The 136499-nt window shown below is 43.6% G+C and overlaps 20 protein-coding genes across 28 annotated transcripts; 8 read left to right on the plus strand and 12 right to left on the minus strand.

Moving 5' to 3' along the window:
• Positions 1-17206: 17206 nt before the first annotated feature.
• On the minus strand, positions 17207-17569 carry LOC117144933. Its single transcript, XM_033310386.1, has 2 exons — positions 17485-17569; positions 17207-17425 (listed from the first exon to the last, which is right to left on the minus strand). The coding sequence occupies exons 1-2, from the start codon at positions 17560-17562 to the stop codon at positions 17342-17344; spliced, it is 162 nt and encodes a 53-aa protein (XP_033166277.1). The 5' UTR covers positions 17563-17569; the 3' UTR covers positions 17207-17341.
• Positions 17570-17705: 136 nt separating this feature from the next.
• LOC117144097 lies at positions 17706-18129 on the minus strand. The gene is made up of 2 exons (XM_033309112.1): positions 17974-18129; positions 17706-17919 (listed from the first exon to the last, which is right to left on the minus strand). Exons 1-2 carry the CDS (start codon positions 18109-18111, stop codon positions 17857-17859), a joined length of 201 nt encoding a protein of 66 aa, XP_033165003.1. The 5' UTR covers positions 18112-18129; the 3' UTR covers positions 17706-17856.
• Positions 18130-18199: 70 nt separating this feature from the next.
• Positions 18200-18665, minus strand: LOC117144096. Its single transcript, XM_033309111.1, has 2 exons — positions 18475-18665; positions 18200-18410 (listed from the first exon to the last, which is right to left on the minus strand). The coding sequence occupies exons 1-2, from the start codon at positions 18643-18645 to the stop codon at positions 18297-18299; spliced, it is 285 nt and encodes a 94-aa protein (XP_033165002.1). The 5' UTR covers positions 18646-18665; the 3' UTR covers positions 18200-18296.
• Positions 18666-19817: 1152 nt separating this feature from the next.
• Positions 19818-20614, minus strand: LOC117143713. Its single transcript, XM_033308512.1, has 3 exons — positions 20496-20614; positions 20191-20433; positions 19818-20119 (listed from the first exon to the last, which is right to left on the minus strand). The coding sequence occupies exons 1-3, from the start codon at positions 20592-20594 to the stop codon at positions 20054-20056; spliced, it is 408 nt and encodes a 135-aa protein (XP_033164403.1). The 5' UTR covers positions 20595-20614; the 3' UTR covers positions 19818-20053.
• A 995-nt stretch (positions 20615-21609) lies between these two features.
• Positions 21610-25923, plus strand: LOC117144744 (endoplasmic reticulum aminopeptidase 1). The gene is made up of 6 exons (XM_033310097.1): positions 21610-22159; positions 23173-23331; positions 23391-23865; positions 23934-24172; positions 24248-25493; positions 25552-25923. Exons 1-6 carry the CDS (start codon positions 21681-21683, stop codon positions 25861-25863), a joined length of 2910 nt encoding a protein of 969 aa, XP_033165988.1. The 5' UTR covers positions 21610-21680; the 3' UTR covers positions 25864-25923.
• Positions 25924-26792: 869 nt separating this feature from the next.
• LOC117144745 (aminopeptidase N) lies at positions 26793-30419 on the plus strand. Its single transcript, XM_033310098.1, has 5 exons — positions 26793-27356; positions 27653-27808; positions 27935-28648; positions 28807-30034; positions 30101-30419. Exons 1-5 carry the CDS (start codon positions 26806-26808, stop codon positions 30335-30337), a joined length of 2886 nt encoding a protein of 961 aa, XP_033165989.1. The 5' UTR covers positions 26793-26805; the 3' UTR covers positions 30338-30419.
• Positions 30420-31408: 989 nt separating this feature from the next.
• Positions 31409-34692, plus strand: LOC117145350 (aminopeptidase N). The gene is made up of 4 exons (XM_033310966.1): positions 31409-32106; positions 32346-32823; positions 32882-33120; positions 33181-34692. The coding sequence occupies exons 1-4, from the start codon at positions 31412-31414 to the stop codon at positions 34625-34627; spliced, it is 2859 nt and encodes a 952-aa protein (XP_033166857.1). The 5' UTR covers positions 31409-31411; the 3' UTR covers positions 34628-34692.
• A 1136-nt stretch (positions 34693-35828) lies between these two features.
• LOC117145257 (membrane alanyl aminopeptidase) lies at positions 35829-39268 on the plus strand. The gene is made up of 5 exons (XM_033310840.1): positions 35829-35900; positions 36054-36750; positions 36906-37622; positions 37682-38797; positions 38856-39268. The coding sequence occupies exons 2-5, from the start codon at positions 36062-36064 to the stop codon at positions 39154-39156; spliced, it is 2823 nt and encodes a 940-aa protein (XP_033166731.1). The 5' UTR covers positions 35829-35900; positions 36054-36061; the 3' UTR covers positions 39157-39268.
• A 990-nt stretch (positions 39269-40258) lies between these two features.
• On the plus strand, positions 40259-43455 carry LOC117145276 (aminopeptidase Ey). Its single transcript, XM_033310864.1, has 6 exons — positions 40259-40881; positions 40949-41245; positions 41339-41525; positions 41582-41829; positions 41953-43071; positions 43130-43455. Exons 1-6 carry the CDS (start codon positions 40259-40261, stop codon positions 43428-43430), a joined length of 2775 nt encoding a protein of 924 aa, XP_033166755.1. The 3' UTR covers positions 43431-43455.
• A 209-nt stretch (positions 43456-43664) lies between these two features.
• On the plus strand, positions 43665-44378 carry LOC117145277 (bursicon). Its single transcript, XM_033310865.1, has 3 exons — positions 43665-43809; positions 43868-43992; positions 44053-44378. Exons 1-3 carry the CDS (start codon positions 43680-43682, stop codon positions 44317-44319), a joined length of 522 nt encoding a protein of 173 aa, XP_033166756.1. The 5' UTR covers positions 43665-43679; the 3' UTR covers positions 44320-44378.
• A 77-nt stretch (positions 44379-44455) lies between these two features.
• Positions 44456-50945, minus strand: LOC117143908 (gamma-aminobutyric acid type B receptor subunit 2). 5 transcript variants are annotated; one of them, XM_033308818.1, is made up of 13 exons: positions 50874-50945; positions 49155-49417; positions 48556-49037; positions 48314-48494; positions 48040-48258; positions 47688-47983; positions 47265-47628; positions 47092-47202; positions 46792-47028; positions 46033-46378; positions 45865-45970; positions 45345-45808; positions 44456-45272 (listed from the first exon to the last, which is right to left on the minus strand). In XM_033308818.1, the coding sequence occupies exons 2-13, from the start codon at positions 49401-49403 to the stop codon at positions 44653-44655; spliced, it is 3675 nt and encodes a 1224-aa protein (XP_033164709.1). In that variant the 5' UTR covers positions 49404-49417; positions 50874-50945; the 3' UTR covers positions 44456-44652. The 5 variants fall into 5 exon arrangements, with proteins under 5 accessions (XP_033164709.1, XP_033164713.1, XP_033164712.1 ...); XM_033308822.1 differs by lacking the exon at positions 50874-50945 and adding an exon at positions 49810-50170 and having other exon boundaries at positions 45865-45967; positions 46804-47028; XM_033308821.1 differs by lacking the exon at positions 50874-50945 and adding an exon at positions 49810-50170 and having other exon boundaries at positions 46804-47028.
• Positions 50163-51283, plus strand: LOC117143909 (cyclin-dependent kinase 20). The gene is made up of 4 exons (XM_033308823.1): positions 50163-50407; positions 50461-50845; positions 50908-51058; positions 51112-51283. Exons 1-4 carry the CDS (start codon positions 50207-50209, stop codon positions 51281-51283), a joined length of 909 nt encoding a protein of 302 aa, XP_033164714.1. The 5' UTR covers positions 50163-50206.
• LOC117143910 (DNA-directed RNA polymerase I subunit RPA12) lies at positions 51271-51907 on the minus strand. The gene is made up of 3 exons (XM_033308824.1): positions 51720-51907; positions 51449-51668; positions 51271-51384 (listed from the first exon to the last, which is right to left on the minus strand). The coding sequence occupies exons 1-3, from the start codon at positions 51835-51837 to the stop codon at positions 51360-51362; spliced, it is 363 nt and encodes a 120-aa protein (XP_033164715.1). The 5' UTR covers positions 51838-51907; the 3' UTR covers positions 51271-51359.
• A 239-nt stretch (positions 51908-52146) lies between these two features.
• LOC117144660 (torso-like protein) lies at positions 52147-56615 on the minus strand. The gene is made up of 3 exons (XM_033309961.1): positions 56514-56615; positions 53549-53780; positions 52147-53261 (listed from the first exon to the last, which is right to left on the minus strand). Exons 2-3 carry the CDS (start codon positions 53756-53758, stop codon positions 52410-52412), a joined length of 1062 nt encoding a protein of 353 aa, XP_033165852.1. The 5' UTR covers positions 53759-53780; positions 56514-56615; the 3' UTR covers positions 52147-52409.
• Positions 56616-58020: 1405 nt separating this feature from the next.
• On the minus strand, positions 58021-96752 carry LOC117146012 (peripheral plasma membrane protein CASK). Of its 5 annotated transcripts, XM_033311931.1 has the most exons (19): positions 96567-96752; positions 94708-95082; positions 93554-93666; positions 92946-93051; positions 92800-92877; positions 92081-92438; positions 91737-92004; positions 91017-91366; positions 65995-66180; positions 65763-65927; positions 65565-65633; positions 64774-64803; positions 63730-63828; positions 63517-63655; positions 62057-62176; positions 61860-61982; positions 61214-61321; positions 60971-61146; positions 58021-60903 (listed from the first exon to the last, which is right to left on the minus strand). In XM_033311931.1, the coding sequence occupies exons 2-19, from the start codon at positions 94764-94766 to the stop codon at positions 60724-60726; spliced, it is 2727 nt and encodes a 908-aa protein (XP_033167822.1). In that variant the 5' UTR covers positions 94767-95082; positions 96567-96752; the 3' UTR covers positions 58021-60723. The 5 variants fall into 5 exon arrangements, with proteins under 5 accessions (XP_033167822.1, XP_033167823.1, XP_033167827.1 ...); XM_033311932.1 differs by lacking the exon at positions 64774-64803; XM_033311936.1 differs by lacking the exons at positions 91017-91366; positions 91737-92004; positions 92081-92438; ... (3 more) ...; positions 94708-95082; positions 96567-96752 and adding exons at positions 62946-62999; positions 77682-78077.
• Positions 96753-106983: 10231 nt separating this feature from the next.
• On the plus strand, positions 106984-108688 carry LOC117143748 (gustatory receptor for bitter taste 93a). The gene is made up of 2 exons (XM_033308561.1): positions 106984-108054; positions 108116-108688. The coding sequence occupies exons 1-2, from the start codon at positions 106984-106986 to the stop codon at positions 108302-108304; spliced, it is 1260 nt and encodes a 419-aa protein (XP_033164452.1). The 3' UTR covers positions 108305-108688.
• Positions 108689-116715: 8027 nt separating this feature from the next.
• Positions 116716-117966, minus strand: LOC117145605 (putative gustatory receptor 93b). The gene is made up of 2 exons (XM_033311319.1): positions 116932-117966; positions 116716-116874 (listed from the first exon to the last, which is right to left on the minus strand). Exons 1-2 carry the CDS (start codon positions 117964-117966, stop codon positions 116716-116718), a joined length of 1194 nt encoding a protein of 397 aa, XP_033167210.1.
• A 145-nt stretch (positions 117967-118111) lies between these two features.
• LOC117143786 (putative gustatory receptor 93c) lies at positions 118112-119504 on the minus strand. Its single transcript, XM_033308627.1, has 2 exons — positions 118411-119504; positions 118112-118352 (listed from the first exon to the last, which is right to left on the minus strand). Exons 1-2 carry the CDS (start codon positions 119443-119445, stop codon positions 118194-118196), a joined length of 1194 nt encoding a protein of 397 aa, XP_033164518.1. The 5' UTR covers positions 119446-119504; the 3' UTR covers positions 118112-118193.
• Positions 119505-119615: 111 nt separating this feature from the next.
• On the minus strand, positions 119616-121449 carry LOC117145609 (putative gustatory receptor 92a). The gene is made up of 4 exons (XM_033311324.1): positions 120463-121449; positions 120302-120401; positions 119843-120021; positions 119616-119783 (listed from the first exon to the last, which is right to left on the minus strand). The coding sequence occupies exons 1-4, from the start codon at positions 121447-121449 to the stop codon at positions 119616-119618; spliced, it is 1434 nt and encodes a 477-aa protein (XP_033167215.1).
• Positions 121450-124969: 3520 nt separating this feature from the next.
• LOC117144062 (gliolectin) lies at positions 124970-130898 on the minus strand. The gene is made up of 2 exons (XM_033309071.1): positions 130029-130898; positions 124970-126165 (listed from the first exon to the last, which is right to left on the minus strand). The coding sequence occupies exons 1-2, from the start codon at positions 130546-130548 to the stop codon at positions 126014-126016; spliced, it is 672 nt and encodes a 223-aa protein (XP_033164962.1). The 5' UTR covers positions 130549-130898; the 3' UTR covers positions 124970-126013.
• Between the last annotated feature and the right edge of the window lie 5601 nt (positions 130899-136499).

The raw sequence follows: 136499 nt of genomic DNA on the forward strand, positions 1-136499 counted from the left end.
TAACAAAAGCCCTTAACCGGGCTTCCACAGTTTCGAGTGGCTGGCTGGCCAGTTGCAGTTGAAAACACCTGAGCAAATGCTGTGTAATTACACAGGCCGTCACTCACTGACTGCTTGAGTGGGGCCTGCAATTAGCTGGCCATATAACTCATCCGCCACGTGGCACCGCTCTGGAAATAAAATGCAATTTGCGAAGTGAAATTGCCTGTACTTGTTAAATTAATCTCGCCCTCATCTTAACTCAGCCAGCCGCAGGCAATTTCAAGCTCGACTTGCCAACTCATCAGGCGGCGCCACCAGCATCGCTCAGTTGTCAGCCGCAATCGCTGGCATTCTAATTAAGTCGCGGCTAATCATTAATTAAACACATCGAATGCGGCCTAAGGTTGCTTTTTTATAGGTGCGTGAATACACAATGCGACCCATTTATGTTTGGTAATCGCAACAGCTTTCTAATGCCGCAAAAGCCAAAAACAAATGTTGCTTTTAATTATGGGCTTTCTTAGGATTTGACGGAAGTGCACTGAGAGAAAGAGTTCTGAATTTGCCATTTTAAAGTCTGTTTGGACAGGAATGCATATTTGGTGGCCTATCTGTTTTACACACTTTAAGTATTGAGTTCAGTATATCAGTTTCCAATCTTCTTCTTAAAAACTCTATTCTGTGAGATTTCGATATATTTTTTTTACAATTTTATGCTCAGTGTGTTGGGCTTACATTTAGCACCTCAAGGCACGCCACTGGGCACACCCAAGGATATCCGTGGTTGGAGCTGGGCTGTGGGTTGGAAAAGCGGAGCGCGGTTGGGGCAGTGCAGGTCCAACTGCTGGGTGTGCTCAAGGTTATGGCCAAATGGCTAGCCAACTGCTGACCAAGCCGAGTAGATCCGAACCGCGTTGAGCTAGATGACATGCTCTGATCGACAGGATGTCTGCCGGTGTGTCGTGGTGGTGCGATGGGTTATGGTTATGGGAAATGTGGGTGGGAGGTAGGGTTCGAGGTCTGCGGTCGGGAGCTTATTTATAAAACGACCTTGGCGCAAATCAAATGCAAAACTTTTATGCGGCCAGCGACACGCGTCCGCATTCGCCTGCCTGCTCATTAAAGGTCAAAGCCGATTTGCTTTTGTTGTTGTCCTGTCTCCCCAAGGTGTGTTCGTCCTTTGTAAGGGGAATTGCGAGGAAGCCAACACAAACAAAAATATATTCAAAACAAACACACAAATATCTACGCAGGCAAAAAAGTAGCACCGAAATCGGGCATTTATTGCCAGAGTTAAAAGAATTTTTACAATTGTAGTACAGCCTATATATTCTAATTAATTACCATCGTTTTCAATATAATTAATAATTTTCGGTATTGATGTACTATTTTTCCCTGTGTAAATATTTATATAATTTTTCGGTGTTTTTTGAGGCCTCTTTAGAATTATTTGCCTTCGCGCGTTGCTCAATAAACATAATTAGCATTTTGCCACTTTACGTGGCACAGTCACTAATGAATGACTAGGCCAAAAGGGAAATGGCCGACAAGAAAATAACAAGGCAAAGTGAGAGGAAAACAAGGCAGTTGGGGAAGCAGCCCAGATTGGACCTATTTCATATGCAAAAAGTGGCAAAGAAGTTGATTAAAAATTCGGGTAGAGCTCAACTATTTGACAGGCATGGCGCCATCTGTGGGGCAAATAAATAACAGAGTAAACTGAGCAAAGGCCACAAACAACCACACACACACTTACAGTCCACTATATACACATGTAAAAGGTATGGCATAGACACATCAACACTTGCAGAGATGTATACAAGTGTCACTCGTGTGTAGCGCACTCAACGTCAGCACTTGGCAATTGCCATGTTTCCACACACGCACACCCACAGCAGGCGGCCAAAAGGGCTACACACTCACACACACGCACACTCGCTCACTCATTTAGTGTCACACATGGCGTATACGTGCTGGCTGTGTGTGGCCGTGCCGCAGAGTGTAATTAAATATTTTACAGGCAATCTACATTCTTGAGATAAAGTCGGCTTCAAATATATATATACGTGTATTTGTGTGTGTGTGTGTGTGTGTGTCAGCCATCCAAGGCAGGAGCAACAACAGGAGCAGCAGCCACAAAGGGAAAATGTTTTTAAAAACGGGAAACACGCAAAATGCTAAACAAGGCGCAGGTCCTGGAGAGATCAAAACGATTTGGAAATGCTCTTAGCATTTTATCTGAGGTGAAAAGTGACTCCCTATTTATATACCTTACAATACAAAATTTAAATATTCATTATATCGCTTATACTTTTAGATCAAACAAACAATTCTTTTAAAAATTACTCATACGTCATGTGTTCAAGAGACTTCAACAAGTGATATAAAGTGGCAACAAATTTTCGAAATATCTGTTAAAGCATGTTTGTTGTTATTTTTCTACGTTTCAAGCCCTAAGTATCCGTGAATATTTGTAGAATTTTTAAAACGCAATCATCTCTTTGTATCCGCAAAAGCGATCAATTCTTTTCGCAACAAATGCAAATTGATTTGAATCGTTTTATGCAAATTTCATCCAATTGACTACCAAAGTCGACGAACTCTGTTGAATGCCGGGCCCAAAAGGACAACATCATAAGATACCAGATTAATGTTTGCAGCTCCCAAATACACACGCACACACACACGGATATTTGCGCTTAGGCTGCAATATTTTAGAGGGCTCGTCGTGGACCCATATACATATACATACATGACTCGTCGAAACATTTTTCGGGGCATAAGTCGTTGGTTTCGTTGTTGTGGAATTTAGATTAGTGTCATTTAACTTTTTAGATTTACAAATGTTGCATGAAAAGATAATCGGCTTGCCCTTGTCCGCCGGCCAGCCACAGGATGCGGCACAGGCCAAGGGATATGGGATCCAGGACCTTGGACATAGTCATGGGCAGTTTTGTGGTTGCTGCCCCCTTTGCAACCTCAGTACCAGAAACATCCTCGTCTTCATCCACGTCGGCATCCTGCGCCTCGGATCCTCCGCCTGCGCCTGAGTTGCGGCATCGTAGCAGGTTTTGAGGCGTGCTTTGGGTTTCTGCGGCTGGGAGCTGGGGATATGAGGACCTGGAGCTGGGGCCAGACCTCAAATTGGATTTCGTTGTTGTCTCCCAGTTGGGTTTCCTCCGCATTTGTAGATATATATATATATGTGCGTGCATATATACATATACATTTATGGATGTTTGGACGCGTGTTGGTAATTGCTCTTTGAGGTTGTAATTTGTGAATTGAAACTGTCAGCAGTAAAATGTGGTGCGTGTGTCGGTGGATTTAATAAGCAAATTAAAAGGCTGCATTGCCCAGACTCCCAACTCTTGGACTCCAGCTTTTATTGGATTTTCATTAACAATTAGCTGGGAATTTAATATGTCCGTCTAATCATTTTGCGTTCAAAAATTTAATTATGCCTGCATTTGCATTGGAATTCCTTCAATGTTCTTAATTAATAAGTTATGCTTATTCCCCCACTCACTGCTAAGCAACAGCGAATATGAAGGGGCAAAAATAAGGGAAAACTGTTTTTTAATTGCCTGCGAAAGGGGTTTTCAAGAGGTGGGGGCATATACTCGTAGTAGGCCGCAGCTGTTGCTCCGGCTTATGAGGATTGCGGAGAAAAGGACGAGCACGGGCCCAGAGTCCACATAAACTGACCATTGGCCTAATTGGCTGGCCAAGTGTTGGTTATTTTGGAGCTCGAACTCCAAGCTTTCTGAATGCGGTTTCCACTTACTGGGCAACAAGTTCTAGAGTTCATTTTATTTAGTAGTTTCTTTATGCCTAGGGAATGGGTATCGGAGTATGTAGAGGGTAAAACAAATTAAATAAAATATAAAAAAGTGTATTCAAGGAAATTAGAATTGCTTAGGTAATTCATTTCAGGTTTTTGTGTCGTCTTTAAGCATTTGAGATTCATGCTTCTTAAGAAGCGTGCCTTGTGATTAGCTTCGCCTTCAATCAGACTCCATTAGTGTGAAGGGGGCGTGGCACAACAGCCTTATCTGCAACACCAAACCAACTAAAATCCGAAAGCAACACTATGCGTGCTCGAAAAACCCATCCATCCATCCATCCATCAGTCTGAGCTGAAATGTGGGCGTTTCAAAAGGGTTACGCCCAGTTTTAGTCAAGGACCAACGCCAAAACATTCATGTGAATCAGCAACAGCTCCACCGGAAACGGAAACGCAGGAGCGTGTTTGAGCTGAAGCCCATAATTTTGCATTAGCTGCTACCGAAAAAGCAAAGGGACAACGAGAGGTTACAGAAACATCAACTGAAACAGCCGCCGGAGCTACAAACATTGACAGATAACAGAATGGAGTTCAGTCACATGTGAGTGCACGTGATAAGAATTCACAGGTGAAAACACGCGCATAGAGGTATTAAATATGTTCAACAACGTTCGCAACTCACTCATCCAATAAGACTTGGAAATTGAGAGAAATGGTAAATTAGGGAATTAGTTGCAACATTTTTGGTAATGTCGAATTCCATCATCAAATATTCATTTGCAATTGTAAGGTTACACTTCATAATTTATTGATGAAAATGGTTAGTAGTCAGTGCGTGTTTTATACTTTAACGGAATGACACAATTACAGTCGCCAAAGGATACATTTAACCCATAATTATATTTAAACACAGTCCGTAAATAAGATGCTTCCGCGTGTCTTCTAAAAATATGAAAACATCTTCAAGATTGTATTCAAGTGAGCTAAAAATGACTGACCTTGGCAAGTAAGCCATCTTTCACCGTCGTCCTGCGTCCTAAGTATAATTAGTTTTGCACTAACTGGGGCGTAAAACGAAACTCAGACACATAACAGAACGGAACGCCCCCAGATCGAATCGAACTGAACCGGAGCGAAGTGAAGCCTTTGCCAGCCCAAGAGAAAATCATTAAAAATATTTGCCTGCACGCGCTGAGCCGCCTCGTCATCCAATCAACCATCGACATGGCAGCAGCACCACCACCACCGCCGACAGCACCAGGACCAAAATCGGCACCACGACCGCCAGCCATCCAGCTCCTGGGCATCGGGAAAGCAAAAGCGGGCCAAAGGAACCCAATTTGGGGCATAAAAATTGTTGCTTACTTGGCAAAGATGTTTATCACACCGTCGGGTGGCTGGATACAAAAATGTGGGTAAGTCCAGTAAGGACTTTAGCCCAAACTCTGCACATTGGGCTAATGGGTTAAATGGCAGTTTCGGAAATAAAACGGGATACTCTGCACTTTAAATATTGTGTAATAGCGTAGAGTATTGGTAGTTCTTTCATAATAATAAAATAATCATCATAAATTATGATTATGTTTTTCATGTTAACATCTCACAAGAAGTTCTGCATTGCTTATACATTTTTGAGCATGTCCTGACGCACTGTGCTGTGGCAAGTGCGGTTGGCAATGTAAATATTTTGCCATTTGGGCTTTCTCTTGGATTAGTTTCATTTATTTCATCATTTGCGCGTCTCACCAAACGCATGCAGCGTCTTATCCTGCCGCTCTTCGTCCTGCGTTCGGTGTCCTGTCTGGGCAGGAGTATTTCCCAAGCTCGGTGGTCGGTCGGCGGTCCGGTGGGGGGATGGGAATTTAATCAGGCCGCTGGGGACTGTGAAGCGCCGCCGCCCGCTGCTTGCACAGAAATGTAGGCGCTGCCCAGAAACAGCTCACAAAAAATAACGAAAAAAATTAACAGGAACGGAAAACACAGACAACAGGAATTTCCTTCAGCGGAATACTGAGGAAGAAGACCAAGAGCTTATATAACATTTTCAAAAACTATAAAAAAATATTAACTTGTGAAACTAACACTCTAGATTTCGCAAGTGATACACGAGCTATATGAAGTGAGATCTATTCTAGCTACACTTATTATATTTCGTTTGCCAATGTGTATGAAATTTTTTGCTGTGTGCAAATGTTGCTCCTGAAATGATGACGATGGCGATGACGAGGTCCGCCCGCCAAAAGGAAAATGTTAGGGGGACTTGGCCTCGTCGCTATTTGATTTTTCCTTTTGCACTCTCCCTTTTTTTCTGCGCTTTTATTATTCGTTACAAGTGTGTGAAGTTGTAATTTAAGTGTGTGTGGGGGGTGGGGCCACTGACACGCCCACCGCCCATTAAAGGCCGCCTTCAAATGCCGCCGGAGGGTACATTGATTTTCCTCTCTCTCCATTTGGCCGCTCGACATGCCTTTAAAGCAAATTCCAGCTATGCACAGCAATCAGTTTCAGTTGCGTCTTGATTTTCGCTTTTGATTTCATCGGGATTAGTTGGCAAAAAGGGGGCGTTCGTTATATGGCCGCCTCCGCCTCCTACTTCTCCTCCTCCTCCTCCGTTGAATGCCATCCCATATCCCAGCTGACATTGACGAGTGTCAGGCACATGTCCGCCACACAGCCGGTCCGTCCTGATTTGGCTTAAGCGTGGACGCAGCTGGACATCGAGTGGCCAAATCGGAAGTGGAAGTCCGGGGGGAGCGGAGATCATTGGCTGCTGCAGGATGGTTCACAGGTGGGAGAGGGTCCTCCGGCTTCCTGCTCCTCCGATGGTTGGTGAAAAGTTTTTAGTTTAGCTTCGGACCAACATTTTCCGCACCACACACTGCATACATTTATTGGTTTTTTTTTCGTCAGCTGCATGTGTGTCTTAGGTTTGGTTTCCTTCAAATGGTTTAATAATTTATGAAACCATTTTGCCAAAAGTATTTTGTTGTAGAGGTGGGAAAAATAAAACGAAAGCCATTCTTGTCCACTTACATAAAACGACTATAAATATTTTATATTTTTAATACGGAATTGAAAAAAAAGAAACTCTGGCTTAGCAAATTTCTTAAGTCTACCCGAAAGATAAGCAAAGTCCGTTCGGAGTTTTAAAATAATAAAAAATTCAGAACATCAGTATTACCTTAAATTCTTTGCCACAATATGTAGTTTTAGATGGATACATAAGATCGTTAGAAAATCGAACATTTTGAGGATGAAGGTATTAGCACAAAAGAAAATGCTGCCCGTTCATCACGTTGCAATCAAATTTAGAAATTTTCAAATAATTTCTTGATTGCATAATGGAGACTTAGAAACTTTCCTCTATTCTGTTCTTTTTCCACGCAGGCATAGTGATTGCCGTTTGAATAATTTAACCGGAAGCCTTTTCCTTCCTTGAAAAAGGTGAAGGAACTCCCGCAAATAGGCCAGTAATTCCTGGAATTGCACAGCATATATGATTGGCTAGTCAGGTAACCAAAATTCATTGGAAGTTTCTTTCTCGAATGTCCTTGATCTGTAAGTGGATTTAGTTTCCGCCAGGTTAGGATGATTTTCCAGCTCGTTTACAGGCCCTAATCCCCGGGACCTTAAGCTCGATTGGGAGGGGTTCATCGCTGTTCATTGTGGTTCTCTGCCAGTCAGTCAGCTGGTCGGTGGTTGGCAATTATTTTTAGCCCATTGTGTGTATTTGCCTCCACGCGGACCAACTGTCTGGGTAGGCAGGTGAGTGTTTATTTTCGCCAATCAATATTCCACATACTCCCAATCGATACACGGCACTTCACATGGCTGCAGGGCGCACGAGGCGTATGATTGATCTAATTGATAGCCAAGATTGATGGCGCAATCTCGGCAGGTGTGCGCCGGAGTGTCTGCTGTCACCTGAGTTTTTCTGAGTGCGTGTGTGTGTGGTGTGCTTGCTCAATGGACAATAAATCTCAATTGCAATCGACTTACATGCACTGAGTTTCCCCAACTTTCAGCTAGCTGCAACAGCAACAGTTGACCCTGAGCACCTGCATTAAGCTTGAACTTTAACTTGGTAATTTCCCGAAAATACTTTCAGCAATTATTTCGATTTTTATTTATTGTTTTTTTGTGGTACTGCACTCGAAACCGCGTTTTGTCACCGATTTGATAGCGGCCAGCGAGCGACTGAGAACGCGACTTGGCAGCCCAAAGGACGAGCATGGACTGTGACACTGCGGCGGCTGACGGTGTCTATTATGGAGGCGAAAAGCAGGAGCAACATGGCCAGGAACCCCACAGACACGCGGCCAAGGCGGAGCAACTGTTGGTCGTGCGAATCCCGCATACGATATTCGCACTTCGGCTTGCCAGCTTCGGGTTTTTAGCCATCGCACTTCGTACTTCGTCCTTCGTCCTTATTTTTCTTCCTGTGTCGTCGGCAGCTGTTTAACTATTTTTCGGTAAGTTTTTCGCTGCGCTTGCATTTCAATGACAAATTGTTGCATCTCAGAAATACCACTACCCAACCCCCCCTTTCATTCTCACCTGTGCTTCTGGCATTTGAATCAATATTCCATTTCTCAGGCCCTTTGTCAAGCGAAAAAAATATTGTTTCGAGTGCTTAGACCTTATGTTTCTCGCTTTTTTTTTTAGCGAATTGCTTACTTTTCACCGGCTTGGTGAGCGGAAATATGCAGCAGGAACTTTCGCAATTTCTTGGGGCAGACATTTATATTTTTGTTTAAATTTATTGCACAACATTCAGCATTACCAGCGTGGCAACAGAAATAGCATCAGCGCAACTGATAGCGGAAAGTTTAATGGGAAATGTAAATGTTACGCCATTGTATGACATACGACAATAAAATGGAATGAAACAGAAACAATAAACCGATGGATGCCAGGCCCAGGATTCCTACACAGGTTGTTGGTCCCATTTCCCCTCGCGTTCGACCGCCTTCTTCATCTCTATTATACACTGAGAAAATAATAAGATGGGATTAGAAACATGCTGAAGCTACCACTATAATAAAGGTCTAGAATGCTAAACGTGTTTAAAAGTCAATATAAAAGTTTGCAAAGATAGTTTTAAATTTTAATGTTGAAGCCAACCAAAATCAAGTTATTGTTGTCACTTATTTTGTTTAATTTCAAATAACAATTTTCTAAAAGGTTTTCAATCTCATGTTAAGACTTACATATTTTTTCAAGCGAATAAATAATTAATTATTAATTATAACCGTAAAGTAGTTTATAGAGAAGCTTGATATCTTGATATTTTTCTCTGTTAAGGCACATCCCTTCGTATTTCCCTAGTCTCCGCTTCTTTTTTATTTGCTGTTATTTTTCTGCGGCTGCGGCCATAATTTACAATAACAACAAGCCCAGATAGGGGCGAAGGTGGCTCGAGGGGGCGTGGCAGCACCGGTGGGCGGTGTGGTAGGTTGGGTAGGTTGGGTAGGCAGATAGAGAAATGTGAAGCTGAAAATGAAAGAGTCGAACAATGTGGCTGGTCCCGGCTTGTGAGGCTGCCGTTTTGCATTCGATGGATGAATATAGAAGGGGATGATGAGGGGTGGTGAGCTTGATTCCACGCGGGAAGGGAGGAGCTGGTAGCTCGAGAGAACCGATAGCAATGCCACCGTTAGCAGTCTAAAACGACGAAGCCATCGAAATCGCGCCATGCAGTTCTTCTGACTTCAGAGTCAGATATTGTATTTCATGGCGTCTCGCTCGATATGTCGCCTCTATACATACATGCTGTGCTGTGTGTGTTCCATAATTCAATTTCAGAGTAAGCCCATCCACCATAACCACCTATGACCACCCACAACCACCCATACCCACCCCTAACACCATCAACCTTCCTAGCTATGCACATAAGGCATTGATCTGCCCTAGCAAAGCGCTTTATGTTTTATGCGTGTGGCTGAAAAGTTTAACGAGGCATAAACAAACATAGGGCTATTGCCGTTGGCCCACTGCTGAACACTGAATGAATGAAAGTTGGCCAGATGATATATGGTCTGTCCAGGAATAGACATTTTTCCTTGAATCTCCCGGAAGCTGGATTAAAATCTTACAATATATGTCAAGGAATTAGATTATATTTTTCTTTCACAGATTTATGAATTCGATTTAAATTAAATGTCCAATCAATTATTTTTGGCTGCATACCCAAAGGCAAGCATTTGGGAGCTCAAACGACCATTGTTTATAAAATGCCAAAGGTTCTCTGCTCAGAATCAATATTGGATAAATAATATTTGTTTGAATGTAGCCGGCTGCTTCTGAGAATTTCATGAAATTGAGATGCATTTATAATTATACGTTAGGATCGTAATTAATTCAATAAATGTTTCTCTGATTCGCATGCCCAGACATTCGATATTAGCTACTAATTGGGTTATTGCAAATGTGCGTTTATTTGATTTAAAAATTTAATTATAATAGCAGATAACGAAATAATTAAATATCAAATATTTTGCACCAAGCTTGTTTCAATATATTCGTTACTAAGTATTTGTTTTAAAACTACTTTAGTTATGCAATTTTCGAAAATGTCTGTTGAAAATTCTAAATGCGTATGATGTACTTTTGGATTTGATGCTGTGGCAGGGTCGAGCCCCTGCTCAAATTGGCTTATCCATAATCCAATTAGCCAGGCAGATAGCGTCGTGTCACGGCCACATTCTTCTTACATAAACCATATGTTTCGTTACATGCAATTTCCAAAGCAATTAACCGGCACACTCGCACCTGCCTGATGCAACATCCTATGCCCCCGTGAAAGCCGAATAGAAGGACCTCCCAAATGCCTGCAGCCTGTTGCTAGATCCTGCCAATGGCAGTGTGTGTGTGTGTGTTAGTGCCAACGAATTGAATTTGTCGCGCATCGAACAAACTTGGCAATTCAATCAACGTGCCAGCTGCTTCTGCCCAACACACCTCATCTCATCTCACCTGATTTCTTTGACCATGAACCTGACCATTGAGCATCGAGAATCGGACATTGGAGCATCGACCATAGGGACCTGTCTTGCCTGTCTGCCTCCTCGAATTTTGGCCATCGTTTGTAGTTCACTCTGCTAATTGAATTGCCCTGTTTGCCGCCTCTTCCAGCGGCAGTGTCAAAAATTACGCATACGCCCGGTTGGTGCGCATTAAGCCGTTACGGCTAATGAAGCTCACGAGATTGACGGGCCAATTATGGCGATGATGGCATCGCCATTGTTTCCCTCTGCAATTGAATTACATTGAAAACTTCGTTAGGCTCGTTAGCCGAACGCGATTTCCGCGATAAACACGACCGGCAACTTAAAATGCAATCAATGCCAGCTTGGCTCCCTCGTGCAGACTTAATATCGATTAAATTGATTTTTATTGATATGTTCCCAGAAGTGGTACTCACTTAGCACTCTAGCATATACCTACATATATGTTATAATTCACCGCGGAGTAAAAGATCAATAACAAAATGGTGAAATGATTAAGGAGAATCTTTGTATAGGTATTTTGGGACAGTATCACTAGCCACTTTAATCACACTTATCTTTTTTTTCAGGATACGAACGGGGTATGTACTCTTCTGAGTAAGGAGTAGTTCTCTTCACAATACTTCACAGTGCAAACATAAATTCCTGCAAATTGGATCACTTTAAGGCAGTTAGGAGTTACAGGAACGTTTTCCCTTCGAGAAGAAAGCGATTGCCTGAAGTAAATCCCGGTAGATTGTAAGCTCTCGGTACGCTTTTTATTTGCACAACCAATTCCTTTTCTTACTTTTTTTAATTGATGTTCAGTGGTGATTGGTTTTCCAGCTGCCTTTCGAGGTGTCGGGATTAAGCGGAGTGCTTTCAATTTGCTGAAATAAAAATAACAATGGGCACTCGCCCATGAGCATAGGTGGTCGCCACTGACAGTCCAAATTGAATGGCAATTTGATTTTATTGAAGTGCAGCAACTGGTTGGGCCTGTCAATGCAGGATCCGAGTATAATATTTCAGCTGACCAGGCAGCCGAAGAAAAGCCAAGCCAAATCAGAGCAAATATGTCCATGTATTGGATTTCCAGTTTTCGCCTCTGGGCTGCCCAGTTTTTTATTCCTTCTCATTGGCGCCTGCGGCACGTACTCGTAATTTGCTGTTGGCCAACTTGTCTGCCTAAGGCAGGCACATCCTACTCGTCGTCGTCCTTGTCCTTGTCATGCTGAAAATATAATTAAAGTTTTTGACAGTTATCTCTGGCCAACAATGAATGAACGTCTGTTCCCAGCGTGATTAATGATGTCGCTTTGGAAAGCGGAAAAATGAAATAGAATTAAATTTGCAATGGGGCTGGCACTGACCCAATACCAATACACACATGAATTGAATTACTTGATCATTTATGGTTGATTATGATAATCACTTCGAAAATGGCCAACCGCAGAGCAGCAACGGGCCTAAAATCATTTCCCCTCAAATGTTTCGCATCATTTCGAATTCCGCACGTGGGTGCAAGCAATTTGCATTTTCATAGCGTTCAGTGCGTTTGTGGTTGCATTCAAATGAATGTGGGATGTTTAGTGAACTCTAGTTGGGGCTCAAAAAATATCCGTCAGAAATATGGTCAAAATGGTATATTAGAAATTGTTGGCTATATTTTGATTGGTTGCTATCTTAATAGTAGCATACATATACAAGTATTCGTATGATTGTTTAAAAAGAGCTCCGTGATTCAGAGTAATGGAAAGTGTGACCCCTTAAGGGACTTGCAACATCCAATTCTTAACCGTGTAGAAATCCCTGCCTGACTGGGATTAGGTTTAGGCAAATGTCACTCTCAATTTGCGGGTGAAATCGAGCTGTGTCCTCGCTCCGTGTGTTTGCGCACCTTTGGCAGCGGTTGCAGCTTAGTTAATTAAAAAATCACTTGGAAATCAGACAACTCGGAAGGGTAATTAGAACTGGCAGCCAGCCAAAAGCACACACGCGGTCAGAACCTCGGCTGAGTTGCTTTTCTGTCCGGGATTTGTAGTTAATTGGCTGCCGTTGCGTGGCAACCCGGAGTTGCAACTGCATCTGCGATAAGTGCTGGCAGCGGATTGCGAACAAATCGCCGACATAGCCGCACGGCTAAATCGCATAGATAGGATGTAAGAGCTTTTCGGGAAACGGATAACGTTTTTAGCTAACTTTGTCTACGGAAACTGAAGCCGCAAAAGTGGTACCCAAAATTGAGTTGCTGCTGGGAAAAATTGAATTAATAAGTAAAAACAGAATGGGTTTTCTGGGCCAATGTGTAACAGATAATTTCATTAAAACAGTCAGCAGCCCGCACTCCGAATGCCCACATTGCGTATGCGCAATGGTTCTCTGACTTAACTTGGCTTTTGTGGCACTTTGTGAATGCGAATGTGTGTGCATGTTTAATATGCAATGGCTAGGCTTATGTTTTGTACAAGGAAATCCTTTTACACCATATTGAGTTCTGCTGTTGCCGCCGTTTGTGGCATCTCCTCGAACAACATAGAAAAATGATTTAGGCGCTCTGCGTATGTAATTAGGTTTAAATATTTATATTTCCAGTGTCAATACAGTCGGTGTCAAGAGTTAGAATCTTTTTGGAGCTAAGTTTTCGAGCTAATTGTTGAAACTGTGCTTAACTGCACCTTAAAGAAACTTTTGGTTGAGTACTTGTAGTTCTTATTAGTTTGGGATATCAATTCTTCCATAAAACTTTTTTTGCCACTTTCAGTTGTCATTCTCCGGACAATTAGCAACCGAAAGTGGGCCAAACAAACTGTCAAGCCGGCAAACATCGAATCAGACCATCGAAGTGAAATGGAAATGAGAGAATGAAACTACTACTACTACTAAAAAGGAAACTTGTGTTTGGCATTTTTTGTTTTGCTTGTGGGGTCACGCCTTACCGACTCCCAGAAGGCAAAAACACAAAACTAAAATAAAAACAAAAAAAAAAAAAAGAAGGAACGTTGACAACGAAGAGCAAACTTCTCGATGATAATGAAACTGCTGACGATAACAATTTGAATGGACAGAAAGTGGGCATGTCAAACAGCATCAAGTGTGAAAGTGCACCGAAAACTAATAGTACTTTCAAAATGTGTTTAATTAGTTTGTGTTGTAGTCCAATAAATTAGTCTATGTAAAAGCAACCGATTTACCAAAAGGACTTGATGTCCTATTAACACTATTTTCAACATCTTTGCAGGACTTGTATTTGTTTCCGAAATAAATATGACGTCCATTTCCGGAGATATTTTTCTCCATGTGCCCGTTGAGTGGCTGCTTTGTTTCGATGTGCGGTCATTGCCACGGGGCATGTTTTGTGTGGCACACGGAGCGTATGCGTAACGAGTGCCCAAGTGGACAACGCCAGCTGCCCGTGGGCATACAAAAGGAATCGTTTTGCTTGTCATTTCGCCGATTCAATTAACGGGGCAACAACTCGCAACAATGATGGGCCGGATACTGAAACAAAAATCCGATACTCGAAAAAGTGGACAAATCATGGAGTCAAGCAGCCTGGTCGCTCTTTTAATGGGCAATTACGTTTTAATGAGACTTTACCGCCGCTCACCTCCTGTCGATAAATGCAAATTTTGCCGGTGGGGGGGGGTGCGGGTGCTCGCACTCCGCCTCCAAAGTCGTCCAAAGGTCGCCTTAAAGCCGGGGGGGTCAGGTCGACGATACTCCGATTACATTGTCAGTGGACCGCCTTTGAATGCAAATTTCGCATCCTGTGTTATTAAAATCGTGCCGAGTTTACGGGTTTCGCTCTCCGCCTTCATATCGAACGCTTGACACATCAAAGCGTTCGCCTGACAGTGGCACACTCTGCTCATACAGTTCTTTTTGCATTATATAAGTATGCGTGTTTGCGATTAAAAGAGTAGCAGCAACTGAAACTGAAACAAACATTAAAGGGCCGGCGCTTTCAATTGGAAAAAATAAAAAATATGAAATACAAAATGAAGGAGCAAAGGAGAACGGCATGCAGAAATATAATGAGTTTTGCCCGCTGCTCACAAACAGGCTCCGTTTGGTCATGGCCGTCCTGACAAGCGTTGACACTTCTCCGCTTTTCTGCTTTTCCATTTTCCCGCCCAGTCTGCGGATTCTGGCGAGAGTCTCATAATGTTGATGGACACTCGCTTTGATTTGCTGCTGCTGCTGCTGTTACTGCGGCTTCTGCTGCTCATGTGGCTTTTCCTTTTGCCAGTTAAGTCGGCACTAACGACTTTGTCATACGTGCGGTTTCGTCCGAGGACAACGACATCGGTGGCTGAACGGCGCGGGTATCATCATCATCATCGCTACCGACTGTTTGCCCTGTCCTTTGACACACTGTATACCGTGCCCATCCTGTCTCTCGCTCTACAGTCAGCTCCGCATTTAAAATCAATTTCATGGCCCCGGCCAGACTCGCAAAACACACACCATCGCGTTGGAAATCCCTGTTTTTTGTGCCTCAGCCACAAATGCAAATATAAACATATGTGATGCCTACAAAAAAGAAATCCTTTTCAAGCTGTAAATACTTCCCTAATGGGGAGAAGTCAAGCCACTGGATGCTGTCGTTTGGAAATGAGACGTTGACACCATAAGTTCATTTTTTATTAATTAATATTTTGTGTACTTTCTAATAATAAGAAAATGTTCATTGTACTAATTTTATAAAGCATATATTTATTTTCACAGGACGTGGCCTATTATATTTATGTTAAGGGTATTTAGTCACGTACTTGAAATCCAAACTTTTTGAATATTTTATATTTCGTTTTGATAAACCCTCCACTCCCAGTGAGTAGGTATTTATGTTTGAAAGGCCGCAGAAAGGTCGTTACTGATAAGTCGGTCTGCCTGCTTAGTCAGTCAGTTGGCCACTGTCCGCATCACGTATACGCCACGTATCCGTCTTCATGGCGAATCAGTGCAATGCACTCCACGCAAGAAACTTCCGGTAGGACGGATTTGGGCATCATTTAGTTTGCTGTGAACTCCAATTAAGCAGCTGGCAGAATGCGAATTGCTTGAAGTTATTTGGCAATCCTGCGGCACCTGCTCTGTGTTTTTCTTAGCACTCAGTGCCTGCCAGTCGCTCGTGTGCCAAGAGCAATAAAACTTTGCCAACTGGTGGTGGCAGGCGGAATTATTCATTCGACATTTAAGTGTCTGCCGACACGTGCAATGTAAAAGTTTAACACAGCTGCATACATTACACAATCCAATGGAATAAGCAGTTAAAGGAAAGTTGGCCTTAAAGACGCTCGACGCTGGAAATGAAAAGTGTGTGATGAATTGGCTGCTTTTCTTGGGAGCTGCATACTTTTAGGCCAATGAATCTGCATATGGAATTCGCTGATGGCCAAAAGCAATCGATTTTCATCTTACATTGGTTCTTTTTGCGGGACCGAAAGTGATTTCCTGCCAGGAATTGCCGCCAAAAACTTCATCAAGCTGGCATCTCTTATCGCTGGAGAAGGGGTGCTGGGGCAATCGACCCCACTTTGGGGGGCTGCATGCCCCGAATATCTTCCGGTTCCGCAGTTCTTGATGTCTTCCTTTTTGGGTGGGTAAGAAAAACAGCAAACGGCAGCGCCAGTAAGTGCCAAATAATAACCTCATGTTGGGAAACAACGAATTTCAAATGCAAAATTGGAAAAAGCCGAAGAAATTCCTTGTATAAATATTCGATGCAGCCAGAAACACTCAACTATGAATGCGATTTCCATGTAGATCCCGGCGGCTTTGGCACGTGAGCCAAACAAACTATACAATAAATTTGCGAAAAAATAATCAATTTTTGACGGGGACAAAACAACACATAAAATCGGCAGATTGCGGTTAATGGTCGTTTAAGATCGCGTGAAAAGGGTCACCTATACTGCAGTTTTATGTGGCATACTTTTGGGGGGACGGCCATAAAAAATATATGCCTGTTTCAGTTGTCCATATTTTAATGGGTCTTTTCGGCCATTGTTGATCCAACTGCAGTACTCGTACATATGTATATATTTATGTGTATGGAAAGTCGGGGCGTGACAACAACAAAGGAAGCGGCTAACACGCGCCAAGAAAGCCAAACAATCGCTGTCTAAACTCATTGTGTGCGCTTTGTGTGCACTGAAAGGGGAAAAAGGATCACTCGGAGACACTCGCTTCCACCATTCACCATCAATCCCATACCAAACGAACCCATACTATAACAACCCATCGCCATCGTGTGTCAATGCAAATGTCTATGAGCAGAAAAATCGCATTGATGCCGCTTTGTCGCATTGTCTGCTCAATGCTCAATGCTCAGATGTCTCGCTGTGTTTGTGGGCGGAAATATTGTTTGCTGGCAAACGTAAACGCTGGCAAACACAAGCAGCCGTACATAAGTTGATTGTGAGCAGCCAAACACTTCACTTCACTCTGTCGGTTGATGCGGCACTGCTTTATTATTATTGCCAGTCGAATGAATGTGCAAACAGTTGAAAGGGTATGGCTGGCAATATGAGGTGATGCAACAAAAGTTTCTGATTAGTGGCCCAAGACAAACGGCAAGTAATTACCACTGATCTCCCCTTTTGGGTGAACACTGACCCAGTTGGGTCAAGCACATCGTCGAGCAGCAATCCGCATGCGACTTACACTGGTAGTTAAAACATCATTAAAGAAATGGCATAGGAATCTAGTATTTTGGGAGCTTACACTTTCCCCATTCGGATGACATATGGCAGTTGCAAGGCCCAATGAGCACAACAAGACTCCAAGTCGGGCAATCAGCATCTCTACGTTTCCAAAATTAAAACTAAACTGATGCTTTTGCCATTTGTATTTAGCATATGTATGAACGGTGTCAGCAAAGGGCAGGCAATAGAAAAATGGGTACTATTGCTAGGCGACGTTATGAATAAGCGACGAAGTGCTCATTAAATCTTCGCAGAGCTCAAACACTTTTTATTTAGGAATACACACTTTAAAAAGCCACAAGCACAAACATTTTTATGAACACTCAAAAATTAATATTACCACTGTATTAAATTGTTTTAATATATCAAACCATAAGGTAGCCAATTTATTCTAACGACACTCTGCTGACACTTGAATGCACATTCGCGAGCAGCAATCCCCATGCATCCGACACTATGGATAAAATATACGTAATTTAAGTGACTTATTAAATATGGGGGGACTTACATATCCTCCACTTCGCTGACAATAACGGCCAGACCTCATAGTCCTGATAGTCGTGGAACTGGAAGTGGTCTCCGGTTTCTGGAGCCCAACCACCAAGCCCAGAATAGAGATTAAAAAAGCCAGTCGGGCAATCAACATCTTCACGCTGGCAAAGTTTAAAGTTAAGTGTCGTTTTTAAATGGCAGCTTAGCTATTAATATGGAACGTGCTACGGTTTAATTTTATTAGCCAAGTCAACAGTGCTCATCACGTAAAAGATTTTTAATTTAAACAAAATATTTTTATTATAAAATACTTTTAGGGGACAATCATTGGAATACAACTTAGGTAATGCATCGATAAATACGTTTCAGGCATCTTAGGCTGCAACAATGCTCTGCTAACGTGCACTTATTTCTAAACTGCACACATTTATCGGCCCAGCCAAGTCGTTGAATCTAGTGGCATATATTCTTAATTATACAAGGATGATTTAAATTTAATTAAAGTTCTGTTAATTACTTGCGTTAGATTTGTAGACAACGGCAGCACATCGGTGGAATTTCTGGAGAGAAACGGGTAAAAGTCATCCATGCCATAGGGTATGTGTGGCACGATCTGATGAGTGGGAAAAGCGATGGCCATGCCCAAAAGCATCCGAATAACAATATTGAATGCAGCACTAAGCTTCATTTTCTATTTCTAATTCTCTTGGTGTTGCAGAACTCTTTTATACCATTCCACCGCCAATAATTAAAAAACAGAACGTCGTTATCGGCAATGTAATTACAGTTTGTTTGGCCAAAACAGTTTCGGATTGAATAACAAAGTTTCTAGCTGGCAAAGAGTCGGTGGCTAAAGTCAACAACAGGCGGACTCTGCCACACACTCTGCACTGAATCGGCAGCCACCATGTTTCGATAGTCGGCTACTCCGCGGAACAGGCTGAGAAACATGTTGGTGAACATGGTAACCTCATCCTGGTTGAGAGGATTCAGCTGCTGCTGCAGCGGTGGCTTGGATATCAGTGGCAACTTAGCATCCTTTCCAGATGAGTCCTTTCCAGCGGGCAGAGCCTCTATTTGGGACTAAATAAATAAAAGAATGGAAAAGGTATTTCTTAACTTGAAATGCGCTTACAGCAAACACTAAGAGGACCAACAATATGGCTAACATCATCACTTCAAATCGACTTCTAACTGAAAGTGAACTAAGTATCAAAGTTGGCAGGAGCATGGCTTTTAAACTCCACAATTATTGCCCCTCCGACCCAGGCGCAATTATCAATTGGAATTGTTGGACATGCTCCTCTGTTTGCCCAAGTCAAGAAGTCGGGTTACATTTGGGTCAAGACGTCCGAGATAATTGGGAATTGCCGATGTCAATATTTAATGTCAACGCATCAGAAACGATACACATAGCAGATATAGAACGAGATATGGGTAGAATAACATGACCTATGTTGAACAATCAGCGTTTAAGTACCGTTGAGGTGTGCCCTCTGAATTATTTGTTCTGAACTTAAGTAGGTTAAGGTTATTTTAAGTGTTTGCCATATATGTTCTTCTTCTGTTCTTATTGTTAAAGAAATATTTATTCCTTTGAATAGATAAACATATAAAAAACTTAATAGTTTTCAAGCCTCTATAAAGCATAAGCATAATTATTCTTCCTTATCTGTATATATATTCCATAGTGCATCTTTTTATTATAAAAACCCAGATTCCCCAAGATATGAACATTGCCTTAACTAACCTTAGGGATTATGGAAATAAACCCATTTATCAGTTCAGTACTGGGAATTTTTGCAATGTAAACTGCTTACTGACAGTTCAAGATTAAGCAAAACAATGAGTATTTATTTATTTATTTATTTATTTTGATATTGTGACCAAACTATATACAAGTTTTCAGCATGGTTAAATCCTTTTTTCTATTAATTACTGAACGGAATGTACAACTATTGTGACCAATTTATTTGAGAGTGAATAGCAAAAATAACATTATTTCCAATGAATATATAAAGGGCCGCGCCTCAAGTGAATCTGAATTATTTTGGTAATTAGCTGTCTGTCACGTTGCCTCATTGCTATGAATTACTTCAGGTGACACATCTGTGCATATATGAGTGACATCGCAAATTGCAGCATTCTTCACCTCGGGAGCACTGAAAAACAAGTACATACGAATGAATATTAGCGGTGAAAGTTTCTCAAATTGATAAGGAGGTAAACTTACGGGTTCACCAATTTTGCGGCATTTTGCGTCCGAATCAATCTTAAAAACAACATTCGATGGTTCTGACTCACTAGGTAGCCCAATAACTTTCACCTCATCATTGAATGAACTAGCGGATTGTCTTTTGATACTTTGAAATTCATCGGCACTCAAATAAGTTTTTTTAAGACGCTGCGCCGGGTAGCCACAACGGGAGCCGTAGGTTATGCATTTTCTGCTGCAGCAATCTAAATGCGTGTAGCACTGGAATTTAGAAAATATTAGTAATTGGTATCCAGGATCTAGGATCCATAGACAAAACTTACAACTCCACCGACTGGACTACATTTTTGGCCATTAACATCCACATTGCTCAGGATAAAGAACAAAAGACACAATCCAATGATCGTAGAAATCGACGACATCTTCTCGCTGGCAAAGTGAAGCCTCAACTGACTCAATCTGCTTTTAGACCGCCACATATAAGGGATCTCGATTTTGCGAGAACGAAGCGAAGAGATAATGAAAACAGTGAGTAAATAGTACAGAGGTATTGTGACTACCAGATACCGTCTAATATGCATTCCAGTTTATTTTTTATGAGTCCAATACTAATGACAGTTCGAAATATGCGTAAGCACGGAGGTGAAAATATAAATCAATATTTACTATAAAAGGTGCTTAGTGTTCCGTTTATATTAGGGGTACTCATGATAGTAGGTTAATCATTTGGGATATGAGAAATAGGTCGGTCTAAATCAGTAACACTTAGAACCATTCTTAGGAGCAATTAAACTCTCCATGTCTACATTTTCCTAACAATTATTAATATTGGCTGTATTGAAAATGAAAGTAATATAATGAAATACTGTTGCACTGCAAGAAACTGGTGATCGTTATCTAAACACCCTAGGTGGTTGCAGAAATATGTCGGTTTTAATCATCAGTATACTTAAAATCATTCTCTAAAAATAAAAAACTAATAAAGATTTCTAAACCATTTTTATTTCCATATAATAATGGCTTTATTGAAGACGAAAGTAGTTTATTAAAATACTGCTGATCTGCCAAAAACTGGTGATCGTGCACTAAACACACTTAGGGGTTGATTTGGGGGTGTCCTCCCAGGATGGTACGAGTATACCCCTGTGGTATATATACCTCTACCACCTGCTGTAGAGAAAGAGTGCGTTTTGGTGGAAAGCCCACATTCGGGGTGTGTGTTGTTTGTGTGCCAAGGACCGCACCGTGACCTGCTCAATGCCGCTCCCTCGAGTGTTCGCGACTCACTCCAAGCGAATCGAGTTGCTTGCCCACTTACGAGTATGAGTATATGTGAGTATTCTCTTATACAAGGTTCCCATCGATCAGTCTTCCCGCTTATCTAATCGGGTATGGTGAGGCTTTAGCTATAACCGCCGGTATGCTCGTCGCCGTCGCTCAGTTGAGTTGCGGTTGCCAGGGCGCGAACAGATACAGTTTTCGATCCGATCCACGATTTTCGTATCACCATGATTGCGCCGCCGTCGGGAGTGGCGGGAGTGTTGGTGACCCTGGCCCTGCTGGCCAGCGGATCCATGGGTGAAAGAGAGCGATCCTTGCGACTGCCCAACGCCACCTATCCGCTATTCTACCAACTGCACATATCCAGTGATATTCACAAGGGCCAACTGCTCTTCAGCGGAAATGCCACCATTGACGTAGCCATCCGGCAGTCGACGAACGAGATAGTGCTGCACGCCAAAAACCTAACCGATATTCAGATTACTGTTCACCGGTTGGCGGCCGAAGGATCCGTGATCGTGGACGATCTAACACATACACTGCATCCCACTGCTGCCTTGCTCATCATTCACCCGACTGTAAATTACCAGGCCTTCGAGGAGGGGCAACAATATCGTCTGGAGATTCTCTACACGGCTATTATGACATCGCGTCCCGCCGGACTTTACTACATGGATTATCGGGATGAGGAGAACAATCACACCGTGTAAGTCTTTTATCTTTCGTAGCAACAAAAGAAAGCAAAATCCTCAAGTTGACTTTGTTAAATTTAGAAAATATCTTTTATTTTGTGTCGCTACCGCCTTTTTTTAGAACTACTAGCTACTGCTTATCATAAAGTGCGATAACCTTTAGGATATCTTATCCGCTTTTAAACTTTTTAAATACTGTATATATTCTATTGAAAGAAAGGCCCAGTAGTAAGCACGCGCTTATTCCGATTATAAGTGAGCCAATCTTACATAACCAGAAGATAGATCCGGCGTGCATTTTGTGCCGGGGACTTCGATTTGCTTACGCTCTCACTTTTATTTTGTTATTATTTTCATTTGTTTGGTATTGCTTTTTAATTACTTTGCTGGCGTAGACAACGCTCTGGGACTTTATCGCTATCAGACATACATATATGTATTTATATGGTAAATGCTCATCGCACATATGGCAAAGTCGGTTGATCCGGACGCGTCACCTGGGTGACGATGTACGCAATGGGTTTTCTCAATGGGGGGATTCTTTATAAAGGGGAATGACTGTGCCAGCAACAAGGAGTCGCATCTTATCAGTGCGCGGTTGATAATGAAACGACAACATAAACGGACAGTGTTTGATACGCCAGTATTTGTTTTAGAGCGCCTAAGTCCCCGATTTGTTTTGATTCAGATTGGGCAACATATTCGCATGACCCACGACTTTCGGTTGAAAATAACGAGACTCGATTGTTCCGTGGAAGTGAGAGCAGGTTCTTCATGTGATTGATCATTCCGGCAGCCGCAGGCTGTGACTGGTTTTTGTATTAAGCGTTCAATGATCCGAAAATGGGATTGGGAATTTTGGACTGAAGCGATTTGGTTTTAATTATCATTTCTATGCAGACAGCAGACGTTAATTGCTCTTGGCAACAAGTACAATAGTACTTGGACGTATGCTATAATTTCTATTCATGTTTTGATTTCATTTTACTCGCAGACCTATTGACCCAATTCAATATTAATCTTACAGATACGTAGCCGCCACGCAATGCGAGCCAACATATGGTCGTCTAATCTTTCCCTGCTACGATGAGCCGGGCTTTAAGTCAAACTTTAGCATTAAGATAACACACGGGAGCAGTCATTCCGCCATATCCAATATGCCAGTCAAGGAAGTACTAGCTCACGGGTATGTTTATAAGTTATTATATTTTTCAATCACTATTAACCTCTTGTATTTATATGCAGTGACTTGAAAACCACCTCATTTCACACAACCCCACCGATTTCAACCTACCTTGTGGCTTTTGTCATCTCCGATTTCGGGAGCATATCTGAGACATATCGTGGCATCACTCAAAGCATCTATACCTCGCCAACTTCCAAGGAAAAAGGTCAAGTTGCACTGAAAAATGCTGTGCGAACAGTGGCTGCACTCGAGGATTATTTTGGGGTTTCCTATCCCTTGCCAAAACTGGATCACGTGGCGCTTAAGAAAAACTACGGAGCAGCCATGGAGAACTGGGGTCTAATTACCTATAAGGAAGTTAATTTGCTTAAAAACATTTCGTCGGATGGATACAAACGAAAGTTGGACATGATCACCCAGAACCACGAGATCGCACACCAGTGGTTCGGCAACTTGGTGTCCCCGGAATGGTGGACATACACTTGGATGAATGAGGGATTCGCCACTTATTTTAGCTATGTGATAACTGATTTGGTGAGTAACGAATAATGATTTTTATAGGTTACGTTCCTTTTTCATACAACTATCCCGTTTCCTTTCAGATCTACCCCAATGAAAAAATGATGGACATGTTTATGACCCACGAGGCAGATAGTGCCTACAGCTACAACAGCTTCTTTGATGTCCATCCAATGTCCCATTACGTGGAGGGTGAAAAGGACATCATGGGTGTTTTCGACATCATATCCTATAAACGAGCTGCATGCGTGATCAAGATGTTTCATCACGCCTTTCGTCAGAAGCTCTTCGTGCGTGGTATAAGTCACTTTCTGGAGAAATAGTAAGTTTTTTAAAATGACATCTCGAACTGGTCAATTGGAATTCATGGGTCAAGGTGCTCTGCTCTTTCGCCCAGTCGTTATAGCGTGGCCAATGAGCTGAACCTCTTCGATGCCCTGCAATCGGAGCTCCAGGATGATGAGTACTTTTCGCAGCAGCCGTGGGCGTCGCGAATAAGGGAGATTATGCTCTCGTGGACGCATAGCGAATGGTTGCCCATTTTGGTGGTCACTCGGAACTATGAGAACAACACCATCACGTTTAGCCAGCGATCAGTTCACATGAAGGATGAGCTATGGTGGATACCAATCAATTTTGCCACCACACAGTCGCACAACTTCGAGGACACCCAAGTGGATATGTTTATGCCACCGGAACCACAGTACACAGTATCACTGGAGGATCTTAAGATTCAGGTCAGCGGCAGGGATTGGATAATGGTGAATAAGCAGCACACCGGTTTCTATCTCGTCCGCTACGATACAGATAATCTAATGGCCATTGCCAGACAGCTGCAGACGAATCACTCGGTCATCCATCCAATAAATCGACTTGGTCTCTTTCGAGATCTGGGTCCCCTGATCGAGCATAATGAAATTGAGCAGGTGGAAGTGGTTTTCGAGTTGCTAAAGTACCTTGAGTTTGAGGAGGATGTGCTGACTTGGAACCAGTTGCAAGATACGATAGATTGCCTAACACGAAACTTGCATGGCACCTCCTCCCAGAGCCTCTTCAATGAGTTTGTGCGCCGCCTGGTTGGCCCGACATTTCGGCGAGTTTACGTGGAACACGGTGTAAATTTAGCTGAAGATGGGATGTCCCATGGGATTCTGGAAATCGCCTGCTCTGCGGATCTCCCGGAGTGCCTGGAATACACACGTCGCCTGGCTAAGGAGCATATAATCGATAAAATTTATTTTAAAGATGGATCGGACTACCATGCCATAATCGATTCCGTGTTATGCATGGGAGTGCGGTATCTAAGCGATCAGGACTTCCAAAGGATAATTGATATGATGCAGGAAATAGATCGCGGTTCGGTGTACTATGATGACATTATATATGCCCTCCGGTGCACGCAGAGTCATCGGCATCTGTTATACTATCTGGAAGGTCTGATGGGTGAAAACTCCACCCATATGGTACTTTCCGAATTTGAAGATTTGATGTATCTCCTCTACATATACAAGTCGAATCTGGCCTCTCGTCCGGTCATCTGGCAGTATATCGAGCGCAACTACAAGGTGCTCTGTCGAGCACCAAACTTTATGGAGCACTTTAAACAGCTCGCTGGATTTGTGCCCAGACATCAGAGATCACATGTAAATAGGATGTCTATTTTATATCATAATCGTTTTGTCAAAATATATTTATTTTCAGTTTGAGAGACTACGCCAGACGATTGCGAGCCACATGATGCAGGAGGGTCTTAATTCGAACCAAACGCTGATCGAGGCCAATTCTCCGCTAGTGGGCAAAAAGATGAAGATCACCGAAAATTTCCAAGACAAGTTCGAGCAGCAGATCCACAAATGGCTGCTCAATGAGCTCCCTCAGGCGTCCAGCAGGAGTGATGTCCTTTTGTCCGCCTCCCTCAGCGCGGCCAATGGGTCAAGTCGTCCTCAAGGAGTCCTAAAGGAGGCGACTAGGGTGTTGCGCAGTGCGTTACGAATAGTAGATATGTATAGGTGACCAGACTTTTGGTCTAACTAGGTTCCACTTAAGTACAAGCTTAATTACGAATAAATTAATTCTTCCAAAACAAAGCAATCGAGTCAATTCATTCAACAGCCAAGAGCTTTTCAACATGAACTAAATGAACCTAGAGTCGTAATCGATTTGTCTAAAACGACTCCGTGGGGAATTGATAAGCAAGTATAAAACACAAAAGTCATCGATAATAAAAAACCGATCAAATAACTATAACTTTTTTACGCAAAGACTAGTAATGGGTATTTCTGGCACTTTAAAAGCAATTTGAAAAATGATTAACAATTTTGGACTTTCAAGAATAGTAGAAGAGTATAAAAATATAAAAAACTGAACACAGCAATTACTTAAGTTTGCTACTTTACGTACAATAATTACTGAATATTTAAGCATACAAATTGAAATATTTAACATTTAGCACCTCGTAAAATTAATTGATACTTATTACCGTTTTTCACGGGTATTTATGACTGTTTTGATTATAGAGCTATAACAACTTGCACTTTTTCGTACTTTCAAATTCTTACTCGTCCCAGACGAAGCCATAATTCAAAAATTTACTGCTCCTAATGATGAAATTAAAAATACGAATTTGATTAACAAAAAAGTATTGTTATCCTGCTTTATTATGACAAACGTAACGCTACTGAATCACTTAAATGTTAGCGAGGGGATTTTTTGCACTATTGAGTACCATCTTCAAAACTCTCGCAGACTAATGGTTTTATAGCCCAATCATACTTCACATTTGACTTGTCCCAGTGCACTCTGGGCCAATAACCGTGGCTTTGCCGGTTTTATCGAGAATTGCGCAACAATCTTTATGGCGATCGATGTTGAGGATTAGATATGACCAAGTCCATAAAAAGCCGTGGCCAAGCGGCGGCCGCTCAATAACAAAGTGTCTTTCACCGAGCAGCCAACATGGCACGGTGGCTGCTAAACTCGTTTTCGCTGATCCTGCTCCTGGCAGTGGGCAGCCTGCAGGCGCGCCTGATCCTTCCCTTATCCCCGGACGATGGACAGCTGGAGACCAAGGGAGCAGCCCTCTTTGCCGCTCCCCGCGTGGATGATAATAGTGCCGGCAATTACCGACTGCCGAATACAACGGAACCGGAGTCCTACAACGTGGAACTCTGGACCAATGTCCATAATGGCGATACCCAATTCACTGGCACCGTCAATATCGATATCCGGGTTTTGAGCGAGACATCGAATATTACGCTTCATTACCGCCAGACGTCGAATTTTGAAGCCACGATTATCAGCCGGGATGTGGCCACGCCCACGGCAATTCCACTCACTGTTACCCCCGAGTTGCAGCGCGAATTCCTCGTCCTTACGCGAACCACCGCTGGTGAGGCATTTGGAGCCAACACCAACTGGACCATCACCATCTACTACACTGGCATCCACCGATCTGATATGGGCGGTTTCTACATCTCCAGCTATACAGACGATGATGGCAAACAGCAGTAAGTGGATCTTTTAAGAAAATTATAATTATTTACAAGCAAAGCTTTATCCCAAATAGAAAATTCAACTTAGACTTTTAATGGATAAGGGAATAAATTTCAAAAGTACAAAAGCTTATCGTGCTATTAATAACACTTGTACCTGATTGAGTACTTGCGGCTAGTTTCATTTCTTATCAAGAGACACAATTTAGCTTATCTTTATAATCTGTTATTAGTACGATAATATGAGCTTGCCAAATAAAGATTAATTATCGGTTTAACTGAGACATAATGCATATCACAATTTCTTTCAGCTTCCTGGCCACCACGCAATTCGAGAGCACAAACGCCCGTCACGCGTTTCCCTGTTACGATGAGCCTGCCCGTAGAGCCAACTTTACGATTACCATCCACCACGATCCTTCCTACACTGCCATCAGCAATATGCCAGTGAACAGCACTGCCAGCAGGTAATGAAAATATCTACAAGTATTGAGGAAACATTACTCATTCGCAGTGTTGACAATACATTTGCAATCGATACTTTTCATATAAGACGATACACATGTTAACTTACTGACGGTTTCGCCTTCCAGCTCGGGTGTCACTGCTTTCCAGACGACGCCTAAGATGTCCACCTACCTGGTGGCCTTCATCGTCTCCGATTTTGAGTCCACCACCGGAGAACTGAATGGCATCCGCCAGCGGGTTTTCTCGCGCAAGGGAAAGCAGGATCAGCAGGAATGGGCCCTTTGGTCCGGTTTGGTTGTGGAGTCCAGTCTGGCGAGCTACTTTGGAGTTCCCTTCGCACTGCCCAAGCTGGATCAAGCTGGCATACCGGACTTCTCTGCCGGTGCCATGGAGAACTGGGGTCTGGCCACCTACCGTGAGCAGTACATGTGGTGGAACAAGCAGAACTCGACGATCAACCTGAAGACGAACATTGCCAATATCATTGGACACGAGTACGCGCACATGTGGTTCGGCGATCTGGTATCCGTCAAATGGTGGACCTATCTGTGGCTCAAGGAGGGCTTTGCTACCCTCTTCTCGTACGAATCGAACGATATCGCTTTCCCACTGTGGGACACCTATCAAATCTTCCACGTGAGCGACTACAACAGCGCTCTGATTAACGACGCCCTGGCCTCGGCCGTTCCCATGACGCACTACGTCCAGACCCCAACGGAGATCTCCAACCGATACAACACCTTCTCGTACGCCAAGCCCGCCAGTGTTCTGTACATGTTCAAGAACGCCTGGACGGACAAAGTATTCCGCACTGGATTGAACAAATACCTGACTAAGAAGTGAGTACCTAGCATTACTTAAATGACCTTTTGTATAAATGTATGAATATAGAATTTTAAGTAATCAAAAGTTCTGAAATATTTTAAGAAGAGGGCTTAGAAGCCCTCATTTTAATTTGAACAGCAATCTCACATTGTTATTATCTCCTTTCACTCAGCAAATATACTTCCTGCGACGAATGGGATCTATTTGCATCCTTCCAGGAGTCGGCCGACGAATTGGGCTTTAAGCTGCCCGCCAGTGTGGACGACATCTTCAGCAGCTGGTCCCACCAGGCTGGTTATCCCCTTCTCACAGTGACCCGTAATTACAATGCCGGCACTATAACGATCACCCAGAAGCGTTATGTGGCGAACAACACTGATACAAATACCGCAACCTGGTATGTGCCACTGAACTTTGCCACTGCCAACAAGAACGATTACCGTGACACGAGTGCCACACATTACTTGCTTAATGTGACGGAGACCGTGATCTCGGATGTCGAGGCTTCCAGCGATGACTGGATACTTGTGAATATCCAGAACTCCGGCTACTATCGCACCCTGTACGATACGCAGAACTATGGTCTAATTACGGCAGCTCTGAAGTCCCAGCCCTGGAGGTTCCATCCTCGTAACAGGGCACAACTGCTGTACGATACGTACATTTTTGTCAGCACCGATCGCCTGAGCCACAGCATCCTGCTGGAGCTGCTGGGTTACCTGACGAATGAGCAGCAGTATGCTCCTTGGTCCACTGCCAACACTATTCTGACCGTCTACGATCGTTACTTGCGTGGCGATGATTTGTACTACCACTTCCAAAATTTCGTGAGGCTCCTGATCGATCCCATCTTCGATCAAATCGGTGTAAACGAGATTCCCGGCGAGCATTATCTGAACAACTATCTGCGCATCGTGCTGGTCAGCCTGGCCTGCCAGGTGGGATCCAACGATTGCTATAACCAGTCGGCCAAGAAATTATCCGAGTACCTATACAATGGCACTGCCATTGAGGCCACTCTAAAGACTCAAGCCTACTGTGCGGGTCTACGATCGACTACCAATGACATCTATAGCAGAGTGCAGTCAGATTTGCTCAGTTCCTCAGATTCCACAGATCGCAGCCTGTTCATCTCCTCGTTGGGCTGCTCTGGAAGTACGAGCCAGCTGCTAGATTTCTTGAGACTTTCCCTGGACACCGCCAATAGCTTGAGCTACTCGGAGCGCACTTCCCTGCTGAACTCGGCCTATTCCCGCAGTGAAATCGGTCTTACCGCTAGCTTGGAGTTCCTGGAGACCAACTGGGAGGCATATGCCAAGCTTTCGGACTCTGCAAAGCCCCTGGATGCTGCCCTGCGTGGCATTGCCACCTATGTGGTCAGTGAGAAGCAAAAAACGAGGGTATGTTTTTTTAAATTTATAATTCAAAGCAAACTTTTAACTTACAATTTAATAATTATTTGACAGCTTAACGCTTTGGTGGATATTGTGAAGGCTGAAGGACCGAGTTATATCAATGATGATCTGAGCACCACCATTGACTCCAGAATCACATCCAACTTTGCTTGGTTGGAAGTTAATCGTGATCCAGTGCTCAACTGGATCGAGGATTCCTTTAGGGAGAACGGCAGTCCCTCTCTGACCTCATCCATCACTACAATCCTGGTCAGTGCGATGGCACTGCTACTGTTCAGGCTATATTAAGATAACTCACGTGGTCAAGTATTAAACATAAATTCAGTAATGTGACGTAAATAAAAATAAGAGATTGTGTGTTCATCATAGATCGAAAATAGAATTGATTATACTGGGAATTTTCGGGCTGCATGGAGTCCCCTGGTGAGAGAAGTTCAAAGTTCAGCGGTTGGGAAACTGAATTGATCGGTTTATGGCTTGGTTGACACACTTCGCATTGGTCAATCTAATCGCGATTCTGGGAATGACATTGGCATCGATAAAGCACTGATAGTTGAGCTTAGTACGAAATTCGATTATCAAGTGGATATTTACAATGGCCTGAATGGTTTATGGAGTTCACGTGCTCATATCAGATTGTGATTGGCAACTTTCAAGAACAATAAGCCATTTTGTGGTTTTCAGTTTCTTAATCAATTTCAATGGTTTTACCATTTATTAGAAGATGTCTGCCTGTTGCATAGTATCGCTCATATTGCTTAGTAATTCCCTTTGGATTAATGGGCCTTTCCTTATCTCAAGAGGGAACTTGAACAGTCTATTATACCATAATAGTTAACTAGGCGTGTATACCATATTTCACTTTCATATCAGCACATATGACAAGTACACGAGAACTTCAGTTTCAATTATTATTGTTCAAGATCTTGTTTCGTATAGAAATGATTGCTGTTTTCATTATTAGATAATATGCTGCCATTCCTTTCATTAATTATAGTAATAGTGTTAAATAATTTTTAGAAGTGAGAGAAAACATTCTTTTATAATCAGCTAACAATATCAGATCAAGGTCAGTGCACTTGAGACTTTTATCAGGGCGTCTATCTTGAAATGCCCACACTTATTCGACATTATCTTAGACGTGATTGCTACTAACCCTGCAGAAAATACAAATTCATCAAAGGCTAGTACCATACTTGATTTACTACCCAATGTAGTTTATACCACAGTTCTTGGCTGGTAACGGTCATTCTAGGTAACAAGATTGGGGTAATCTTTATGCCTGCTCCCAGATAAGATGCACTGCCTCGCTTAAAAGTGGCTCCCCGGACTTTGGCAGTTTAGTCTTTCCGCGTTTTCGCCATGAGTCGCGTGCAGATCGGCGGCATGTCCGTATTCTTGGTCCTTTTGCTGGCCATTTCCGCCACCCAGGCGGCTGTGGTTCGCCAATATCCGATCCTTGATAGCCTGCAACATCTGGAGAACCCCATGCAGCGATCGGTTGTTCCCTTCGCCGATGAGGATAACTACCGCCTGCCCAACGATACGATCCCGAGTCATTATGCCGTGTCCTTGAGCACAAATGTGCACACGGGAGACACCGTGTTCAATGGTACCGTGGCCATCACCTTAAGCGTTTTGAGCACCACCACAAAAATTGTGGTCCACGCCCGCCAGCTGGAGAACTTTACAGCCTCCATTATTCAGCAGGGAGTCACTGAAGCCGTGGCCCAGGAATTGACATACGAATATGAAGCAGAGCGCGAGTTTCTTACCTTCAGCAAGACGGGACTAACTTTCCCCGAAGACACCACATGGATTCTGACAATCAACTACCAGGGACATCTGCGAACAGACAACGGAGGATTCTACTTGTCCACATATACGGATGAGGAGGGCAACACCAAGTACCTGGCCACCACCCAGTTCGAGTCCACTGACGCACGGCATGCCTTCCCCTGCTACGATGAACCCTCGAAGAGGGCGGAGTTCACTATCACCATTAAGCACGATCCGAGCTACAATGCCATCAGCAACATGCCAGTGGATACGAGCAGGTTGGTGATTTCATTACCATAACATAGTTCAGTTCAAGTGCATTATTTTTAATTCATTTTGGCTACTCAATTTGGTTAAATTTTATTGGGAAACGTGACAGTTTTAAAATCTTAATAGTTATAAAAGTATGCCACTGTGTCTTTGTCGTCATAATTTTATGACAAAGATACGGTGTTATCAGTGCTTTACAAGCACAAGGTCTTTAGTGGATGCATAAATGAATTGTTATTTTTCATAGCACCTCTGGAGTCACCGTCTTCCAAAAGACTGTGAATATGCCATCCTACCTGGTGGCCTTTATTGTGTCCGAGTTTGTCTTCTCGGAGGGTGAGCTAAATGGCCTGCCACAGCGCGTCTTTTCCCGCAAGGGAACCGAGCATGAGCAGGAGTGGGCTCTGACCACCGGAATGCTGGTGGAGAAGCGTCTGTCCGGCTACTTTGATGTTCCCTTCGCCCTGCCCAAGCTAGATCAGGCTGGTATCCCGGACTTCGCCGCCGGTGCCATGGAGAACTGGGGTCTGGCCACTTACCGTGAGGAGTACTTGTTGTACAACACGGAAAACTCAACCACCAGCACGCAGACCAACATAGCTACCATTGAGGCGCACGAGGATGCCCACATGTGGTTTGGTGATTTGGTGGCCATCGAGTGGTGGAGCTTCCTTTGGCTAAAGGAAGGTTTCGCCACCCTTTTCGAGAACTTGGCTGTGGACTTGGTAGGTTTATTTTCAAAAAACTGTCGGTTATTTATCTAATTTGTATTTTCGATTACAGGCCTATCCCGAGTGGGACATTTTCCAGACCTTCCACGCTGGATCGTACCAGAGCGCTCTGGTGAATGATGCCAGCGCCAATGCCCGTCCCATGAGCCACTTCGTCCAGAAGCCCTCGGAGATTGCCCTGCTCTACGATTCCGTTTCGTATGCTAAGGCCGGATCCGTTCTGGACATGTGGCGCCATGCCCTGACTAACACCGTTTTCCAGCGCGGCCTACACAACTATCTGGTCGACAAGTAGGTTTCAAGTTTTGGAGCCTACAACAATATCTAATATCTAATTCTTATTCTACCCAGTCAATTCACTGCTGCTAATCCCAGCAAGCTTTTCGAGGGCATTGCCAAAGCTGCCGTGGAGGAGAACTATGAAGTGAAAGCAACCGTGGCCGATATGATGGGTAGCTGGACAAACCAGGGAGGAGTTCCCTTGCTGACCGTGACTCGTAACTACGAGAGCGGAAGCTTCACAGTTAAGCAGTCGGTGTACACCAACGACAAGGATTATACGAATGACAAGTTGTGGTATGTGCCCATTAACTACGCCGAATCGCAAAATCCAGACTTCCGCGACACCGAGGCTACTCACTATCTGCTGAACCAATCCGAGATTACCATCAATTCTGGTTTGGACCAGACCAGCTGGTTGATTCTGAACAAGAAATCCACTGGTTACTACCGCGTGCTCTATGATACCCAAAACTATCAACTGATCACCAGCGCATTGACCACTCGTCCCCACAAGATCGATCCCAGGAACCGAGCCCAGTTGATTAACGATTTGTACCGCTTTGCCACTAGTGGCCGTGTGCCCCATGCCACTTTGCTGGAGCTGTTGACCTACTTGCCCCAGGAGAATCAGTACTCTCCCTGGTCCGCTACCAACACAGTGATCACCCTGCTCAACCGCTACCTGAGCGGAGATGCGGATTATGACAACTTCCAGTTCTACGTCCGTGAACTGGTGAGCCTGCAGTTCGACAAGTTCGGAGTGAATGATAACAAAGGTGACCACCATTTGGTGCCATATACCCGCAATGTGCTGATTAACCTCGCTTGTCTGGCGGGTCTGGAGAACTGTCTGACGGAGACCACGGCCAAGTTGACGGCTCTGGTGGAGAAGGGAACTAAGATCGAGCCGAATCTGCAGTCGCAGGTGTACTGCAACGGCCTGAAGCAGGCCGATGACAAAACCTTTGATTTTGTGTTCAACAAGCTGCTGAACTCCACCGATCAGGCCGAGCGTCGTCTTCTGATCTCCGCCCTGGGCTGCTCCCAGAACACTGCCCAGCTGGAGAAGTTCGTGTCCAGCAGCATTGAGCCAGAGGGTTTGAGGGATCAGGAAAGGATCACGGTCCTGAGTCCGGTCTACTCCCGCGGCGAGGTGGGTCTGCTGGTCGCCATTGAGTTCCTACAGAAGAACTGGGAGAAGTATGGTCAGCTGAATTCCGGCTTTGGTGGCGTTAACCCTCTGTACAGCGACATTGTGGGTATTTCCGCCTATACGGTCAACGACAAGCAGAAGGAAGCCTTGCAAGAGTTGGTGGACACTGTCAAGAGTTCTGAGTATGTGCCCAGCACTCTGCAGGCTAGCGTGGATAGCAACGTGAATGCCAACTACGCGTGGCTGGCTTCCAACAGGGATCCCCTGATGACCTGGGTCGCCGGATTCCGCAGCGGCAGCTCCGCCCTGAACGCCTCCATTTTGGCAATCCTTGCCTGCCTTCTGGCCGCCAAGCTGTTCTAAAACGTAGATCCTAAGTTAGTTATAGATTTACATCGTGCGCCCAATAAATTCCATTAATTCCCTAATACTATTGTTTGCTTTTGCTGGGAATTTACAATTCCCTTCATTGGTTTATGGTCGTTTGGTCAGATAAGCGTGAGGATCTCATAAATTTGCTCTTTTCAAACGTAAAAAATACTCTGTTCTTACGATCACAATGGAGCCATAAATACATGCGTAATCTGCCTTGGCAACTAAATCTATAAGTGTGCACGAAATCTTAGACTTTAGTTTCACAAATGGTCGAATATAATTTATTATTTAGCTGAATGAAAAGATGGCGTTTTTAACTGCAGTTGCAAAGAAATTAAACAAAGACTGAAATTTCTTGAGGGGTTTTATGACTTTAATAACTCGCTGGATACAGTTTTATAATCGCCGGTTTTTGGCAATTTAACAAGCTACTTGGGACGGTGTGCAGATATATTTTGTTGTTTATCATTCTTATGGTTGACAAATGTGTTTTTTCAATAGCTTAATAGCCTTCGCTTTGATACTCTATTGTGCCGTAAATAAACGTTTGCCGTCAATTTTTGATTTCCTTTGGACACTCATCAATCAATAATACTCATTAAATGCTTAATAGCAGGAAGAGGTTGCTAAAAGAGTACAATATACTTAACATAATGTGGTTCATATGTTGATAAGCCATTTTGCGATAGCGTTAGTTAATCCAGACAAATACAAACAAGGTAAAATGTACGGACCGACAGTTCTTGTGTGCTCATTAAAAAATTCAGACAAACCTATTCGTTTTTGATTCATTATTTATGAAGTATCTTGTATTCAACCAACATAAGCAACAACTTGGCCGTTAAAAGCTTTCCCCTTGAAAGACTGCAAATCACGCTCGATAAGATTGGGTGCAATGCACCATAAAGTGTCAAAGAAGCAGTGCAACGGACAGCAAATGTTATGCCATCGCCTGGCAATCTTCAAAAAAATAATGTCAGTTTGGATTGGTAGCCAATGGCGGAGTGTGTAAATCACCGCTACGACTGCTTATCGCTATCGCAGCTTAATCTATAGACTAGGCGAACTTTATCTGGGCCGAAATAAAACGTTAAAGTTTGCAGATAAGCCGCTGATAATGGCAAAGTCGGCAAATGCTTTACATTCACCATATATACCGGGCCCAAAGCCAAAAGTCACTTAGTTTTCGAATCGAATCGCTGGCCGAGTGGCGTGCGAAATACTAATTCTAGTCCAAGGTTCGCGATCGAACCCTTGAAAAGTGAGTTTAATAAGTGCTTATATAAGTGGATTGTTCTAGTAAAATAGGAACAATTCTTATAAATTACTGGACACGTACTAGGGATAAAGCCTTACTATATATAAATTTTAAGAGATGCGATTTAAATCTGAATTCCTTTTGAAATTTCATTAGTAGGAAGAATGTTTGGCACGCGAGTGGCTGTTCTCCTGGTGGCCTGTGTGTCCTTGGCCTCGGCAGGAACTCGGCAACTGTCTGTGGATGTCCAGCCGCCGGCGACGCTCGCCACCGAGCTACAGGATTACCGCCTGGCCGAGCACATCACACCGGTTAACTACAACATTACGCTGCGTCCCTATTTGCTGGAGACCGATGGCAACAAGAGGTTCACCTTCGATGGCGAGGTCTTTATCGAGGTGATTTCCAACCAGACCACCAACGACATCTATCTGCACTCGAAAAACCTCACATATTCGGTCAGGGAGTGCTGGCAAAAGCCAACCACCGGAGGGGCCAATCCTACGGTCATCCAATTTGGTGCCACCAATACAACGAACTATGATACGGATATTGTGAAGCTGACGGCGTCAACTGCTTTGACCGCTAATACGGCATATATTCTGCATTTCGTGTACACCGGTCTGATGGAGGACGATATGCACGGTTTCTATCGCAGTTCCTATGTGGACGATAACAATGTTACCAAGTGGCTGGGATCCACCCAGTTCCAGACCCATCACGCTCGTCGCGCCTTCCCCAGCTTCGACGAGCCCCAGTTCAAGGCCACCTTCGATGTCACGCTGAAGCGACACAGGACCTTCAACTCGGCCAGTAACACCCGTCTGATTTCATCGAATCCCAGCACTGAAGAGTAAGAACTTCCACAACATTACTGTTGATCTGAAAGAAATCCGAAATTAATCTGGTTAAGAATTTCAACTATCTAGTGAGCAATTAATCGGTTAACGAGGAAGTAGTTAGTTATTCTTGATCTGAATACTACGTTTTATTTTACCCAATTTTTAGAGGAATTTTCACGGACGTGTACAAGACGACGCCCAAAATGTCCACCTATCTGCTGGCTTTCATCATTTCCGAGTTTGTGGCCCGTAAGGATGACGATTTCGGAGTTTACGCACGTCCCGAGTACTATACTCAGACCCAGTACCCCTACAATGTGGGTATCCAGATTTTGGAGGAGATGGGCAAGTACCTGGACAAGGACTACTACTCTATGGGCAACGACAAGATGGATATGGCCGCCATTCCGGATTTCTCGGCCGGAGCAATGGAGAACTGGGGTCTGTTGACCTACAGGGAGCGTTCCCTGCTGGTGGACGAGTCTGCAACTACCTTGGCCTCCCGCCAGGCCATTGCCGCCGTGGTGGCTCACGAACAGGCGCACATGTGGTTCGGCGATCTGGTCACCTGCAAGTGGTGGAGCTACACCTGGCTGAACGAGGGATTCGCTCGCTACTTCCAATACTTCGGCACCGCCATGGTCGAGGACAAATGGGAGCTGGAGAAGCAGTTTGTGGTTGACCAGGTGCAGTCGGTCATGGCCATGGACTCGACCAATGCCACCAATCCGCTGAGCGATGAGAACACCTACACGCCCGCCCATCTGAGCCGCATGTTTAACAGCATCTCCTACAACAAGGGAGCCACCTTCATCCGTATGATCAAGCACACCATGGGCGAGCAACAATTCCAGAAGTCCCTGCAGGAATACCTGAAGAAATAGTGAGTAGTGGGGAAACTTTATGTGTGACACGTATTCCAAGGGCTTCTAATGCTTACAGCGAGTATCAGTCGTCTTTGCCTCAATATCTTTTGGGAGCCTGGCAAGCAAATTGGCCAAACTCCAGCTACAATGCCAGCTCCGAGGATATATTCAAAAGCTTCACCGAGCAGGTGGGCTACCCACTAATCAATGTAACTGTTGGCAACGGTCAGGTCAGCTTCACGCAGAAGCGTTTCCTGCTGAAGGAGAACGATGGATCCGACTCATCTTTGAAATACTTTGTGCCCATTTCCTACACTACCAGTGAGGTGAATAACTTTTTGAACGCCACGCCAAAGTTTATCCTGAAACCCGACGTAACCACGACGGTTCTATTCAACGAAACACCAAAATGGATTGTGGTCAATGTTCAAGGGACCGGATATTACCGTGCCACCTACTCCGACGCCAATTGGCATGCCATCCACCAGGCTCTGATCACAGCCAACTGGGGAGGAATTCACGAGAACAATCGCGCCCAGATCGTGGATGATCTGTTCAATCTGGCCAGGGCTGGATATGTTACTTACAACCTTACCCTGGATGTGATCGAGTATTTGGAGACGGAGACCAACTACATACCCTGGACATCCGCCTTCAACGGCTTCAACTACTTGACCATCCGCCTCGGAAACGACACGTCCGATTTCAATTACTATATCCAGACCCTGACCAACAAGGCCTACAATCAGCTGGGCTTTAGTGAGGCATCGAATGATACAGCCTTGGACATTTACCTGCGCACCAAGATCCTCTCCTGGGCCTGTCGCTATGGCAGCTCCGATTGCATCAGCCAGGCTAAGGGCTACTTCCAATCGCTGGCCACCGTGCCCAAGAACATCCGCTCCACTGTCTACTGCGTGGGTCTGCGTGAAGGTGGTGAGGCCGAGTTCCAGGCTCTGTACAACAAGTTCAAGAACGAGACCGTGGCCACCGAGGAGACCCTGCTGCAGAACTCATTCGGTTGCGTCAAGACCCAGTCTCTGATCGAGAAGGTGTTCGATTTGATCATCAGCGATGAGATTCGCCGACAGGACAAGTCCTCCGTGCTGGCCACTCTCTACACGGAGAACAACGAGAACGTCAGTCCGGTGTTTGCCCTGGTCACTCAGAAATACGAGGCATTGGCTGAGGCGTAAGTATATCCTATTATTTGGTTTGGCTTGCATTTTATAATTCACTTCTTTCTGCAGCATGGGCGGCTATTCCGCTGTGGCCACTGTGATTTCCAACATCGCCGCCCGTTTCACCACCAATCAGCAGTTGACCGATCTGGAGAACTTCAACAAGGCTAATGGCACCAAGTTTGGCAGCTCGCAGGCTACTTTGACCGCCGCCGAGGCAACCGTTAAGGAGAACTTGCAGTGGGCTACGGCCAAGCTGGGCGTTTTCCGTAGCTATCTGGCCAACTATCGCAGTGGAAGCGCCATGGTCAACGCTTTCAGTGCCCTCAGTCTTCTGATGGTGGCCCTGGTCACCATGCTGCGTAACTAAGCAGGGATTAGCTCCTACCGGAGGCAGGTGCGATCGGGTCACGGGTACTCCTTAGGCCATAAAGTATTTGTACGCAAGAGCACCCAATAAAGTAACACCATTTTGTAGATAAGCCGCTGTTTTATTTTATTATTACTCGTGCTAGCAAAATCGATCATGAAATAGGCTTAAATGACACCCATGGCGACAATTAATTTACAATCTGATTAGCGCCAATATTGCCGGGTGATTCAGTTCGGGATCTTGAGGGGATTTTATTAAACTAGTGTTCAATCGATCACTATTTGGTCATACATTTATTGAAGGGCAATAAACTATTTTTCTTTTTTAAAGTTCTACCGAAATTTCCGGCGAAACTGTGTTTTATTTATTTTTTATTGCATTGTATTAGCCATCAATTGAAGTCTGGCGCCTAACAAATCAAACCATGCTAAGCCATTAGGGGCTTTTTTTTAAATTTGTGTGCTTATATTTTGATGCAATTAAAAAAAAGACAGAAAATCGCTGAAATTGAAACTGACCGAACTAAGTAATAAATTACTATCTTTATTGCTAGCTCTTTTACAATGTTGTCTTGCAGATATCGATCTTAACACCTATTCTTGCTAACGAAGTTGATTCACTTTTCGTGGAACCCAATTGAAAACATAATCCTTATCGCATCTTATCAATTGTAGTATTCAGTGCCACATTGGACTTTCCACCATAATGGTGAATGGATAGTAGAGGGACTTTTTTAGCGTTTAATCTATACAAAATACTAATAATGGTGTGATATTTTAAGGAGAATGTATATTTTAAAAACAATTTTCAAAACACCAATAGCTTTCCTGACTAAAACTCATTAAGCAGCTGTCGTTGGTAATAAAAATGATAATTGGCGTTCCATTTAGCATTTAATAAGTGCCCAATGGCACGCTGATAAAAATATTTCAGTGAGAGAAGTGTGACGACATCTAGAATTATTGTTGTATATGCCGCTATCTAATCATCTGCGAACAACACCTGTTTTGCAGGGGGGAACTTTTATTTGATTTTCTGATTTTGGCGATCTACAAGAGTGTGTCCGAATCCAACGCCCAGTATTCGAGCTTCGGTCGCCATGAGCAGTTCGATATTTCGGGCCTTTTGGCTACTTTGTTTACTGCTGATCTGCGTCACGAATGCCGCTGATTATCGGCTGGAAGGTAGCGTCGTACCATCGCACTACAACCTGACCATCGGTGTTTTGCGGAACTCAGCCGAGCCCACTATTTTCGATGGCGAAGTAAGCATTACCTTGCGGGTGGTCGGAACTTTGGAGGTGCAACAAATCATTATACATGCTGATACGCTCGACATTACGGATTGTTGGCTTTTGGATGCGGCAGGTGCGCAGGTGGAGGCCATCGATATCAGCCGGTTGATTTATGAGGCCGCCACCCAACAGGTGAGAGTTCCGCTGACGCAGGCCGCGCAGCCAGGGAGAAATTATACGCTCGGGTTCAAGTACACCGGGCACATACGAACGGATATGGCCGGCTTCTTCTCCGCCAACTATGTGGAGAGGAATACCAATGTGACCAAATGGCTGGCCCTCACCCAGATGCAGCGCATCAACGCCCGTTTGGTCCTGCCCTGCTTCGATGAGCCCGCCATGAAGGCCCAGTTCCAGCTGCAGATTGTCCGGCCCAACGGGTATCAGTCGATTGCCAACACCAAGCTAAAAGTAACGACAGCTATAAGGTAGATTACACTTTATATAATATAAAATAAATAAGTTTTACTAATCACCGTTTTTTCTTGATTTTAGCCAAGATCGTTTTGTCGATCACTTCGAGGAGACCCCTGTCATGTCCACATATCTGCTGGCCTTCATGGTGGCCAATTATTCGGCACGTGGAAATGTGAGTGAGTTCGCAGTGCTCACTCGTCCTGAGTTTCATGATAACACAGAGTTCAGCTACCATGTGGGTCAGCAGGTGGTTTCAGCCTATGGGGAGTTGTTCCATAGTCCATATGCTGAACTGGGCAACGATGTGCTGCAGTATGCCAGTTCGCCCAGGTTTCCGCACAACGGCATGGAAAACTGGGGCCTCATCATCTACAGGTGAGTACGCTACAAAAAGTATTGCCAAATATACATATAAACGAAAGTAAAATATAGAATATAATTTCGTTGCATTTTGTTGTTACTTTAAAGCGACGATGTCCTGATTCAGGAACCTGGATACTCGGATGATTGGTCGGATAAGGAGTTCGCCATACGCATCATCGCCCATGAGACCTCACACATGTGGTTCGGGGATAGCGTGACCTTCTCCTGGTGGAGCTACTTTTGGCTCAATGAGGCATTTGCCCGCTACTACGAGTACTTCATGGCTCATCAGGTGGGATGCGGATTCGAATATATATTTTTGCCAGCATTTTAACATAATCGATTCAGCTCTATCCAGAGTTTCACTTGGACGAGCAATTTGCAGTGCGCCAAATGCAGCTGATCTTCGGCACGGATGCCCGGAACGGCACTCAGCCCATGACAAGTCCGGAATCGGAGATCCAAACACCCTCCCAGATTGCCTACAAGTTCAGCGGGATCGCCTATGCCAAAGGAGCTTGCATTGTAAGGATGTGGCGAAATCTAATGGGAGCCCAAAACTTTGACACGGCCATCAGGAGTTACCTGCAGCAATAGTAAGTTAGGTCTAATATCGATTAGAGGCGAAAACCTTTATCTTGAAAGTGTCATAACCAATATTTAATGAAGAAGTTCTTAATTTTGATAAGGGAATTATACAACTATCATTCTATTTCCAGTCACTTGACCAATACAGTACCATATAACTTATTTTACCATCTCTTCGAGCATTGGCCAAAGAATCAGGATGTGGATCTGGTTGACTTTCTCACCGATTACACAGAGCAGGTTGGCTATCCCATGCTAATTGTGAAGGCTTTACAGGGTAACAAGGTCGTCACTGTGGAGCAGTCGCGATTCCTGCTTAACAAAGACGATGGCAGTAATGCTACACTGAAATACACAGTGCCAATAACTTTCACCACTAATCTGGAGCGCGATTTCTACAACCTTACGCCATATAAATACCTACACAAAACAGTTAACGTTCTGTGGCTGGATTTTACCAGTCCAATTGATTGGATTTTATTTAACCTGAGGCAGTCGAACTACCAACGAGTGTTCTATGACGACACTTTAAGGGAAGGTCTTCTGTTGGCCATCTCGGCAACGAATCACAGTGGAATACCGGTTGAGAACCGGGCTCAAATTATTGATGACCTCTTCAATTTCGCGCAAGTTCAATATGTGGATTATGCTGATGTATTCAGGTTCCTGGAGTACCTGGCGAAGGAGGTGGAGTATGTGCCCTGGTATGCCGTCTATGAGAACTTGAACACGGTGGCAAAGCGATTGACACCTGAACAGCTGCCCGACTTCCGGATATATCTTTCCAGCATCACAGCAGCTGTTTTTGAAAAACTAGGAGTTGGCTGGAGCGCCCAGGATACTCCGCTGGATGTGGCCAATCGCAATAAACTGATCAAATGGCTGTGCAGATACCAGGCCAGCAATTGCAGGCCAAAGGTTAACGTACAGTTCGTAACAGGTCATGAAGTACCATCGCCGGATTACCGGGAAACCTTCTACTGTGCCGCCAGCGGTGCCGATTACAACTCATACACAATGGTGTGGGGTCAGTATTATTTGGAAAATCGGACTAGCGAAAAGAATATGCTCTGGGCTGCAATCAGCTGCACGAGAGACTACGAAACCCATTACCACAAGATGATCATCTCTGGTACGGAAAGTGTTGAACAAAAGAAAATTGGTATCGCCCGTATGTACGAGGAAAATCCTGACTTGGTTCAGGCAATTTTCGAAATGATTACCAAAAACATTACGGAATTAGCATATAAGTGAGTTCTTTTACATCATTTGATCATCTGAGAGCGTGGTAACCTTCTCGTTTTTCAGCTTCCAGAGTTGGTCAGCTACGGCCGAGGTGATCAATGACATGGCGGAGTACTTCACCACCCGGGAGCAGCAGCAGTTGCTCAAGGAATTCTACGACAGCAATCATCAGTTCTTCGGTGAATCGGAAGCGCTGCTCTCCAAGTCCCTGGTCACTGTGGAAAATAACCTTAACTGGGCGCAAACCCATTTGGAAGGTTTGGTAAAATATCTGGCGGACAGAAATGGTAGCTCCTGCCTGGGAGCCACTTCCTTGGTGGTGGTTCTGCTGTTAGCAGTGGGCAGCATGTTGGCCTGGCCCTGATTAGCCAATAAGTTGTGAGGGAAATAAAGAGATTGCCGTGGTCATGCGCCGCGGGATAAATGCCCTTTTCGTGTACGCAATTACTAGGCAAAAAGGTCTGGACGGCCCTTGCTTTATTAGGCCATAATTTACGCTGTCGAGCGGCCATTAGAGCGGCATCCGCTGGCCAAGTTGGTCTATAAAAGCCCGCCGGCTGAAAGTGGCGCTTTCCATTCCACGCGAAAGGACACTCGCAGTCGGGCCGACGAGATGCTGCGCCATCTGCTCCGCCACGAGAACAACAAGGTCTTCGTCCTGATCCTGCTCTACTGCGTCCTGGTCAGCATCCTGAAACTCTGCACGGCACAGCCGGATAGCTCTGTGGCCGCCACCGATAATGGTACAGGCCTATGATAATATCATATTATTCGCTCTAAGGGATTCCATTTACTATCCAGATATTACGCATCTTGGCGACGATTGTCAGGTGACGCCCGTCATCCATGTGCTCCAGTATCCTGGATGTGTGCCCAAGCCGATTCCCTCGTTCGCCTGTGTGGGTCGCTGTGCCAGTTATATCCAGGTGGGTTTTGATATACTCAAAATAAAAATTAAGTGTTGGGTAATAATTTGATAACTTTAGGTTTCGGGCAGTAAGATCTGGCAAATGGAGCGTTCCTGTATGTGCTGCCAGGAGTCTGGTGAGCGGGAGGCAGCCGTCTCGCTATTCTGTCCCAAAGTGAAGCCCGGCGAGCGTAAGTTCAAGAAGGTCCTGACCAAGGCCCCATTGGAGTGTATGTGTCGGCCATGCACTTCCATCGAGGAGTCTGGCATCATACCACAGGAAATTGCCGGCTACTCGGACGAGGGTCCACTCAACAATCACTTCCGGCGCATCGCTCTGCAATAGATCCCCCCATCAGTTTAGCACTCATACCCATGCCCATTTGCTCATTCAAATAAATTAGAATTGCCGTTTCTGCTTTACACAGTGAAAAATGTGCCTCTGAAAGCTCCTGCCAGTGAAGGGGAAACATTAGCAGATATATGATTATTTTAAATTGTTATTTATTTCCCAACTATCTCATGTCATTGCTACTAGTTCACTAAATGGTGTGTGTCCTGCCTCACAGGGTATGTATGTAGATGCGCAACTCCAAAGAAAACAAAGGTAATCCTTACACTGCAACTGGATCTAACAATAGGAGTTTAACTACGGCATAATGCATATGACTCGCGCCGCCTACAAGTACTCGACGATATCGCATTTTATGGATATATTCGGACAGCTCTGGCCCACAGCACTGCGGCCCCGATAGTTGGGACTCTTCTCGGTGAGGAGTTTCCGGAAGATGGGCAAAATGGCCGTCTCGCCCTCGAGCAGTTCCGTCTCGCTGCTGGCGCCGTAGATGCTGCTATCCTGCTTGCCGCGGTGTCTGCTCCGCTGCTTATCGGGCGCCACATTGGGCGAACTGTGGTGGTGGGCGGCGTGCTGGATGTTGGAGTTCCGGCTGACCTTGCGCGGCTGGACGCACGGCTGACTATTGGGCGGCGGATCCCGTTCCCGTTCGCTGTCCGTCTCGCTCTGGCAAACGGTGCCCTTCTGCGGTTTTGGCCGATGCTTATTGCGGTTCTTCTCGGAGACGGACCGCTGGATGGGTGAGGTGGTGTTCGGGTCATAGGACATCCCGTGGCCGCCATGATGCTCAGCACAGCGCTGCGGACTGGCGTAGTTCCGCGGCGACTGGCGCTGCTTGGCGTGCGACAGCGTGTGCGTGTCCCAGAGGTCACTCTGCGAAACCACGAAGTTGGACTTCAGGGCGGAGCCCATGCTGGTGCGGCGATGGTCGGAGGCAGTGGGAGCTATTTTCAATTAGAAAATCGATTTAATTTTTATAGTTTATATAGTTTTATAAGAGACGCGAAGATACTTACTCTTAATCACAGCCGGAGTACTGGGCTTCGAGTGTGGACACATGTTGCTCAACTCCGATTGCGATGTGGAGATGTTGGTGGAGGAGTTCCGGTGCGAGCTGCTGTACTTTGGCCGGGCTGTGGGCGTCTGGCTGCCACTGTCGTAGTGCCTGGAGGCGGTCGATTGACGCCTCTCCCGCATGCTGGAGCAGTCTCCTCCGCTCCGCTTGCCCGCCGTACTGGTGATGCTGCCTATATTGTCATCGGTCTGAGCGGACACCGAGTTTCTCTTCTCCAGATGGCGATGATGATGCTGCTGCTGCTGTTGCTGTTGCATCTGCTGGTGTTGCTGCTGCTGCAGGTGCTGCTGCTGCATCTGCTGATGTTGCTGCAAGTGCTGCTGCAGTTGCTGCTGGATTGGCTGCATCATAGTTGGAGCAGGGGCATGCGAGTGGTGCTCTACAATGGATTGCTTTTTCTTTTTGCTGTTGAATAAATTTCAAAGATTAGATTAGATTAACAGCAAAATCGAAAAACTTACGGAGGAAGCGATGGCGCCATCACTGTGGACTGCACCGATACAAAGGAGTTATCCATCTCCACATGAGTCGAGGTCACACTATCCACGGACGTCATCTCGGTAACTTCTATGACAAACGGGTTGCAATGCATGAACATATCTACGAAATCCCCCACCTCAACCACTCACCTGTGGTGCTGGGCATCTCTCGGCGCACCGGTGGAGCTGAGAGCCTAACAATGTCATCGCTCAGTATGGGCTCCAGTTCGCTACCGACGTTGGAGCCACCTGTGCAGGTCACCCCATCGATCCATTTGCGTGCCTCGGGTCCCAGCTTGCGGATTAAGGCCTGCAGCTCGTTCTCTTTCTCCATCAGCGCCTTTCGGAACCGGCAGTTTGTGTTCTTCACATCCCGCAATCGTTGTTCCAGTTCGCACACCGAGGAATCCCGGCGTCCATTCTTAGACATTGGTCTCAACGTTGCCCTAACGCGTTTGTCCACCACGCCCTGGGGATTCCGCTTCAGTTCCACCAACTGCAAAACGATTCGCATGAATATTAAACAAAGAATATACTACGTGGTCGACATCTAGGAAGGACCAACTCTACGGACAGCGAAATAGGATAGTTAAAGATATTCCAACAGCAAGGAAGTGGGATTGGCCTACAACCTTGCTGCTGCTCTTAGTGGGTTCTATATAGTTCAAGTTTATAGTTAGTCTGTAGTGTTATATAGCTTTTTAGGATCTGTTTTCGAGTACATGTTGTTTCTGTATCAAGGTGTATCAACGCTAGACGAAAGATCAGCTCAGCTGGCGGTAACGTACGATCAGATGGAAAGCTCTAACCACAACTGATCGGCCTATTACCGCCGACAAACAACATTCATATTACACGATTATTATTATGTAACATATAACAGCTACAAAAACTACAAAACTTCCTTACTACCAGTCTTACTTTCGGTACGAACACCAAACACAAAGTGGCTGTCGTACAAAAAATGATAAAAAACGAGAGTAAGACAAAAACTAAATCCTTTCGATCCGATAGCACCAGGGAAATAGCCGCTCCGGCCAGACAAGTGATAAACACATTATAAACGGAGAAACCAATATGCTTGGAATCGTTCAGAGCCGGTATGGAAACATGTCGAGTTTCCCAGGCCAAAAAGGCGCCAAAAACCTATTGAAAAAAATAATTACTTTATAATGATATCTAATAAGCTTAAGTTTATTGTATACTTACCAACAACAGTCCCTTGTAGGCATAAATAATGCTAACGAATATGGTCATGTGCTCAGACTGGCAGTACTCGTTTTCGGGGATCACCAAAACATCATCAATATTCTCGTGATGCTGTGGTTAATTATAATCATTTTCGATTTTCCTCTTCAAATATGTTCTATAAATGCACTCACCAAGGGTTCCAGCTGTTTTGTTTCGCGGTAAAAGGGATCAGCAATCTGCCAGGTGGTTATAATGGCTATATCAATGGCCAAAAGCACGCCCACAACCATAAACAACTGATAGTCCTTGATCACCTTCTTATTGAGCTTCAGATCGGTGAATATCGAATGCACCCGCCACGTCTTCGAGAACATGGCTCCAAAACTGAGACTGAATCCAGCCATCAAGATCCAGGCTCGAGCTGTGCAGATATAGGGAAAAGCTGCCACACTACTTAATGTGGTATCCAGACCCAGGAAAATGATGCTCAGATAGGTCATCATACAGCCCACAATGATCAGATTGTTCAAATGGGGACTGGACATCTTGATGTATCTATAAAAATTTGAATATTTTATTTAATGAAATAGTTGAATATGGCATTGAACACTCACCTTTGATTGCGATACTTAATGTTAAAGGCCAGAAAAACTGTGGCAATAATCACTCCAATGACCGAAGCACTAGCCGACACGATGTATATGGTTGGATTGACCTGACTGTGCTCGATGTAGATCAAGGTGCGATCCTTGGGAGGAGTTTTCCCCACCCATCTGACTGGTTTTCCCAAGCTTAAGTCCAAGTGTGACTTCTGTGAGTGGTATTCCCCGATCTTTTCCATTTGTCCCAGCTGAAACTGATTGATCAGGATGTTGGCCTTGCGTTCGTTGTTGTAGAAACGTACGGGTCCCTTGAGAATGTAAAATAAGTTTAAATAATGCAAAACAGATTTGTTTATCTATCTACCGTCACACCCTCGAAGGATGTATTTCGTAGAGCCTCAAGGAAGACACTCTCCCAGTCCTTCACGCGATAATCAAAATGTGTTAGCAGATCCTCTCGCTTTTCGGCCACATACTGAATGGCCAAGGCAGCTGCCCAGATACCATCATAGGTATAGCCATGAAAGCGGGAATATTCAGTGCCTCGCAGTCGGTCGTACTCCACAAGATACTCATCAGCAGTCTAGTAAAATATGAAATTGGTTACAAGAATTTTAATAGACTTCACTGGTACTTACAATGCCCGCCACTGTGATGTCGCCACTGGTGGACAAGGGCAGAAGATCCACTAGAATGGCACCTTCTAAGGCTGTGGCGATCTCCTCCACACTGCACTCGCTGTCCTGCGTGACATTCCACCAATCCGTGGAATAGGTGGCCATAATCAGCCATTGATAGGCTCTGCCATACATGTCCAATCTGGAAGCAAGTTTATTTCAATTATTTTAAATTGTGACTTAAGTTAGTACATCCAACTTACTTATAAGCCTCACAGAATGCCTTGCGTGCAAAGTGCTCGTTGAAGTTGCCCAGAATGATCCTCACATCCTTCTCGCGCAATTTCTTCAAGGATTCAGCCACATCGTTGACGAAGCTCTGCGTCTCCACCACCTCGACCTCCATGGCATCCAGGTCAGCGACCATGTGATTGTGGGGCAGCGAATATCGTGGCTCATTTTGGTAGACAGTGCCCACTCTGGTCCAATTAAACTCCTTCAGCAGGGCCAGTCGCGGCGCATTAAAGGCATTCTCCGAGGGTACCACCCGAAAGAAATTGGGAAACGCATCCTTGGTAAACATGGGATGCGTGTCCGCGTAGCTGAGCTGGGTGAGGTGCCAGTGCTTGCTGGCCTTGGCTATGGGATCGGTCACATGGGTGCACGCAGCGCCGAAGAGCATTACTTTGTTGGGACCCGAGTGCATCATATCGAAAAAGGACTTTACGCCCACAGCAGCATTGCACTGGAAAGGAAATCAAAATTACATTCCAGAATATAAGTAAAAATTCATAAGTAAAGGATGATAACCAATGAGAGATTCGATTGTTTCGATTTTCACTCAAGCTAAACACCAACTCACCTGAGTGTCGTTCCACCACATGTGCAGCCTGTAATTGGCCAGTATCTTTCCATGCTCATTAACGTGGCCCAAGGCGAGCTTTACGCTGGGCATAACGCCCCGCCCGGTGTATGAGTTCTCCACGCCATCCCCGTACGGGAAGAATCCCGCTATGTAGACGTCCGATCTCTTGGCTGTCCTGCCCCAGGCGGTGCTCCAAAGGAGCAGGAACAGCAGGCTGGCGAATGGAAACCAACTTGGCCGGAACATGTTGACCGTGTGGGCTGCAAAACGATTCTAAATGTGAATAGCGCATATCGAGGACGTGAACTTGGAGCCAAGTTGGTGGGTGGTGAATGGCAGTGGGTGGTTTCGGGTGAGCCAAGGCTGCCGAGGCAAGGCTGCGCCCAGTGGGGTGTGTGTTTTCTACGTTCTACCTGTGTTTGTTGGCACTCGCATGCAATTTTGCAGGACAGGTGGGGCAAGGCTAAGGCCAGTCCAGGCCAGCAAAATTGCTTCAAATTGCTGCAGCAATGCTGGCACGTTTTGTAATTATAAAGCAATTTAATGATCTAAAGGAGTCATGCATTATTTAGTATGCTCGTTAACACGGAGGAGTATCTCTCAGGTGTTGCATCCTCTTAAATCTTAGTTGTACATGTTTTTAGGAACCTACCAGCTTGTTTAGTCCAAGAAATGGCTTTTATTTCACTACCGATGCCATTTGAAACACTTATTTTACATCAAATCTCAGCCAACGAAGAACTTTTGCAGTGCGAGGGTCCGAAAAATTATGTATCCCCCTGACTTGACACTTGGCTGACAGGAGGAATTCGAGGCAGGAAGTGCGCATGTCCTCAAACCGAAAGCTGTCACTGCTCCGCCTTGGCCTAGGCTTTCCAACCCCCGTAATTACCACAAACCCACTGCGTTTGTAAACATCCTGCAACAGGTGGTCCCGTCAGCTGGTCCTCCGGCAATTGTTGTGCCCGTTGCCATGGACTACTGGGGGCGAAAAACGAAGTAGATAACTGCTCGGAAAATTACCAAATTGAAAATTGTGAGTAACCATAATGGAGGACTATGCGCCCAGCCGCTATAAAATGCTCGAGAAAATCGGCGAGGGCGTCCATGGCTGCGTGTTTAAGGCCATCGATCTGCAGCGCAACAAGGAGGTGGCCATCAAGAAGGTGGCCCTTAAGAACAAGTTCGGAAACATAGCCCTAAATACGTTGAGGGAAATCAAGACCCTGCAGCTCTGCAAGTCTGAATATGTGAGTATATCATACATATATTTGCCATTTGTTGATTATGTAACTAATTGCAGATTCTGGACATCATTGACATATATCCCGACCTAACTGGTCTCTCCTTGGTGCTGGAGTACCAGCCGGACACTCTGTACAACCGCCTGAAGAGCGAGGTGAATCCCCTGAGCCGCCAGCAGGTGCGCAAGTTTGCACACCAAATGTTCAAGGGGATTGCCTATCTGCATGACGCGGGTCTGATGCACCGGGATATTAAGCCCGCCAACCTGCTGATCAGCGATACAGATATGCTCAAGATTGCCGACTTCGGACTGGCCCGTCTGTACTTCCCTGAAGAGGAGTCGCGCCTTTATTCGCCTCAGGTCTCAACCCGATGGTATCGGGCTCCAGAGATTCTCTTTGGCAGTCAGAAGTATGGAACCGGAGTGGATATGTGGGCGGCAGGTGAGCGCTGACACTTTGATGGACTTACATATATCCTTATGGCTAATATTATCGTTATCCAGGCTGTGTAGTAGCGGAGATGCTACGCGGTGTGCCTCTGTTTGCGGGAACCACCGACATCGAGCAATTGGCAATCATCATTCGCACTTTGGGCAGCCCACGTCTGAATCAGTGGCCGGAGCTGACTTCCCTGCCGGATTACAGCAAGATACGGTAGGTATTCTTCCCGTCTATGATTATCAGTAATATTCTATATCTTCAAGTAGATTTCCCAACTCCGTGGGCATTCACTGGGACAACTTGTTTCCCAGCTGCACACATGCGGTGGAAATCAATCTGGTCTCGAATCTGGTGGTCTACAATCCCAAAAACCGACTCAAGGCCAGCGAGGTGGGTTCTGCTTCAAGATTGAGACCGGTTAGGTATTATAATTGGTAAATTCTATATTTCTCAGGCCGTCGAGCATGACTATTTTCACTAATTATAAGACTATTTACACGGACATTGCTAGCAACTAAGAGTTTTCCGATTCTTTGAATCTGCAAGGGAGAATGAGTGAGATTAATTGAGAAAGTGAAGGATTATGATCATCAGGACACCTACTTGCACTTGAGGCATGTGAAGAACACCGTCTGGCCCTCGTCCGCCGATCGAAGCTGCAGGGTCGCATAGGACATCTTGTCGTGGTTGCACTTGGGACACTTCCTCTCCACGACGGGCCCATCCGCGTCCGATTCCGACTCCCTTTTCGTCCTGTTGAACACCTTACTGGGGTCGTAGGTGTTAAAGTGTATGGTAAACTCGGCCTTCTCGCCGCTGTAAACTATTTCTAAGTGTTAAATAAATTAAACAAAGGTGTAATTTCTGGATTTACCATCTGGCTGAAACTCCTGCTTGCAGTTGCAGCAAATCACATTGCCCTTGACTTGCAGCTCGGGCAGAATGGAGCCGCAGGAGGGACAAAAGCCCGGACAATTGGAAAATATATCCATGCCACCAAATATACAAGCGTAAATAAAAATCAAAATACAAAAAACCGCACGTGCTATTTAGGATTTCAGTATGAACGTAACTGAACCGTTTGAACTATACCACAGGGTAATAAAAATATACTAGATTCATATACCAAATTCATAAGGGTGGAAAACTAGGATAAGACTGGTTGAAAACATTGATGAAACGGGTGGAGCCGTTTACCCGTTTCGATCACCGGTTCTTATAAAGAATCTATTTTCAAAATGGTATTTGAAATTAATAGCCAATATTACGTAATGAAAACAGTTAGATTTTAATAGCCAATATTAATTTATGAAAACAGTAAGATTTTTACTTTTATCTTCATTTTGTATAAATGTTTAAAAAACTATTACATCAATAAGGCGATCTTACGGGCTAGTTAGCTGAAATGCAAGTCAGATGTGTACTGTGTTTCAATTAAACTACCTAAAACTATCACAGGCAGAACATTAACTACGCACTAGAGGTTCCTAACTACAACTAAGCATCTAGGAACTATTGATCCTTGGCTGCCACATATCGCACGGTATATATATTCAAAATGCAGCTATCGGGTGGGATGACTCTGCGGCATGTTGAGCTCCCAGAGCTTCACATTGTTGTCGAGAACCTCGTGGTACCAGCTCTCCTTGTCCGGCTCCTCCCGGAAGATGGGCTTCAGCGACTTGAGGTCTAACTGCAGTATGGCATCGTTGCCCAGTAGCGAGTCCAGGGATCGCAGCAGAGTACTATTACCGTGCAGCTTTAGCAGGGTCACGTACTTGACCACATAGTACTCGTACTGCAGCTTCCTTCTCGCCCATCTTTCCACTGTGGCATTGGCACTAGCCGATCGAATCTGGCCCAGATGTTCCGCAAACCAGGGCGCGAAGTAGTTGTAAAGATCCAACTTGGACAGTCCGTTCAGACCCTTACTCTTGATTCGCTCCTTGATCATGCTGTAGTTCTTCCTGCTGTACACAAACACCTGGTACAGCGAATTGCCGGTGGTGTATGAGTTTACGTAGTGGGTGCCCACATCCTCCATAAATCGCACTGCGGAAGTTATATTTCCGATTTGCAGTTTATCCATTCTCGATCGCACATCCGGCTCCAACGGTTGGTGCACCGGAATCTCAGCGTTAAGACGACCCGTTTCCCTGAAGCGCACCACCCTCACCAAAACATACGAGTAATCGCCTTGGATGAAAGATGTATTGATGCCCAGCTTCTTCGCCGCATTATCCGAAAACCATCCGCCCGTGAATGCCTCCCACGGTTTGTCCATTCGCTCGATGGAAAAGTCACGGAAGTAGGCCTGGAACAGCTGCCTCCGGTTTTCGCAGAACTCCATGTGAAAGTCTCCATGAAATATCCCTGGTGTGGTGTCTTCATGACTCTCCGCCAGGCCACTTAGGTTCTGAAAAAAAAGTGACATACTTGAATAATCGTTTGTAATGATCGTTTTCCTAAATCTGATCAAACAAATAAGCGCCCATTTTAACGACAAACGTGGCGGAAGTGAACAATATAATTACAACTAAAAATAGTTTTGAGTGATAACAGCTTTGAACCCTACATAAAAATTTTGATTATACTCAAAATAATTATGGTGATTGTGGTTAAAGGTTAATACAAACAATTCAAAGTTCGTCAACCCCATTTAAACGATTAAATTTAAGCTTAACGCTGCCTTAAGTCCCATACCCTATAGATGTTTTTGGTGGGCTCCTTAAACACCCAGCGATCCGGCTCCGAGTTGTCATTGAGCGGTATCACTCGCATGGAGATGCCCAGGTAGCCGTAGCGCAGGAATATATTGATGGCCTTGCCGATCCGGAGCTGGGACTCGCGACGACCTCCATCCGCCAGGAGCGCCAGGGTCAGCAGCCAGAAAAGGCCAGGCCACGACCTCATCGCTCAGCATTCAAGGTTAGATCTATGGAGGATTATAATAAAAATATAATATATTTTGAAACTTTAAATCGATTACATTTTTTGATTGAAACAAACACAACCTATTCCGACCTCTTATAAAATTCGCAATTTATCAATAAATGGTATCCAATATATACGTCTTGGTAATAAGGCAGATCTATTCCACAATAATTTATTCAAGTAACTAGATAACTCTTGATTGCAATGTGCATATTGATGACAAGCAAGTACAAACAATTCTGCCTATACTGCACTATACCATCCGAACTCATTAGTCACTTAGACTAAAACCGGAAAGTTTTCCAGCAAGTTACTTCAGTGGTTTGTTTATATTTTATAGCCAGTGCAGTAGTTGCGATACAGAGGGGTTAACTAAACAGCAATAATTGCAGGGCCGCCGTGTTTGTTTTCCACTCTATAAACTGGCGATAATATAAGCGCGCTCTAATTGGCCATGAACCTTCAGTGGCGCTGAACTTGAACCGACCAAGTTGAGTTGAGTCGAGTTCCGTAGAGGCCACCAGCTGGTGGTGATGATGAGCTGGAGCTCTGCGAAGCTCCACTCCGATCACCTTAAGTGGATGCAATTAGCCGCAGGCTTTGTGGCCGTAAAAACAGCTACAAAGTGTAGCCATCAAAATTGGTTCGGCTGTCGCTTTGACTTGCAAATTATTTCCTAAAAACATTTTGCATGCCTCGTAACCGTTTTCCTATAGTTGGCCCACTACACTTCGGAGGACCGGTTATGCCGTTTTTGTTTTTTTTCTCTGTCCAAGCATTATGGCCGGCGAGGAAGCCAAACAAATTGGCCCAAGCCAGACATACACACACATTCTAACAGCTTGGCGAGGCAGCTTTTAATTCGAGCCGTTATCACAGAACGAGCGACGTGTTTGATGGGCCAAAAACACAGAGGTTAGCCGGGTGTTAGCCACGTTCGTGAGTCACACCTGTCGACCCGACGCACTGAAGCGCAGCACCAGACAAAAAAAAAACACAAACGCAGCCATGATGAGACTCAAATTGTTAACAATTTACGTGAACCATAAAATGTAGGCGTCGCTAAGCTTGTCCAGCAGCAAAAACCAAACAAAAAACAGCAGGAAGAGTGACTAAATGAAAATTGGCCGTAATGAAACTAGCCCTGAATGGAACAAAGAAAAAGATACATTTGTCTGACAACTGCATCTTGTTATGTGCCTATAGTAGATATATTACTGCCCATGGGCGATTCCAGGAAATATTTGTTTGCACATTTCATAAGCACATGAATATTTGCTAAATGCTGCAATCAGCTGTCTTGACCTTACAGATGAACCACACAGATTGCAATCGCTCTACGGATTCAAACATTCCGACTCGTCGTAGAATCCGATTTCGAAGGCTTTCAACTTCTGGCAAACATCTAATGCCCTAATGAGCTTAGTTCTCCATCGCGAGACCCAGAAAATCAAACTGTCGCACAATTGCCAAACTTGAGGTTCAAAATCCGCGTCCCGCTTGAAAGGCATGTGTTATGTGACTTAATGATAGTTAGTTTTGGCGGTGGGGGTATTGACAATAGCGGACGCATAACCTTGTGCAAAAGACCCAAAAAAAAAGAAGCCGCGAACCGGAGTTCGAGATGAAGAAGACGAATTAAATCAAAAATTCAATGCGCGCACTCGGACTCCAAAGCAAAGGCAACTAAAAATCAACTCGTTCAACTGTGACTCCCTGTGCACTGGGAGAAAAACTTGTGGCTTTCTAGTACTAGAACTGAATGAGAGAAGAATCAGTCAGCTCTAAACTCCTTTTTAGAGCTATCTAGAATCTAATTCCAATGGTTTATGCTTTTATCAGATTGAAATCGTTGTTAGATTTTTAATTTGGTCAAAGCACTTTAAAAATTCTATATTTATCTAATAAGATTTTATAATGTGTATTTGTTTTTAACATCCTTAAAAACCTCCACACATTTCTCCCAGTGCTCCCCACCGTGGTAGTCCGCGGCCCAGTCAATTGGAGATTCTTTATGCGCATTTCATGAGCTCTTTTGTGGTGGTGGTGGTCTGGAGTAAACGCCGGATGAAGGGCACAGACGTGGGGCATAAGGTCTGCAGTTTATATCGCGCTTAATTTTATGCTTGGTCCGTGTGCGTTGTTTCCTTGAGCGGTGTTAAACAAAAGTTGTCTTGACTGCTGGTGAGTGCTGCTGGTGTTGCTGGTGCTGCTGCTTTTGCCACTTTTGTAGTAGTATTATCTACCTGCACGAGAACTCGAACGCGAATCGAAATTGACGTAACCATCGGCCAGAAGCGGCTTGTTTTATTTTCGGCAGAAGCTTGAAGCTCCGGCTAATTCTATATGCCAGTCGAGATTAATCCGCAGGTCTCGAGTTGTGGCTCGCCACTGGTTAGCCTTATCGCTCTGATACCGGGGGCCATTGCACAAGGCTGGCTGGCTGGCATTAGCATCGTTAAGACTCCGATTTTTTACGCTTTGTGGGTCAGAGGTCGGCGCTTGGTTGGCGCCCTCAAGTGATAAGACGGATCTATGAATAGATCGCTGTGGTTCGAATTACATGCGTTTGCGCGGATTTCAACAACCAACAACATACACACACACACAGGCAGTCACAGTGGCAGTCAAGTACCCTGAACGGCAAGCACTAAAACAGACTTAAAACACACTAAAACGAGCGACGACGTGCCTTCAATTGCAATTATAAGCCGGAATTTGCGGCTGCACTTACACTCAAAACGCGAGCAGCACACCTTCCAGCGCGAAGACTCAAAACCAAACTGAAACTGGCTACCAAAAACTCGATCGCCGGAGAGAACAAGCCGATCCGTTCAAGCAGCAACAGCAATAGCAATATATGTTGCGCTACGACAGCAACATGTTGCTGCTGTGCGTCGTGTCGTCTGATCCAACCGAGCAACTGGCAGCGGTTGCAGTTCAATGACTGGCTGCCAGCAGAAGTTCTACTCCTCCAACGGTAGTGGCTATGGCTATAGCTATGGCTAATGCTAATGGCCTGGCACAAATATCTATTGTTGACATCTGCCGTTTGGGGGGACAGCTTTTCCGCTTATTAATATTTCCGAGCACGTCGTTCAACTTCCAGTTTTCTTCCATGGCGGGAGGAGTCGGAGGGCTGCCGAACCGAGGCAGATTGAAATGATTGCAGTTCACCCGGGCCAGACTTGCGCAAGATTCCCATAGAACTGGGCGGCCAGTAATCAAAAACTTTTGGTACTGCTTGTGCAAAAAAAAAAAAGAAAAACACAAAAAACTAATAATGAGACCAAAAGTAAGCCGAAAAATAAAAACGAAAACGAAAGTATCAAATTCGCATTACCTTGAAAACATGCTAACAAATTTGGGTCAACTCAAAGTGTTGGGCGACAACGTTTGAAGTTCGAGTGTAATGTTTCAATTAGAAGCTCAAGATACAAATGTATCTGTAAATGTATCTGCTGCTCAAAGAGCCATGGCTGCAGGGCATCCGCTTTGTCGCATTTGCCTTGACTTCCACTGTTCATTGGGTAATTCTGCAAAATTCGCTGCTGGCTTCTAAGAAATGAAAAGGTTCTGATTTGGAGTCTTTTTTTGCTGCGGATATGGGGGGTCTTTTTGTTTTTTGGAAGAGGTTTTTTGGGGGAAGGGCTTCCGAAAAGTATTGCAAAAGCTGGTTGAAATTGTATCTCTCGTATATTTTTCTCTTTTCATATATAGAAGTTCATTTTATTACTTTTGTTTCGGTTTCTGTGTGTGTGTGCTTTGTCTTTGCAGCATGCATGATTCAAAACTTATGTATTTAAAATTCGGTATTTCAGTGTTTACTCGTTTTTATTTAATTCTCATTCCAGTTTCGTCGGTTCTTTCTCATTTTAATTTATTATTATTAATCCCATGTTTAAACTATGTATATATAATGACATTTTTATCATTTATTTTAAATGATATTTACTAACACCGCGGCCTTCTGCGCTCCAAACGATCGATCGATCTGCCGATCCATTCATTTCACTTCATTTATTATTATAATAACAATTCACTCAATTAGCTCAAATCGCGTCAATCTACACATATTGACATTGGAGATCATAAGCATTTTCAACTCATCTTCACCATCGTTACCCTCGGTATCATATCATCATCATCATAATGATCATTGACTTATGAAATTAGAGAAAAATTCTAATTCATGTGGTTTACGCGGCCGTGTTCATCTCACTTCTGCGTCTTCCTTTTCCTTTTTTTTATGTAATATCAACAATAAATTTTTACTTAATCTTAGTGTGAAATTATTCTTAGAGTACAGCTACAATCTGCTCGCATCGGCTAAGAAAAAAGGATCAAGTAAAAGTACGAAACGAATCCTTCGAAATCCTAGCTCAATCTCGGGATACTCTCTGTCGGTATCGTTTTTTTTTTTACCCCCCATTTCCAATTCATTTCAATCGTTCCTAATCATTGTAATAACGTAAAATATAAGATTTTGATTTGAGCATTCTTTTCCTAATCATTTCATCGATTTTGGTGTTTTCTTAGCCTGGTTGGGGGAGCTTCAAAATGTACATACATCCTTCTCAAGCCGTGTCTTCTATAAGGTTCCTCCTCCTATCTCATCTCGTCTCGTCCGTTCGTTCAATCGTTCGCTTTAAGGTATAATACTTAGTTAATTTGGCCACTTGGCTGCATTTGTGGTTGTGGGTAGGTAGTTAGTTCTTCAGTTTTTCGGGTAGGTTCGGTTGTTCTTCTTTTTTTTGGGATACTTCTATGATTTGCATTGCCTCTCCTTAACTTCATTGCTGCTATCTTCATCTCATCTTCATCCACGCTCAGAACCGAAAAGTTATAGCCCAGCGTCTAACGATAATACTCTATGCAAAATTGTTCAACCATTTTGAAACCATAGAATTGTTCTGGATATAAGTATGTTCTTCAACTTGTGTGGTGTGCGGTTGGGAAATTCAAGTGGGTCGTGTGGTTGGGCTCGAATATAAGCTCAGGCTTAAATTGTTTTGAGGGACAGCTAGAGAATTGTGTGGCACGTGTATACGTGTGTGTTAGTTAACTACTAAGTTCGATCGCCAGTGTGTGTGACATATCTTCGATTCGATCCTAACCCAAAGTAACTACGTGTTCTTGGGGCTCATCAACTACATGTAGTATGTGATTGCTTGTGCACTCCGTAGTCGTAGTCTAAATTCTGTTTCTGTTTCGTCCATCTCAGAAGCTCTATGTTATTCGGGAAGCTAATTTAAAATTACAAATTTTCTTTCGAAACTGAATCTCTCCCATGTGAGGACTACGGTGAGGGAAAAAGCGGAAATACTGAGCGCTGGTTGCTGATCATGAAGCTGCACTAAAAAAAATGCCAGGTTTCTTCATTGCTAAGACAGTTTGTCGGTGTCATTGTAAAGTATCTCGAAAATTTGAAGCTGCTGCTTGCTTGGGTGGTTACTGGGCCAGTGGGTTCACGATTAATTCAATTCAATTCAATTCAATGCAAAGCGACATAGGATCTTATTCGATTCGATTCGGTTTTGGGTCTCCTTGCTGAGTTCTCGTTTTTGGCTGTGGGTTAAAAGGAAGCGCTCCGCTATATTATTCTTATTGAACTTGACTGATTTTCAATGTATCCAACCTGAGTTTGAGTTGTTCGAAAAATATATATATGTGTTGTGTATACATATTTTCTGAATTTCCTACGTTCATCTTGTTTTTGTCATATATATTTATACGTTTATCTGCCTGTTTTGCGTTGACCTGCAATCTCCTCATCCTTTCGCTAATTATTTTAATTCGTAATTGCAGTTAGTATGTGTGTTTTGTGCTCACTCTATGTTTTTTCCATTTGTTTACTTTGCTTTTGCTTGAATTAAACGCGGCTGCAATTATTATTATGTATTTTTAGTTTTATTATGTTTGATTGCATTTTTTTTGTGGCTTACTCGTTTCTCATGGAATTTAATTAAACGTCAACAATTTGGTATTTTGGTTTTATATGTTTTTTTTTTCCTTTTTCCTCCGTGTGTAAGTGTTGTGATCTGAATTAATTATATTTTTTGTTTTTATGTTACCTTTCTTTTTATTGCATTTAAAACGTGCACTTTGCTTCACCACTGTCTTCAGTTGGTCTTCCATATGTTATTAATTAGTTCTTACTTGGCTTGAAACACTTGAAATTGCTCACATCGTAATTTGTTTATTTTTTCTGTTCTTCGTGTTCTTTTTGCTGTTGTGTCTCCTTGTGTCTATGTTTAATTATATTTAATTACGTAGTTTTTCTATAATTTACTAACTCGTTCGACGCCCTACCTGCACACAAGACTCTTACCGGAAATAATCATTAGGTAAAAACAATTTGGAGTGCTTCGGTTTCGATTTGTCTAACTCCAGTTAACTTAGACACTAACAAGTGCAAGATTTACATAAGCGTTTAATGCTGTTTTGACTAAATGCTGAATAAAACAAATACAACAAAACAATAATCGTAAAATATAACACATTGCATGGAAGCATGGAATGGCAAATACAATCGATTAAAATTAATACAAAATAAACATACTGTTAAAACAGAAAACAAATAAGAGGCAAATACAAATGGTTGTTTGTCGTTTAACACACACTTTTGTCATTGCGTTGCGACCGCAGTTCCCATAATACCCATTTATTCTTAAATTATATAGCTCGGCGCCAGGCGCCTTCTATCCTCCAGTCCTGACTGTCATCTCTCGTAGTGGTTGCTGTGTTGCTTCTTCAGTTGCTGTTGCTTGTGCCTTGGTAATACTTTAATGGTGTGGTGGTGTGGTGATGTGGAGTGTATCTGCATCGTCGTGCGCATCTGCATCTGTGCCTCAGTATAGGGCTACGTTGGAGGCCTGTGTGTAGGCTTCCCACTCGCATTCACAGCCCTCGAGGCAGTCGGGGCATTCCAGTTCGCTGTCTTGTCAGTACAGCCAGGATACGGGCACCCATTGCGGGGTGGTGTGCACCCGGTCGATGGCCGTCTCCAGCGTGGCAATCGTCTCGCTAATGTCGTTGTTCACAATCGTCAGATCGAAGAAGTGACCGTATAGCTGGCGCAGCATCTCCGACTCCTTGGCCAGTCGCTCCAGGCTGCCGTCGTACTGCCGCGGGTCAAAGGAAAGCAATTAGATGGCTTCGACTTTGGTCTATCTATAAGGTTCTACTCACATCTGCTATGTTCTGCAGTGAGGGCGCCGCTATAAACACGACATAGGGCGTGAACTCGGCGGTGCGGAGTATCTTCAGTGCCTGCGGCTCCACATCCAATATGGCCATCTTGCCCTCGGTGTGAATCCGTCGGATGGTGTCCAACTTGGTACCATACATGGCATCCTCGTGGGTGCCTGCAAGGAGTTAAGCGGATGTTTATGTGAATATCATGTGGATGTGGCATGTGACTGAGTTCGTTACCGTATTCCAAGTACTCATTCGCACCGATGTCCGCCATCATTTCATCGTGCGAGACAAAGTAATAGCTGCGTCCGTTCTCCTCCTCGGGTTTGGCAGGTCTCGTTGTATCTGAAATGAATTGTAAGGGTTATAGTTATAATACTTGGACAGAACGCATCTCCCACTTTGTGACTGCGAGAAACTATTAGCTTTTGCATTTGGCAAGCAACATTTTTATTAATTTAAAAACTAATTCGCTATAAACTACAAATAACTAGTGAAGTGCAAATAAATTTGTATTATTATCAACCCATTAACTAAATTACAATTGCATAAACATCTTTATGTTTTAAAATCGGAGTGAGCAGGAAATAACACCACCTATTCAAATTTCAATTTTTGTTGGAAAAACCAGTAAGGTTCTATCCAAAGCTAGAAATTTATGGTGATTCTATTTTATGGCATAGAATGGAGATGAATACATCGATTTCTGCTCCATTAAGTCGCCCAATTGAGCCGTATCATTTTTGCGTGGAAAGTGGTCTGATAAATCATAATAATATTAGTAAATGCGTAAACCAAATTTGTGTTTAAGAGAGCCTGTTGAATGTGAATTTATTTCCACCTAAAATAGAAACCTAGATACTAATATGATGTAGAAACTTACGTGGTATGGGATAGGCGTACTTGTCGGGGTACTTTGATATCAAGGTGTTCTTGATGTGTCGCCTGCCCACCCCATGAGCACCCAAGAGCACCAACGTTTTGCGCTGAAAGTTCGGGTCGCCAACTGAAAGCACAGGAAGGGCATTGATAAACAAAAGTTCACCTGTGGCCGGGGCCAGGAAGCTCAATCAAACCCACCTGGCACCTTGACAACCTCCTCGTACGTGACCACATCGAGCGTGTCGAAGATGGCATTGTGCTTGGCCAGATATTTGTCCCGGCATTGCTTCTTCTTGCGCCCGAAGATGGAGCAGTTAACTGTTGGTTATAATGGAGAATCAAATGTTATTGAATTGTTTCATTAGATGGACGATAGAACTGGGTAAGTTGAGAGCAGCATGCTTATAGAGCAGGCACAAAACATGCTGTACATCAGGCATTGGATAAGTTCGAGCATGAAGCAAGCACGATTTTGCTTAGTTATGATAGATGAGATCATGATATCCTTTTTGATGATATACTAAGTTTATATTAATTCCATCCCTTGGTACTTTTCACCCTTCCTGACCTAGAACTTCTTCAAATTAGATATGCGGTGTTCTTTCAGCCAGCCTAACGTGCAGTGTTGTGAACATGTGTTGATGTATTTTCGGATCATTAAAGTGGTTTTGGGGCATTACTTTTGGGGATTATAAGCGGGGAGTTCAATACTGTGGGGTTCATAAACAACGATGACTGAGGTGCATCTACTGTTTCAGATGGCGGTCGTGAGCATGAGGGGCGCTTCTACGCGATTCCTTGGATCTGGAACTGGGTGGTTCGGTGGTGCCGTCTACATAAGCTACAACTTTCGGGCAGTCGGGTGGTTGGGTGGGTGACTGGTAACGGGGTGTGGGTGTGGGTTAATTCTTTATACAAAATGGCTATCGATAGAAATTCTGTTGTTGTATAGAACGAGTAGTAGTTGGTTTGTGTTGTCTGGTTTTTGTGGCATAACAAAACGAGTCTTGTCAGCTCTCCATTCGGAGATTCGTTTGATTTTTGTGGTGTGGTAGTGTGTGGTGGTTTTTGGTTATATGGTAACTACCTGCTGATCCATCACACCCATCTGCGTGAGCGGAACATCCAGCACCCGGTTCTCCTGCATTATATTATCATACATACATAGTTTATAGAAATTCTTTGGCTTGGTTCGAGATGCGAGATTCATGGTTAGCAAACTAGGTATTAGAGTTTTGTACAGGTGTGCATATGTCGGTGTCTTTGGGTCTTTGGATATTTGGTCTGAGTTTTCAGCTAGAAATTTGGCAGCGGGGGGATTTCCCCATTTTGATTGGTTAATTTGAAAAGGTTTTCCTTCGACTACTTTTTGGGGCATGCAACTCTCTGTAGGTGTTAGTGTACAGATGTGGCTGTGTTCTGTGGGTGGCGCGTGTGTGTTTCTGGGTGGGTACATGTGTGTGATAGAGAGATACATAAAGAGAGAGCGCTTTCCCTTTCGGTTAACTACGAGTTCGTCATACACTTCCAATATAAGTACAATTATTCATATAGCATTCGATTGTTTGATTATATCGAGCATCCAATTACACATAGAGAACACGGATAGTTTGGTTTCGAGACGCCTGCCGCTAGCCAGGATCTTCGCGGTCACTCACCCTGCTCCTGCTTGGTCTTGTCGACCGTCTGGCAGGCGATCCGCCACTCCTGCAGCTCCGGCGACGGTATCAGTCCGGCCGATCCGCCCACCGTATCCAGTCGCGCCTGCCACCAGTGATGATCGTCCTTGCTAATGATCTGCAACAAGATCGCAGTAATTACGCGATTATTATCGGAAAGTACTTTAAAGTAGTGAGTGCCAGCCTTCCTACCTGCAGTATGTCGCCCACTTGGAACGATATGCCCGCCTGGGCGCAGGGTATAAGCTCATCATCCAGCGGATTATAATCGAATTGGGCGCGCACGAATATCTGCGAATGCAAAAGGAGATAGAAAATTTACCAGATGAGCACGAGGCGAGTTCAAATTTGCAAATAGTTGCTTGCAGGTCGATGATTCGGTTTTCCATTACCATTTCTGCTCACTGTTTTCTGCCATTTCAGCTACTTTTACTCAGCAAATGCAACTGAGTTGCGGCTGCCTCAGCGAAATGGCTTTGGCTTTCGGTTTGCGAATTACACGCAAAACTCATTTGCATGTCAAAAGCAGCAAAACAGCCACAGCAACAAAATCGGTAGCAACAAAGACACAAACAACAATCTGGCAAGCAGATGGCTCACAATGTTAGATGCCCTTACGGATTGGAAATTATAATGGGAAACTCTATACATACAAGAAGGCTCGGGCAGATTATGTTGATGGCATATAAACTGGCTTTATAGTTGGCTAAGTTACGTTCATTTAGAATGTTGCAATTTAAATAGTTACACACAAATTTCAAACTACTTGATTGTACGAAACAGTTTATGAAATAATGGTCTGCGAAAATATTTGAATTGAAATCAAGCGCCAACATGTAACTTTTTGCAAATTAAAATGCCGTCAAGTGGCAACTGTTTAGAACAAAACTTCGGTTCATCATAATCCCAGCACATACATATCTCCGAACAGGGCATCCAAAACCCGCTTGCCGTATCGTTGTTGTTGACTAAGTGATGAACATAAATTAGACAAATTTACGGCTCTTGTGTGAGTTGTGCCTTTTGACTTGTCTGTGGGTTAATGAATATGCACATCTACCGGGTTGCCTCGGTGAGGGGAAGGGGGGGATCAATGGGTGTTTTCGAGTAAAAGTAATCTCGAGTGGGTGGGTGGTGCCCTGTGCGTGGGCTGTGCTTTGTGTTCTGTGGGTGGTGTGCGGGGTGTGTGTGGTGTGTGCGTGATTTCGTGTCTATTGTGGGGAGCGTGATACTTACAAGCACCGGAGCGGGTCTGATCCTGAAAAGCTGCATGGTGGCATGAGTGGGAAACAGAGAATGAGTGGGAGAAAGGTCGGTGGAAAGGAGCAGATTGAGAGATAGAGAAGTGTGGAGTTGTGTTAATGCACTGCGAAATAATTGCATAATGGATTATAGCTACAATTACAAACGCACCGCGAACGGTTCGTTTACTCAGGCTACCTCATACATACTGTATTGTATATGTGGCTCACCCATACGATTTACATTACTACCTCTTTACATTTTAATGTGCATAATGCACTCGACTGACTTGGTTGTGTTTTCGGGGCCGCGTTGCGCCCATTGCAATTCTCTAATTAATCCCTTTTGATATTTTGATATCTCCAAATTGACAAACAATTTGTGCATTCCGCTTCATCGCATCTAAGAACTTAATGCCCAGGCCGAAGGTGCTTTTCATAAAGGATAATTATTTAATTATGCGAAGTTAATACGCAACCATATAGTCTTTCTTATTCGATGGGGTAATTGTGAGACTTTCATACAATGCAAGTCATTTTAAGAGGCTAAATCGCTACTTATTCCTATCTTTGCATAATATTTAAATAACTCGTTATTGATTTAAGATATTTTCTGTAGTAACAAAGTACAAATGGCGAATGAAACACATAACTCAAACGCAATGAGAAGGTTATGCCATGACTAGTTTATAGTTTCTTGTATGATTAGTACAATGATTAGTCAGCCTTAAACTACACTAGATATATAGTAATAATAGTGGGCTGTATTCCAACTCGTTGACTTACCTCGCAGGGGGGCGGAGCGCTGCGGTACGAAGGAACTATCTTGAAGGTAACAGAACCGCGTGCCTCGCGCTGCAATAGACGGATTAAAATGGGACACATTCAATTAGCGCGTGGACAAAGTCAGAACGGGATTTGGACGTAATGGGGTGAGGTAGAGCTAGTGAAAGTGGAAAGTGGACGATTGATTGGCGGGCTCACCAGCATTCGTTGCAATTGGCCAACCGACTGGTGCTGCACCGGCTGGCCGTTGATCTCTCGTATCTCGTCGCCCACGTGCAGCGTGGCCTGGCGATGAATCATCCCGCCGTGCATAATCCTGGCCACAATGCACCGCCCGTCCTCGGTCATCTTCAGCGTGATGCCCTGCAAAGGGATTAGATTCGGTCAGTCCCATGGCCAGCGCAACTCCCCGTAGGCACATCCAGCTTACCATGGGCTCGTCCGTGTTCTTTTGGAACTGCACCAGTCGCACCCGGGTCACATGCTGCAGTTCGCCGCCCTCGACGTTGTCCAGCTCGTCGCCATTGAGGTAGGGCACCATCGGGGGCGGGGTGACGCGCAGCGCCTCCTCCCCGTAGACATCCCGGGCCACCACATCGTGGCTATGGAGCAGAGCCTGCAAAAAGCAAACACAAGTAACCAGGTTATATGGCACTTAATAGTTTGGGGTAGTGCAGTTGCACAACTAGACGGAAAATTATTCTCTTTTCCACTTAATAAAGCCGGAATTAAAATACTTTTTAATGAGCTTTAAAGGCGACACGTTTTTCCATTTAAAGGAATGGAATGTTTAGATAATGTGGTTTCTTATTGCCATTATTTATTGGATAATAAAACTATTAAGGATGAGAAAATTCAAACGTTTTTGCATGGATATTGCATTATGGCATGCTTTGTCCTTTTTGGACCCGGAAGTGAATGGGTTGAACGGGAAATAATTTTGATTTAAACACATGCTAGACATTTGAAACCCGCTCCTCGTGGAGCAAGCTTCGGTTTAGGGTTAGCCTAAATTATGGCCGGCAATTAAGCTGGCCGTTATGAGCTTCGTCCTGGCCATGTGGAAGGACTCGTTTGGCTGGGAAATTAAATTTCCGATTTGCCACGCCTGCCTCACCATACATCATAACGCCCAAATGGGGGACTCCCGACCGCACGGCACAACTTGTTTACAACATTAACTGTGCGACATTTGTTGCTCAGCCGCACAGTTTGGGGGGAAAGAGCGCGGAGAACAACGCAAACGAGCTGGATAAAAAACACATGGCATCTAGAGGATGAAACGCCCATTTCCGAAAAGCCGTTAAAAGCGCCGACAGCCACAAACGAGGGCACGCACATGACCCCGTGACCCCATGGATAACCAGGGATAACCGGGCAACGACAAAAATCTCAACAATTTATGGCGAGCTCCTCCGCCGCAACCGTCGCACAACTCGACTCGGCCCGACTTGATACAATTTCGGTTTTAATAAATTATGTTTAATAACGCTTTGAATATGTTGCGAAATTAATTTTTCCTGCCCTTGCCCTCTATTCTGCCCCATATCCTGGCGGAGGAATGTCAGAAAAAGGAGCAGACCAGGTCCTGAAGCTGAAGCTGGTGCTGAAGCTGAATCCGAATCTGAGGCATTGGGCTAGGCCATAAAAAAGGATTTTACTGCGATGCCATGCCGTGACACTTGTGCCACTCACACGCACACTGACGCACAGCAGGGACGCACGCACAGCGAAAAGGACGATGTGCTCGGTACTCAAATTTACACTGATCAAAACAGCATCCAGCAGCGAAGGAAATTTTTGAATATTATGTGAGCAGTAAAAGTTTGTAACCAGATCTCAATTTCAGATTGGTTCATTGTTTTATGGGTTGATATCGCTTAAATTGGTTACTCGATGTATTAATCAATATTACCATTTTTGTATCTTAAGTGCTTCCATGTGAAAAGTTTAAGTAGCTAAAAAAGGGATTATTTAATCATGGACTTACGACTTGTATTAGGTACGATTAGCCTAATTTAAATCAAATCCCTATAGGGATTAACTCTTGATGTTTGAGGAATATTTATGTCTGAACGGTAAGCTTGAGAAAACCCTAAGTTAATGTTTGCCATCTTTATGCGAGTGTACATTTACATATATATGCTAAGTACATCTAACGCACCGCCAGCACTTTTTCCCGCTGCCCCGACACCTTGCCAACCCCCAACCACCTGCCCATCTTAGCCCCCCTTTAACTACCCCATCAGGTTCATCCCCTAGAACCATTCATCCCCAATCCACTGGAACTGGCACTGGCCCCATAAAAAACGCAATTTTCAACGCTGATGATTACTCAATGCCACAAACACGGGCACGTAGCAGACCCACGCACACAAACACACATACATACACACGCATTCGAATACACCTACAGCAGTTCACCCACACATCTAAGCCCACAGACCCACACAAATACACATACTTAGACAGAAAGCACGTTTCATTTCCGCCACAGACATCGCTGCCGACATCGACCGCAAAACTTAACTGAGCAGCTCCTCTCTTGCGAAGGATATCGCGCTCTTGTTGCGAATGCTGCATGGAAAATATACACATCTATCCCTCTCTCTCTCTCTATTTCAGTTGCTTTTCCGCTTTTCCAGCGTAGTGCACTATTGGAGGAGTCTACACTGAGGACTTGGCACTCAGCACTTTTGAGTGAATATCCGCAATGGCGTGTGCATAAATATTTCATAATACTTGGGAACCCATCGCGCAGCAGGGGAATCCCCAAAAACTCAGTTAGCTGTGTAAACAAGGATACAAGGATGATTGTGGGGATTCAGCGGGGTGGGGGTCCTCTTTTGGGGTAAGTGTTGGGGCTGATGGTTCGGGGATTGACAGGTGGTAATCGAGTTTGGGCTTATCGGGAAACATCAATTCAATAATTTCGACGTGTTGGATTCGAACGAATCATTTTCCGGGGGGTAGGATATCAAATTTAGTGCGCCTTGATTTGCGATTGGGAAATGGGAATACCTCCATCGAGCATCCTTCAGATGGTCTTTTGATCCCGCCGTAAACATGCCAACCGATTTCATTCAATTTCGAACTGTTTCGAATGGGTATATATATAGGGTAAGTAACCCTATTCGATGGGGTTGGAATGAATGCTTTTGAGTTACAGGATTGTACAAATCTTTGAATGGGAAAATTAAAAGATGTTTACCGAATGCCAAAACAAATTACGAGAATAAGAGTTGAATTCCCATTTTTAGAATCCTTTAAATAAAATTTTAGAACACTTTATTTATACCCACAATCAGATAAAATCTTTGCAAATGCAAATACAATCGTTTCTTCATAAAGTCTTCGAGCAGAATACCATAGAATTCCCCATGTTCAATAGAACGAGCCCTTTAAGATTCGCTCAGATGTTATTTTCCAAGCAGAATCAAATCTCATTCCGTACTTGGCTGTCTGCAATTTATTGTATTTGCTCGTTTTGGCAGAAGTTTGCAATCCAATTACGCCAGAACTTCCAACTACCCATTAATGGGAGTTAGAAACACCCTGGAAGACAGCCACGCCTACCAAACCATCAGCAGCCGCAACGGAATTTGACTAAATGAATGGGTAATACAATTTCCTTTTGCCGAGCAGCAAAATTAACTACATCGAATAAAATTTGCTGAACTTGGCAACTATTTAAATGCGGCAGTTGGCAGCTGGCAGAAGGACGAGGCATGTTTCCTTGGGAAATGGAGGAAATCCCGAGAAGGACACACGCCTGGTTAGCTAAAAACCAAGTCGGCGCTGAACGATAAACAACGTAATCTGATTTCACTTAAGGCCCAGCAAAGCCTCCTCCCACGCCCTCCACTACAACGACCATGGCCACGCCCACTGACCACTGAAAATGGAGGCGGGTGGGGGCTGGGTTGGTTGGTCCATATTTAACACCAAGTTGGTGGACCAATAAAACGGTAAATTTAATAAGCGCTTGACAGGCGCAAAGTTGAGCAGTTAAGTTTAATGCCTCATTAGGCGCTCCGTTTCTGTGACATTGATAGCCAACGTGGCAAACTTTTGGCCCACACACACTAACCACACCACCCACAAGGCAGTGGGAGGTGGCATGGGGAGTGGCCCACAGCTGCCTCTGATTTCCATGATTAATACTTAAGTGCTTGTTAAAGTTTTGCCGAGGTCCCGAGTTTCCCCGTTTGCCCATTTCCCCACTTGCCCGCTTGCCCGCTTCTCCGATCATAAGTATGCAGATGCCTGTTGTTTGCCGAGGTCCTGCCCTAAACAATCAGTATAACCCCATCCCGTGCTGGGAAAAGCCCAGAGCTTTATTTGTTTGCTGCTGAGGCAGCAGCCACATCAGAGGTGAACTCCACCGGAAACTGGACGGCAGCCGGGATATAAAAAAATCTTCAGCCATAGCCAAAAGCAACGACAACTTTTATTAGTCGCAAACAACTAGGTTTCACTCTCACTTTGCGCTATTTTCGAATAAGAACCTGAGTGCGGAGCACTGGCTTTTCAATAATTCAAACGGCAAAGTTGTCCATAAATTTTGCACAAGTCTTTGACATAAAACTAACTTTGGCAAACGAAATCTTGAGCTCTCGAGTTGTAAATACAGAAGCTATTTTAAGCGAAGTAGTGTAATTGACTCGCAACTTCAGCGTACGAATTGTAGTTCATGACACTTAGGATTTATAAAGAAGCAAACACTAATTCTGGCATATCCTTTTCTATTTAATATTTTGAAGAAAAATTAACAAGACATTCAGGTGACTGTTCAAAACAAACTTTGCAGTAGAAAACTAAAGGTAACGAGTGAAATGGTATGATAATAAAAATACTTAAAGCTTTGAGTAATCATATTTCACAGTTTTGTTTTACACTTTTAGCTATTTTTCCGCCAATTATCCATCAGCTAAAGCTGAGTCAGGTCCATTGTTGGGGGGCCAGTCCATCCAGGGAGCTGGTCATTTTTCCAGCTTTATGCTAAGCCACTAACCAACGGACCAGCAACCACCGACCGAAAACCACCCATCCACCAACTGTGGGTGAGCCAAGGACCGACCACACGAACGTTATTTGTTGGTTTTAATAATTACACAGCATGGCCAGAGGAAGGATGGTTTGGGGAATGCGAGAAAGCCGGGTATATATAACATTTTTTTCCATCCGAACAAGGGGAGGCGGTACTCTAGGATTCTTCTCTCTTTAATATTCCAGGCCACACGTCAATTACACACGTACGCGCGACTGCGAATGGCTTCCGCATCCATTTCTGGATTTTGGAGGTGGGCAGAAAAAACAGACAGCACGGAGCACGCGGAGCAGCCAGAGGTGGGCAGAAGCCGTTGACAGCTGAATCATCTGGATTAATGCCGAATTTTAATTAGTACCATGGGCACTCGCCAGTGGCAGATACCCAACCTACCGAGCATCGAACCCCCAGCTCCTAGCCCCCAGCTACCAGGTTTCCGTACAAGCTTCAGTTGTTAATCCCATTTTGTGGCGAGGCCCGCTAGGATAGTTCCCCACATTTGGCACCTTATCGGGTTTGGAGCAGCGACAACAACGCCCGAGGTCGTGGCAAAGATTAAGTGCACCCCATATGTGAGCCGACCGCCAAATGAATCTTCTCCGGCTTAATTAATCCCAGCTCATTGCCACCTCTCCATTTTAAACCAGGTGCGCGTTCACTTCTCGAATTAACGATACCTTTTAAAAAACACTTTGGAAGTGCATTTTTTGAGTGCCCAACAAATAAAGACGAAAAACAATTATATACTCAACAAAAATAAATTAAATTTTGTATCAAGCTAATTGCCCAGAAATAATATAAAACGCAACACCCGAAAATTGCTTTTTGGTACTAAAATAAAATACTGCAATAAAAAGTGAATATCTAAAAAAATTGCTATGTGACCAAACAAATAATGTGAATATACAAAAAAACAGGCGACATTGTGTGTTCGTGTTTGTTTTTTAAAAATTAAAACGACCTGCTGTCACAGTCAATTTGGACAATAAAGCTATCCAATCAGCAAGATAATTGCTGTTTGCTAATAAATAAAAGAAAATAAAACAACAATTTGCAAATGATGCAACTATTTGATGAATGATTTTAGGCGAAATGCCGTGAAGTGGGCCTATTATGTTCTCCACTCAAAAACCTATACACCCTTGAACTTGAAGAGTACTCGGTATGGGTGACAGCTCGGAATAAAAGCTGTTTAAAGTTGGAGCTGATGGCTGTGTGTGTGCGTGCACCAGTTGGCTGTCAAGCTGTCAGGTCTGGCTCACATCTCACATCCCGGGGCTCAAGTGAGCTCCCAGAGCTCCCAGGATTCCCCGAGCTACCGAACTTCCATCTCAAAGGACCCAGCACATTTGCGGGCTGGCCTGTCTGTTGCGTGTCGCGCATTCAACGATAAGCAGCAGCTTCCCAGCTTTCCGTGGAGTTAGTCCATGAAACTTGCCAGCCGAGTGGTGCTATCGGTAACTTATCACCTGGCCGAACTTATTGTTGTGGTCCGGCCGTCTTCACTTCCACATACCATATACATCCGGTTTTTGGCTGCGATGCGATAGGATTCAAAGCGATGCCATGCGATGCGATGCGAAGGGAAGCGATCCGTATAGTTGATACTGGGCTGTGTGGCTGAGCTGGCAACCACCGAGACACAGTCTTACAGTTAACATTGGTCTCCAATACACAACATTCACCGTATGACTATGTCGGGGTAATTGAGCGGCATCCTTTCTTCTCCGTTCATCGGCTACAGTGGCGGCGGCGGCGGCTAACACTTCCTGCCTATTAGCTGGCATTATTATTGACAGACAATGTCCTTTACCCGAGCAGCCGGTGATGTTTGACGATGACTATGACGATAATAATGAGGATGATGGCGTCGATGACGATGGCGAAGGCGATGATTATTATGATGATGTCGCTTCGGCGGGGTGGTATTGATTGACAGGTGGGCTCTCGTTTCACAGAGCCAGGTAATAGTGCGCCAGGCTCCCTTATCAACCAAACAATGGCTGCGACATCCTCCCACTCATCATTCAATTTACCGCCACGCCGAAAAATCCATACAAAAACATATATATACATATATATATATATATATTTATTGATATTTTCGCAACAAAAGGTTTTTCGTTGTCGGTTTTTGGTGTCGTGTTTTGGTTTTTGCCAACTGCCAACTGGCAGCAACTGAGGCAGCGGCAAACAACCACAAATTTCCGGTGTGTGTGCGTGCATATTATGCATTTATCGTCGACATCTATCAGCGGTGCGAAAGGAAAACGGGGGCTCCTTCCCGTGGGCGAAACATATTGTCATCGCTTTCACCTTGCCACCTCCCAATTTTCCCTCCCATCTGTCTTTCTCCATCATTTCTGCCGCACACTCCAAAAAAAAATATGGCTTCTGCATATTAAATATCGGCTTTTTCCTGTCTGAGTGCCGTATGTTTTCAGCGGGTCAGCTTTCGATTTTCCCCCAATCTGTTTTAATTTTGCAGAAAGGTTTTTCCACCTTAATAAATCTGTATGTAATGGTATTGAATTGAAAAATTTGAATACCAAGCGAATTCAAACGCTTTTAATGACTTTTAAAAATATGGTACTGCGTACGCTACGGTTTGTATTCGATTTCCATTTGTTTCTGGTTTTTGTGAAAAGGAATTAAAGATACTCTTTGATTTGTACATTTTAAAAATGATAATGCCTTGCAATCAAAAGTAAGAAGCTTAACTACAGGCGATGCGAACGAAATGGAAAATGTCCTTGGACTCAAAAACATTTTGTGCGTGCTTTTGCGAAATATATGTATATGCTATGTAAATCAGACAATGCATTTTGTTGTGAGCATGAAATTATGCCGATTTAAGACATCTCCATTTACCTATGCCATTGAGGAAATACGTTTCTGTAAGTGTGCCATTTCTCACTCGCTTTCATTGTGTTCGTGTGACTAATGACGCCGTTAGGTAGGCAACACTTTCTTCTTAGCACGCACACACACACACACACACAGGCACACCCACGCAACAGGACACTCACATGCAGATCTGCATATGTAAATGTAATTTTATAGCCGCCTTGTCTCCTCTTTCTTTGCTGAGCTGTTCTTAGGGCGTAAGTGTGAGTGTGTGCGAACACACATTATTATTTTTGCACACTCGACAGATTGTCTATGTGTGCGTGTTTGTACATCATGCGCTTATGCGTGCGCGTGTGTGTGTGCGGCATGTAAAATTTGTTTATTCAATTTCAACTAGGCAAACAACGCCGCAACGGCTGCAGCGGCACAAAGGGCGATAACTCACTTTCGTAACAAGTAAACTAATTATTTCTTCACTTTTTTTCATACTTTCCTTATCCCCTCTCCCTTTTTCCCTTCCCATCCACCTTTCCCTATAACTTTTTCTTTGTTTTCTTTTTCTCAAGTTGTTGTTTTATGCTTGCCTTGAAAACAGGGGGAGGGTAGTCCTGCGCGGGGGGTGGGGATTGTTAAATTGCAAAATAATGTACACACTTGCTGCTTGTAATCGCCGTTGTTGTTGTTCTTACAGGCTCTAACTGCTTGTTTCAGGCCATTGTGCTTGTTCATCATCATCGTCATCATCATCACCAGCAGCATGCTCATCATGGGCAAACAACACACACGTCCTTTGTAGGGTGGACCGACATATGGCAGAGTTTGACAATTTAACTCGCATTACCTACAAGGACTTGCGCTTTCCACTGGCAATTAACATTTTCTAACCAAATTTAATTTCGAATTTCGGGACTTTGAAAAACGAATTTTCAAAAAATTACTCATACGACACGTAATCCATTTAACAACTTGGATCGTCTTTTAATGGGGCTTTTGAAATTAAATAACATTTTTAAATTTATGTAAATTATGGTTCTAGCGTGCCAGCAATGTAAATTTTCTTGTTATATATTACTAATACGACTCGTATGGATTGTATTGGGCTCAAAACTTTTAGCCAACTTATAGAAGGCCGAAAAGTGTGCCGAAAATTGGACACGCACTTAAGATCCACTCTAATGCTCGCATACGAACATCCTCGGGCGCAATTAACGCATTCACAAATGAAGAGTGTCAAGGCTTCAGTCAGTCAGTGGGTTGCCTGGTCCTTCGGTCCACCAGTCACTTTTTCAGTTAGGCAGTTTTCGTCATTCCATTTTCCTTTCCATTTCCTTGCCCTGTCTTCGCATTCTATTCTTCTTTGGCAGCTTTTTTGGGGCCGGTAGCCCGAAAAAAGCGTTGCTCAAGTCCTTCTATCAAGATAAAAGTTTTTGTATGCTTGCCAGAGGGAATGCTAAATGTACGACAACACTTTCGTGAATGTGTGCGTGTTGTGGGTGGGTGGTATGTGCGGCATGTGGCATGTGCCACACGCTGTGACGGCCACCATCAGGCAGGTGTAAGTTAGTTAGTCTCGAATCTCCACAATCAGCCCCCTCTTCCTCTCTCTCTCGCTTGCCATGAAAATTACAAATTCTCTCATGCATTGTGGCATCAAATTTGAGGTACTTAGGCGGCTAATGTTCGCGATGAGAGAAATTTTTGGAATCATTTGTCGGATACTTTAGATAAAACAGCAACAATATGTTTACGGGCACACCTCAAGGGAGTTAATCAAATGAAATGGCTCTGACTTAAGGGCTTTCTGGCGGCTAATGAGAAAGATATATTTCCATAGATATAGGTCGTGAAATTTTAGTTATGCTGTAAAGGTTTTGGAAAGTGGAAAAAGAGAATATAAAATTTTTAAAGACCTCAAACTTAAGTTCGTAATCAACTTGATTAATCACAACTTTTGCCGAAATCTTTCAAAAAGTTCGAAACTTTGAGTATTTTTGAGCGCCATTTACCTTTGATAGGTTGTCAGGACAATGTCAAGTGAACTACCCATATTAAATGACCAAAATTATCAAAGATTCTTGTTCGGTTCACCCACGCAGGAAAACTTTTTGAAGGTCTTAAGGCTTTGCCTTTTTCAGAGTGCCCAACTTTTGGCCAACTCCATTGCCAGAGTTTAAAACTCAGCCTCAGCTTTATGCAGTGCTGAGTTCGTTCCTTTTATAGTTAGTGCGCTGTAAAATTTCTTTTTTTTTTTGTAAAAAAAAAAAAAGTTGAAACTCAATTTGAGGCGTTGGTGACCACACCTTTTGCTGGTCGCCCTTGGCGGGATGATCTTTCAGAACCGTCAGCCTGCCGGCAGCGTAACGAGCCTATTTGCTATGCCTCATGCCCTTTTGGAAACCGCCCTTCTCCGGCAGCCAACCAGCTAGCCAACCCACATTCAGTGGCCTGTTCTTGTGTAATATTTATGTAAATTTCGCCCTAGCGCAAAAATTGAAAGGCGTAATGGTCCTGTGTCGCAGCGACCTTCGGAACCTGCGGAGCCAGGAGCCCGTGGAACCTTTGGAAAAGCCCGCCCCTCGACATTCATTCAGGCAACCAACCCACTTTGCATATGATTCGCTCCGTAACTTTGCTCCTTGTGCGTGTTTCGCTTGGCTTCTCATAATAAATGACAACGAGCATATTATGCTCTATAATCGAGTGGAAGAGAATTATTTTGTGTGAACTAATTGCATTAGTGACATTCAATTTGATACCGGGTGGCGGGAAAAGTAAAGCGTCGAGGAAAAGCGGACAGCGAAAGGGCCAAAAAGAAAAGCGAGCCAAAGGAAAACAACGTTAAATGGCAATTGTCACAAAAGGCCGGGATTTGTGATAGTCGATCCCCAGTCGCTGTTCTAGTTCCTGTTGCCACATCATAGTTTATTCCTGGCCCTGTTTTATGCCCGGCGCAGTCAAGCAAAAACCTGCGCCTGTCGCTGATTTAGGAAAAGCGACCCAAAGCCAAAGCCAAAACCAAGGCCCAAAAACCCCAAGCCCAGCGCTTAAGGACCTGGCAGGACCCTAACCCAGGCGCAGAAAAAAAAGGTAACCGGGTCACCGCTTGGGCAATCATGTGAATCGAGCTCTTTATAATTTGCGAAACTATGTGAGCCGAGGGCCCAGCGAGAGTTGCTATGGATGTTCCTTTTGTGTTCGGATTATCTCTTACCAGGAATTGTAACATAAAGCGAGGTGCCCATTTTATGATACTGTACGAAGCTTTTAAGTGGCCAGTTTCTATGGGCTTACTGCGCCATTCAACTTAAAGCTCCTTGTATAAAATACATATTGCTTACCAAACAACTTGTTTTTCTCCTAAGAAAATCTTGGGCATGCATGCTTACTGATAACTTATCTAATAGCTTTGACATCACTTTGACTTAAATTTCAATTTATTTAAATATGTGTCAGTCGTCTAGGATTCAAGGAAATCCATTTATTACTTGTATTTACTTCAGTAAAGCGAACTACTAACGCACTTAATAGGATTTTTGCAAAGTATCCTTGCAGTGTACAGGATATATAATTTTAAGAGGATTCAGGGCACTTATTTATGAAGAATTAAGTTGGTTTAGTGAAAAATAAGCCTAAATTAATTCACAAAAATAAGAGACATCATCTCAATGATAGCTCTCAATGACCATGTGTTTTCCATTTAAACAAACAGTTAACAACCCATGAAACCCCCTTCGTTGTCCCGTGCGGTCTGTTTCGTGTAAGTGTGCATATGCGGTATGCGTATTTTCCTGATCTTTGTGTGCGTTTTTTTTTTTTTTTGTTTTTTGGTCTTTTTGGGCTGGCCAAATGAAAATAATCTTACATGTCGTTGACACATTTCGCAGTACTGCCAAAATGCTGGGTTTCCGCTTGGAGTTGCTTACCTGACGGGCCGAGAAAAGTGAGTGAGCAAGCCATTTTGGGAAGAGAAAAGAGAAGAAACAAAGAGACATAAGTCAAGATGCGATTAGTTGGGCAACTAAAGCTACTTATCACATACAATTAATATGTACAATTTCTAGATGGCAAACTGAAAAGCGCAATAAACATATTGTGGCAAGCTGAATTAGTCAACGGATTTTAGCGACTGATTGGGGGTTTAATATGGCCGGCATATGACCAGCCCTCGCATAAAATACATGTACATTTACATCACGATCAGAGACGCCTCATCTCACCTGGTGTCCGGAGCAGATGGAGCCGTTCGGCACGCGCACACGAAACGGACTGTGGACCGGGCAGGAGGTGCGCGGTCCCCATCTGGTTACCGCCGCCTGCTGCAGCGACAGCGCCGAGCTGCACGGATTGAAGAGCGCCGGCGGCGGCGGCGGTATGCTGATCGAGCTCAGGCCGCTCAGGCTGCGGCAATGGCCGCCGGCATTGGAGCCAAGCATGGCGGCATCCGCGGCTGCCACAGCGGCAGGACATTGGGGCACACTCTGACCGCTGCTGCCGACGCCGCTGCCGCTCATGCCGCTGCTGCCGCTGCTGCCCAGCAGGGACATGTGCGAGCCACCGGACATCAACGACTGTGATGTCAGCCCATGATGCTGGCACATGCCAATGGGATGGTGGGGTTGGGGCACTATTCCGCCACCGACGCCGCCGCCGCAAGAGGTCACGCCGCCGCCGATCGCCGCATTGGACCATTGACCCGCCTGCTGCGATGGCCCGCCGCCCGCTCCAGATCCAGCCGCTCCAGGTCCAGATGCCGCCGCTGCTTGTGGGTCGCCGCCGGCGCAGTAGTGATCCACCGTAAAACTGTCTTGGCTACCAGAGCATTGCAGGCGATGCGGGGGCGGTGACGACGAGTGGCGCGGGTAAATGTTGTGTCCTTTCGGGGATTTCTTGGATTGCTCCCCCCTGCGCTACGCAGCACCTTCTAGCCTCTAGATATGTGGTTTGGGCCAGGAGCTGCCAGTGCCAGTGCCAGTGTGATGATGTGGCTAATGCTCTTCTCACTGTGTGCAGCGTTTGGGCCAACAAGCATTGCTTACAGGTTTATGGTTTTAACTCTCTCTATTGTTTCAGTTTTGTTAACAATGGTTTTTGCTTTGTCATGTGTGGCATCCGCGTGGACTCCCTTCTGCGATCACAGCTTATCCAACAACAACTTCTATTTAATTATGATTAATCAACAACAAGAAAATGGGCGATGCTTTAAAGTCTACAACAATTTGGTTTTATGGGGTTTTGTTGGGATTTGCTTATTACTGTCGTCTATTATTCATTAATGGTTATGTAAATTCTGTTGCTATCACTGGTAATATAATGTGTCCGATTCGTCCAATATCCAATCTGCATCTGTATCTGCATTCGCATCTGCATCCCACGACGCTGAGTTGATGTGGCAATAAATTATTGTATCCTTTTTAATTGAGCCTGCCTGGGCAGCAAATATATACTTTTGTTCGGTTTAAGCTATTTTAAATGCTTGAGTTTTTATGTGCTGCAATTGATGCAATTAACTTGTTCATCACAATTGTAATTAATTTGTTGTATTTGGGGTTTAACTTGTTTTTAATCTTGCTTTATTATTGAGTTCTCTATATAGATGTGTGTGTTTTAATTTGATGCAACTTTTTGAATTTAATTTTGAATTGATTTTGTTTTGGTTTTTTGGTTTAGCTTTTATATTTTCAAATTTTCTAGCATGCGATTTCTGCAAAGGAAAATCGTTGAAAAGCTCAAAATTTAACGAAATTTATTCGACTTGCGAAGTGTGGGCGTGTGTGCGTGGGTGGGAAAGTGGGTGTGTGGGTGGTTGTGTGTGTGTGTGGGATTCAAGGGGTGTTGACTATATACAAACTCAGCACAGCGGGAAAAGGAATTTCGGGCTTAAGGAATTTTAATTTAATGTTGCACGCCGCTGAGAGCCTTTCCAGAAACGCTTGTTTTCGCATTTAATACAAATAAATTAAATATTTAATCCCTTAGACACACACCTGTACAATTGAAATTAGTGTAACGATAGGCAACCTCGCATCCAACTTCCCTCGCATCCAACTTCTCCAACCCCGAAAGCAATCAACGAAACAGATGGGAACCAAATGGAGCGTAATATGCACTGGGGGAAAATCGATTTGGAAATGAAAAGGCCTGTAAAATCGTTTCGCAATAGCCAAGGTACAGATACTTCTGGAAAGTCTAAAACTCCTACCATTTACATTTTACATTTTTACTTGCTAAATCTGTTACTATTTTCAGATAGCACTGATTATATCGAAGGTATGGCCTATTTTCAAGATTTAATCAATTGTACCCTTTGTGTTTTTCGGCCCTATAACTATGCATTGTTTCTGTGTAGACAGTTTTCTATTCCGCGCCTCGTTTTAATTAAACTCACTGTCTAGGCAACTGAAAATGTGTATTTTATATGCCTCAGAGATAAAAATAAAAATTTACAATATAAAAACCTGTGTTGTCCCAGGGGAAGAGCGAAACAGAACTTGGTGGGCTGGCAGGCGAAGGCGGAGCAGGGCTTTTTATCTAAACGGTTCCAAAAGGCAATCGTTTGGGGAAAAAGCCTTAAAAATAAAAATAAAAACGGCGGCAGGGGAGGAAAACAAGACTGTGAAACAAAAAAGCTAAAATACAAAAAAAAAAAATCGAGAGGAGTGGAGAAAACGTGGAACTCGGGAAATTATATGCGCTAATAAAGACGGGAGAGGAGGGCTGAGGAGATAAAGAGGACTCCCAAGGACTCCATTGCCAGGCAATTCCCAGGCGACTATCGGGACCGCAGGCGGAGACTATTTATGCTAAATAGTTTTCAACAAATTCCAAACACACTGACTGCCGAAAGTCTGCCTTCGCTGGCATCGAATTAAATTAAAACGGAATTGTGAATGCTTAAATAATATTCGCATAATAAAAGAGGGACCTCACGAAACCGGGAGGCGTTGAAATGTTTGCTTTTGGCGCTGCTTCCGCTGAATGCTAATGTGCCACATGCCGCCCATAATTGAATGGGAACGTGCCAGTCTCGTCCTGGCTTCTGGTCCTGCTTTTCTTCTGGCTTTTGGCTTTGGCTTTGGCTTTCTCTTTATCCTGCGGGGCAGGAAGTCAAGGAAGCCAAGGACGTGGAAGCCACGTTGCCGTGGAAGCTGGAACTTTGCAGCGGAACATACGCGTTCAAAACAACCAAATTCAATTCATAAAAGATTCAAAAACCAACAAAGAAAGTATGGCAGAAACACTGACAGAGAAAGCAGCAAAGTATGAAAGAAAGCAAAACGAGGAACCGCAGCCAGCCCAGAAAAACACAAAAAAACAAGACAAAATAAAAACTAAGTTGAGGTAAAGTGAGTTTTGCCAGTCTATCTGGATCCTGAGGACCAAGGACCAGTGGGGAAATGGAGGACTTCGTCTAAACCACTGAGCTGCACTTGCTACACGCTGGCAAGGAGATGCGGTGCTGATGAATTTCCAAGTGGAAACAGGGAAAAATGAATAGGAAAAACAGGGCAAATAAAAATCCCACGAATTTTCAAGCACAGTGGTCGCTTCATCAGTTCAGCTTTAATTGGCAGTGATTGCGAGTGCTCCTTGAATATTTTGATTTACCAATCAATTCAATTAAGACCGCAAATCAAGTATTTCTTGGCTTATTTATGGCTAAAATCAGACTTTAACCGGATGAATCATTTCAGTATTCAAGAGCAAACAAGCTGCGATTTCGCTTCATCCTCTCAACAGCATTAAGCTCATAGCATATGTTTTGTATGATAATATTGGCCCATCTTAAACTCTGTTTTTAATCAAAATAAACCAACCTGCCTTCGCAGGTAAATATTCAAATCTAGGATCTTCGACTCGAGCAGAAGTACTGAACTGGAGTAAATGAAAATTCTAAATTCCACGCAACCACTGTAGTTTGAATTCTCTTGCAGCTTCTCTTTGGCTTCTCCCCTTTTTCCCGCTTTTCCCAGTCTTTGTGTATATATACACATTTTTGATAAGGCAAACGGAAATGGCATAGGATGGCGAGGGGATGATGAAACGGGGGCGGGGCTGTGCTGAGTGGCAAAGTGAAGTGAAGCGAACTTCAGTTTGTTGAGGAATTCCAAGTTTGCAGGTGGGTGGGTGGTGGGTGGATTTTCGTTCAGGTGTTCTACGCTCTTTTTTATGTTAGTACTTACTGCAACGAAATGTTGTTGTTGTGCGTATCTAACTCGTTGTGTAGTCTGTGTTTTCGGGGGTTTTTCTGCTTTAATGAATTAAGGAGTACATATTTTTTGTTCTTTATTGTTTTAATTTATTTAGCTTTTTGCTTGCACTGGCTGTAGTTTTTTTTCGGGATAAATTGATTTAAATTAGTTTTTGTTCTGCACCGATTTGATTTGATTTACACCGCATACATCAGCACACACACACACACACAGACAGGCGAAATCACGCACACAGATAAACGTAGGCGAAATGCGATTCATTTAATTCAATTGAGGAGTGAATTTTGGTGGCGCGTTCGTGAAATCATTGATAATCGTTTCTAGCAAATCGATTTGGCAATGCGGTCGAAATGGTTTCTCTGCTGGCGTCGCTGCCTTATCCTTGTTGCGGTTGTTGCTTCTCCAAGAGAGCGTCAGCGGGACCAGCCTCTCTCGAAAGAGAGAAATCAGAAACTCCCACACATACACACCAAGAGCGGAGAGAGGAGCGGGGGGCCAAAGAAGGCCAGAAGCTGACCGGATCGGACAGTATGAAAAAAATTCGCAGGAAACCAGAGAGGCTGCGAAAAGTCGCCAAAACGACCACGCACACTTATTTTTTTTCCACTATGGTGAAAATCTGTGTGAGAATTTTCCTTGTGAAAATCAATGCTTTTGCCTTTACACTTTTTATGTTGCCTACATTTTTTGCGCGCAACTTTGTTGGGTAACGAAAGTGTGCACTGCTTGCAATTAAAAAGTTTCTATCGCTTTTTTTCGGCTATCCAAAACTTTAGTTTGCTCGCTGTCTTCCGTTTTTCTCGACTTTTTCTTTTGCGATTTTCCTAGTTTTTGCATTTCGCTGCGCCGTATGGCAACTCACTGGAGTGTGTGCGTGTGTGCGTTTTTTTCGTGTGCAGCCGTTGTGCGTGTGTGTGCTGCTGCGGGCGCTGCTTGCTGATGCTGCTGCTGCGGCTACTGCTGCTGCGGATGCTGCTGCTACTGTATACCCGTGCTGTCCAGGCAAGGGCTCGCGTTAAACTGGCACAGAACCAGTCAGCAAGGTGCACAATTATAGACTGAATCCTCGAGTCCTGTCAGCATCCAGTTGAAGCTCTCTGTCCTGTCCTTGCTCTCGCTCTCTTTTGCTCCGCACTGCTTGTCCTTGCTCTCCTGGCCTGGCCTTGCTCTCGCTCTCTCTTTTTGGCTTTCAGCTGAATGCAGCCCGCTGCCCCCAATCAATTTCCTGTGTGCGAGCGCGACAACTAGTGTTCGCTGACTTGGTGGCCTGACTTCTGTGCTTCTTGCTGAATCTGTTGTGGGATGCAGGATGCTGGCAGCGAAGCCGACCGCGACGCCAACTGCAGCTGCGGACATGCGCAGTAGTCGTCTCTGTCTGGCAGCCACATTCCTCACTCATTGGCAATCGCAGACGAATTTGCTGCTGCACAGTGGTCTAAAGCCATTTAAGTATCGTTTTTATTTAAATTTAAATTGGAAACTACTTCAGAGGTAATTTCTCCAAGTATAAATATTTCAGTTATAGTTAATTGTTCACTTCTACATTTTTAAAACCATTTCCGATGCCATTTAAATAGTATTAATACGCAACGTGGTTCCTCGAATAGTCATAACATGCTTCAAATCTTAATTAAAAGCCTATCTAAATTGGTATCCATCGTTTTAGAGCACACTAATTGGCCAGCTAGGCCAGTGTGCTCTGCCACCGCCTTTTCGGCTAACGCACAACGTGGCGAGCGTGCAAATATTCGTAATTTATGGCACAATGTCTGCGCCACGTAGTCGTTAACCCAATCATTGCCAACGTCAACGCTGGCGTCATCATCAGCATCAACATCATCCGTTTCTGCATCATGATGATGATCATCATCATCAGCAGCAGCAGCAACATCAGCGTTTCATCAGGACGCTGCAGCTGCAGATTGGTGAGCGGTGGCCAAAAAACTTGGCCAAAATAGGTGTATTGTGAACAGCAGGGTGGACCCGGGCTTTCGAGTGTAATTTAAGGTTATAAAAACAGCACTTTTGGTGTAAGTAAGTCATAAAAAACTCATAACAGCACTTGCTTTCAAAGTTTATCACTCATACGCACTGTTGTCCTTTTTTGTATGTAAAAACCTGACTTACGTGTCGTATGCGTAATATTTTTTCAGGTTCAAATTGATTTTAATGAATATAAGAATGCCGAAATTGTTTTTTTTTTTTTGCGGTTTTGTGACGGAAATAAAAATGGCGGAAATTCTTTTGAAAGTCTCTAGTAATTTTAAAATATAAAGTTTTAATTAAATTTTGTTGGTTTGAAAACTTGGCGAGCTTTCTTTAATTAAAGTTTTTAGACATGACATTCTGATTTTACCGTGTATTAAAACGTGATGCGTACGAAAATGGTGGGTAATATTCGACTATATTTCGGTGGCGCATAGGAAGAGCAATGTGTACAGTGTTCCTAATTACCTCCGATAGCGGCTCACCCTAGAATCCTGGCACACAATCACCAAGACACTCAGACACTTGCCAAAGAGGATGCGGGCGTGTGGCAAAAGGATTCATTGCCAAAAGAGGAAGACGCAGCAGTGGCAGAAGCGGCAGAAGGTGGAAAACCGCAACCTAATTACATGTGGTAAGGCCCCAGCTATCCATTGGGGCCAGGCAAACACAGAGAAAGGACGCAGAATGGCAGGACGAGTGGGGCAGCAGCGGGGGACAAATGGACAGACAGTCGGAGAGACAGCCCCTTTATGAGTTATGAATCTGTGCTGAGGCACAGCAAATATTTATGGAGCGCTTGTTGTGAATAGCAGGCCAACCGACTGTGCGGGGTCGAAGAAGAAGGGGCAGAACTTGGGGAAAGGGACAAGAACGGAGACGGAGACCTGTGCTTGCAGATTGAAAATGGGAATACCCTGCCAGGACAATTGTTTCCATGGCAGCTAAATACATTGACTGTACTGCCAGCTCCTACCTTAAGTTTTCCGAAAGTCATTTCAGTTTTAATAAGACATTTGATAGCCTTGAAATATTTGCCCACTTAACTAAACGCTGCTGGGATCATTGGAAGCGAACTTGCTTAAAAGGGCAACACGATGTACTTAAATATTAATTATGTCAGCTTTTGTCTGCACTGCAAACTAACGATGAAAATCAGAATACGTTTCTTTTTGCAGTGCATTCGAGTGCTGCAGCGGCATCTTTTTAGCCTCGCAGTGCAAAGAATGCAATTCAGACAATCGATTGATTCGCAAGGACAAGAACCCACAGCAGCCATCATGCGAGCTTAACGCGCTGCATAACGGGCTTTTAATTAATGCAAAATAAAGCACCAACCCACTATCTCTGACTATCCGACAGATTGCACCTCGGAAAAGCCACCACCCACCCATCGCACGGCGTTATGTTATGTCGAGTGATTTTCGGTCCGAATTCATTTGGGCCCAAGGTTCCAGCACAGGCAGTGTAGGTCAAGGCCCATTCGAAAAATGGAGCCCGTGTAATCGCATCCTGGCCATAAACTATTAACTTGCTGCTGTCGCCAACGTTTTGTGTTGCGCTGCCAGCAACACGCCAATGGAAAATGGAAGCGCCGGGGGCTGAAAGCGTCCAAAAGGGTACCAGGTGCACTGGACACTCCTACTAGCAGCATTTAGCACACACAAAACACATTTCTGATTCAGCATTTGAAATACTGCTTAAGAATCGAATGCACTTTGAATGAAAGTTGAAAAATAATAAATATTAAGTATATATTTTTAAAAAATCGATCTAACATTCGCTGACTTTTTGTTTCAGTGCATGAAAAGAGTGAAAGCAATTTGGCACGAATTTGTCATCTCATCGAAGTGGCAACAAATTTGGCTGCAACACAGCAGCAACAATGGCAATAACAATAACAAGGATGATGGCAGTTACAGAGCTGCAATTTTGGGGGCTACCATCGGGGGCTTGGGGGCGTGGCTGGCGACATTTATGTGTGTTGTGCAGCCAAAAGAGTAACCCTAATGTGTCAGTGGGGCAGGTAAAGTGGAGGGCAGGACATCCTCCCTGCATCTGGTCCTGTAACTACTGCTCCTGACAGTTTGCTTGCTTAGCCTCGTTGACACGTTTAGTTGTCAACTAACCCACACACACACACACCATCGCACACGTACTAGGACACTAACACACTGGGGGAAAGATGAACACGTGCACAAACACCGCACACACACAGACAGACATCCGTAGTAGTGCCTTCTGTGTATATCCGTATCCGTATTCCGTGCAAATCAGAATCAAGTCAAAGGTAAAACGACCGTTGTAATAATGCTGATGGCATCCCAGAAATCGAGCCAAAATGGGATAGGATGTGTGTGTGGCACACAAAAATGCAAATTCGTTGGCCATTTGGCAAATTGATTTTGCCACTGCAATTGGCCAATATTCAATGAGTGTCCACTGGGGAAAGGACAATAAACAAAGGCTGGCGAAACGAAGCGTTTTATGTTCCATGAAGTCTTACTTAAGGATGAGAGTTGCTAGATCTCAATGTGGCAAGTTGCTGTAACTAGAGTAGAAACTTTGCACCCAATGGGATTAGCACATTTTTGCTTTCATCGCTTAAGTGAAGCGCATAAGTTTATTGAAACGTACGAGAAAAAAGTGAAAACAACATTTTCGATTTGAATTCATAATAAGCTCTAATCAATTTTTTATTGAATCCGCTTTTTTATTCGGAAATAACGTTTTGCTGGAATTAGTCATTGTCGTTATTAAATTTATTTGTTTACACGCACACACGCCAAAGGTAATTTGAAATATGTAATTATAACATCCGGCATAAATCATTGACGTTATTTAATGCACTTGGATTTAATTAGTTTGGTGTTTAGTTATGCAAGCATTGTCAATAAATTTAAATCGAAATATTCAAGGGTGCCACGATAATTTATAGTTTTATAAACATCTTTCCATCGGCTTCTATTGTGATTTATCCTAGCCTGCTTGCTTTTAATTTCAAATTAACTAGCAGCCTTTTCTAGTTAATAGTTGATGATTGGTCAAACGATGGCGTAATAGTTACCAAACATATCCACAGTCTATGATAACTACACATGTACGCCCAAATTGCCACATTACATTAATTTGATTTAAATTGAAAAGTAATTAAGTGGTCTAGCAGCCCATCTCCCACATAATCGTCAGTTTTCCAACGCATCATGCGGGTGGAGCTCTCCTAGTTTTCCCCCCACCCACTTCAGCGGGCATTTTCACTTGCAGACCGCACAAAAACAGTAAACAAAATTTAATCAAACTTTGGCCGCAACTCAAATGAAAGGCCAACTCCACTGTGCATTGCCCACCACCCACTCCTGCCACATGCATAACCATAACCATTACTCTACATACATATATATATATATTCATAATCCCCTGCGATGATATCGCTTAACAAGCCGATTTACCTGATGGTGCAGATTGTTGTAGTAGCGCGTTATATATGCGGGCAGCAGTTTGGCGGTCTCCAGTCCGATCCACTGGAAAATCTCGAGGTGCTCCTGGTTGGGCTGCAGCGGATACTGGTGCTCCAGGCAGGTGGTGTCCGTTGCCGCGGATAGATGTTCGCAGCAGCGGCAACAGCAGCACACATCCTCGACCGGCTCCATTCGGATGATGAAGGCACCGACCGCCACCGAAAACTTGGTGGCTTTTATCAATTTATAATTTGATTATTTGTGTGCCTTGACAAGACATTGAAGTTTCTTCTTCTCTATTTCTTTTTTTTTTTGTTGTTGCTGCTGGCTGGCACAACACATTTGAATTTAAATTGAGTTATGGGCGGCTGACAGGCGGGGCTGCAGTATTTTCTTGTGCTGCCAATTTATGAGCAGGGCAACGGCGCGTCCCCAGCGCCAGGGAGCAGCCCAGTCCCTGGGATCCCGGATCCGTATCCCTATCCGTATCCGCATCCGCATCCGGCTGGCGGTTGCCATTTTGTCAATTGCTCCCATGTGGATTTTGCCGCCAAACACGTGGGCTGTCGCCTGCTGCTCCTGCCTGCTTTCCTTCTATTATTTTCTTCGTTTTTTTTTTTTTTTTTGTTTATTTGGCTTTTTTTCGTGACGGAGGTTACGGCGGAAACTCGCGCGCGTAATTGGCACACTCACGAACGCTCACACACACACACACAGACAAACACACACTCCGGGGCTTTCAGCCGGGTCCGGGTAAGCGTCCTGTTAATTGGGTCAAGCGGGATGACGGGGGGTGCATCCTCTTGAGAAATAGACTCACGGCTCGAACTAGAACTCAAACTCAATCGCCGCGAAACGCCACAACTCCAACTCTCAACAGAGCGGCACAACTTGACGAAGGTTTTCGGCCACAATTCTCCGGAGAGGGGGTGTGGGGTGTGGCGCCTCGTTAGGCGCCATTTTCACACATCAGCGGGCAAGTGGCAAATAAATCCGAGTCGAATAAATCCGCCGACGTTCCCCAGCGGCGACTGCGCCGCAAACTAAACTAAAATCTCGGGTGCGCGCTTTTTGTTTAAGTCAATCACGAGTGCTCCGTTGTTGCAACTTGGCCAACAGTGTTGGCATATGGCCGTGGAATTTTTCAACTGCCACTGCGGTTAGGTACTGGGCCTGCAAGTTTCAGTACCGCAGTATAGAAACTAACACTTTATAAGTACCATATATTCTAATCATAAAGCATCTATGAGCATTTCATATATGATTGGTTCAATTTCCAGCTAGAAAGCAATTTAGTTTATATAAAATAAATTTTTGTTTTCATTGCATATACTTCTTCATTTAAAATATTGTATATATTACAAATATGCGACTATAAAAGGTCAAAGTGAAGCCTTTCAAAGCACTTTGATCCCGACGATATATGGTTACAAATGTCAAAGTAACGAATGTACCTTTGCCATTACTGCCACCACCCACTGGGTCAAGACGAAAGAGATGGCGAGATTCGAAGAAAGAGAGAAGCCAAAACTGCAGTTTGCTGCAATTTGCAGATGGTGAGAGAGACGGAGAGATGAAAGAGAGAGCCGCAGCTTTTGCAGCTTTCACTTGGACATTGGCATTGTTGGTGGCACTGCAGCCCTGGACAGCATCCCAGCAACCCCCATCCCCTTGGGGCATCACCCCTCTCCCTCCCCCCTACAACTAACCACCCCCTTCGACGCCGCCCGCTGAGCTGTGTATATAGCATTAACACATTCGTTCATTGCTTTCATCGTTGGCCTGCGTTTTCCTGCAGTTGTTCATATTTTTTTTTTATGCCCACTATTCTTTCATTCTTTGGGCTCGTTTTTTCCTTTTTTTTTTGCAGATTGCTCGGATTTATGAAAATGAGACTGGGCTTGCGTCACACACAAAAAAGACAGACAAACAGGCGGAAGGACAGACAGACGGACGGACGGATATAGCCGAGTCCGAGGCACGAGAGGCGCAAAAATAAATAAAAGGAGGAAAATCAGTAGGAGCAGCACACAGCAGTCGGCGCAAAAAGTGTAGTCTGCTTCAAGGAGCAATTAACGACAGTGGATGGCACAGAGTTATGTTATAGCATTGCGTCCGTATCACACACAAGCAGTGCTGCTCGCCCACAGAAACCCAGACGCCCAACGAACCAGACCAGCTAACCATCCAACCCGTCCAACGATTTCTGGATGGGAGGTAGACCTTATACCCTGGAATAGGAAGACACGGCTAACATGACGGGGGTAAACCAATGAGGAGCTTAGGCCGAGTCTGGCAAATAATTGGATACTCGGCAGGATGAATCCTTGCGCACATAAACACTCCTCAGTGTTGTCCTTTTCAAGTTCTTTGACTGGGCCACATTAAAGCTCACTTTGATGGGTGCAGTTCATCTGCGGAGTAAGTTGATACAGAGGGTTTCATCCAGGAAATACCTGCATTTGAATGGGAAATACATAGTTATGTTTGTCTGACTAATCATTGTTATTTCACTGCTTTCAGAGATTGTATCTGCTTGTTTGTACTGGAACTGAACTAAAATGGGCATGCTTAAATGGTTAAAAGCAGCTTATTTCCTTACAGGACTTTCTCCATGAGCGCAAATTCTATTGAAACCGTTCGGGTTACCCAGTCAATTCAGGAATCTCCTGTTCCATATTGTTTTGTTTCGTTTAAACACATCTTTAGTTGCACAGTATTCCCCAAGCTCTGCTTATGCAACCAGTTTTTCAGGCATTATAGCATCCATTAGCAATATTACTAGTATCCAATAACGCAGCAATTGAATTCCAGCCAAGGTCCCCACAGAGATTGTAATAATCTTTTATGGTCCTATATCGGGCCGTAAGGATATTTAAGGTTTCGTCGAAACAAAGAGTAAGCCCCTGTCCGTTTTTTGCTTATTTATTTTTTGTTTCGCTATCGTTAAATGTTTTTGTGCCCCTTTCGCAGCTGCCGAGTGAAGTGGGAGAGTGGAGCAGTGAGGGATTGCAGGAGTGAAGGCGGATGGCCATATGCCGACGTAGTCGGAACAACGATGGCACTTGAGCCGTGTACTCGTAGCATACTTTTCAGCGCAGAAAGCCCTCGGGCGGGAAAATGGGAACTGAGCCCGGGAGCCAGCAGGGTGCGGATGTTGTTGCCCCAGCTCCTGTTTCCCTTGCTCCTTTTGATGCTGCTGGCGTTTCTGATGCTGATTCTGCTTCTTCTGCTGATGTTGCTTTAGCTGTTGTTGTGGCCTGACTACGTCCGAAATTCATTTCGGTTTATTTTGATTAAACTGTTTGTATTTGGTTGCATTAGCTGCTATATGTGCTTACACTTAAAAAAATATATTTCAAAATAACAATCAGACAATTCCTTGTGCAGACACAAGTTCATAATAAAACATTATCTACAGCAGCTTGGAATTGAAGGCTTTAAACTCGTAGTTTTATCAACCTTGCTGTGCCTGATAAATGCTCTGTTGAATACATTCATTATTTCCTCTTACTTATATACAATTATTTGCCAAAGTGTATTTATGTGCATGTACAGCACTGAACGCCGTTGGCATGATTCTCTGTTTAAGCAAAGGATTAGTGACTCTGTCTGCGAGCGAGTCCTGCGAGTGATGGCTGAGATCCAGGCTCTTACTTCATCGCCGCCGTGTTTGCCCGCACTAAATACATTTCAAATTTGTTTAAGCTTAAGCCAAAGCGAATTGGGCGGCTCGAGTGGACCACAGATTGATATGACCACAGAGGCGAACAAAGAGAACCAGAAAGCCCGGTGATTGCCAGATTATTGCAAAATACAGCTTGCCACAAAATGCCCAACAGAGTAAGAGTAAACAAGAAAGGCAGGGCGCTCCCTGTCATCCCAGCTTGCCACTCACCTGCATGTGGGGGGCGGCCAGTAGCTGCATCAGCTCGTCCTTGGCATACTTGCCGCCCAGTGAGTTGCCGCCGGACGTCGATGAGAGCAGCTCCAGGACATCGCGACATCGGCCTACGGCCTCGGCAGCCGGTGCTCTACCATTGCTGGTCACCACTGTCGCCGCGATCCTGTCGAATAGCTGCAGGAACTGGTGCAGCCTGTTGTCGCGCAGCATGTCCCGCAGCACATCGGCGTCAACGTGTGCGTCCTGCAGCGAGTATATGTCGTCCAGACAGTCCAAGATGCGCTGCACTGCCTCGATGCCCGCTTCCTCGTCGGCCCATTCGTCCGTAGCGCCGGTTATGGGCACTGCAATAAAAGGAATAACATATGAACAGATTCCGACATAATTGATTGTGTATAATCTATAGGCTTATTGCATGATGACGTCTGCAGTGTTATAACCAAATTGAATTTTCAGCTTCAGACATTAAATTAATTGATGTGATTATGTTTTGCAGTTAAACTTCGAATATATAAGGCAGAATTGAAATCAAATTGCAACAAAGCTTAACGAATTTCTAGAATTTCACAAGAGCAAACGAGAAACCAATGCGTTAAAAATTTAATGTAGTATAGAATTTCTATATGTACTACTTTACGATTCAGTAACCGAAGTAAAATGAGTACTTTTCGATTGGTTTGAAACCAATATGGGACTTTACAAATGAATACTAACTGTCCGCATCGGTGGCGTATAGCGGATCCATGTTGGTGCCTCCTGCGATGGCCTGAACAGCACCCTTTAGCTTGCGCCGGGCATTGTAGCGCTTCAATTCCTCCACCGTGTCCGCCAGGTGAGTGCGCTGTAGTTTGTCCCGGTCCCGTATCCATGGATGATCCAGCACCTCGGTGATGGAGAGTCTGTGATGTGGATTGGCGGCCAGCATTTTCATGACTAAGTCCTTGGCGTTCGCCGAGATTGATTTCCACTCCGGTGCTTCAAACTAAAAAGAAATTGTTTATCAATTAAATGTTATCTTTAAAAGCTGAGAATAGTCTAGCATTCGAGACTCCACCTACCGATAACCGACCGCGAGCTATTGACTGCTGCAACCTCACTCCGGATCCCAGGAAGGGCAATCTGCCCGAAAGCAGGACGTGCAGCATCACTCCGGCACCCCAAACATCGCAGCCTTTGCCGTAAAGCCGCCTGGTCACCACCTCTGGCGCCATATAATGCGGACATCCTACCCGTCCGTGTGTTTCTATGGTTTCCCGGGTGCCGGGCAACTGAATGGCCGATCCGAAGCCGCCAAGTTTCACCGGCGCCGAGTTGTCGACGGTGGCGAGGAGAGCGCAGGCGGGACGCACATCCCTGTGCAGGATGTCGTTCTCGTGACAATAGCGCAGTGCCTCCAGGATTTGCCGCATATAGTGACTAGAAAAGAGAATGGGTTAATATTTAGTGTTCCTTATTTAATTTCATTTGCGCTTGTTTTGGGCATCAACTTAATTGGGAATACTTATACACAGAAGCCATATATAAGTATAAAATAGAAGTAGCCTTGTTTAATTTGATTTATTCCATTACTTGTTACTTGTGTTTAAATGGCACACGTTTAATTACTCTTATAAATTATCTTGGATGTTAATCTCTCGAATAGACAACTAAATTGGGTTTGCTCAAATCAAATTACTGCCGGGCACGTCCTTTAATTAATTATAATTAATAATTTACTCCCTTTTGGGCCAAAACAAACGCAGATTGTGGCATTGTGGCAATGCCGCTCGATTCTCACCAAGCAACCGCCTCGCTGTAGACAAAACCGGCAACAGCACGCCGCACAACCTCGAAGCACAAGTCGGAGCCCTCCATGCTGCAAGAGTGCAAAGCGAAAGGACATTAGCGATGGGCACAAGGACACCACCGAATTTGACAACTTACAACTCGAAGACCATGTAAAGCATTCCCTCGGAACTGTACGTCTCCAGCAGCTCCACAATGTGCGGATGCTTTAACATGTGACATATTGTGGCCTCGCGCTTCAGATCTGCAAGAAAAAAATTTGCAGAGAATGGGGGCGTGAGTTCAGATTGAGCGAGGTTGGGGCAAACAGCGGCAATTAGTTGACATTGGAATGGGGCACGTGGGGAGCACCACCCTCTACACCAGCTGGCAGTGGCACTAATGGACTTAGCGCTGACTTATGTGCCTGCCATGTATCATTTAGTCAATGGCCGGATGGCTGCTCCTCGTCCACATCCACATCCACATTCACATCCACGTCCGGGTTCGTGTCCATGTCCTGATTCAGGCTCAGGTCCTGGCGCCCTTGCACTTGAGCAATTTCTTTTTAATTGGCGTCTTGGGCTGGCTAACGGGCAGCCCTGGGGGCGTGCTACACGTGTGGCAGCGGCATAATTTTGAATAATTGAGCAGCTTAATTATAATTTATTCACACAGCGCTCTGGAGGAGTCAGGAATCGGTAGCCCGGGGCCAAATCGAACAAGGTCGTACATCTATATAGGTGTATTGTGTATATAATGCTCACCCGCTGTGCTCAGTCCAGGACTCGCTGTGAACTTGGCCACATCCACGATTTTGACGGCAAACTGCTGATTGGACTCCCTGTGTATGCATCGCCTTACGATGGAGAAGGGTCCTCTGTAAGAAGGGGGAAAATAAATTCGGATTAAACTTCAATTGAAAGTTGATTGTGTCTAAATGGGAGCGAATAAAATTTTATCTTGCTTCGACAAAAGCAAAATATTTATATTTTCCGAGCGTCTAAAAGCAAACAAGATTCTTAAGGAAGAGAAAATTTAATCAACTATGTATTCTCTTTGTAGTTGCAAACGTGGGGTTTAATAAAAAAGCTTGCCATAATATTACTGTTGATTACTTTACAAATAAATTTTAATTTTCTTACAAATTCCTAGTCAATAACACATTTAAAGCTACGATTTTCTTGTTTTATGAGCGTGATTAATTTTTATTGAACTATGTCACCAAGCTTATTTTGGAAAACTATGGCGATTCAAGGTCGTCATTTTGCTTATATTTTATAGATTATAAATTGCAAAAATTAAAAAATGTCATCTTTAGTGACTCACACTTCATTGAATAAACTTTAGAACCATTTTAGAACCAGTACTACTATTTCTAAGCTATATTCCAATAATAATGTCGTTAAAGAACATACAGTTGTCGACTGTCACTGTATGCGACATGCAGCTGACGGGCTTTAGATCCCATCCGTCCCTGGAGAAGTACCATGATAACCATACCCAGCTTAGCAATAGTAAATCAATTTTGATCTGCTCTGAACTATGTCAATGGGACATTTTCAACATCAGTGAAAAATATTTTTCCAACGAAACTAAATTAAACAAAGTTCAACTTAATAACATTGACAGCTTTGTGAATGAACTTCTGGCTAAACTATGATGATCACAGCAAAAGTAACTAGCACAGAAAATGTTTGGTCATACATTTTTGAATAATGCAAAAGTTGGGCGTTTGGGAAAGTTTTTTACGGAGGGGAGCTGGCTTCGTCCCAGGCCAATAGTTGCATGATTTACGGCTTGTGGGTGGCTGGGATGGGCATACGGGGCGGATACATAATACATAATGAGATAATGGCCATGGATGCCAGCTGTCAGCAGCAGAATCGGCTAAAGATATAGCCGGTGGGGCGAAACTTACTTGCCAATGACCTCGCACAGCTCGTAGACGTCGTCAAAGAGAATTTCGTCTTCGGTCATTTTGAATAATTGATGAATTGATGCCTCGACTCAATTGCTTTTTCGAATATTGATGAGTTGTGTCCTGTTTTTCGTGTCCGGCGCTTTTCCTTCTCCCGCTTCCTTTTGCACGTCGCCTACTGCCCTCCAAAAACGAACATAAAAAATAAACAAAAAACTAAGCGGCCAGTGAGCAACTCCAAGACTTTGAGCGTTTTCCTTCAGTTTCTTCTGATGATTTGTTGTTAATGGTATTGTTGCTGTAATCGTTGATTCGTTGTTGCCGCTAATGCTGTTGCTGTTTTCGTAGCTGCTGATGTTAAAAATGCATTTTGCGCTGGAAAAATATAACAAGTGGAAATGGTGGAGGTGAGTTTTTCCATTAGTTGAAGGCCGCTAATCAGATTTATTTGGCGTCTAATTAAGAAACTGTCAAGAAGCTTTCAGAGAATTCTGTCAAGCAGATGACGCACCTGTTCTATAGATATATACAAATTTGTTTCGATTTGTATAGAACTATAATAAAATAAGCTAAACTAATAATTTCCTAAATATTTTGTAACTGAACCATTTCAAGCTTACTCACAAACTAAAAGCATAATTAAGTTTATAATGCTATCTGAATCAATCAAAATGAAAATGTGAAGTTGGGCGGGTGTGTTGACACTTGTGTGATGGGAACACTTTTCGAGGGTCCACTGTTCGTGGTGTCGCAACGGAAATGAGACTGGCCTGGCCGAAACTTGTTTGATGTGTCAATCACACTCGTATCAGGTGTAAACCCCAATCAATTACAGGCAGCACACACCACAAATGCACAAAATGCTGTCGAAAGTGCCAATGGTAGGAAGGAAGTATCCCCGCACAGTGGGCGTTGTGAATTTTGCAACGGAAATGATGGCCAGCTGAAAAGGTAAACAAGCCAGCAGGACCTGCAGAATGTGTCCTTTTCGAGGGTCTCATTCCAAGGATGTTCGCGGGGAAAGTGCGACGGTGGGGGTAGGGGAGGGGGGGAGAGGCACTACCTTTGTCTTGGCCATACTATTATTATGCCTTTTGGTCCAGCACTTGAACACACTTTTCAAAACTTTGATGGCACTCCAAAAATCCGAAAGGAGAAAGCCAGAGAGCGAGAGAGCGTGAAAGAGAGCGAAGGAGTGCGAGAGAGATGGCGAGCATGGATGTAAAGTGCGCCGGCGCCGTGCGAAATTCGTGTAAAGCACCAAAATTGTAATCGTAAAAAATATAAGCTATGCTTTCTGCCCGGGCTGCATGAATATTTAAATGTGCAACAATTTACGATGCACACACGAAAAGTGGAGACCTGAGTTGCGGCTGCGAGAGCGGGACGGAGCATTTGCGGGGAATCCCCGCGAAGGACTTTCTGGGAGTCATGTTTAATGCAGAGCTGCGCATGGGGCGCGGTGTTTTTGGCTCGGTTTTAGTATTCGGGCTCGAGGGTTTTACCTTGCTCGTGTGCCGCTGTTGTAAAATGCCTTGACACTTTCCACACGACCTTACCGCCCACCAACACCGCCCCCCGCACCAACACACCCACCCACACCCACATACACTCACTCACTGACTATGTGTGTGCATTTGGCCCTGCTTTTAGGACTTTTGAGACTCTCGAGTGTCGCACAATTGGCAAATTGATTCTTTGTCTAAAGGATTTGCATTGCTCATGTTCCACGCCCCCTTATCAACGACACCGCCCCCTTCATCAGTCACACATAGAGGGCGCCACACTCACACCACACACACACACGCACACACACTGGCACGAACAATTCGCATATAGTTTTATGTACGAAAACCCACCGATTTGGCAGCGATTTTTCAACGGCCGCTGGTTTCTGGCATTTTAACGAATCGCATTAGCACTCGATTGTCTAGGTGCGAACCACGAATCGCCTGGCAAGCTGATTGCATTGGGTAATTTACTAATTTTAACTTAAAACAAACACGGCCCGTGAGGAATTGATTGGCGAAGAACTGGTTGCAACTGAACCGGTTCGCCGGGAACTAGAACTCCAGGGCTGCAGGTGCACTGCTGGATTGGTTCGGAACTTGGAGTCGGTTCGTGGCGCTCCAATTAAAAATTGATAATTCAACCTGTGTTCATTAAAGAGATCGTTTGAAATTTTAATCTAAGCATTAACACGCAGCAACTTACTATTTTTAGCACTGTTTTTATTCAAGAAAGTTCGTTTGAGTCACCCAACTGGTTATACTGAAAAAATACCAGAAGCCCATTGGTATCTAAACTTCGCTGTCATTTTCTAATTAACTTTATTTGGTCCGCTTAACCTTGCGCGGGAGTTTTTGAAAAAATTTTTGAGGAAGAGAAAGTATCATATTGGCATATTGTTAATAATATAGTCTGAGTAAAAGTATAGTATGATCTCTTATCGAAATGGAAAATAAATATTATTACCATTTTAGGTTAATGTTTCGTAGTTTTGCTAAAAAAAATCACTTATATTTAACTGCACCTTTCTCTTCGGTAGCATTTTGCATATGCTTTTATTTGCTTGACTTATCTGCAATGAGCAGTTTGTTTTCCTTTGATAAATACCCACTGCATGCTTAATAAATTTACTCGAAAGTAAGATAATTCATTGCACACTGAATTGTTTCCGCTTGAGTGAAGTCAAATGAAGGTAAATATTTACGCGGTACGCAAGCAATTGCATAAAGCTATTGTATGATATTGCACAAGCGAATTTCGAACACTTTCCAGTTTTATCGGCAATACGATGCCAATTACCATTCATCAACTTGAAAGTAAACATTATCCCTTCGAAAATGATTCACGATTTACTTATGTGGACTAAGCCACCAGTCTGTTAATACAGGGATTTCCACTACAGAACCTTTATCAACTTGCTTTATCGCCAGCCTCGTTCACAGCTCATTGAACATTACCATATTATTTACATTACTTCTCTTTGCGCGCCATTCAACTTTATCTATTATTATTATTATTACCCCACAGCATTTGATAAGCCCATTAGAATAAATTAAGATCTTGGCATTAATATGCCAGGCACACACAGGAGTCCCTCAAGCAAAGACGAGGAAAACCCACACGCACTCCTCGAAAATAAAGAAACCCGTAGGTGCGTAATCTTTAAATCAGTTGGAAGGGGTTGGGGACGGGGGCCAATACTCAAACATAAACATCATCAATTACAAAACGAACAGCAACAACAACAACAATCACCGCCAAACGCCCAACGACAACAACAAACAGATAAGGTGCAACAGAAACAACAAGCCAATAAGGGAGCAACAAACACAAAACCATCAGCCAGATGAAGAAAGAGCTGATGAAAATGAACTCAATATGGCCATATTACAACAGCCAACGCGAAAAGGATAAGCACCAACAACCATTTCGAGATGAGCAGCAAGAACGACAAGTGTTAATGATCAGCAATAACAACAGTGGTCACCCGAAAATGTCCACCTCTTGATTGTGGAATAGCAGTCCATTAAAATATATGCACTATAAAATAATTAGAAATATCAAAATAGATTACAATCTAATCTTTTTTTTTTTTAATTTGTACAACTTTTTCCATCATTTGTGAGATAATAGTAATGAACTACAGTATGAACTACAAAGTACATACCTTTCTCAACCTTAAGTGATTTTACCTTCTTGTATCAGCCAACTAAAATACAAAGAAAAGAAAAGAAAATTTGTGTTTGCCATTTAAAAACCAAATCTTAAAGCATGCATTGAAAATATTATCCAATTACCACTGTACCCTAATAAAAAAAAGGACAAAGCGCAGGAACAATACACAACTCACGGTGAGAAGTCGTAGGTCGTTGCTTTGCATTTGTTTGCTGCGTTGGTTGACAATCAAAAACAAAAACACTAAAAGGAACACGGTAAGCAAAGCAGAAGGAGAAAATCAGAAAACAAAAATACTCGACTCGATAAAAGGAGAACAACAAAAGGGCAGGGAAAAAGGCTCAGCCACTCAGGTGAAATCAAAATCAAATTCAACGCCAACGAGCGACTCATCCCCATCCCCTTCCCCTGGTACCTTTCCCAGTTGCCAGTTCCTTGTTCCTTGCCCCGCTCCATTCGCCGTCTCTTTCGGTGGCGATAGCCCCGTCTCTTTCCCGTCACCGATTCTCGTTCTCTGTTGTTCTCTGTCGCCGGTGATCGTCATCATTTGGACTTGCGACTGTCGCGCTTAATGCGTGTGGATGGACATGAACGTGTAGGATTCGAATTGACATTATAAAAACGGGTTTGCTGCCAATATATATATTGCCGGTTACGCTGCCTCCTACGTTCCACGTCCTACGCCTACGTCCCTCGCCCAGGACTTCCCCCCATCCCACTCTTCCTCACCACCTCATCTTCTGTTGTACCTGCCTACTTGGATCTGATTCCTGTTCGCTGTTGTCTCTCTAGGATATTACATACCTGCTGGTCGACGGGGAAAGGGGCGCGCCAAAAAGATAAGAAAGGCGGGGGAAGGAGATCCTCAACAATGGTAGCCTGACATCAAAATGATCCGATAATGACAGTTGATATGTGGGCGAACCCATCGAAAATGTCAGATTTGAGCATGTTAAATTCCCAACGATTATATTGCATTCAATTGTGACTAATTTCATCAACGGCGATTGAAATATAAAATAAGAAATGGGCGCAATTAAATGCATATCTTTTATTTGACTTGTAAATAAGTAAATATGGAATTGTTATTAAATATTGACAGTGTGTATATATTGTGGGACAATCAAAAAGATAGCCACACTTTATGAAGAACCTATGGTATATTTATTTCTTAGAAGGCATTTATTGCTAAGCCCTTTAATAAATGTACACATTATTGTAAATGATAAATAAATAACCGATAACAAGCACGTATTTGCATTATTCTCTTCTATAAGATTTGCTTGTAATAATGATTGAAAATAGGTTGAAGCATAAACTATATTCTAAAAAATTTTTAATACATTTGTATCTAAACTCATCATTTATGCGTTTGCCCGACTGAAACTGTACTTGGCACTGGGTCTGATGGATGGATTGGTCACTGACACAGCATCATTAGAGGTCGAGACCCTCCCTCACTCCCTGCGCGTGAGTAGTCCGCAGCCCCTTTGGGCCTTTCTCTTTTCGCCTGATCATGTTATGGCATATTCAGTTAATGTAGTCAAATTACATTGCCTGGAAATGCAACGCACAGACGCATATTCGTTTACCAGACCTAAACGCCGGGCTCCCGATCTCTTGGATTCGATCCCGAGCAGGGCCCAAACCATGACCATGGCCCATATGGCAGCAAAAGCAGCAACAGCGGCAGCAATTAACTGCAAAATGTCATTAACCAGCGTCGTAGGTGAGAGGACAAAAAGAAGAGGAAGAAGAGGAGACGAACTGACATATGACAGGCACATCAAGCACTCAGAAAACCCGAACCCGAACCGAACCCAAACCCAACCCAACCCAACCCAGTAGAACCCTGTTCAGCATCACTAAAAACGCCCTCGCTCGGGCCAAGCCCCTCATCCACCCTAAATGCACTGCAAAAAATAGTGCAAGTACTGCTATCTTAATGGATATTTTAAAATCCGTTAGTAAATGCAGATGGTTATTTAAAATACAATGACAAGATCATCACTCTTCAATTCCGATATGTTTTGCCAAGTTGTTAACACTTTATTAGCAAACAAATATTAGTCACGTCAGCTTCGTAATTGGCTGGCTAAATATTTACAATCATAGTTAATAGATGGTATCAAACGACAAAAATTCAATATTAAAATAAACTACTATTGAAATGTTACAATCATAATAGAGTACACACATTAATTGAGACACTTTGATGGGCTCACAAGCATAAAATTCAAATCGCCAGTATCGAAAAGGACCCTTTCTCTGAGTGTATCCACCCCTCCCCCACGAACACTGCTCATGGCCTGTGTATTATGTTCCCTGGACGTTCCACCTCGGCATTAAACGCTTGATTAAATTTCCTTACAAATGGGTTGGGCGGGGGGTAGTGCACACACCAGCAGACGCTATAGGGATATATATATGCATATGCATTTGTTATTGGAAAAAAGGTCATCTCAGTTTCTGCGTCCATATGTTGCGACCTGGACAGCTATCCATCCATCCATCCATCCGTCTATGCATTTTGTATCTGGTATCGTCGCGTATCTTGTATCTCACAGCTGCTGCTGCTCGTTCTGACTGTCATCGCAATTAGAAAGCTCTGCTGATCTCTCTCACGTGATTTGTGATTTTTGCTGTTCTGCCCGCCTAGCACTTGCATTTCATTTCCCATGGAACAAGTTCCCTTCCGGCGGAAAACGAGGGGTTTGTCAAGTTATAAAAATCGAATGAAAAAAGATATAGGGAATGGTGGGGAAGCCTGAAAAGTGCGGCACAGCGAAACGCGGTGAGAAAATGTTTTGCATTATTTACATTTTTACTGCAGTTAGTTATGTGCTGCGCTCCGTTTTGTTCTGACTCGTTTTGGCCATTACTCCGCTGCAGGACATCCGTCATCCGTTGCGCTTGCTTTGCTTTCCTGCTTGTTTTTGGGATCGTTCTCGCTTCTTTTTCGACTTGGTTTGGTTTGGTTTTATCGCTTGGCTTCCTGCCGCCTTTGAGCCCTGTTGATGTTGCTCTCATTAACAAATTGTCAGGTGTGCTGGCCGCGTCAGTTATCCGTCATGGTTTGGTTGATCAGCACAGAACCCAAACGATCTGAATCCAGCTGGAGCGGAGAAGTAGACGATTCCGAAGTCGTCAAGTAACATACAGAACATTTCACAAAACAATCCGAAAGATCCAAACTGTGCCATTATAAGACTATAAGATACTCATTGCAGATAGTGGATAGTTTCTATCTGAAAAGTTGGTAACAGCTCATACTTTATATATGTAATATATACTACATATACTATCCAACCTTTAAGATACTTAATCAAGGTAGAACGCACCTACATATACAAGTACATTACATATAGAAAAAAGCAAACCAGATGTCAGTCTGCTGAAATACAATATACCCCTTGAAATGTGCAAGTACCAGGTACGAAAACTGCCGTTCAGAACATGCTTGCAATTCAACTGTAAAAGCTATTAAACGGAAAGTTTGTCGACTTCCCTCCTCAGTCTGGTCAACTCCGGAACCCCTTCTTTTCCCCTTCCCTTTCCTTAGCCGATTCTCTCTTTGTCTTCCCCATTTCTCTCACTGTTTACCTGTTGCTCGTAAACAAATGCCGCCTTAATCAATTCCTAAAAACTGCTCAAACTTCAAGTGATAACAAACAAAGGCGAGACAAACGCATGGATGGTTGGAAAGAAAGAAAGTCCCAGGGATCAGGTTCCCCACTTCGAACCCTTTGCCCACCCCCTTATCACCACTATTTTTCCGGAGTTTATGGCCAAGACTCGTCTGATACCGGGGATGCTTCATGTTTATTTTCTCACACAGGCGGCAAAACAAATAAATTCCGTTGCCGTTGGAGAATCGAATTTTGAAAACCTAATCAAATCGAACAGCCTCTCTGTCCCCCGTTGGGTTCCCTAACCCCTTTCTCGTTTCGATTGAGAGGGTATCTTGGTTATGGGAAAGAGGTATGCTATAGTTGGGCGGATTTGTGATAGTAGTAATATGCTTGTAAGGTAATAAAATATGTTAACACAATCCTACTGCTTGGTCAATTGGGTTTTAAAGATAGAGCGAATATGGAAATAGGTATTAGAATTAACTAGTTCCATCAATGCTCGCTGTATATAAGGTATGCATTAGTCGGTTCTACGAGTGTGCCCCATCTGACTTCGAACATTTTTTATTGACGACCACCAGGCGGGTGATGGGCCCCAAAGATTCCCCATCCGCACTCGTAATTAAATATCCAAATTGAGTGTAAGCAAATGCCGCCGACTTCTAGCCCTTCCTTCTGTCAACTATGCAGGGGTTGCATCTGGATCGGGATCGAGATCGGGATCTTTATGTGGAGCTGTATCTGTTTGTGGCTGGAAATAGCAACGCATCCAAGTGAGGCATTTTGTGCAACACACGCCAAAATGTTTGGTTGTTAAAGGGGGTAGCGTTCTGGGGGGGAAGGGGTACAGGAACTGCATTTGCATGGGCCTTTATGCACCCCTTCCGAATCCCCCAACCCCTTCACTACAACCACTCCCCCACTCACAGCGCTTTCCTATTTCTGTCTTTATTGCTGCTGCTTATGCAAACGCATGGGGCATGTCTCCCGCAACTGCAGTGACTCCAACTCCTGCACTGCAACTCATCATCCAGGTTTTTTATTTTCAATTAACAAACGCAGTTCAACGATCTTCATATAAATAAAACCATTTTCTAGACATTTTAAGGTGCCCTTACATCATTCCAATTGAACAAATATTGTGAAGCGCTAAGAAATGTAATTAAAAAAAAAAAGCAAATAAATCAATAAATTTATTAAGCTATAATTAAATTGAATTATGCATGCTAAATATATTTACATATTTAAGCTATCTTTACGGAAAGTTATTGCCCTACCGCTCGTTTAACTTTAACTTTAAAAATAATAGCCTTTTTAACTTTCAGATTGGTTTTAATCATTTAAATACCTAGATTTTCGCACAGTTTTTTCCAGTGCATTGCACGATCCAACTTTGGCTCCATCTGGCTGCATTTAGTTTTTCTCCAACGGGCATAGACAATGGAAAACATTTTCCTGTCGCTGTCTCTGTTTTGGAGTCCCTTGTTGTTGTTGATGTTCCTGTCCCTGACTCGCCCCGTCCCTTTCTGCTCGCCCGCCCCCTGTCCTTGCTTCCCCGCCGCACCCCTTGCCCAAGCTTTAGCCGCCGGCCGCCGCCCATCGAACATCAACATAAAAATCCATGTGATGCTCTTTTTTTGTTGTTGTTTTCGTGCTCTATGCGTTGTCGTTGTTTCGTTATTTATTCGTTCTTCTCTCTTCTGCTCTCTCCGTCACTTAAATATTTAAATGTGCATATGGTATCCACTCTCTCCGCCCTGTGGTTGTTGTTGTCGCTGGAGTTGTTGCTGCTGTTGCGTAGTCGCATGTGAATGCTCTCTAATCTCGCAATGTCGTTGAACCTTTCCCCTGTACTTTTTTATTTTGCCGTACTCGACTTTATTGTTATTATTATTTTTCGCGACTCTCCTCTCCTCTTTATTTTCTACACATCGCTTACTGTGTTTGCTTTTGCAGACTCGCTCGCTTGCCTTCCATTTTTTTGCGCTCTTTTCGATTACTTTATGTCATAGCATACGACAACAACAACAACAACAACTACCGATGACAATGATAACAGCAGTGAATGCAATAACAACTGACAAGGACGGCAGTGGTTAAAAGGGGACAGCTAATGTGTTGGGGGGTAAGGACTCTCCTCAAATCTCCAAGCCTACTTATTACCGTGATCCTAAGGTTTGAGAATTTACCATAGATAAAGATGATAACAAACTTTGCAATTTCTTTACATATAATAAATGGATCGTTTAAAACAAAATCCCTTAAAACTATGATCTGCCATCGCCCCTGGAAAGTGCACACGTGCAATTCTGCCGCTGCCTGCCTCGAGGCAATTATTTCCAATTTAGCAAAACAACACAAGAGGAGCAGCATGGAGCTGAAGCTGGAGCTGGAGCATAGGCATCCAAAGCTATAGATTGGCCTCTGTCCGAGATCTGGGCTTGGCTCTGGACCTGCTCCTATTGTCTTTCCATCGGTTCATTGCCCGATGCACAGATGCAGCAGCTCTAGCATCATACTATAAAAGCACACTGAGAAAAAAAACCAATTAAATTGAACATAGATATAAGAAAAGCAAAGCAATCTAGCAATGGCTCCATTTCTCCACTATGTATCCTCCATAGGTGAAGGTACTTTGATCTATATCTGATATTATATATTTTATAATATTATAGAAATAATTTCCTCAATTATATATATGGTATGTATGCAGTAATCTTTTCTCTCTATATACAATAAATTACAACTTCAATTTCCTGTTATACACCTCGAATGCATTATTTTCGAAAATTCGGGATCCTAAATACCTAACAAGATCTTTTATTACGTGCTGTGGCCAATTCATTTAGCTTTTAGTTTTACAGTTTTACTGCCAGTAAATCAATTTGGATTTGTTCCGGTGCAGCCCCATCCCAAAAGCGATCCCCATCACCAGCTCGGTCATCACGGCAACTGGGTACTGTCGACCGAAGACCGAAGACTGAAGACTGAAGACTGACTAGGCTGGAGACTTAAGCTGGGGTCAGGCCTGCTCCATGGTCCATGCAATTACTCCATGTACTTGGGGACTGTAATAACACGGACGCGAACTGTACGTAAACTGGTTGCAGGATGCTGCTCCCGCTGATGTTGCTGCTGCAGCTTGGCGACCTGGGGACTTGGAGCCGCGGCTTGGGCAGCGACTTTCTAGCCGGTGTTATCTGTCTATATCTATCTAGGAAAACCAGTTATTGGGGGCCCAGGCTTGTTGCACGCCCATTTCGAGCCGAGAGTTGCTGCGGCAGCTCCTCGCCGGTTGTTAAAGTTAATGTGCCTGCCTGCTATGGTGGCTGTCGATCCGACCAGGACTAGACCTGTTGCCCGTCGCCAGTTGCCCGTTGGCCGTTGCCAGTTGCTGGTTGCTGATCGCCGATGTTGCCGGTGCTTTGCTGTATGCAACATCTAGCCCCACTGGCAACTTGCAACTGGATTTGCCGAAGGCTGTTGACTCCGTTGTTTTTCTATTGCCAGTTGCCAGCACAGAGGCTCCCGAGGCTCACGACTTCCTTCTTGGGTTCTTCTGGCTAGCTAGCTGGCTGGCTGGGCTGGCTGGTCTGGCTGACTGGCTGGGATATTGGAAAACAACTCGTACAGCTGCGAGTTCGTTGACTTCGAGTGGAGCTATTCTAATGCCCGGCAAACGTGTTTGGCAACTTGCAATACAATTGGGTGTGTGGAGGGACGTGAAAAAGGAAAATAGCAGTGGGAATGGGAATGGGAGTGGGAGCACTGCTCCATCCACTGCTACTCCCACTCATCCCATTTCCATTTAAGCAGCAAAATACATTAAATGAAAGGGACTTGCGCCGAGAAGTCATCGCCTTACTAATTGCCCACGAGTGAATTGAAATTGAAATGAAGTTTGCATTGAAGCGTTCCGGAAAAATCAAATGAACATTGAACACATTGATAAGCAGTAAACTGGATTCCAATGATAAGCAAATTTGACATATTTAATGGCCATACTTGTTTACATACACAAACTCATAAAAAGACTTTTAAATATTTACTCGGTAATATAATGCTGCTCTGTTTAGATTATAAAATATGTTTGCAAATTAATTGTAGAATAAATAGAACTTTGTCGGCTAATCAACATTTAGCTTGTGTACTCAGGTAACTAGGTGCTAACACTCGAAGATAATGCGTAAAATTAACTAATAGATCCAAATAACAAATAACTTAAGATAAAGCCTAAAACTGATCCATTTTCCACTCGTTTTTTGGTTGATAAATACAAGCAATTAGTATAACAATATTGAATAAATGTACAGAGTAAAATAAATTCGAGCAATTATTATAACAACCTTCAATAAATCGACAGAGTTTAATAAAATCCTCATTTATGAAACGAAATAGTTTTCATTAGAATTATTTAAACTATTTCGATGGAAGTTTCTTGCCAGAAATTGTGTGAGTAGTTTCCTAGGAATAGGCTTTCCCACTCATTCGACCATTCACCTCGTTACAAAAGTCCAATGAGAATGTCGGCCGATTTCAGATGTCCATCAACCCAAAACAACTTTATTGACACGGGCATAAATATCAATTTACGCCCATTTTTTGTTGTGCCGATGATGGTTTTATTTCTCGAGCACCATCTGCTGGGTGCCCGTGTGCCTGAAGGGCAAGCGAGAACAGGGCCCAAGTTCCAAGTGGATCTGGGCCTGGGCATGGACATGGGCATGAGTCCAGGGGCTGGCCTGTCCATCATCATCGATTGCCGAGTTCCGAGACCAGAGAGTCGAGTCGAGTCGAGTTCTTGGGGCCAATCAGTCAGCGAGGCACTCAGCGGAGCGTGAATGGCAATTGCCGATATCCACACATTCAATTAATAAAATCAACAGCAGGGCCGATAGCTTCAGCTCCTTATCGCAATCCCCTGGACGCCAGGACATGGACATGTCATTAGCCAGGCTGCATGTTCAGTTCCAGCTCGGCCATGACCGGGAAACGAGCGGAAAGCTGGTCGCGATTGCTGCTCTTGTGGCTATATCGTTGTGCCCGTGGTCTTCTGGTGCTCTCCTCCAGCTTGGACCGGGATAAGCTGCAGCTGAAGGCGCCCAAACAGGGCAGCAGAAATCGCTTCCTGCACATCCTGTGGCGCTGCATTGTGGTTATGATATACGCGGGAGTTTGGCCAATGTTGACCTCAGCCGTAATAGGCAAACGCTTGGAGAGCTATGCGGATGTCTTTGCTTTGGCCCAGTCCATGTCGGTGTCCATTTTGGCAGTCATATCCTTTGTGATCCAGGCAAGGGCCGAGAACCAAGTGCGAGAGGTGTTAAATAGATATTTAGCGCTCTACCAAAGGATATGCTTGACTACGCGGCTGCGGCACCTGTTCCCAACGAAATTTGTGGTTTTCTTCCTGCTCAAGTTGTTCTTCACCTTGTGCGGTTGTTTCCACGAAATAATACCTCTGTTTGAAAACCCACACTTCGATGATATCAGTCAAAAGGTGGCCACCGGCTTTGGCATCTACATGTGGCTTGGAACGCTCTGTGTCCTCGATGCCTGCTTCCTGGGATTTTTGGTGTCCGGAATACTGTACGAGCATATGGCCACCAATATCATTGCCATGCTGAAGCGAATGGAACCCATAGAGTCGCAGGACGACAGATATCGTATGACTAAGTATCGCAGGATGCTACTCCTGTGCGATTTTGCCGATGAGTTGGACGAGTGTGCCGCTATCTACAGTGAACTGTACCAAGTCACCAACTCCTTTCGTCGGAGTCTACAATGGCAGATCCTCTTCTATATCTACCTAAACTTCATAAGTATCTGCCTAATGCTGTACCAATATATTCTGCATTTTCTAAACGACGACGAGGTGCTCTTGGTGTCCATTGTCATGGCTGTTGTTAAGTTTGCTAATCTAGTATTGCTCAACATGTGTGCGGATTATACGGTGAGGCAGTCAGAAGTGCCAAAGAAATTGCCTTTGGATATCGTTTGCAGCGATTTGGATGAGCGATGGGATAAGAGTGTGAGTTTGCTATTGATTGCTATTCACTAATTACATATTTTAATCATATTCACTTGGCCAGGTTGAAACCTTTCTCGGTCAGCTGCAAACACAACGACTGGAGATCAAAGTATTGGGATTTTTCCATCTCAATAATGAGTTCATCCTTCTCATTCTGTCGGCCATAATATCGTACCTCTTTATCCTTATTCAGTTCGGCATTACAGGTGGCTTTGAGGCGTCCGAGGACATTAAAAATCGTTTTGATTAAGCTTTAACTTTAAATGTGAATTATCAATAGATATGTTAAGTATTTTTCTAAGTTTTCGCGACACCCTCGCTGTATGGACTCGGTATCTGTATCTGTATCTGTATCTTAACCTCAACCTCCAGCAGAGAAGTTCACCTGAACCGCCCTGAGTTCATTATCGTTCATTATGTCCCATGCCACAAGACATTCTGATACAATTTTCGGAGTGCCTCCGAGATGAGCTCGTTAAACGGCCAACAAAAAATTAAAGAAATGGGAATGAGCAGCAAAAAAATGAAATTTCACGTCTGACACGGTGTAATTATCATAACTTCCCCAACTCCCGTACTCCCGCAACTTAAGTCTTACGTCTATTACTCCCACTACACTGGAAAAAAAACGAAACCATAACCGAAAATCATATCAAAAATCTTGAATAAAGAAAATTTTAGTTTGGGATTAAATTTTCTTAGCAACTTTAATGGAATCGGTATATGGATTTATCATATATGAATATATAAAATCTATATATATTTCTATATGAATCACATTCCCATCAGTGTACGCCCCCTGCCACCCCCGATCATCAGTCCATCACTTGATCGTCATCGCAATCGTCTCGACTCAAGTCTTTGATTATTTTTGGCCTCAACGGAGCGTAACGCGCTTGTCACGCCTATTATATGTGTATATGTTTGTGTGCGCGGAGGGGTTATAGGATGAGGCATCTGAACCCGGGATTTCGATCCCAACTGACCCGTGAGTGCGACGGTGGCGAAATGGAAACAAAGCAAACACAACGGCAGAAGTACGCGCCTTCGCCTGCAACTGAATTAATTTCCGAGCTCTCCGCTCCGCTGCACACGCCCTGGGTTTTCGTTTGTTTTTTTTTTATTTTGGTGTGGGGGGGGGGGGGGTTTAGGGGTCCAAGCAGAGATACAATATGTATGTGCCGGCTTGGAGGAGGGGATCTTCAATCCCTGACACTGACGAGAGCACATTCAAATTTTTCGCTTTTTTTCGCGCGCAACCGAACCTGGCCAAAAGCTCCGGCCAAGCCATGCATATTTCCGGCCAGCGGAGCGCTGATCTGATCACCGGATCCCACCGCACACCCATTTATTCCAGAAAAGTGAGGAGCAGCGTTCCCGTTTCGCTGATTTCCTGCCGTTCGCAACATTTCAGGTATTTTGCAATGTAATTAGTTCGGAAGCTCCAGCACCGGCACAGCGATTCAGTCGAGAATGGCTATTGGAATGGTGCACCGACTGGCACCTTGGAGACCCAGCTGGGTGATGGGTGCTGGGAGCTGGGAGCCAGAGCGGCGGCATTGTCGGGATGCCGCCGACAGTTGAAAGATGCCGCCGCCAATGAGTCGCGGTTGCATGTACCACCCAATTTACCCCCATTTCTGCCACCCATTTTGTTGTCTTTGAGCATTTGTACACATGTAACTAGCAACGCAGTCAACACAGAGAGCAAGTAAGCACTAACCGATACCCATCAAGCTAACATGATTATACTTTATGTTCATTGACTATACTCAAAATCTAGAGCAATCAAGAACTAAGGTTATTGTACTAATAGTCTTAACTAATACATATTTGATTGTGTTCCTTTCAAAAGATTGTATGATCGTTGATATCCTAGTAAATTAAGTAATGGGTATGCCATTAGGGTATAACTTCTAGCATTCTTCTCACTGACAGACGTTGGGCTGCCTGGGGGTCTTATCAAGTGGGCTGGTGAGCAAACACGGCGGCGGTAAACACTTTGACCTTTGTAGAATCCACAGAAGCCGAACGGCAGCTACGTCGTGTTCCACACACTTTCACTTACGAATCGACAGAAACAAAATAGAAACCACAATCGCAATCAACAAACGAAACGTGATCGCGTGGAGGGGGGGCAATAGAAAGAGATCGTGTGTCCATAAACGTGACATAAACACAAAATAACAACTTCATTTGTGAGGAGGAGGGGGCCCAAAAAAAAAAGCACGGGGCTAGTGTGTTAAATGGGGAGATCGGCTAACAAGCGTTCCCCAATGCGTTGTTTGAACTTCGTTTGTGGAGCAACCAATGGAGTCTAGACATTGCCACTTTTCAACACAGAACGATTGTCGGAATGTTTTCACTACGCTCAACTATGTACATGCGATCAGAATGCATAGTAAATTAAGTGGGCGACAGATACGCGAAGAAGAAAAAACATCTGTAGGTTGTGTTTGTATCTCGGAGATAGAGATATATCGGGGCAGAGTTGCGGGGGAGTGACCCCGACTGGCACTGTACTACACTCGTATCCACACACACCAAAAACAGCGAATTCCAAATACCCGTTTTTGGCCTAAAAACCTACAAAGCCAACAAACAACAAGTTGCTCAACCGCAGAGAATAAACTTCTCCGAATTCGTGAATGCCCTACGCAGATGGTTATATAAACTGTCACATAAACTAAAACTGGTCTTGGCTCATTACAAGAAGTTTCATTGCTGACTTACAAGAATTAAAAAAAAATGTTACGAAATATTTGAACTTTACAATCCATATATTATTATCCATAATTACGGTGTCTGTTTGTTATTTACAAAAGTACTTTAATGTAATCTGGTAACTTAAAGACCGATTGCAGTATCGAGCCACACTCAAGTGTTTATCTTGGTTACTACACCATCATTAGTTCTGAAAACAATTTGAATATTTCAAAAGTGGGCACATTGAATGAGGTCAAGAACCCGCCAACGGAATCGATGTTTCGCTATCTTATCTATCGCCTGCATTAACCGCAGTTGCAAACGTTGCGACACACAGATCAAATAAATTCCCCGCGACCCCGACCACAAGGAGTTCCCAAAATAATACCCTACACACGATCGGTGGCGTATTCGAATCGGTATACGCGGTACACTGCGTCATTTCTGATTTCTGATTCCAACACGCACACATTCTGACATCACGTTATTTGTGTGTTCGATGAACCGAAATTCGAAAATCGAAATTCGGTGTGTGTCTGACCCACTTTCCCACAATTTACGCACTTAATGGCAAATGGAATCCACACAATAGTGTTAGAAAGACCATAGGCGGCAGAAAGAGAGGGAGATGCCATTTAGAAAGAGACGGTTATATTTGAAATGGCTGAGCGATCTGTTGGCAAACTTGGCCATTTAATAATTGAGGTCGTCTACAGTCGATCGTAAAAGAATATTGATTTGTGGGCTTCGGAAGTTAATGTATTTTATTTTTATTTTTAGCAGCTCTATCTCTCTTTTGCTCCTGCACAGAAGAAACGCCTTTAACTTCTCAAATTAAATAGATGTATTTAATGTTTAAGACAGGAAATATTTTAATTTACTGATATTTTTATTTAAAAATGGTATATATACCTAGAAGCTCCTATTGCAAATTCACAAAAAAATTATAATTTATTTGGTGGACTAATTTTCTCAGTGTGCTTTCCCATTTGTTGTCGTTGTTTAGTGCTTTTTCAAGCTTCGTGTTTCTCTTATTCTTTCGTGTAATTTACGCAACATTCGCTCGTTTGTCGTGTCTCTCGGCTACTTGTCTTTGCATTGACTCGAGAGCAACAACACAGCAGCAGCAGCAACAACACAGCAGCAGCAGCAGCAGCACGAGATCAACAACATCTGCAGCAGCGCCGCTCGGCTCGCAGTTGTTGAACTTTTTGCTTTTTTCATTTTGCAGCTCCCAAATCTGAAATCACAAACCAGTTTTGAGCTTGAGCGCTGGGTTTGCCACACGTCTCGGCCAAATCAAAAAGCTGGCCAAAGCCAAACGAAACATCGCCCCCTCTCGCTCTGCCCCCATGACGTTGCTGCTGTGTTTGCTGTAGATGTTGCTGCTGCTGCTGCTGCTGCTGTTGTTGTTGATCTTTGTGGACTGTACTTTTTGTTGTTTGTGTTCGCAAGGCTTGAAAGTAAGTTGCTGATGCGCAGGGGGGAGTGTTGATTGAAATCGATCTGTGTTGCAGGGCAACATGCAACATGCCATGTGCAGCGTGCAACATGCAGCATTAGCCGTTTGGTCCAGCCAACTAGCTCCGATTTGACCTTGCTGCAGTGCAACGGCAGCAAGCTGTTGCAGCTGCGGATATCCATAATTTGGCTGTGCTTTAAACTGATCTCCTGGCCGTGTAATTAATCGGCTAGCACAACCACACACCCCCCGACCCTCTTTGCCTGCGGCAAGCTGCCCCTTTTGCCACGCCCAGTGCTTGTCGTTTTGGAGAACGAGCGCATAAATGACGCTTTCCTGTGAACTTAAGGTGTCTAAACTTGACTACCGTGTGGAGTGGTCTGCTCCCTGTCCCCCGTGCCACACACCTGCGTCTATACCTACATACATATATCCCGAACCATGCCCATTCCAAAACTCCAAATCATCCGCAACCTTGCCCAAGACAACAACTCCGCTGGCTCTTGTTGCTGTGTGCTGCTGTCGATGACCATTATTTTAGCTGACGGCGATATATTTGCTCAGCATATCAACTCGCACAGGCGCAGTGGCATCTGTGCGTCTGTCCAAGTCACTACACTCGAAGAAATCTCGCACAAGTATGATATGATACGATATAGCCAAATGTGTGCCATTCGAACCTTAAAAGTTGGCAATATTTAATTACAGATATCTGATGATTATAGAACCCCCAATTCATCGACCTCGTAATCCAATCTCAAATCCGCATCAAACGAAACATTTGCCTCGTGCACTAACTAAGTCTCAAAGACACATGTATTTTATGAGATTAAGAATCGAGAACAAGGCTAATTGTCACTTAAATGGAAATCATTTGTCAGTTGAGTCAACTGCGAAAGGGGGGAACGCAAATCAAGTAAATTAAGCTGGCATGGTTCCATTTTTGCAATCCAATTAGAAAGTAAACAAGTAGCAATAATACTTATATTTTTTGCAGTGCACCGCCACAGATTCTCTCCGTTTTCTTTGGGGTGTTGGCTACCGTCGGATCGGTTGGAGCTTTTTGTTTTTGCTGTACCGCCACGGCACTGATGACCAGCTGTACAGCCACCGAGCGGAGCATGACAAACAGTTGCAGGCAAAGCAAATAATTAGTATACATCGATTATCTTGCGCCCGGTACCCAGCCTGGTTGGATCCCAGAGATCCAGCCTGGCCCGTGGCTACTGTGCAGTGCTTGGGCTATAGATTTTGCCCAGGTTCTTGATCTGCGTCGGCTGCCTGCAAACTGGATCCGTCTCCGTCTCCAGATGGCACGTTGCACACGCGCTCTGCCTGCAGCATCCAACTTTCAACCTCCAACTGGGAGTGTGTCGAGCGCCTACGCGCCCCCAAAACGGGTTCCCCCTCGCAATTCCCGACTTGCGATTCGGATTCGGATTCGTATTCGGATTCGCCATATGTGCGCTCGTAAAATGCTGAGCCAGAAACTGTACGCCAACTCAACCAGATCTCAGGCCATGCCCCCAACCCCAAACTCCGTCCCAAGATCCCATTCCCATCCCCATCCCCATCCCAACTCCAGCTCCATTCCCAACTTCAACTCCAGCTCCAAAATCGGGACGTGTGCTCCGCTCGTGCCAATTTCTTTGCCTCCAACTTTTACAGTCGTTTTGTCTTTACTTGGTTTCTGCATATAAATACGAATATTCACATACAAATAAGCAAGGTACATAGCTGCAGTAGGGTGGGTCAATGTGATTATATCCTATGCTAAATTTGTCTAGTAAATGGAAGCTTATTTTAAAGCTAAACGATTTACGTTGGTTATAATCTTAGTAAGCCATTTACTCAAAGTGCATTTGAGATATACAAAGTATTTTCATAAAAGAACCTAACACATATTTTATATCAGAGCCAGTCAAATTTGATCTTTAATAATTTAAATTAAAATGAATTACTTAAACAACTTAAAAAAATTATATATTTTATCAGCCATAATCTAAAAAGTTGTTTTTTTATATTCTATACTCAAAACGAACCACCTTAATGCAAGAGTTGTACGTGTGTGTGTGTACTTAGATGGCAAGTAGTCTAAAATCGGCTGGGCTGCAATTGCCGTTATGTGCCATTTTTTTTTAACTAGCTCCATGAATAAAATCGACAATCGAGGAATCAGCAGCGATCTACGTGATTTTTCAGTTCGGAACGCAATCAAGTCCATTTTAGCAGTGCATTCCGAAGATAGAAAATTCCATTGCATTTCGTGACGGAACCTTTTTTGGAATACCTTGATTGAATATGACCTAAATTGATTGACTTGATTGCTTGCCCAGCGTCTAGTAGGGGTAATTTTGAAGAGCAACTACAAATTGGTGTGATAAATTTACCAAAGCCATACGTTGATAAGGTACGATAAACTTTTACAACTCATTATTGTCTTTAAAGTTAGTTGTTCAATTGAGCTACAAAGACGGTAAGTCAGGGGATTGATTTAAGATTCTATAAAATAATAATCTACATATATATATTAATATCTTTTCGCTTTCTTATAAATTCAATTGTATAAGTGAACATCGCACGGGCAATTCTTCAAATTGAGATACCCACAAATTTGACTTTTTTCCGTTGAAACATTCATGACCAGATGTTGCCCCATGTAGATGAGATTAGATAACAGGCCGGCGGCTACCTTAAGCTGTTATATCATCAAGCCGAAAAAGGCTTATATCATCATCGAGCTGCCAACTCGAACCCTTTGCCTAATTGAGCCATAAATAAATTAGAACTTATTAACGCCCATTGTCGATCGGTGAAAAAGAAGGGTTTTTTGTTAGCATTCGCGGGTGTTTTCTCATTTCGCCACTCAATTTGGGCGGAATTATAGCAATCAACTGACCACCAGTTACATTTTAGCAATTCCCGATGGGTTTCCGGGCTCCCCGAAAGCTTTTAGGGCTAATGGGTCTTCGTTCCCTGCTGATTGGCAAGTTGCTACCGGTTGCCGCTCTGAATCTTGGACTCTTGATTGAAATCGAGGCTTTCATCGGCATAATCATCGTAATGATGATGAGATTTCCATCCGCTCTTGCTGTAGCTGTACTTTTTACCCAGAATGGCTATGGTCTGTATGGGCTGTATGGGTTGTTGGCCAAAAGTAAGCACCGCTACCTGCACTCAGGCACTCAAGCTCCCAAGTTGGAGCTCCGGCTGGTTCTTTTGTCTAGTGAAATGTTGAAAGCATCATTAATTTGGTTTTTTCCTTTTTTCGTCTCCCTTGATTCCGGCTTTATGCCTTCAGCTTTAGCTTTGCCTGGCACATAGTTGCAGGTAAGTATGATAATTGCCGAATGAAAGGAGAGAGAAAGATCCAATGAAAAAAAGTGACCCATAATTACCCAGGCAGCAGAACAATCATGGGAAAACTGACTGAAAACTTGGCTCGGTCCCATACCATCGCCACCCGTTCTCCACCCCCACCCCCTGCCCTTTCTCTGATTCTCGGTTATGTCTCTTATGAAGTACAATTATTTGAGCAATGCCATGTTTTATGATTATCTTGCCATTTACACAACACGCACAAAAAAATTAAGTCACCCTTCTCTACGACTGGGCAATACCCAAAAAATAACTTTGTTAAGGTCATGAGCACGACTTAAAAAAAGAAGAAATAATAATAAAAGAACAAATAATTTAAATAACTTAATAGTTCGCTAAAATCCTTTAGATCTTAAAAGACTTACAAACCCAGCAAGCCCAACGAATTACAGGGTACTTAGCGCACCCCAGCATTCCACTTTAAAGCGGCAAATCTCAGCAGGAGCAGGAGCAGAACCGATTGGGTCATTACTCTGAGCCCAGTTCCACTACCGAGATAATAGTGCTCATCTCATCTTGGGTCTCTGCAATTTGATTTTTTATTATCGCCGCCGTTGGTCGGCCCTTTGTCCCCAGTTTATTTTTTTTCTGTTTTTTATTTTTGTTTTTTTTTTTTTCTGAACCTGAACCTGCCAGCCAAAGAACAAGTGCAGTGGCAAGTGCACCTTTATGGCTTTTGTGTCTTTCTGAGGACCGGCTTTGTACCCTAACCTATGCTAATTAGAGCGACGGCCTCGGCCTTGTTTTTATGCGCCTTATAGCGTGAACTGTGCGCTGATAATGCGCCCCCCTCGCTCCCTCCACCATCCGAGTGCCGCATAAATTTTCCGCTTGACGTTAGCATGAATGTTTAATTAATGCCGCGACCAAGTTTCATGGGAAAAATTGCAGCGGAACAAACGGTTAACCGGAAATTGGGAATTGGGTCCTGCAACTGCCGATTTGAGCTTGTTGTTTTTGGTTTCTTTCTAGTTTTGTCTTGTGAAATTCCGTTCTTTATTCATTGTTTTATTTGCGTGCAACCGCAGGACAGGTGGGCAAGTGGGCCTGGCAGGTGTATCGTATCGCGAGGTTTTTGGGAGGGTGCAATGCCGCAAGCAATGCGTGACGTGAAATCAAATTTGCTGCGACTGCATACCGTACTGTACTAGAAAGACCAGATAGGTCAGCATTGCCGACAGGAAGAATAGGGTCAGTTCGTTGGAGACCTCATAGAGGCCCAAAGGAAACACGCGCAGCTCCTGGTGGTGAAGGCGGCCCAGGAAAAGCTCCAGCTGCCAGATTGGAAAAGTATTATATTTAATCCTTAAGATTATAGCTCCCGAACTTACCTTTTGGTGGTAACTCTGGCTGTCAGTCACATAGAAATTCTCAAAGCTGAGACGCCTTATCAATCGAGAACCATTAACAGCTGAATGCACGGACATGGTCAGCAGCACCACATCCATGAATAGTTTGATGACCAAGCCCCAGAGGTTGAAACTGTATTGTCCTCGCAGAATGGCGTGGTAGGAAACCATGGACATGGCCAACAGACTTTGTGCGAGGCTGAGAAAAAGTGGTAGATCGAAGAGTCGCTGGAAACTGCGTGACACCTGGTGTATCTCGTCATAGAGATACAAACACTTGTCCAAATTCGAGATGGCCTGTCGTGTTGGTTGCGGATTCAACGAATCATTCTCCCCATTCAGTGATCTTAACTGGGCCCTCAGTTGGCAATCGACATAGTTGTTTAGGTCCCTGTAAAGTATACCAATGCTGAGATAGCCAACGAAACACAAATGTGTTATCATTCCCGTTCCGACAGACGTGTATAAATCGCACAGTAAAGTTAGCAGGAACCAGGGTGAGAGCATTAATCGAAAGGCCATGAATACGAAAAGTAAGGAGAATACTTTAGAGAACATCAAGAGAAATTCAGCCCTGTCACCAAATCTATTTTTCTGAGAATTTGTCAAACTTTGCATTCGCCGAAAGAGCTGAAGGAAACGGTTGACCAGGTTAAGGAGCTCCTCGCCGAACCAAAACTGCATCACCAGGATAATGACGCTGCAGATCAGACAGCCGATCAATCGGAAACCGAAGAAAGCCCGAAGGTACAAATCATCGTATTGGCCAGACCAGGCATAGTAACTGTAGCCATAGGAACAGCTGACCAAAAGTCTAGTAACCAGGCAGATCCACAGGTAACCCCTTCGGTTGATGGCCACCAACTGCGAGTTCTTTCTCTCAATTCGGAAGGTGATCACTCCAAAGACCGTTCCGTACAGGAAACAACTGCGAAGGAGCATCGCAGATATCCTGGAAACGTTCAAGCAGCGCAGTATTCGCGGCATGACTAACAAACCCGACCATCGTAAAGCCATCCATATACTTTATTTACCCATTAAGTAATTAGTTTGCCGATTGTCTGAGCAGCCAGTCAGTTAGTCGAGCACCTCTTCCCATATCTGGATTTGTTTTTCAATTTGGCTAATGACATCGTATATTAATTGTTACGAAATGGTTACTGTATTTATTTCACTTTTAGATATATTAAAGTGCCGGACCAACAAAGACATTAAGGGAATATTTAAATTACATCTGTCTAATCTCACAATCGATTGGTTTGAATGCCGTACTGAACCACATAGGTAAAGTAGGTGATCATACTTGACAGAAACAGCAAGATGACCTCGTTGGACACTTCGAATAATCCCAGGGGTCTAACGCGAAACTCAAAGAAGTTCAGGCGGCTCAAGAACATTTCCCACTGCAAACGAGAGAAGAATATAAATGTTATTGATTACGGATACCACGAGGTCACTAACCTTCACATGCCACTCCTTGTGATCAGTGATCGGAAAGTTCTCCAGACTCAGGCGCCGCATCATTCGCGAACTACTGACCGCTTCGTGGACCGCCAAGGTGAGGAGTATCACATCTGCAAAGCTCTTCACCACCAGACCCCACATTCCAATTTTACTGGGGTACAACTCCGCCCGGATTATTACCTCGTACGATAGGATTGTGGTAGCAAATATCTTTCCGAGTAATATAACAAGTACGGGCAGTTCCAAGAGGCGATGAAATGTGCGGCCTACGCGTTCGATTTCGTCGTATGCCGATATACATTCATCCACACGATATTCCACTATCCTCAGTTGCCTGCGACCCACAGGACATCCGGCAGGACGTTCCAAGGATCTCAATTGCCGACGTAGCTCGGTACGGGCGAACCTATTCACCTCGGAATAAAGAGCGGCTACACTGAGGTACCCAACGAATCCAATATGTATGATCATTAGAGAGCCAATTTCCAGGAATATTTCACATAGCGTACTAAACCAGGCTAGCAAATCGGGTAGATGCCATAGCTGGCATACTTCACAGTACAGTTCGTAGACCAGGCAGATGAATTTAAAAAGGAGCAAGAAAAACTCCCGTTTGCCTCCAAATCCAATCCGTTTCGAGGACGACAATCGTCTGACTCGTCGAAAGAGCCGCAGGAAACTGTTGATCATGCGGAGCAGCTCCTTTTCATAGCAGATCTGGACCACTATTATGCAGGTGCCGCATATGAGACTGGCCGAAAGACGGAAACATTGGAGCAACCACTCGTAGGGATCCTCGATTTCCGCCACATAGGGGGCACAGAAGCAGCAAACGGCTGTGACACTGACGAGCCGGCAACTCAGACAGAACCACTTGAATTGATGCCTATTGCGGACCACCAGGGAATTGTCCGAGGTCCTTTGGCGTATGTCAAAGCAAATCACTCCCAGGATCCTGCCATAGTGGTAACTGCAAAAAAGGATAAATGCCGAGAGAGCTGGAAGGCTCACCTTCTTCAGACGTTCAATCATGACTAAAGTTGTCCCTTCGGACAAGTCAGTGATTTCCTAATATTTTCTTTAAGTTTGATTTGTTTATTTACTTGAGCAACTCTATAAATGTTATGATTTGCCTTAAATCAATAATTATAATTGGATTAGGTCGATTAGTAAGCTTCAAATTGGTTATTATACGTACGTTATCAAATAAAATAGAGTCTGCGAGACAGGATTACACATTGTGTTACAAAAACCAGAAAGCAAAACATTTCAGATACAATTACTAGAAATAGTTCGTTGGAAACATTAAACAGGCCCAACAAGTTAACCCTGAACTCGTTTAAGTTTAGATGGGTGACAAACATTTCCACCTAACCCAAACATAAATATAAGTTATGAGCAATATACCTTGATTAATAAGCTTACTCACCGATTTGATCCAATGCTTTGACTTTCCAACAAAGAAAATATCCAGAGCACTTTCCCGAGTTTGTTCAAATTGATTGGCCGCTTCTTGAATGGCCAAAACAGGAAGAAGCGTTTGGACCAAATTTTTGAGCGAGAGTGACCAAATCCAAAAGTCAGAAAACCCTAAATCGATGATCATTAAAGTTTAGTTCTTAGCTCAAACTCTATCGAAATGTAGTTAGTTAATATGGTCTCATTTATTATAAAGTGGGGTTTCTTATAATGTTTAAATTTATGTCATATAATGTCTTAAAATTGTAAGTTAAGATATGCGCACATTTTAAGCGAAACAATTATATATAATGTGAATATACCAATAGAGCTATGAAATTAATAAAAGTGTAATTTTACTTTACAAAATTATTTATCCGCCGAGCTTGCAAAACAAATTGTAGTACAAAAATTAAGTAATTCGCTATACCAGACACAATTAAAAGAAACAACTTGTTGGATACATCAAAAAGATTGGAAAGGCGGACCCTGAACTTGTAAAGGTTCAGATGTGTAACAAATACTTCCACCTATGACAAGTAATTTGATTAGAGATTAAAATACAATACAATAATATATGTATTCTCCTACCGTTTTGTTCCAATCCGTCAGCTTGCTGGCGAAGAATAGGCCCAGAGTGAATTCTTGAATGCATCTGAACTTATTAAGAGCTGTTTGAATAGCCAAAATAAGAATCAGCAAACGAAACATGACGTTAATTACGGTTGCCCATTGCCAAAACTTTAGGAATTGCAAGTTGAATAACATTTCGTGAGCGATAAAGACTATGGAAAAGCATTTTTGAAATTGGTTATAGAGCAAGTATCCATTAATAATGCGCTGCAGTGAAGTAACAATCTCACAAATCTCGCTGAAAATAGCCATTGTTCGTTTCAATCTTTTTTGGGACCTATAACGCAGTTTTAGTATCTCCGATTCCAGCTGAAACTCCAAGCACAGGCATTTTTGCACCTCGTTAAAAAGAACGCCCAAGCTGAGGTACCAAATAAAATTGACGTATATTATCATATTGCTTGCAATAGCGATGTAGCAATGGCTTCCCCAAAATGCAATGTCTCGAGCACTAAGGTCATACGGATAAAATAGAGATAAAATAATGATTTCATCACATTGGGAACTGAAAAAGATGGCAATCATCAGTAACTCCCGACCACTTCCAAATCCCAATGAGTCACTTCCAATGCCTGAGGATTTTACTTGACGGTAGAGGTACAGGTAACGGTTAACCAACTTAATCAGTTCGTGGCCATGGTAAATATGTAGGTGACTCATGGATAAGCAGGTCGTTATCAAAACGAAAACGTGTAAGAAATGAACCACCTGCAGCAGCATCACTTCATTTCTAATACACTGGTTGAACCGATAGACGCAAAAACAAGGCGGCGCAAGTCGCAGGATCACTGCAAACCACTTCCAACACTGTCGATTCGAGCTGCTATCCTCTAAGGCTATAATATTATCCCTCGACCTTTTGAATCGTACGAAAACCAAGCCCATATATCTGGCTAAGACAAACCAAAAGCTCAGAATATTGGCGTTTATATGGCCAATATTCATTTTTCCTACACAGAACTTGACTGGTTGACTTAAAACCTCGATTCGAATGGACATGAAACGCGCACACTTGCTGGCAACTTAACTTTCGAAACAATCTTTGCTTTGACAATGACAAGTGAGAGTGAAATTTCTCACTACTGAGCTGTCAGAAGGATGAAGCTAGAGTTGTTCCCTTGGGGTCTTGCAATCCCGTTCAATTTACCTATGAACTCGCAATTTGATGCCTGGTATTGAAAAGTTTCATTTGGTTCCTTGAAAAGGTTATTAAGCCTCTCATTCAAGCAAGATCTCGACATCTCAATAACAAGGCAACACGTTTCCATTTTGAGATCACGTTTCAGAGATCTACGAGTACTTATGTATTAGGCTGCCCCATCCCAAGACCAAGTTGGCCAGCTCATCTCACACTTTTGCTTTTGATTCACACGCTCACGATCCGTGGCGATGGGATGGGATCCTGGCTCTAAGCTCGCTCCTCCACAAGCCAATGTAAATGACGCCCCCATTTCATGCTGTACGTGATCTTCCCCTACCGTATCTTCTGCGCCACATCTTCGCTGTCCTATCCGAAAACTGGGAACGATTACAGCGCGCATCTAAGAGATCTTTCGAGTCTGTCAAGCAGAGGGAATCCCCCTCGAGTGGCCCCCACCCACGCTTCCCCTCTGGGATTTCGCCTTTGTTTGGCGTTTGAAAAGAATTTTCACGTTGTATGATTTATATTTTCCCTCATCTTCTTTATTTTCTGTTCGCTTTGGTCTCTTTTTTTCTTTTTTCCCTTCTTTTTTTTTTTTTTTGAGGGCAATTACAGTAACAACGCTTGGGCACGTACATTTTCCGGCATTGTACGAAAATTGTGGGAACAATCAACGAAATAAACAAAAGTGCTTTGCATGTCGTTGATTTGCCCAGCAAATTGCTCGAACTTGGCCATCTGAAATTGCTATGGCAACAGCAGCATCAACAGCAGTCGCAAAACAGGGCTATCTTATCAGGTCGAAGACGGGAATACCTTAAATAACTGAGACCAATCTCCTAAACTCGAAATTAATGTTACGATTATTAAATATAATAATATGTAAGAATTCAAGGTTGTAACACTTTCAACTTATAACATAAATAGGATCATATGACAACGATCATATTGCTATATTGTAAAACGAATTTTTCATTGAATTGTTAAATCGTTATGTAACTGAGATATCCAGATCTCCAGATAGTCTTTAGAAAATTCTATTATTTTATATAGACGTTCTACAAATCTACAGACATCAGATAACCGATAATCCATTTAAATGGAAGTGTATAGCCAATGATCCGAGTCGAGTGGGGCCAAGGAGAAGATGCGAAGCCACAAGTTGGTCAGGAGATTAGAGCATTGCCCGATGGAGTCAGCTCCACTGTGCTCCTCTTTTTTTTCGCCTTTGCTGACCTCACGTCATGCGGGATTGGCGAGGTGGGAGCGAGATGGCAATAGGGAGTAGGGGCACTCACTTCAGGGCTGATTGATTTCAATTTCATACACATGCGTACACATAGATACATACATACGTATGTACTTACAGGCTGTCAGATGGCCTTGGCTCGCTTTTCACGCTTTTCCAGACATTGCACCCCACTCGAATGCAGCCGCTGACATTAATGGTGATTAATGCGAAAACGGAATGCAATTAAATTCCGCCGTTTGGTCGTGCCATAAATTATTGTGATTTCGCAGTGTACAAAGCCAAATAAAATGTGAATTCAAGGAAAAAATAGAGATGCAATTCTTACGACAATATACGAAAACCCTGTATTCGGTTTTTTTTTAATGGCACTACTGGTTCAACTATACCGTTATGACAGAAAGAGATGGCAAGCTCAAATCGACGTCATAATTTATTGCGTAGCGAATGAACAAAAATACGCGAATTGCGGCCAAAGCGCGAGAGTACAAACACCTTTAGCTCTCTCTTTCCCGCACACATACTCGTAGTACACCATGGCGGGCAAATTAATAGGGCTTAAGGACTTAAGCAACCAATTTAAAAGCTAATGACCGAAAAAGTCCTCTTCAGAACCTTTTCACTTTTAAATACGAACGCTTAGGAGGACCTCCAATCATTATAATCGTGTGCTTCAATTGAGTGCATTCAATTTATGTTGATTGCGGAGATCTATCACTATAGATATAAAAAAATAAACCTTAAAGCTACACTTCTCTTGCAAATTTAAAAAAAGATTTTGTGTTGAGGAATTTTAAATTTATAAAATTAAATTTAATTGTGTGCTATTACTGTATCCGGGATTGTACGCCTGAGCTCTGTTGCGTTACGTGAATGCGAGTGAGTGTGTGTGTGTGTGTGTGATTGCAATGCGAGTGCAGAGCCATTAAAATCTTGAAATTGCATGCTAATAACCGTACCAGACCGCTAGTTAAGTGGGCAAATATGTTGTACATGCTTGTTACTAAATGCAGGGCATGTAATTTTCCATTCTGCCAGCAGTGCCATTATTATAGAATATTGTATTCTTGATTCGCTCAAGAGAGCAGTGCCAAATGCTTGAAATGGCAATGATTACAACAACTGGCTAGTAACTAAAACCAATGTATCGAGCTTGTAACTAGGACTATGCTCTTGCTTAAGATGAAATAGTTGTTTTAGGCTCTAAGACAGCAACAAATTGTTTCTGTAAATCCACATCCGTTTGATTAGGAGCATGAATGTGGGGTAAATGCGAACGGTGGCCAGCATCAATCATCATCAAACGCCCAACGATCGTTTCGCTCGCCGGAAGTCGCAGCCAATCTAATGTTAAGTGCCCACTCCACTCCAACAGCTACACACTGTAGATACAGCAATCACTAGTACGACGAATAGCACACAAATTACGACTAGAAAGCATTTTCCGAAATGTCCGCCGCGGGCGATATGCACATGTGAGCCCATTGAGAGACCGACGAGTGCCCACAGTGAAGTCTCTCAAATTGCTGCGGATGATTAGCGATGAAAGCGAACATGGGAAAGCACACTAATTGGAAAGGGTCTTCCACTTCCTTTCCTATCCACTTCACTTTCTGAAAGCATACCAAACCTCTGCATCGTATGTAATTAGAACAGTGCGGACTCGGCCAAAAAACGTTATCATACATAATCGTAGCTTAGATAAATAGCCATCATATAGCTGCACTTCAAAATTATGAATTTATTTTCTAATTTTATAAATGCTGAGTCATCATGGCAACATTAGGCGCCACTTCTCCTACGAAAATTCCCCTATTATCGAGGGTTCACTGTGCGGGAAACAATAGAGCGGCCCTTGTCTAATGGAGAAACTGTTGCATCCGCAGCTCGAGGCTCTAATGCTGACTCATTCAATCCATCTATGAATCTTTCCATCTTTCTCCGCTTTTCTTTACGCTTGAGAATTATCACGCCATCTCGGCCCAAAAGGCACCCCTCCTCCTCTCCCCAACAAACGAAACCCAGCCAATGTAGGCAAATAAAAAGCTTTTAAATGTTTTTTTTTGTTTTACATTTGTATTTTTAAGAGTTTTTTTGTTTTGGTTTTTTTTTCTGCTACTCTCCGCTTGAGAGTTACAGTAGAATAGTTTTTTTTTCATCTTGCTTTCGTACAAAGTTTTTAAGGAAATATGCACAGTATTTGTTGTTGTGGTTTTTCTCATTTAGCTGCTTGGAGTTTGGTAATACTCCGTACAATATACACAGTTTGGTTCAAAATAGAATTTCGAAAATGGGGGTCTCTTAAGGGGGAAATAATTTTGCCATAGATACGAAGTTTTTATACATAGACAGTACATACAATTTAAAATGTCACATCGATAATGTACATACAATAAATATGAGTACAGTGTGTGTGGGTGTGTGTGTGTAAAAGTGTGTGGGTGGGGTGTGAATGAGAGGGGGAAGGTGTGTGTGTGTGTGTGTGTGTGTGTTTGCTTGTGGGCTAAGAAGAATTTTTAAATAATTTCAATTATAATTACATTTAGATAAACAAAATAATAAAATTGTTTTTAATAATTGAGATCATGACACAAAGTAAATTGTAAATACTTTTGGCACACGCGTGCATCTGGACCCGAAAACACGCTGAGAACGCTTGAATTGGTTTGGGTTGGGGTTTAGTCTATATATAGTGGATGCATGGCACCGTCGATCGCTTGTCTAACATTAGCACGTAAACATAACTTAATAATTTCCATTATAAGACCGATATCGCCATGCATCCGGATATATTACTATTATTAATTATTAATCATATTTTTTTTGCCTGTTTTTGGCCGTGCACGCGCGCCGATCTTTTCTGGGGTTGCTTTTGTTGTTGTTTCTGGTTGGCTTTTCTTCCATTCACTTAATCATTTGTTATGCAACAACATTTTGGGACCGTCAAGTCTTGGTTTAAAACAAACGTACAACCCATACACAATACTCTCTGTGTATGGCTGGGGTACAAAAAAATAAACAAATTATTTTAGAATTTAAAATTACATTTACAATTAATATCATATATTGCAATTATTGCTCCGCCAGGGGCTATTCGTCATCGTCATCCTGATCCAAAGTTACTGCTTCTGATCTGCCAATTCGCTAGTTTTATTATTAATATTCATGCTGTTGTTGTTGCTGCTGCTGTTGTTGTTATTGGTGTTGTTGTAACCATTCTTGACGTTGGGTTTCGAAATACCATTCACGGCCTTGCGAACATTGTACATGCCTGAAGAGATAAGAAAAAAGGGGGAAAGCTGTTTAGTATTTGGCATTGTAAATTAGCTAAATAAAATACTGTGACTAATCAGGCTGCAAAAGGGAAATGTGAAAATAAAAATAAAAGTGCAAGCGTCATTATTACTGCATACGTGTCAGTGGGTGTTTCGCTTTTTCATGGACAGCTTTCTTATCGCCCTGGAATTATGCACACTTGTGCAAGCCACATGGGAGTACAGTAAAGTAAACCTATACCTGATCATCGGCTGGCCGATATACTAAATGTCATGGCCACAGCGATAAGTGCTAACGGCCGAATGCAATTGCCTGGGGTGTACGTAATCTTTCATCACGTACACATGTATTTACACTCATCATCATAATTGTTGGTGTTGCTGCAAGTACAGTCGATCGTCATCGACTTGCATTTTAAAGTACAGCCTTATATGACAAAATGTGTGCTTGCTTCATTATGTCAAAGTAAAATGAGTATCTTTAAAGTTTTAAGTCTAAAGCAACCTAAGTTTCCTAAAATAAACAAATCCTCCAATGATCATATTAAGAACATAAAAATATACTCGAGTATGTAAAAAAAATGTCACAAAGAATGTCATTTCAAATGTCAGAACTGCCTCCTTGAAAACTAAATGTCAGTTTCGGTTAGAGAGCTGCGACTGTACTTCTATCAAACCTCTATCGCTGGCAGCTGCGGTTGCCTCATCACGTAAACCGCTAGAGCTTACACGATCGCACAAAGACTCTCACCAAACCGCAGACACTGCGCAGTGACCTAAAAGCTGGAAAGCTGAACAACAGCAAAAACATGAAGGCCCCAAGTCTAGCTTAAAAACCGAATACTTAAGCACACTCGCCAGTTAATTCGTCTATTATAATTTAAAAATCATGTAGGTGCTTCTTTTTGAATTATAGAACTATGAATTCCAACGAAAGTATCTTGCTATTGCGATTATTTGAAGCAAACTTATCATTTCGAAGTCAAAATAAATACATATGTACATACATACAGTTAAGATTCTATGCCAAATGTATCCACTAAAGTGGAACGAAAAGCGCAACAAGTGAAATAAGCCTACTTTCTGGACGATACAAACGTGTTGCTAAATCTCGAAGCCCCCCGAGAAAGAGAATGGAAATCGCTGGCAGCCAAAGAGTCGCGCTGCTTTTGGCGATATAATCAAATGTACAGTTATAGAAAATTATAAGCCAGCGACAAAGAACGTCAAGCGAAACAGAGGCGAAGAAGCAGTAAGGAAGGAAAAACGGCGAAGCGATCAAGTCCATTGTAAAAAGCGGGTGGTGAGAAAGAGAAAGGGGAAGGGTGGGACGGTAGTGCGTTTACCGTTATCATTATGAGCACGCAGCTCCAACTAGCTCTGTCTCGCTCCATCTTGCACAACAAAAAAACGCGTTTTGTTTACGAAATGTGTGTGAAGAGAGAGAGGCGGCGATGAAAACAAAGAATTCACATTATAAATATTTATGTGGGAGCCCACAAGAGAGTTTCTGAATGCATAATTAGAAAACATAAATTTAGGGGAATATCACACACATAATCATGCTTTTTGGGGCGTGGCAAAGCAAAATAGACCGCTTTGAAAACTTCATTTACGTGTTAAAAAATGTAAAAGATAATGAAGATGCTGTAAATTGTTAGTAAAATATGCAAAATACCCAAATATGAATCATCATATCATAGGAATATGTACATACATATGTACATATGTATTTCCTATTGCGCGCCAACTGGGTGGTAAAAGTACAGTGGTGATCAAAACATGGCAAAAAAGAAAACAAGATAGGAAGAAAGGCCGAGATAACAGAACTTTTGTCTAATTGATTTGTTTTTGTTCGCTTCGCTTTTTCCGTTTTTCGGACCTGCCGCAAAAGTACACAGTACAACAAAACACAACATTTGGCGCTGCTGTACTTACGCGAATTGCGTTCGTTGGTGTGCGTGACCTTCACGACGAGTTTTTGAAAAACATCATCAACGTGCGTGCGTAGTACTACTACGCATAATAACGCACACACACACTCGCACACGCAGAAAGCTTATCAGCGAAGACGACTAAAAATAAACACGAAAATAATAAGTTCGCGCCAAAAATCACCAGACAAACAGAGAGAGGGAGAGAGAGAGAGAGCGACGACTCTGACTCTCTCGTATTTCTCTGATAATGCATAAGTGTGCGTGCGTTTGTGTGGAAGTGGGCTGACGTCGTCGTATAAGAGCGAGCTGTGGTTTTCCTCTGGTTGAGATTGCGTTTGTCGTTGTGGGTGCGGCCTTTTCAACTAACTAACACAACTACAGTGAACTCATGTACAGTCGCAGGTCTGTGTAGCTGATTTTTTGTTTTTTTTTTTCTTTGTCGAAACTGCAGCAGGAACAAAAACAACAATCGCGAAAACCAGAAGGCGTTGATTTAAATTTAATTGAGGCCTCTCAATTAATTGCCTTTGCATTTTACTCATCTCCTGTTCACTTTTCAGCTGCAATCTCTTTTCGCGAAAGATGGAAAGATTTTTGGCGCGCGATTGTTATTCAACAGTTTTTATTTTGATGTTTAGCTTTTTCGCTTTGACACACTGCCAAACCAAAGACAAACTGGAGACCAGCTCTCTCTTTCTCCCCTGCTCTCCCTCTCTCTCTCTGAATGCCACGCTATCGGCGAAATATCAGCGCAAAATAAAGCAATGATAATAAGCCAAAAATTAAAGGTACAGTCGAACGTCCATAAGTGATGCTTAACAAACTGGTAAGTTGCTTTTAATAGCGTTCATCTTATATGTATTATTAGATAGCAATGGACAGCTTTAATATTCCCTCGTCTTGTTGCTAAAATGTAAGGCAATGATCGTAGAAACTTGTACTGAATCTTTAAAATTTCATAATTCAAAGATTTCGAATACATTTTTTACTTCACATTATTTGAAATTAGAGACATTCATTCGAGTTCGACTTAAACAAGTAGAACTGTAGCAATTGTACCAAACAATAATACTTTTCGTGTTTTTTTTAAGTCAATCCACAAATCGGGGCCTTGATATCGGAATTGATAAGACGACATAAGGCGCAATGAAAGCGAAGTGTGCGAATAAACTCCCCAGCGATTTTGTGTGTGTGTGTGGTGTGTTGGGGTAAATATTGTAAAAAGCTATTACTTTTCCAACTATTATTTATAGTTTGCAACTAAAAAAAAGAAAATCGAAGTCTATTTAATCATTCAATTTTACATAAATATGTAGTTTTCTGAGTTTTCTGTTATTCATCAGATAAATTTATACCGATTCACTTTCGAGTAACCAAGAGATAAATCCCTACGCACGTGAATAAACGCACAAAGAATCGGGAAAACTAGCCAAAAGAAAGAGAGGAAAAACGGGTAGGAAAGAAGTGACAATAAGAATCAACGCAGAAGGGGAAAATCGAAATTAGGAAAATCAGAAAACAAGGGTGGTTTTTTTTCGACTAAGGGAGGGAATTTTATAAGGGTGACTGTGGCGAAGGACGAGCACAAAACAGGGACTGCAAGAGGAAGGAACAACGGAAAAGGCAACTAAAATCAGGTGTCTGCTTATTGGATTATCTATATAAGAAGTACATGGAATTTTAGTACATAGAGCCTTTCGTCCACACACACATGGCATACATACAAAAACCGAGATAATTCGAAGGAGGTTTTTTTAATTATTGCTGTATATTGCTGATTCTTTGGTGAAATCTAACAATAACTTGAAAGTATATTAAACTAAATAACTTGGAACCAAAGAGTAATCATTATTCGTCTTTCAGCAAGCACCCAGCGTTTCAGGTGAAACTAAAAACATGCAAATCATGGGAAAAAAACATACCTTTGAGGCCTTGTGGCTGCCTCGCATATGGCTTTTGGCCATGTCTCGTGCTGTTGGCCAAATCCGCACTGCCGTTCCTTTTGTTGCGATCGCTTTCCTGGCATTTCTGTAGGATCAGCTGTGCGCTGGCGGAGATCTGGGCGGGAGTCAGGGCCATGCCCCTCGGCGCTTGGCTGACTGCCTTTGGATTGCACTCATCGGCATCGGTGCTGGGTATCGTCCTTGTGGTGCGATACCGCATTCCGCGCAGATCCTGATGATGGGCATCCGTATCAGCATCCTCATCCGTATTCGCATCCGCATCCCGATTAGATTCCAGCTGGATGTCGAATCGGTAGCGTTCCTTGACGTATAATCTCTGCTTGTGCTGCTCCTGGGCCAACAGCTGATCGATATTCGAGTCCCCGGGAGCGTTATTGAATAGGTTGCGACAGATTCTCTTCTTCTCCGATGCGCTGGGCGGTGGGCGTGGCACGGGGGCGGCGAGTAAAGGGCCCAGGGCCATTGGCGGACACAACATGGCTATGGTTTTGTATAACTTGTTTGCTTTGTTTAAACTTTACGTATTTTTGCACTTTTTGGTTTATTGCTTTGCAAGTATTCTCGCTTTGTTTCTTCTTTCCGCTTTCACTTGAACTTTCACAGCAATCACTGCGCGAAACTCACGTACGCATTTTAGGCATTGCAATTGCAATTTGAATCGGGTTTCTATCGCTGGCGAATTTTTTGTATGCGTTTCTTTTTCTGTATCGTGGAGAGCTAGCTGAACTTTACGACTTTCACGCGAGCCAAAGAGAGCGAAAAGAGCGCAGCTGGAGCAAACGCACGCGACCGAATTGGTGGAGAGTCAGAGACCGAATCGCGCGGTGAACAGTCTTCATCAGCTTATATACGCACGGTGCAGTGTGACCAGTTGCGCCCGCATCGATAATGCTATACTTTCGCTTTTAGCCCGCCGAAACGGTCACTCTGCGCTCTTTCGTGACTCTCTTCAGCACTTTTGCGCTCTCTTACGTTTGGGTAACATTAACATTAGGGTGAGATGCAGAGATAACATACTCTACTTAAAGTGAACTAGAAAATATTTCAATATGCTTATGATATATGTTTATTTCCATAAAAATTGTTTCCTAGCACCGCTCTCTTGCACTGTTAACTGCAGCAGTTTTGAGAGGTGGCGCAAGTAGGGAACTTCAACTGACGTCATAAATTACATTTACTTCCGTGATGTTTAAATGAATTGATCATAAGATTATTTTCTTAATTTAAAATTTTTAATTTCTAAAAATATAGAAAAAAAACTGAGTTTCATAATCAGAAACTCATCAAACCGAATTGCATCGCAAGCAAACACATGATGAATTCAAAGTAGTTTATAAATTAAATCGATGACTTCATAACGCCCAATTTGAGATGCCAACAAGTAGTACCTTTAACACAATGCCACACATTTGACTACCAAATGTATCCCAAACAAAGAGATTCCTAGCTCAGAATAATGTAGTTTTCCCATCTAAACTTACGATATTTACATGTAACAATTACGGAAAGTGAATCTGTTTTTTGTGTGCCAATTATAGGCCGTGTAAATACAATTAGTTATGCTAGAGACTGCGGGCTCGTTGCTATTTACCTCGCACAAATACCGAGCTAAACGCTAACTAACTGATATGTTAGCGCGTTTTGGGCCCTAACTCAAGGTCGAGCCGAGCTTCATGCGGCATTAAACGGCCTAATTGGCGACCGACGTGGCTAAAACAAATTGCCAGCAACAGGAATACGAAAAATTCTGGCTACAATCATCACAGAAAAACTAAACAACTTTCGCGCCTGCGGTGGCAATTCAAGCGTATCTCGAACAAACGAAAGTGAAAACCGCATAGAAATAGAGGTAGTAGTAGTGGTAGTAGTCAATAATGTGGGCCACAAGTCATTTCCATTTCAATAATGCTGAGTCAGCCGAGCCGAGAAACTGGCCCCCACTCCACTGGTGGCTGGTTAGAAGGAGCAGCTGGTGTTACCTCGAATCGGAGTCTTCAGGCCCATTTCGTCTGGCTCTTCGACCGATTAGTCATTTTAAAGAGTGCCCCGGACAAAGGCCGCGCCCAAAGGATTGCGATTTGTTATTGTTGTCAGGCGTACAGTGGGCCCTCGCAAAGGGATACATTGGCTTTATAACAATTGAATGTATTCAGTGAGATTTTTTGCGGCACTTGAATGAAACCTTTACTTTCATGTAACAAACCAAATAAATCTCAGCAACTCTAAATAAAAGTTTCGCTTCTCCGGGATTCACTGTATAGAAGATTCACTTCCTCGTATTTTTTGGCGCGATGTCCAATTCGGATTGGCAACTACCTGCTTGTGAGGTGAACGAGGGGTTGAGGATCAGATGGGATGGGATGGGATCGGATCGCATGGAAAAACCAACCCTCGCGCCAAAAAATCCACATAATGACGTGGCACTCGAGAGGGGAACAATGCCGTTGGAAATGTGTGAAAGTTGCAAAAGAGATTTCCATTCCAACATTTCAACAACTGCGATTCAGCTTTGGGTTTTTGTAATATCTCGTAGCTGCGCTGATTTTCACTGGGCATTATTTGAATGCATATCGGCGTGTATATTTTTATCTTAGATGTTTTCTGGGTAAGTGTCTGGGTCTACTGATGGGCTACTTTTCCGCCGTCACTTCCGCCGCACGCAGCTTGTCTGCGGAAAACTCAAGCTGTTTTTCCCCGACTGGCTGGCAGAAATTAGTTTATGGCCCACGTACGATGTAACCCCGGCTCAAAAGGTCAGAAGCCAGTGAATGATAATGAAATGAATGAACCCAGAGCCAACGCAACCGATCAATGGAACTGTCGCACGCGCTGCGCATGAGGTTAACTGCTGTTTTAGTGCCGAACGTAACGCAGGGAGTTTGAGATACACAGAGGTTTTCTTCGTTTTCCGCTCGCGCTGACGTCACGTTCGTCTAATTAATAAATGAACTCATTAAGAAGCCCGGGCTGTGCTCCCTCATTTCTGCTTTCTCCTCCCCCCGCCAGCTGTTTTCTTTTCCATTTAATTTGTTCTTGCTGTGTGCAATGTGCAATATGGGCGCACGTGGCAGCAACAATAACTGCAGATCCGTTCGCTTGAAATGAATCTAGCAGATACTTTGCACTGCCACAAATTGCGCGCATATTATGGCGCCTGAAAAATACTATTAAATGGGATATTGGCAGAGATATAATTGTTTACATTATTTGAACTTCAGCATTCAAAAGAATTCAATTTACCAAACCTAGTTATTTCCAATCGAATATGACAAGACACTTACATATGTTGAAAGTGAGGATGGGGTTTAGAATTAGTCGACTACTGCTAGGTTGATAGCAATCATAATGAGTGATTAGATATATATATATATATGCAGTATTGATATATGTATGTATGCATGTATTTCTTTCAAGCCCGCTATTTATAGTGCGTGAAAGTGATTTAGGGGGGCTGAGATATATATATATATAGATATATAAGATAGGGTTGCATGAAGGAAGTTTGGGGCATGCGATTTCCCTCGTCTTTGAAATGCCTCACAAACTCGGCGCCGCACTCATACAAATGGGGACCTGTGTCGCTGCAGTTGCTTTCCATTTTCCATTCTTTTTTTCTGTTTTTTGAGGCATCTGTAAATTTTGCGCCAATTTCTGCGGCTGCTGCTGTGGATGTGGCTATATGGATGTGGATATGTGGCTATGTGGATGCGGCTGCCCTCATCATCGGAGCCACACGGATGCGAATACCCATACGAGTGCGAATACCTGCTGCTGGTAATTTTGAGCACACATTTTTTGCGCCAAAACCAAAACCTGAATCTGACACACCCGGTGCAATCTACCTCTCTCCTTCCTCCGCATCGCCTGCTCCATATATCGTATTCTCTCTTCCCGTTTCCGCACTTGAAATACATCCCCATTTGCACTGAGAGAAACTGTGGATATATAAGGAATTAACTGGAGAACAATGAATAATTAATGAAATCATAAGGCTGAATGTTACAAAAACTTAAGTTCATGAATTTCTTGGAAGCTATGTTGTAGCATGTATATATTTTTTAACAATTCATGAATAAACTGAAATACAACTGCCCGTTTCTCGCAGTGTACGAATATCTCGTTGAGCTGCTCAAGCTGGAACAAGTGCTTTGCTTTTTTCGATATATTTTCGTTTTTTTGAGCAGCAGCCGGAGAATCGGAGAATTGGGGAATCGGTGAATCGGAGAAGGCGAGACGAGGTTGGCTCAAAGAATTCTCGTTTTGAGCCGCGAAAAGTAACATCTGCTCCCCAAAAAGCATAGACAGCTCAGGAATTGTCGTTGTCCGCTTAGGGTTTCATTCTTTTTTTTTAAGTTTTTTTTGTTTCTTGGCTTTCATTATTGGGCCTTGCCCAAAACAAAACATTAAATGGAGCGGGGAAAAGGGTTGAGGCTTGCGGTTTTATGCAGGGGAATCGGGATCAAATCAGGAACTTCCACAGGGGCGATAAACGCGTATCAATTGGACACTCGAGAGATAGAATTACACGTTCTCATTTCGCCGAGGTTTGTAATTAAGGCCAGCCCTTGATTGCTCTCATTGTTCGCGATTGTAATTTCCCGAATTCAGTGCGGTTTGAGAAGAAATAAAAAAGAAAGTTTTCGGAAAGATGGCGTTTGTTTTTATTTTCCCTTTGTGCGGATCAACAGACGAGTTGCAAGCAAAGATAGATAAGGAGATATTTCGATATATGGTATTCGAGATATCAGATTTATTTCCAATTAGATATAAATGTGCAGTATATTTTAGGATTAAGATTTTAAGAACCACTATATACTTACATAGAATGCACACCAAATTAGTGCTCGATTATAATATATAGACAACTGCAACAGTGTGAAAGTAGCAAAAAAGAGATTTCGAACCCCTCTGTTTGATTTTCCCCGAAATCTACCACCCCATTTGCACACATTTGCTGCGCCATTTCCACGGAAAATGCGTTTCAGCTTTGCTTTTATTTTGATATCTCGTAGCTGCGCTGATTTTTCACTGGGCATTATTTGAATGCATATCGGCGTGTATATTTTTATCTTTCAGATGTTTTCTGGGTACGTGTCTGGGTCTACTGATGGGCTACTTTTCCGCCGTCACTTCCGCCGCACGCAGCTTGTCTGCGGAAAACTCAAGCTGTTTTTCCCCGACTGGCTGGCAGAAATTAGTTTATGGCCCACGTACCATGTAAACCCGGCTCAAAAGGTCAGAAGCCAGTGAATGATAATGAAATGAATGAATCCGAGAACCCAACGCAACCGATCAATGGAACTGTCGCATGCGCTGCGCATGAGGTTAACTGCTGAGATACACAGAGGAGTGCTTCTTTTTGCTTTCTATATACATACGATTTTGTGCAATCCTTAGAATCACTTTCTATATATATTTTGATTAGCTTTGCATTGCATTTTTCAAATACATTGAGAAGTGATTCACACACTTCCCTTATGACATAAAAGCCAGTAGTCCATATGACCGTTTTCCCCTGTGAATGAGTAGCTTGCCATTTGCCCTTGTCCACAATCCGTTGTTCTTTTTTCCTGACCGGGTCGCCGAGTGCTAATTTGCCTCATTTATCTCTCCTGGTTGCGGACGGAGAACTTGCCCTTCCTCCACCCGGCGGCCCGATCCCAAAATGCACTGCAATTACTCTACGTGACTCTGGGGCGGCTAATTGCATCCAGCAGACGGCGATGGACGGGATGGTTCGAGTTCAAGTTTTGATTCTCATTCTGGTTCGCTGTCGCTAAGTTGTGTACTTATTTTGTTGCCCCATAAATCTCACGAGAGTCCGATTTCGGATTTCAGAGGAGTGTCCAGTTGTAAGCGCTGGACATAATAGATAATTCCGCAGGCGTTATAGAGGCTACACAGATCTCGGGTTCTTGGAGAGGTGGCTTGGGTTGTCCATCGCTTTCGCCCAGCTGTCGGCGATCGTGTGACTTGGGTAACGGGAAAGCTAATGTCTTGACCACCACACCCCACTGACCGAGATCATAATTCATGGGGAAAGGAAACCCAAGACAAATCGCATGTGTAAATGTCTTACGGAGAGTGGGTCGTGGGCATAAATCAAATCGGTGGGTCGGTCACTTGGCAATGCCTCGGTGCTTTATCGGCCATTTGTTGCATGCAACACGCCAGACAGCGATTTGTAAGTTGCCAGCTGACCCACTTGAGTATTCTTATTTGCCTGGGTGTGTGTTAGCCCGCTCGATCCGTTACTTTTCACACCCAAACTGGTTGGCGATGCGAAAACTAGCGACAATTGTCGCTGCCACCAATGCAACAGCGGGTGTTGCACTGAGGAAAATTAAGGAACCAGCACGAAAGGTTTCAGTACCATATAATTTGGCTGTTGTTACTATGATTGCTGAGTATCAAAGTTATCATCAAGAG

Source organism: Drosophila mauritiana, chromosome 3R (assembly GCF_004382145.1).
Source record: "Drosophila mauritiana strain mau12 chromosome 3R, ASM438214v1, whole genome shotgun sequence".
Taxonomy (NCBI): Eukaryota; Metazoa; Arthropoda; class Insecta; order Diptera; family Drosophilidae; genus Drosophila; species Drosophila mauritiana.

What these genes read in the sequence shown, in the direction of transcription:
- LOC117144096 (XM_033309111.1), bottom strand. Translation starts at nt 18,645, where the DNA reads ATGAAGCTTAGTGCTGCATTCAATATTGTTATTCGGATGCTTTTGGGC. An exon ending in TGTCTACAAATCTAACGCAA is followed by an intron (nt 18,411 to 18,474) that starts GTAATTAACAGA and finishes ATATGCCACTAG; the next exon opens with ATTCAACGACTTGGCTGGGC.
- LOC117143909 (XM_033308823.1), top strand. Translation starts at nt 50,207, where the DNA reads ATGGAGGACTATGCGCCCAGCCGCTATAAAATGCTCGAGAAAATCGGC. An exon ending in AGTGGATATGTGGGCGGCAG is followed by an intron (nt 50,846 to 50,907) that starts GTGAGCGCTGAC and finishes ATCGTTATCCAG; the next exon opens with GCTGTGTAGTAGCGGAGATG. An exon ending in CCGGATTACAGCAAGATACG is followed by an intron (nt 51,059 to 51,111) that starts GTAGGTATTCTT and finishes ATCTTCAAGTAG; the next exon opens with ATTTCCCAACTCCGTGGGCA.
- LOC117145276 (XM_033310864.1), top strand. Translation starts at nt 40,259, where the DNA reads ATGAGCAGTTCGATATTTCGGGCCTTTTGGCTACTTTGTTTACTGCTG. An exon ending in AGGAGTTACCTGCAGCAATA is followed by an intron (nt 41,830 to 41,952) that starts GTAAGTTAGGTC and finishes TTCTATTTCCAG; the next exon opens with TCACTTGACCAATACAGTAC. An exon ending in ATTACGGAATTAGCATATAA is followed by an intron (nt 43,072 to 43,129) that starts GTGAGTTCTTTT and finishes CTCGTTTTTCAG; the next exon opens with CTTCCAGAGTTGGTCAGCTA.
- LOC117143908 (XM_033308818.1), bottom strand. Translation starts at nt 49,403, where the DNA reads ATGTTCCGGCCAAGTTGGTTTCCATTCGCCAGCCTGCTGTTCCTGCTC. An exon ending in GCATTCTGTGAGGCTTATAA is followed by an intron (nt 48,495 to 48,555) that starts GTAAGTTGGATG and finishes ACTTGCTTCCAG; the next exon opens with ATTGGACATGTATGGCAGAG. An exon ending in CCTACAAGGGACTGTTGTTG is followed by an intron (nt 47,029 to 47,091) that starts GTAAGTATACAA and finishes TTTTTTCAATAG; the next exon opens with GTTTTTGGCGCCTTTTTGGC.
- LOC117143910 (XM_033308824.1), bottom strand. Translation starts at nt 51,837, where the DNA reads ATGGATATATTTTCCAATTGTCCGGGCTTTTGTCCCTCCTGCGGCTCC. An exon ending in GCAGGAGTTTCAGCCAGATG is followed by an intron (nt 51,669 to 51,719) that starts GTAAATCCAGAA and finishes ACTTAGAAATAG; the next exon opens with TTTACAGCGGCGAGAAGGCC. An exon ending in TTCACATGCCTCAAGTGCAA is followed by an intron (nt 51,385 to 51,448) that starts GTAGGTGTCCTG and finishes TCTCCCTTGCAG; the next exon opens with ATTCAAAGAATCGGAAAACT.
- LOC117145605 (XM_033311319.1), bottom strand. Translation starts at nt 117,966, where the DNA reads ATGGCTTTACGATGGTCGGGTTTGTTAGTCATGCCGCGAATACTGCGC. An exon ending in GCCAGAGTTACCACCAAAAG is followed by an intron (nt 116,875 to 116,931) that starts GTAAGTTCGGGA and finishes CCAATCTGGCAG; the next exon opens with CTGGAGCTTTTCCTGGGCCG.
- LOC117144745 (XM_033310098.1), top strand. Translation starts at nt 26,806, where the DNA reads ATGGCACGGTGGCTGCTAAACTCGTTTTCGCTGATCCTGCTCCTGGCA. An exon ending in GACGATGATGGCAAACAGCA is followed by an intron (nt 27,357 to 27,652) that starts GTAAGTGGATCT and finishes AATTTCTTTCAG; the next exon opens with CTTCCTGGCCACCACGCAAT. An exon ending in AACAAATACCTGACTAAGAA is followed by an intron (nt 28,649 to 28,806) that starts GTGAGTACCTAG and finishes CCTTTCACTCAG; the next exon opens with CAAATATACTTCCTGCGACG.
- LOC117145257 (XM_033310840.1), top strand. Translation starts at nt 36,062, where the DNA reads ATGTTTGGCACGCGAGTGGCTGTTCTCCTGGTGGCCTGTGTGTCCTTG. An exon ending in TCGAATCCCAGCACTGAAGA is followed by an intron (nt 36,751 to 36,905) that starts GTAAGAACTTCC and finishes CCCAATTTTTAG; the next exon opens with AGGAATTTTCACGGACGTGT. An exon ending in TACGAGGCATTGGCTGAGGC is followed by an intron (nt 38,798 to 38,855) that starts GTAAGTATATCC and finishes TTCTTTCTGCAG; the next exon opens with CATGGGCGGCTATTCCGCTG.
- LOC117144744 (XM_033310097.1), top strand. Translation starts at nt 21,681, where the DNA reads ATGATTGCGCCGCCGTCGGGAGTGGCGGGAGTGTTGGTGACCCTGGCC. An exon ending in GAGGAGAACAATCACACCGT is followed by an intron (nt 22,160 to 23,172) that starts GTAAGTCTTTTA and finishes TTAATCTTACAG; the next exon opens with ATACGTAGCCGCCACGCAAT. An exon ending in CCAGACATCAGAGATCACAT is followed by an intron (nt 25,494 to 25,551) that starts GTAAATAGGATG and finishes ATTTATTTTCAG; the next exon opens with TTTGAGAGACTACGCCAGAC.
- LOC117143713 (XM_033308512.1), bottom strand. Translation starts at nt 20,594, where the DNA reads ATGTCGTCGATTTCTACGATCATTGGATTGTGTCTTTTGTTCTTTATC. An exon ending in GTAGTCCAGTCGGTGGAGTT is followed by an intron (nt 20,434 to 20,495) that starts GTAAGTTTTGTC and finishes TCTAAATTCCAG; the next exon opens with TGCTACACGCATTTAGATTG. An exon ending in GCCGCAAAATTGGTGAACCC is followed by an intron (nt 20,120 to 20,190) that starts GTAAGTTTACCT and finishes CTTGTTTTTCAG; the next exon opens with TGCTCCCGAGGTGAAGAATG.
- LOC117146012 (XM_033311931.1), bottom strand. Translation starts at nt 94,766, where the DNA reads ATGACCGAAGACGAAATTCTCTTTGACGACGTCTACGAGCTGTGCGAG. An exon ending in AGAACACGGACGAGCCCATG is followed by an intron (nt 65,928 to 65,994) that starts GTAAGCTGGATG and finishes ATCCCTTTGCAG; the next exon opens with GGCATCACGCTGAAGATGAC. An exon ending in CACTGCAGAACATAGCAGAT is followed by an intron (nt 60,904 to 60,970) that starts GTGAGTAGAACC and finishes GACCCGCGGCAG; the next exon opens with TACGACGGCAGCCTGGAGCG.
- LOC117143786 (XM_033308627.1), bottom strand. Translation starts at nt 119,445, where the DNA reads ATGATTGAACGTCTGAAGAAGGTGAGCCTTCCAGCTCTCTCGGCATTT. An exon ending in ACAAGGAGTGGCATGTGAAG is followed by an intron (nt 118,353 to 118,410) that starts GTTAGTGACCTC and finishes TCTCGTTTGCAG; the next exon opens with TGGGAAATGTTCTTGAGCCG.
- LOC117144660 (XM_033309961.1), bottom strand. Translation starts at nt 53,758, where the DNA reads ATGAGGTCGTGGCCTGGCCTTTTCTGGCTGCTGACCCTGGCGCTCCTG. An exon ending in CCACCAAAAACATCTATAGG is followed by an intron (nt 53,262 to 53,548) that starts GTATGGGACTTA and finishes CTTTTTTTTCAG; the next exon opens with AACCTAAGTGGCCTGGCGGA.
- LOC117144933 (XM_033310386.1), bottom strand. Translation starts at nt 17,562, where the DNA reads ATGCTGATTGCCCGACTTGGAGTCTTGTTGTGCTCATTGGGCCTTGCA. An exon ending in GTCATCCGAATGGGGAAAGT is followed by an intron (nt 17,426 to 17,484) that starts GTAAGCTCCCAA and finishes TTTAACTACCAG; the next exon opens with TGTAAGTCGCATGCGGATTG.
- LOC117143748 (XM_033308561.1), top strand. Translation starts at nt 106,984, where the DNA reads ATGTTCAGTTCCAGCTCGGCCATGACCGGGAAACGAGCGGAAAGCTGG. An exon ending in ATGAGCGATGGGATAAGAGT is followed by an intron (nt 108,055 to 108,115) that starts GTGAGTTTGCTA and finishes TCACTTGGCCAG; the next exon opens with GTTGAAACCTTTCTCGGTCA.
- LOC117145609 (XM_033311324.1), bottom strand. Translation starts at nt 121,449, where the DNA reads ATGAATATTGGCCATATAAACGCCAATATTCTGAGCTTTTGGTTTGTC. An exon ending in GTTTCTTTTAATTGTGTCTG is followed by an intron (nt 120,022 to 120,301) that starts GTATAGCGAATT and finishes AGAACTAAACTT; the next exon opens with TAATGATCATCGATTTAGGG. An exon ending in CAAAGCATTGGATCAAATCG is followed by an intron (nt 119,784 to 119,842) that starts GTGAGTAAGCTT and finishes TGTTTGGGTTAG; the next exon opens with GTGGAAATGTTTGTCACCCA.
- LOC117145277 (XM_033310865.1), top strand. Translation starts at nt 43,680, where the DNA reads ATGCTGCGCCATCTGCTCCGCCACGAGAACAACAAGGTCTTCGTCCTG. An exon ending in TGTGGCCGCCACCGATAATG is followed by an intron (nt 43,810 to 43,867) that starts GTACAGGCCTAT and finishes TTTACTATCCAG; the next exon opens with ATATTACGCATCTTGGCGAC. An exon ending in GCTGTGCCAGTTATATCCAG is followed by an intron (nt 43,993 to 44,052) that starts GTGGGTTTTGAT and finishes TGATAACTTTAG; the next exon opens with GTTTCGGGCAGTAAGATCTG.
- LOC117144097 (XM_033309112.1), bottom strand. Translation starts at nt 18,111, where the DNA reads ATGTTGATTGCCCGACTGGCTTTTTTAATCTCTATTCTGGGCTTGGTG. An exon ending in GTCAGCGAAGTGGAGGATAT is followed by an intron (nt 17,920 to 17,973) that starts GTAAGTCCCCCC and finishes TTTTATCCATAG; the next exon opens with TGTCGGATGCATGGGGATTG.
- LOC117144062 (XM_033309071.1), bottom strand. Translation starts at nt 130,548, where the DNA reads ATGTTGTGTCCGCCAATGGCCCTGGGCCCTTTACTCGCCGCCCCCGTG. An exon ending in GCAGCCACAAGGCCTCAAAG is followed by an intron (nt 126,166 to 130,028) that starts GTATGTTTTTTT and finishes TTATCTCTTCAG; the next exon opens with GCATGTACAATGTTCGCAAG.
- LOC117145350 (XM_033310966.1), top strand. Translation starts at nt 31,412, where the DNA reads ATGAGTCGCGTGCAGATCGGCGGCATGTCCGTATTCTTGGTCCTTTTG. An exon ending in ATGCCAGTGGATACGAGCAG is followed by an intron (nt 32,107 to 32,345) that starts GTTGGTGATTTC and finishes TATTTTTCATAG; the next exon opens with CACCTCTGGAGTCACCGTCT. An exon ending in AGAACTTGGCTGTGGACTTG is followed by an intron (nt 32,824 to 32,881) that starts GTAGGTTTATTT and finishes TTTCGATTACAG; the next exon opens with GCCTATCCCGAGTGGGACAT.